The 126,505-nt window shown below is 40.7% G+C and overlaps 3 protein-coding genes across 5 annotated transcripts; 1 reads left to right on the forward strand and 2 right to left on the reverse strand.

Moving 5' to 3' along the window:
- Positions 1–29,777: 29,777 nt before the first annotated feature.
- ddah1 (dimethylarginine dimethylaminohydrolase 1) lies at positions 29,778–90,881 on the forward strand. 2 transcript variants are annotated; one of them, XM_044044594.1, is made up of 7 exons: positions 29,778–29,899; positions 30,030–30,356; positions 73,125–73,224; positions 75,056–75,129; positions 79,761–79,880; positions 85,265–85,408; positions 90,101–90,881. In XM_044044594.1, the coding sequence occupies exons 2-7, from the start codon at positions 30,063–30,065 to the stop codon at positions 90,215–90,217; spliced, it is 849 nt and encodes a 282-aa protein (XP_043900529.1). In that variant the 5' UTR covers positions 29,778–29,899; positions 30,030–30,062; the 3' UTR covers positions 90,218–90,881. The 2 variants fall into 2 exon arrangements, with proteins under 2 accessions (XP_043900529.1, XP_043900530.1); XM_044044595.1 differs by having other exon boundaries at positions 29,778–29,878.
- A 3,061-nt stretch (positions 90,882–93,942) lies between these two features.
- Positions 93,943–99,524, reverse strand: mpl (MPL proto-oncogene, thrombopoietin receptor). The gene is made up of 12 exons (XM_044043381.1): positions 99,259–99,524; positions 98,868–98,988; positions 98,099–98,280; positions 97,487–97,641; positions 97,218–97,374; positions 96,998–97,112; positions 96,110–96,264; positions 95,887–96,029; positions 95,374–95,533; positions 95,106–95,178; positions 94,883–94,970; positions 93,943–94,737 (listed from the first exon to the last, which is right to left on the reverse strand). The coding sequence occupies exons 1-12, from the start codon at positions 99,395–99,397 to the stop codon at positions 94,312–94,314; spliced, it is 1,914 nt and encodes a 637-aa protein (XP_043899316.1). The 5' UTR covers positions 99,398–99,524; the 3' UTR covers positions 93,943–94,311.
- Positions 99,525–100,612: 1,088 nt separating this feature from the next.
- tie1 (tyrosine kinase with immunoglobulin-like and EGF-like domains 1) lies at positions 100,613–117,851 on the reverse strand. 2 transcript variants are annotated; one of them, XM_044044526.1, is made up of 24 exons: positions 117,480–117,851; positions 116,237–116,533; positions 116,034–116,144; positions 115,735–115,890; positions 115,127–115,258; positions 113,898–114,038; positions 113,661–113,789; positions 112,964–113,109; positions 112,577–112,721; positions 112,303–112,461; positions 112,042–112,182; positions 110,918–111,220; positions 110,150–110,440; positions 109,310–109,503; positions 109,060–109,185; positions 108,910–108,973; positions 108,666–108,776; positions 106,053–106,243; positions 105,201–105,314; positions 104,739–104,809; positions 103,748–103,788; positions 103,453–103,549; positions 103,254–103,353; positions 100,613–102,469 (listed from the first exon to the last, which is right to left on the reverse strand). In XM_044044526.1, the coding sequence occupies exons 1-24, from the start codon at positions 117,541–117,543 to the stop codon at positions 102,398–102,400; spliced, it is 3,396 nt and encodes a 1,131-aa protein (XP_043900461.1). In that variant the 5' UTR covers positions 117,544–117,851; the 3' UTR covers positions 100,613–102,397. The 2 variants fall into 2 exon arrangements, with proteins under 2 accessions (XP_043900461.1, XP_043900460.1); XM_044044525.1 differs by having other exon boundaries at positions 109,060–109,206.
- Between the last annotated feature and the right edge of the window lie 8,654 nt (positions 117,852–126,505).

Here is a 126,505-nt window from a genome sequence, read left to right on the forward strand (position 1 = left end):
GTAATGTTTTTGAATTTCCCCCCACAAAGAGCATACATAGCTCATACAAAAGATGGCTTCAGACAGGCCCAGAACTCTCCATCTCTGTCCGTCTCCGTCCCTGTGTCTGTCTCAAACACTCTCACACTCTCTGACAGAGTCCCATTTCAGAAGCCAGATACACACTGACACATTGAGAGCCACGCGCAGACAGTCAAAGAGGAAAAACACACCAAGGCTCAAATACACACATTCGTACTCATCGTCACAGCTGGTCGTCCGTCTGAATAAGAGCAAGTGGATGTTATCACGGGCACTAACGTACACACACACACACACACACAGAAAGCTAAAGAGAGCGTGTAAGAGAGACGTACCTTCATGAATGACTGTCAATTGTTTTAGATTTGCAATGCACTCCAATGTTTACTATAAAATAATGCTTTTGATAATGTAGTTTTGCATTGTTGGCACTGTAGTGGTTCAAAGGCTCATATACTTAGAAAAAAACAGGTAAGCATGTCATTTAATACAGTGTATACTAGCAACTATAACACTGTAGACCAATACAATGGGGACCAGATAAATAATAGTTTGTAACTACCTTAGCCAACAAGGTTATGTTTCATCCACGTTTTTCTGTCTGAGCAGCTATATTCCAAAAATTTGAGACAGATTTTGATATACTTGTCTGGGGATTTAGGTTATTTTTCTCCCAGTTTTGGTGATGATGAGGATTCTGTCAGTAAATAGGTGCAAAAATATTTGTGCTTGTACTTGGAGCTTCATTCCAAAACACTTCAAAACTTAGCGACACTTACAAAGTGTGAACCCACATCCTCAGTTCTTGCGACAACAGTCCAACACACCAAATTTGGTCAGAGACATTTGTGTTTCATTTCTCAAACACCTTTATCTTGTTGGCCTTCAAAATTGAAACAAGGATCGGACCCATGACCTCAAAACCTTGGGGCATTTGGGTGATTTTTGTGTTATTCCAGTGTTTGAGTATAGGACTAAAAAGGTTCTGTGATCCTAAAAAGGACTTTTTGGGTCTTAAATATTTGTTGACGCCTTTCAGTGGACAGGTTGAGAATTGGACAGACAATATCAAAGTTTTTAAGTAGTCCCCTGAACCCTCTCACATATTTTGTTTTTGATCAACATTGAAAGTCCTATCATATCAAGTAAGGGGATTCTTGTGCATTACACTGAACTTTTAAGTCTAGTGTTTAAGAAAAATTAATCTTCTTTTTTGTTTTGTTTTCTTTTTTTCTTTTTTTTAAACTAACAGCAAATAAATACCTGTAAAAAGGAGTGAGAGGTGTTTAATCTTCACTGCATGACAGGCGAAGAGAAGAGGACTTAGTGTCATGGTGGTTCAGTTCACAACCATGGGACGACTGTGGTACAGTGTCTGGATTGCATTCTTTCTAACTCACTTCCAGCTGCAGGAGGGAGGTAGGAGTCTTTGACCCCGTTCCTGAAAGAAAGAAGCGTCGGGTTATGTCATGGAAAATGATGCAAAAGAGTTTTGAAGTAAGAGGAAAAGTGTGTGTTATGTATATTTCAGGCCTTCTCATTCTCTACTGGATTTCTTACTCTCCCCTTGTCTCTCAGCCAGCTGTCCTTGTTTGTTCCCCCAAAAGCATGTGCTGTGTTTTTTTGTTGTGTGGGAAAAAAGACACACAATAAAAAGAAAAAACTACTTTTTTATCCTGTCTCTGCCATTGCCTTTTTTCAACTTAAGTTTGACTACAAAAAAGAAAAAGACTCATTAAATGGATTTAGCCTTCCCTCTATACAGTCAATATATTAAAACATTATCTCTGCAATTAGCACGATGCACGGCTCACTTGTGAAGCACTCAACCAAGTAAGTGAGGTTTGGAAATTAGAGGGAAAGAGTGTGATCATGTACATTTTCTGTTCTGTGAGTGAAATAGTGGCATGTAAAAGTCTTTAATGGTGTTTAATGTGTTATATAACATACAGACAAAAATCTTCAAGTGATTGATATGGTTAAATAATGTAGATTAACAGCAATTTAAATGTTCCTCGTAGGGGAATGCAGCTACTCAATTCATGTAATGTATTTTAACATGGACATGTAGAATAAATCGTGTCATTTTTCATGATCCACATAATATCTGGTTGGGAAGGTAAAGGACAGTTGTCCTATGAGCTCACAGCTTTCTAACAGTTGACCTAGCTGTGGGCTATTATGTTTAATAACAGACACACAAACACAGACGCACGCATACATAAGCTGAATTCCCCTCCCACTTTGAATAAATCAACACACGAAGCATATAATTCTCCATGTAGGGCCATTTAATGGGGCATTATGGCCCATTTTAAAATCTCATTAGCAGGGCAGCTGCACTTTGTACCCCATGCTGATGACTGAGGCTCTCTTTTTGTTTTGTTTTGTTTTTTTTGTGGGGGTGCCCCAAGCAGAAATCTTCGCCATCTACCACCTTCCCCACTATGTATTCCCAGAAAGAAATGCTGGCACACTCAGCAACAAACTGCATATGGGACAACATGTATGTGCAAACACACATGGTCTGGTCACGCTGCATCGTCTGATTTGTTCCCAAATTCACACATGATGGTTCGTAATAAGTGTGAATAGCAAAACACACGTGAGCAATGCCTGTATTTATTATAAACAGAATGTACACAGAAAAAAAAACCCCTTTACTGATTTCAGTGTGACAATTGTCAGGATATCAGACTCAGCTGACTAACAAATCCGTGTAGCATAACTGCCATGGGTAAAAACTGTAAATCTGTTGTTGTTATTGTTGTTGTGCAGGACCTGTACCTTATGTCTATCAATTCCATTCACATTGTTCTAATTTAAGCCTCAGTTGTTCCATCTGTAAGAATTCCCTACGCGGCGCTTGCCAGCGTCTTACCAGCTGTTGACATTTTATTAAATAAGGTATATACATATTCAAATAAAGTTACACGCACATCATTTGCAAGACAACATACTTTGCTATTATGTTGATAAAAGTGTGCAGTTATTCTTTGCACAATATAATCCGGTATAAAGAAAATTGCAGGATACTAAATGTCCTTTCTTTTAAGATTTGTTATTATATTGCTTTGTTTAGAAATTTAGATTTCAAGATTCAAGGTTCAGGATTACTTTTTGTGTCCCAGATGAAATGTGTGTGGACATGTGGATCAAGAAATCATATGCATATAATGTATATAAATAAATATGTACTTTTATAAAAGCTGATAGATAAGCAGTAGCTTCTTCATAGTTTCTTTTAAACGCAGGTTTCTTCTGCTCTTTTAATTTTAATTTTAAATCTTTTTATTTATGCACATTTTTATTGTTTATTTTAGGGGAGAGTGAGATTGACAAAGTAAGAATATCATTGAATGGTCTGAAGTGTTTTTTTTTACTGTCCAAGTGACAACAAACTTCCCGTCCTGTATCTTATTAAACAATGATTTATGTTGTTTTTTTTCTGCAAAACACATTTGTCCACCAGAGACAGCTATACCCTTTAACCATGACTGCAACTACTGCCCTGTTGTTAAATGTCACCTTATCACCACTTTCAAGCTGGATACAATGACAATTTTCTTTTTATGCCAGAACTCGATAAGAAAAGAAGGTGTGTGAAAATAATAACAAAACACCTCGTCCAAGAGCATTCGGTCAATTCACTTCAGCTTGCATTTGCACGGTGGGAGCTTTGTATAGCCACAAACAAACTGTGGAATTGTGGTTAAACATGGTAGGTGGTTGCCACACACCTCTGGGCATATTTTTGGCACCCTGTCTGTACAATATGCAATGAAGGGTGAGGTGCCAGAGTTAGGAGGAAAGAAAACAAGGGGAAGAAAATCCTTCACTGCTGAAATAATTCACTGAAGAGCAGAATTTAGCAGGGACTATTTATAAACTGGGGAAACTTCATAGCCTGTACTTTAAGACAAGGTCATGCGAGGCAAGATGGAGAGGTGCCATGAATGAGGCTCTGGCAGATGTGCAGCTGTCGTTTTTGTCTTTTTCTCCTTTTGTTTCCTTTCCTCTATTCCTCCAGATTGTTTCTGCTGGTGTCTATCTAAACTTTTTTCCTTTCCACACTGAGCACGTGTCAATTTATTTTTTGAGTGACAAATCAATTTGTGTACTTTTTGGAAAAATGGATGTACAAATGGGAGGTGCGCTGTTTGCTCAGAGTCGGTGTTGCTTTAGTGGTTACTCCTGTGGCAAGAGCATAGGACTCAAAGCAAATAATGGTTAAAGCCATTACCAGAGATGAGACCTACAATATGTTTTTTGCACATGCAACAAGACAGCACATATTATACACAAGTTAAAAATAAACTAGTTTGTACCACTGAACAAGGAGGGGAAAAAAACATGTGGTGTGGGCTGTCAAAGTATAACATTAGCCTGTTCCTCATGTGCCACTAGAAAATTGAACTTGATTTTTAAATACTCAAAAGAAATCTATCTACTGCAGTGTTAAAGACAATTCACTTTCAAAGTGAAAACGGAAAAATGCAATATCAAGGTTTAAAAGAAAAAATACTTATATTTCTTTAACCTTGATGTTGCACTTTTCCCTTTTCACTGCCAAACACTCCCCACAAACCACTCGGAATGCATCTCCTTCCCATAGTAATTTGCTACATGTCCTTGCCATGTTGAAGGCAAAGAGAGAGCCAGGGGAACATCAGATATCCGTGTACATCCTCCCTACGCCAGATCCAGCCAGATCCACTGATAGACGTGAGGCTGACGGCGACAGTACGGTTCAGACAGGATATTAAAATGGACGTTTCTCTCTTCCACATGCCACAGTCAGGGCCCACTTGTCTTCTGTATAGAAAGACGCAGAAGAAAGATAAAGATGTGAGCAGAGCTGACAGGCTGCTGGTGCCACAGTCTATTTTTCTCTTTGCATTTCGAGCTGGTTTCAGATGTGATCCTGAGAGGATGATTGTGATCGGGGTTTTTTTGGTGTGAGGTGTAAGGTTTGATAAAGATCTCTATGTCTGAGGTAAGAGGAAACTATGCCAAGGAACAATATTTGTCTTGTTCTAATTTAACCTTTATTTGCTCACATTGCCCTACTGAGATAAAAATTCTTTTTATTCCAGGAGACAGGGTCAGGAGAGCCACAATATCATAAATGTATGCATGTAGGGAAACAAGACATTATTTTAATGTCTTATTTAAAGATGTGACTTTTCACACCTTTAAACCTTGCCCTTTAGAAAATCTTCCTTTTTTTTTTGAGATCCATATACTTAGGGCTGGAGTTACCAAGGCTTTTGTGCCAGTATTGTTGATAAAAAATGTGCTGTAAGTGTCAAAAAGGCACGTTATGAGCATTTTTGTGTTTCCACAACTCGTCACCAGAATCATACAGTATGTTGTCATTCAACCTTTTTTGCAAATTACATAGTATGTGTAAATTATGTCACATAAGAAATGTTGTTATGACATGTGTGTGAAATGTCAACCCTATGAGGACATTTCAAGAGGTTGTTGTGGAGAAGAGTTGACTGCATCACAAGAGTTGACTGATGAGAGCAGACTGGATGCTACAGTTACTCAGTATCATCTTCTGAAGTACAAAGTAGGATAAGGGCGCAGTGTTTGCATGCATGTGTGCGCATACTCGTGCATTCATGCGCTTAATACTTGTGTGTATGCATGCCTGTGGATGGGCATTCCATATGTGTGAGCATGTGTGCATGCATGCATGCGCATTACAACACACATGACCTACTCTACCTACATCCCATGCATGGCACTCTCGCTCTCTGCCAGGGTTACTTCCTGGGACACCATTAGCTTTGAAAGGACATCAGGTCACAGTGTGAAAAATTGTTTAACCAGAATCATTTGAACTTTTTGCAGCTGAGTGACTCTCACCTGCATCACCACCACACCTTCACCTATATACAAAATACAAAAACTGTCCCTATGAACGAGACTGTTAACATAAACGCCACTCATCACATTTAAACCACAGCTCTATTCAAACATGATCTCATTAGCATGTAAAAGTGGATCCATATGTTCTCGTCATGCCCGCACATGTGAACTGACACATAATTTACATAGTAAACAGCAGTCGAGCGTGAATAAAACATATGAACCGTAATGAGACGAGTAGCATCCAGCAACATATGTCCCAATCGGTTGGGGACACGTCCCTCTCCGTCTCTCCTCACTTTTTTGTCTTGAACAGACGACCTCATGCAATGCCTCCAGAGCAAGAGCTAATATACTGTATTTTGTTTTCTGTATGATAAAATATTCTTATTATACTATAAAAACTTATACTATTTAGCTGTCCTTCCTCAGTTCCTTAGCATTCTCTTTCTCTAAAATGTATTTCATGGCACTTTAAAGGTGGTGATACTGTTTATCAGGGATCGTTTTAGCTCACTGTCAACATATAATATATGGCATTACTATATTTTGGATATAACACTGACTACGAAATAGGGCCACGTTGTATTTGTATGAATAGCATGAGGTAATGGCAGAGCACAGTTGTACCCGACATCTTCCTCTCTTTTTACTTGCACTCAAATATTACAGACAGTAGGTGGATTAATGGCTCTCTGATACACTGTAACTTAAAAACGTCTTGGGTAAGACAACGTTTGCTGTAAGCCCTGATTATTCCAATGAGTGAGTGTAAAAAAATTGGATCATTATGGAGTAGTTTTTATAATGAGGCTGACAGAGAACATTAGACAAAAAAGTAGACGTGATGCTTTGTTAGGGTATTTAACTATTCCACTCATTTTAGAGTCATATATAAAAGGTCAGCAGAACATTTAAAGGGCAATTCAGAATAAGGCGATGAACAGAAAAAAGAGGAGAGAAAAGAGTGGTTCGTAAAAAAATGGGGAAGGGGGTAACGTGTATTTTTTGTCCACGTGAAAGGTTATGGCACAACTGACAGACAGCACACAGCATCTCAGGTAAAGTAATCGACACTCTCAAGGTGTTGTGTGAATAACAAGTGGAATGTGAAGCAAACAACAAGGGAAGAAAGAAGGGGGCGGTTTATGGATGGAGTGATTTGTTTTCAGCTGAAAATTATGACACCTTTGATGTATGCTAGCATTCTTTCAGTGGCCTGCTGCGGTTGCATTGTAGTCAGACATTGTACTCTGAGTTTGATAACTTTTAAAAACAGAAACACAATTTATTCATAGAGCATACGATGAATAAAGGGGGCGGGAACACTATTCCTCTATACTCTTAGGTAAGTGAACTGACATACTCCTTTATGCCTGATTCTACAACCTGGCACGTTGTTATTGTTGGAATATTATGGTCCTTATTTTCTATATTTGAATGTATAGGCAAGACTAGAGTACAAAGCGAGTCTATCCAGTTTTGGCAGGCCAGCGCATAAAATCCTGCCGATCTTTCCGTCCAGAGAAGAGCTGGACACGTTCCCACAGTTACGGTAGACTGAGGCTGTGATGACTTCACACTAAGGCAACCTAATTGGGGGAACTGTCATGACATTACAGCTAAACCTCCATTTTAATAAATCGTTGACTGTGTGAATTATGGTCTCCTGGAAAATGCATGTTAGGATGTTTTAAAAACTATATACACTTTGATTAATGGTGTCATTGGTGGTGGGTCTGTGGACAGGGTAGTAGTGGATCTATGAATGGATAATCACATCTGCATTCCTGGGCCCTGCCACCTAATACTCATGACAGGGTCCAAGGTAAATACAGCTGTAAAATGTCCTGAGTGACTGCACAAATAATAAATCTGTATGAGTGTAGTGGGCGGCTGCCGGGCTGCGTCTCCTTCAACCTCTCATTCTTCCCCACAGGGACAGCGGCAGCACTCACTATCAGCAGCAGAAAGCAGCAACTGTGTACGAATGAAAGCTGGCAGCAAATCAAGATGGATGACACAAAGAATGACAACAAGCATGCTTTGGAGGTATTGTAGATTTGGATTTGTCCATCCCTCCACATTTTCTTCTTAGTCTAGACATGCTGCTTTGTCTGCAGCACCATGCTGCTTTTAAGTTTGGGAAACATTATGACAGATAATGCATTCATGTGAGGAGAATTACTGCTGCAAACCTCCTGCCTCACGTGGTTGGATGGTGGATGTAAGAAATGCAGAGCCACATTGACATCAAATGTTACCTCCTCTCACGACAGATATGTTTCACACTTGATCTCTCAAACTAAATGTGAGCGCTTTCACAATGACTCAAATTAAACAACAACTGAAACACAGTTAAAAGTGCAACTAAGATTTAAGATATATTTGATGATGGGATATAAATGTCAGTTTTGACAATTTTGTCAAAATAATCTGTTTTCAGAACTCAAGCCAAAGAAGAAGAAAAAAATCCTCCTGTCATTCTCAATGTAACTCATTTTTACAGTTTACAGAATTAAAGATTAGAGTTAGGAGCTACTGTTTTGACAGCTTGACTCATCTGAAAAGGGGAAACTCAGAAAGTCTGCAGTTCTTTTTAAATGAATCTTTACATTAACCGCTTCATTCTGCGCTCCCAGGTCAACTCTTCAACTCTTTCTAGAATTGTCTCTTGTTGGTGGCAAATACACAAATGTATATATATACATATATAGCCCGCAGCCTGTTACTTGTACACTGGTGCTCTGCTCCTTTACCTGCAGGTCTCAGGCTGAGCTGATTGAGTAACCGGGAGCACCTGGCCAGGCCTCCCAGCCTATTTAACCCTGCCTCCCCCAAAGACCAGCGTGCAATCCAGGATGATTTTGTTTAGTTGTTCCTTTGTTACACATTGACAACATGCATCACACATGCTTCAACACATTCATACACCACTGATTCAAAAAAAGTGCAATGTCAAAAGTCACCAAAAGATGTCATAGTATAGTATGTTATCCAAAATGACACCAAAACGTGGAACTTTAGTGTGTCGTCCAAAATTTGACAAAAAAGTCATAGTATAGTATGTTGTCCAAAATGACACCAAAATGTGATACTTTGATATGGTGTCCAAAATCGGTCAAAAATGTCATAGTATAGCATGTCTTTTTTGACTGATTTTAGACGACCTACTATACTATGACTTTTTTTTTACCAATTTTGGACGACATACTATACTATGACTTTTTTGACTGATTTTGGACGACATACTATACTATGACTTTTTTGGGTGATTTTGGACGACATATGCTATACTATGACATTTTTGACTGATTTGGGACGACATACTATACTATGTAATTTTTTTAGTGATTTTGGACGACATGCTATATTATGACTTTTTTGGGTGATTTTGCACGATATCCGTAGTGTGACTTATTTGACTGATTTCACTCAAGAGAGTATACTTTGCCAAAGAGGTGAGATCTTAGTTGGCCGAGTGGTCTATGTTAACATTTTGGATACAAGCCTCACCAGGCCACACTGGTTCGAATCCCGCCAATCTCAGAAATTAAGACATTTTTAGGTGACATTGGACGACGTATCATACTATGACTTTTTTTGGTGATTTAGGACGATATGCTATACTGTTATATTTTTGACCGATTTTAGAAGATATACTATACTATGTAAATTTTAACCAATTTTGGACGACATGCTTTGCTATGACTTTTTTGACTGATTTTGAACTACATACTATACTATGATTTTTTGGTTGACTTTGATACTATGACATTTTTGGGTGATTTTGGACTGCTATACTATGACTTTTTGACTGACTTTGAACGACATACTATACTATGACTTTACTGATTTTGACGAAATGCTATACTGACTTTTGACTGACTTTTGACTATACTATACTATGACTTTTTGACTGATTTTGGGCTACATACTATACTATGACTTTTTTGATTTTGGGACACATACTATTTTGCTACTTACTTTTGTGATTTTACATACTATACTATGACTTTTTGGGTGATTTTGATTTTTTTGGACAACATACTATACTATGGAATTGTAGACTGTTTTGGACATACTATAATATGAATTTTTGATTTTGACATGCTATACTATGACTTTTTTGACTGATTGTGGAGGACATACTATACTATGACTTTTTGGTGATTTTGACCACATACTATACTATGACTTTTTGAGTGATTTTGGGACGACATACTATACTATGACTTTTTGACTGATTTTGGACGACGTGCTATACTATGACATTTCTGACTGATTTTATACTTTTTTGTCTGATTTTGACATGCTATACTATGACTTTTTACTGATTTTGGATACTTTTTGACTGATTTTGGACGACATTCTATACTATGACTTTTTGACTGATTTTTGGACGATGCTTTACTATGACTTTTACATGCTTTACTATGACATTTCTGACTGATTTTGGACGACATACTATACTATGACTGATTTTGACATGCTATTTTGACTGATTTTGACAACATGCTACTTTTGACTGATTTTGGACGACATGCTATACTATGACTTTTTTGACTGATTTTGGACGACATGCTTTACTATGACATTTCTGACTGATTTTGGACGACATACTATACTATGACTTTTTTGACTGATTTTGGACCACATACTGTACTATGACATTTTTGACTGATTTTGGACCACATACTGTTCTAAGACTTCTTTGACTTATTTTGGATGAAAGTATACTTTGTTCTTGTGGTAAGATCCTAGTTGGCTGAGTGGTCTATGTTAAGACATCGGATGCAAGACTACCAAGGCAGCACTGGTTCGAGTCCCGCCAGTCTCAGAAATCAACGTATTTCTAAGTGACATTAGACCTAGTACTATTGTATGACATACTATCGTATGACATTTTGGACGACAAACTATCGTGTGATTTTTTTGACTGATTTTCGACGACATGCTATACTATGACATTTTTGACCAATTTTGTACAACAAACTATACTATGACTTTTTTGACTGACTTTGAACGACATACTATACTATGACTTTTTTGACTGATTTTGGACGACATGCTATACTATGACTTTTTTGACTGATTTTGGACCACATACTGTTCTAAGACTTCTTTGACTTATTTTGGATGAAACTATACTTTGTTCTTCTGGTAAGATCCTAGTTGGCTGAGTGGTCTATGTTAGGACTTCGAATACAAGACTACCCAGGCCGCACTGGTTCGAGTCCCGCCAGTCTCAGAAATCAACGTATTTCTAAGTGACATTGGACCAAGTACTATTCTATGACATACTATCGTATGACATTTTGGACAACAAACTATCGTCTGATTTTCGACGACATGCTTTACTATGACATTTTGGACGACATACTATACTATGACTTTTTTGACTGATTTTGGACTACATGCTATACTATGACTTTTTCGACTGATTTTGGACAACATGCTATACAATGACTTTTTGACTGATTTTGGATGACATGCTATACTATGACTTTTTTGACTGATTTTGGACGACATGCTTTACTATGACATTTCTGACTGATTTTGGACGACATACTATACTATGACTTTTTTGACTGATTTTGGACCACATACTGTACTATGACATTTTTGACTGATTTTGGACCACATACTGTTCTAAGACTTCTTTGACTTATTTTGGATGAAAGTATACTTTGTTCTTGTGGTAAGATCCTAGTTGGCTGAGTGGTCTATGTTAAGACTTCGGATGCAAGACTACCAAGGCAGCACTGGTTCGAGTCCCGCCAGTCTCAGAAATCAACGTATTTCTAAGTGACATTGGACCTAGTACTATTGTATGACATACTATCGTATGACATTTTGGACGACAAACTATCGTGTGATTTTTTTTGACTGATTTTCGACGACATGCTATACTATGACATTTTTGACCAATTTTGTACAACAAACTATACTATGACTTTTTTGACTGACTTTGAACGACATACTATACTATGACTTTTTTGACTGATTTTGGACGACATGCTATACTATGACTTTTTTGACTGATTTTGGACCACATACTGTTCTAAGACTTCTTTGACTTATTTTGGATGAAACTATACTTTGTTCTTCTGGTAAGATCCTAGTTGGCTGAGTGGTCTATGTTAGGACTTCGAATACAAGACTACCCAGGCCGCACTGGTTCGAGTCCCGCCAGTCTCAGAAATCAACGTATTTCTAAGTGACATTGGACCAAGTACTATTCTATGACATACTATCGTATGACATTTTGGACAACAAACTATCGTCTGATTTTCGACGACATGCTTTACTATGACATTTTGGACGACATACTATACTATGACTTTTTTGACTGATTTTGGACTACATGCTATACTATGACTTTTTCGACTGATTTTGGACAACATGCTATACAATGACTTTTTTGACTGATTTTGGACGACATGCTATACTATGACTTTTTTGACTGATTTTCGACCTACATGCTTTTTACTATGACATTTCTGGACTGATTTTGACGTATATATCATACTATGACTTTTTTGACTGATTTTGGACCACATACTGTACTATGACATTTTTGACTGATTTTGGACGACATACTGTTCTAAGACTTCTTTGACTTATTTTGGATTAAAGTATACTTTGTTCTTCTGGTAAGATCCTAGTTGGCTGAGTGGTTTATGTTAAGACTTCGGATGCAAGACTACCAAGGCAGCACTGGTTCGAGTCCCGCCAGTCTCAGAAATCAACATATTTCTAAGTGACATTGGACCAAGTACTATTCTATGACATACTATCGTATGACATTTTGGACAACAAACTATCGTCTGATTTTCGACGACATGCTTTACTATGACATTTTGGACGACATACTATACTATGACATTATGTGTGTACATTAAAGCGGCAGAGATGGTGTGGAGACTGAGGGAGCCGTAAACTACGCTTCACTGCTTCACATTTAGCCATAGAGGGACATAAATCTCGAGATTTCTCTTGATTAAAAAAAAGAAACATGTTCCTTCTTACCTAGTTTTGTGTTTTCCTGTTAAATTTCTGCTGAATGTCGCTACTGTCTCAGTACACAGTCACCTCATGCACACATACGGATATTACTTTAATTATTGCACAGAAAAAAACACATGGCAGTACATGTGATTATTGTAGAAGGAGCTTGGTTAATGGCTTTCCTTAGTCATGGAGTGAACAGCTTTAATACATGGCTGCAAGCTCCACATCACACTCACCTGATTAAATATGTATTGTAAGTTGCACTGAATTTTTTCTGGAGACGGGGGCCTGTTTTTTTTCTTTTCTTCCAAGTGATGGAGTCTTTTTTTGTCTTACATCGTACTCGGTGAAACCGTGGTGATGATGATTGGTTGCGTTAGCTGTCGTCAGCTGTACAAAACCGCATTGAGGGCATTCGTCGTGTGACTCATGTCCCGCGGGACAGGTGCCAGTGTTGCTCAACATGCCTTCACCCAACATGCTATGAATCTCGGGCGGGCGGACGGGCGGATCAATGCCCTGTTCACTTTGAGCCAGTGAGTCACTCCTGCCTGGGTTTCAGGCCACTGGGCTGTAAGATTTTGCTTATTATGTGGAAAAGGCTGCACAAAGGAATACAGGGTTGAATAGCTCTCATGGATTCAGTTACGAGGCCTAAATATAACACGTCGATGTGGAGGGAGCAGATGGAGGTTGTGTTTTATTTATCTAGTCTGGATTGTGAGTGTTGCGCTGCCATTTTATTTTCATCCTACACAAAAGAAGCCACAGAGAGCAGTCGTCCTCCATGTTTGACATTCTAAAGGTGTATTTTTTTTTTTTTCCTTCTGTCAACAGAAGGAAATCAACAGTAACTTGATCCTACTAGCTGATATTGTCTTCAGAGCCAAAGCCTGGCTTAGTTCAATGCTGTAGTGTGCACTGTCCTGCTTCTGAAAAGTGTTTATCCATGTGTTAAATTATTCCCAAGCAAATTTGTAATCTACCGCTGTCTCATAAACATATTCAAATACCAGTCTGTCAAAGATAGTGTGGTGTCCTCACTTGGGACAATAACTCCTTTGAGGGAAGGATCCAAGCAGTTTCCCAAAGAGCCTCAGTGAATGAAATGTTCAAACATATCACAATCATCGAAAGCAACCCATGTAGCACAGTTTAAACGTGTAGGATTTGATTTGGTTTGATTATAAACTTGCAAACACCTTACGGTAGGCCTGTTTGAGTCCAAAGTTATTTCAAACTACATTATTAGGCTATTTTTTTTGCTAAATGTGGGGCCAAATAACATAATCACAATAGGCATCCTGAAATGTGTGCAAAAATAGACAAATAAACTAAGACGGCCCCAACCAAGCTTGAAACATTATGGACTATTCCATTAAAAAAAATGTATAAACCTAAGAATAAACCTAAACCTTTTAAACTGCCCTGGCAACAGTAAATGAAGATATAAGTGGTTTAACAAGATGTACGGTGTTGTGCTTGCGTCACTGAGATTACTCCAGCCTCGTCATAATCATTCCATCACATTTAATTCAAAAGCAGCATCCATACATGACTCTGTAGTGAGAAAATGTATCACCACAGACAGGGAACAAATTAAATTCCTTGCTTTTCAGATGTATCGAAATTACAAAAGGCTCTCTCTCTCTCTCTTTCTCCCTCCCTCCCTCACACTCCCTTCTTCTCTCACATTCCCTCTCACTCTCCATTTTTACTGATTGAGACTTTATTGATTTCTGGTTCGAGTGCTCATTGCTGGCCAATGAGAAGAGCAATTCACTTACGGGTGGATGATAATTCTTAGTGACACACACTAATACCCGAAGGGCTCCGAAATGTCTGGTTCAGCGTTGGCGTTAAACTGAAGAGTGGTGTGTCATGTCACCTAATGTCATTAAACAAGCAGATTTACACAATAACGTGTTTGTTTTTTAAAAAATCATTGTTAGTTAGGGGGGCCTTGGTAGGTATAGCACTTATGACTATTTGGAATTTTGAATATTTAACACAGGACACATGCACTGCACCCTGATTTTAGAGACACATTGTGCGAATACTAAAATATAGCCTGCGTCGTTTGTTTTCGTAGGATTGAAATCTTCCTTGATCTCAGTGGGAGTGGCGCAAGTCCAAAGACATAATTCAGATAAATGGATAGAGATGACAAGGGAGAGACAAGAGATGCAGCAGCAGCAGCAGCAGCAGCAGCAGCAGCAGGCTTCTGCTGCAGTAAGCACACAGCAGATGACATGCTTCTTGTATTCAAATGGTCTCAGCCATAGTATACTGTATATATTTTTATTTTATTTTATTTTTTATTACATTTGACTTATTTACATTCTGCCGCCTTGTAAGCTGAGAAATATATCAGAGCTAAGTATGGAGCAGCAGTGCTACGAGAACACGGTGGTGTGAGTGCTGATTGAACAGGAGAGCATATGGATTTTTTTGGGTTGCCCTTATGTGTTGGAGTGGGGGTACAGATTGCTGCATACATGAGCAAAAGAAAAAAAAAAAAATCAGCTGGCCAAGCAGTGAGTGCCGGAGTGTGGGGAGAGAAAGCAAGAGGAAGGGAGAGGGAAAGGGAGGGGAGGGGAGGGGAGGGGGATCCTTTCAGTGAAAGAGACAGAAATAGTGGAGACGAGAAGAGGAGGAGGGGATTGACAGAAAAAAAGAGGTGGGGGTTGTCACAGAGAGAATGAGTGAGCATGTGTGTATGTGTGTATGGCAGAGCATAATGCTGCAGTGGAAACAGTGTGAAGAGGACTGCAGGTTCCGGCACTGATGGGAGTGTGGTTGGTGTACGTTATTGAGGCATTGTAACTTTGACCTTAAGTGCCTCCTTGGTGAATGGATTGGCCTGTCGTGGACAACAGGACAACGAGATTACAGTAGTGCTGGTAAGGCTGTATTTCAGCTCTCTTCTCAGCATCACTTCAACACTTCCTTTGGAGGCTGTGCCTGACTTTCCTTTTGCTTTGGTTTTGCCTTTACTGTGCTGTAGTTGCTGTGGGATGTGTTACTTCTTGGTGCATGTGGTGCAAACTTTACTTGAAGCTAATTCATAAGTGTCACGTGAAGGAAATACTAAGCATCCCCTGGGTCCTGATCTGCCCCAGCATCTAGTTTTGGACCTTGTCTTCATGCAGTTTGTGTGCAATTTATTACAGCTCCCCACTGGGGACTGTATGGGTGGGTTGCAGCCTCTGTATCTAGATTATTCTCATTGATCATGCCTCATTTAGCCTGCCTGGTGGGTGTAGTACATCTTTCTTTCCTGAAGAGTGTCCAGAAGGCTGCCTCGCTGACAGATGCTCTGCTTTACCCCTGTAGCTCCACCAGCATCTCTCACAACCTCCCCGAAACAAGCAAGTGGAGCCAAGAAATGGCATGCTACACTAAAATACTTCAAACGCTACTGTAGTCACAAGGTAACAAAACAGTGAGCAGCGCTTTGAATGTGTAGAGATCAAGTAGACTGACATAAAAATAGGCAGGGAGGGTGGGGGTCTGTATTAAGTGCTGCATGTTGGTCTTTTTTACTGCTGCATCTCACGGGACATGTATCACAGGCAGCACCGAGTTACATAACTAAGAACAAAGCCTATACTGGGCTGTTTGTCCCTATTATTTCCTAATGCCGACTCGTGCAGGCCTGCGTCAGGCTTGTCACTTGTACATCAGTTTTCATGTAATAAAATTTAATTTAAATGAGAGTTGGCAGCATTAATGCGTGAATTGTGATGAATTAAGAGCCATGTGTAACGCGTTATTTAAATTTTAATCCCATTATTTGTGCGTATCCTCTGTTCACACACACAGTGTACCAGAGCTACTCGCTTAGAGAGTTGGGGGTCGGCTGTCACACTTAATGCTGATGACTTAGAGCTGATGATGTGGCGTCATCATTAAGTCAGGAAGTGAAATAAATAAGTAAATGAAGCTGCAGCTGTGTCTGTATAATTTTATCCTGTTTGCATATGTCAATTGTCCACATAAGACAACTTAACTTGAACTCCTTGAAATGCAAATGCTGTTGCATTAACATGTCTGAAGTAGACACCGTGTTACCTCAGGCTTATTGCACGTCTTAAGATTTTAAATAAATAAATCTAAAAATCAAGCTTGTAAAACTAAGAACCCTTCTTTGCTTCCCATTTCATTTGATTACTAATTAAGATTTTTATGATTAACACAGGTAAGAGTGGCTCACAATGTTGATATGGACTTGAAGAATAACTAATTAATACAACTAACTTCTGCAGTGAGTCTTGAGGTTTGACAGCCTTAATTCAAATTACCGTAATTAGAAAACAGGAGCTATTACTGTAGTAGCTGCGCTTTTCTTTAAGAAGTGATTTAGCAAATTTTAGCCTGGTTTCAAAAACACATCAGCTGTAACACAATTATTTGTTCTCCTATCTTCACTTGGATTCATGCCCTGAAGTCACATCTTGAAATATAAACCAGGTTCATTCTTTCCCCCCCGAGTCTTTGTGGTTGTAATTATCAGAGACAAGTCAATGGCCTGTATGTGGAGAGATAATGTGATCATTCCAGTTCCAGAAGTGTAGTAAACAACCGCAGAGTGGACAATGTGAGCGGTAATATGAGTCGTATGTACAACTGGGCATGTCGTGCACCTGTATGCATGTTTACTTCTCCCAGTACCCAGTAGAGTGCAGGGAGACTATTTGATACTGAACATCAGCTCTGCAGGTTCTTTATTGTGTCAGGCTCTGAAACATTCAGACAGGCTCATTAAGTCTGTACTGCAGGCTGCCACTCCCTGTGGCTCTCACACTGAGGAATGCTCTCTGAGGTCTTCATAGATAACCAGAAAAATGAGAGGATGCTTTAAAGTTCACCAATCGTATTTCTTTTTTCTTTTTTTTCTTACGACTCCCTCCAAGAGGGCAACTGGTGTCCTAATGCCGAAACGTCTCAGATAAGAAGATGAAGATAAAAGCTTTGTAGAGAGGGTTCGCCCCATATCGCACACGTATTAACCTTGTTTTTCCACTTGCTGTTGCTTCATTAGGCTGAGATAGTTGCACTCGCAGCCTATTTTAGAAAGTATAATACGGGCCAAAGTGTGCTCAAAAATGACAGAGCCATTCCGGATCCTCAGAATGAGTCAGTGATTTTTCCCTCTGACAGATTATAGCACAGCTATCATTGTGATTGCTCAGCTGCTGTCAGCTCCAGGTGAGAGCTGAGCCTTCCAAATTTTGGCCCAAGACCATGTGATGGTGTGTTTGCTGGCAGACGATGGCAAAGAGCCTTGGTGTTAAACGGTCAGACACTGTTACCCGCAGCACCCTGTTGTGGTGATGGGGCATTTTCTCATTTTTACATCTCTAGAGGGAGAAAAACATGCCAATCTTTGTTGGCAGATTTTTCCCCTTTCCCACCTTTTAACTTCATCTTGGTGGTGGATTTGTGCACGGCCCGGAGGCAACACAGCAAGGAGCAGCGTGACACTTTATTGTGTAGACTGAATACGTTGAGAATTATGTTTCTGGTGACGAGGAAAGTCCTGTACATGTGTGCTCTCTCCGAGGGCTGCGAGAAAAGAATGACGTCATTATTTGGGCGTGGTTAATGCAGAAATGTTGAGTTTCTTGTAGACCCTTTTGAGAGCTACATCACCGGAATGTGCGCGCACAGTTTGGGGTCAGAAAACACACTCTTACCATTAACTTGTATAACAGTCCAACACATAAGAGGCCTACTTGTAGCGTAGTTGGCTGTGAAAATAGAACCAGCAAGTTCTTCAGAATCCCTACAGGATCTGAAAAAAATAGAGATCGTCTGTAGCTAAGTTATCATTTACCAGCTCTTTCTGTTAGATTACGATGAAAGGCCTGGATTTCAAAGAAATATGTGTGTCAACGCACATATGTATATGAAACCTATGCTTCCCAAATGTACGTTGTGGTCTTGGATGTAGCTAGCTTGTAGCTAGCTGCCGGCCAGCACACTGACAAGTAAACATGGTGTGCTAAAAACGTTCCTTGTAAGACTTGTACGCACATAGACTTTCTCGGGCTAGGTTTATCTATAAGGTAAGAGTGAATAGCTGGCCACTGGATATCTGGCCACTTGCTAATATCACCTAGCTAATCTTTTATGGAAGCTAGGTCAGGCAGACTGTTGCCGTCAGCTTGTTTATTTAGGTATTGTTCACGGTCAGCAAGGAAAGATTCAGGAGGATATATGAGGACCGTGGACATACATGCTATTCGCTTACCTGACGTTTTCTGACCCCAAATTGCGCACTCATTCTCACTAGGCTTGGAATATTTGTATGCAATGAAAGGGTCTGTTCTTGCCATCTCAAGAGAAATAACACATTTCTCTGTTGTTGCGCATTATGTTCAGACCTTCAGAAACACTGTAAACATTCATTCATGCCCTATTTGTGTATTCAAACTGTAACCATCACTGTCTGCACACTTCAAAATGTCTTCTCTGCTCTGGCGTGGTCTTTGAGGTGATGCTTGAGAGTTGATGATAACAAACTTGGCAATAGTGGAGGAGAAGGCTGTGATAATGTACCTGTTAAGAAAGAGCCAAAAGCAACGATATTGTTGTTATTGTTCCCGACTTGCGAAGCCTCTCCTTGAAAGTTCCATCATTGTTGAAATTGTTTGATGTATAGATGTACAAAAATAGCACAGGGTTATGGACAGAAGGCTCTGTCAACTTCATAACAGAGAATAGTTAGCCAATAAAATGTAGTGCCAGTAAACTTGACCAAGTATCACAAAACCCAAAAAACAAGGGGTTTATGAAGGCCACAACCCTCAAAAATTAGCTTCAGATGTGCTATAAGGTCAAATTTGTTCTTGTCATTAGGTCCAAATGAAAGATTATCAGAAAAATCTGTGAAAAAACACCACTGGTACCTTAGCAGAGTTCCAAAGTGACAACCGTACAGTCTTTCCACCAAATGTCCAAAAGCAAAAACACTTCATTCATCTCATACGATGCTGGAACCAGAATATATTCTGACATATTCATTCTTGCATTAAAATAACAAATAAGAAGCAGATTACTTTTCTTCCTATTGACTGATCTATTAATTGCCGGGCTTTTAACGCTAAGCTATTCAGCTGCTGTCACTTAATATTCACTGGACAGCCTCGAGATTAGTATTGATTTTCACGTCTAACTCCAGAGTATTCCCCGAAAATTTCAAACTAATCCTTTAATGCCACAGTAATGAAAGATAAGAGGTGATTCTCTAATTTAAGAAGAGATTTTCGTTGTCTTATTCCGTACATATTTTTCTCTCTTTAAAACAAGAGGATGTCTGCCGTTGCCGCAGAAGCCCTCTCCTGTTTTTTTACTTTTTCTCCACACTGCCTTTACACGCACATTGGGTCACTGTCTCTGTGACAGAATGATCAATCCACCTATCAGGGGACAAGGAAAAGGGCTGAGCTGAGGGAGAGAGGGAGAATGTATGGTAACTGGCTATAAATGATCATGCAGCTCCTTGTTCAGCATTCAAAACCTCAGCGCCTCCTTCCTCCTTTCCAAGGATTCCTCCTGATAGTAGCTGACTCACATTCAGCTGTAGGTGAGAATAAGCGTTCTTTATCTGCACAAGCAGGTTTGTAAATGAGCCTCTCTGGCCCGCCCTTTGGGTCACTGCACAGGGAGATTTATGAGGAACGGTCTCTCTAATTGTCTTTGGTGAGATGATGAGCGAGGCACCCTTTTTGACATCCTTATCTCGGTAGCTGCCCTCAGATCTGCGGTGACATCAGCAGGATTTCCTGTTGCATTTTGCTGACATGAAGATGTAATTGCCATGGTGACACATCTGACTGATGATCAGTGTCTTTTTTTTTCATGCGGATGCTTGTGTTGTTTATTTTTTTGAGTATTTGAGCCGCCCTAATTCTAAGCACAAGAGTCTTCCCCTGACAGTCTGTCCCGGACAGTTTGGCACATCATTTGTTGAGCGAATAATTGATTCTGTTCATGCAGAGTGAAGTTTATAGCAGCATTGCTTTACCCTAGAAAAAAACCCAGTATTATTTCACCTTTGGTAGGAAAGTAGTATATTTACCACTTAGGTAAACATACTACAAGTGAACATAGAAATTGCTCTGTGAAGGTATCAAACGGATGAATTCATGGAGAAAATCACACAACCTTTGAACTAATTTCCCGTAAATTTTGGGGAGGGATAGCGGTTTTCAAAATGTTGCACGACCTAGTACTACCCGAGAACATATTGAGCTCTTAAAGTGCCACCATTATGACCGGCATTAATATAAAGTGGTGTAAAAAGATCTAACAAATTCAGCCATAAACATTTCACCGGAGGCAGATTTATGTGCACCTGCACGCCACCCATGTCTGTAACTGTAGAAAAACACACTAACATCAGAGCAAAATTATGTTCATAAGGAGTGCATTTGTGCCTCTGTGTGTGTGTGTGTGTGTGTCTGCCTGCCCGAGAGACAGAGAGAAAGAGAAGGAGAGCTAAGATTTAACATGACGATCAGTGTTAATACTGTGGCAGTAAAGAGCTCTGTAAAGTGTGAAAAAGCTGCAGCGCGTGAGAGAGAGAGAGAGAGAGAGAGAGAGAGTGCCGGTGTGGAGGCGTGGTCTGTATTGCGTCCTCATGTTGCTACTCAGCTGTAAGAGCTCCAAGTACCATTGGGAGGGGCTTGGGTACCACTGATGGTATGAGTATCATTACATTGATAACCGAGATCATAGAAAAAGTGCGACGTAAGGAAGCACCCAACCTATTGACGGGGGTTGATTTGCGATATTTTTTCGATTTTCCCTGTCTTTAAGGACTGCTACCATTTGTATTGACCTTTCAACTGATGAATGAACAGACTAATTTGCTGTCACATCGTGGTCGACCTTCTTTCTGTGAGATTACCCCAAACTGTAATTCTCCTGGATGCCCTTGTTTACAGTGTTTTATGACAAGAAGACAAGAAAAACAAGAAAACATTTTTGAAATCTTTCAAAAAGACCTGTGTTTTTTTTCAAACTAAAAATGGTATTATTATTTATTTGGCAAATAACAAACTCAATTCAACTTTTTTATTCCCAAATTTGAGCCGGCTTCTCTGAGAAGTAGGGCGGAACAATTAATCGAAATGTTATCGAAATCGCCATACAGCCTACTGCAATTTTCAATTAAAAGCCAAAATGTGTCCAAATATAATTTTAGATTTTAAATTTTAGATTTAGACTGAAGAGAACATCTTTGTCTCTCGCAGATCTGCACAAATGTCACACAGCTATCTTTTTAAATGTGTTTTTCGATTGAAAATGAGAATAATGATGTACAAATGACCACTTCCTCTGACACCGCGAATCACATTGCAATTGCAATTCAAAATCGTTCAGGCCCACTGAGAAGTCATGAATGAATCAAAGGAATGCAAGTAAATAACTATAATTTCACATTTTAATCAAGAAATAATAATGCGCTTTACCCTTTTTTTCTCCATTTTTTTTAATAAAACTGTACGTTTGAAAATTCATGGGGAACAATAATAATTAGGGTTCGAGCAACAAGGTTGCAAGAACCCTATTGAAACTGGAAGGATTATTATTATTATTATTAGGGTTCGAGCAACAAGGTTGCAAGAACCCTCTTGAAACTGGAAGGATTATTATTATTATTATTATTCTTATTATTCCCCCAAATGAATTGCCTTTTTGAGGCCTTTCCCATACCCCAAAACTCACAGATTTTTGTGACCGCATCAATCCTGGTGTAAATTTACGTCTGAAAAAGGTTCGGGGAATGTGCGTCGAAAATTGAATGTGGGAGGGGCCAATAAGTGCGGCGCCACCTGTCCAAATTCACCATGACCAACACAAATATCGCACATGCACGAAATTCGGTACACATGTGTAGTGGGTCAGGATGAAGAAAAAATTACATTATGACCATGATCCAAACCCAACAGGAAATCCGCCATCTTGGGTTGATTGGCGATTTTTTGGCGATTTTGGCGAATTCGCAGCAATGGTATTTGAACTAACTCCTCCTAGAGTTTTCGTGCGATCACCTTCAAACTTGGTGAGGTCCCTGTGGACCAGTTGAGGAGCTCACGGTATCAAAAGTTTTTTCAAATGTCGCATGGCGCGCGAGATAGGGGGCGGCAAAGTTCGTGATGATTCTGATGTTTCGCATCAGAAAAACAAAACTCTTATAACTTTGCGATGGAAGGTCCGATCCGAACCAAACTTGCTATGATTGATGATGGGCCATGGCTGAAGACGTCTATGAAAAAACGGTGAAGTTTGAAAACAGCGCCTCCTTGTGGTGAAAGAAAATACACAAAAAAAAAGTTTTTTTACGATTTCGGGTAAAACTTTTACACAGATAATCGTACCGCACTCAAAATTGGTGACAACAGTCAAAACACATGGTAGATGATGCGTGATCAATATGACGACAAATCGTTTAACGGTGTTGCCATGGCAACGACGCAAAGTCGGATTTTTGGGACAAAAAATCAAACTGCTACAACTTCGCAAATCCTGGTCCGATCTGAACCAAACTTGCTAGGATTGATGATAGTCCGGCCCTAAAGACGTCTATATGAAAATATTCAATTTCGAAAACAGCGCCCCCTGTTGACAGCAGACAGTATGACAGCTTGTATTTCAATTATCTCCTCCTAGAGCTTTTGTGCGATCACCTTCAAACTTGGTGAGATCAATGTGGACGAGTTGAGCATCAAAAGTTATCAAAAGCTTTTTAAAATATTGTATGGCGTAGGAGATAGGGGGCGCCAAAGTTGGAGATAATAATAATTTTTCACAACAGACAATGAAACTCTTATAACTTTGCGATGGAAGGTCTGATCCCAACCAAACTTGCTATAGTTGATGATGGTTAGTTCCTGAAGACGACTGTGTTGCTGAAACGGTACATTTTGAAAACAGCGCCTCCTGGTGGTGGTAGAAAATTCTAAAAAAACAAACTGTAACAACTTTGCCAATCCTGGTCCGATCTGAACCAAACTTGCTAGGATTGATGATAGTCCGGCCCTAAAGACGTCTATATGAAAATATTCAATTTCGAAAACAGCGCCCCCTGGTGACAGCAGACAGTATGACAGCTTGTATTTCAATTATCTCCTCCTAGAGCTTTTGTGCGATCACCTTCAAACTTGGTGAGATCAATGTGGACGAGTTGAGCATCAGAAGTTATCAAAAGCTTTTTAAAATATTGTATGGCGTACGAGATAGGGGGCGCCAAAGTTGGAGATAATAATAATTTTTCACAACAGACAATGAAACTCTTATAACTTTGCGACGGAAGGTCTGATCCCAACCAAACTTGCTATAGTTGATGATGGTTAGTTCCTGAAGACGACTGTGTTGCTGAAACGGTACATTTTGAAAACAGCGCCTCCTGGTGGTGGTAGAAAATTCTAAAAAAACAAACTGTTACAACTTTGCCAATCCTGGTCCGATCTGAACCAAACTTGCAAGGATTGATGACAGTCCGGCCCTGAACACGTCTATATGAAAATATTAATTTTCAAATACAGCGCCCCCTGGTGACAGCAGACAGAATTACATTTATAGTTTTTGATGCTGCTCCAACAGGGATTGTTGTATCCACTTGAAACTTAGTATGTGGGACCCCAGACCCTTCCTCAACATGTCCGTAAAAGGTCACCTCCCTACAGGAAGTGGAACGCCCGAAACAGGAAGTAAAGTCTTACATTGTCCGATTGACACGAAACTAGATATGTGAGTTACGGGACCTTCCCTGAACATGTTTACGGAGACGCCGTTGACCGAACAGGAAGTCGGCCATTTTAAACAGGAAGTGCCCTCTAACTTTGCAGTACATTGTCCGATCTGCACAAAACCTTATATGTGACACCAGCAACCTGTCCTGAGCATGTCTGTAAAAGGTCACCTCCCTACAGGAAGTGGAACGCCCGAAACAGGAAGTAAAGTCTTGCATTGTCCGATTGACACAAAACTAGATATGTGAGTTACGGGACCTTCCCTGAACATGTTTCCAGAGACGAACAGGAAGTTGGCCATTTTAAACAGGAAGTGCCCGCTAACTTTGCCGTACGTTGTCCAATTTGCATGAAACCTTATATGTCACACCAGGGACCTGTCCTGAGCATGTCTGCAAAAGATGACCTCCCAACAGGAAGTGGAATGCCCGAAACAGGAAGTCAACTCTAAGATTGTCCGATCTGCACAAAACTTGATATGTAAGACAAGGGAACTTCCCTGAACACGTTTACGGACGCGCATTTGACCGAACAGGAAGTCGGCCATTTTAAACAGGAAGTGCCCTATAACTTTGCCATACGTTGACGATCCCCCCCGAAATTTGGATCGACATGTGCGGGGACGCCGCTGAAAATAACTAGTACTGAAAATAACTAGTACCGCGCGCGGTGAATGAACGGGTGAGAGCGCGAGGCACGCGGGGAGCCGTGGCACACGGCGACCCGCGTGGGTCGGCTCGAACCCGTTCAGAACCGCGCGCGGTACTAGTTATTTTTATTATTATTATTCTTATTATTCCCCCAAATGAATCGCATTTTTGAGGCCTTTCCCATACCCCAAAACTCACAGATTTTTGTGACCGCATCAATCCTGGTGTAAATTTACGTCTGAAAAAGGTTCGGGGAATGTGCGTTGAAAATTGAATGTGGGAGGGGCCAATAAGTGCGGCGCCACCTGTCCAAATTCACCATGACCAATACAAATATCGCACATGCACGAAATTCGGTACACATGTGTAGTGGGTCAGGATGAAGAAAAAATTACATTATGACCATGATCCAAACCCAACAGGAAATCCGCCATCTTGGGTTGATTGGCGATTTTTTAGCGATTTTGGCGAATTCGCAGCAATGGTATTTGAACTAACTCCTCCTAGAGTTTTCGTGCGATCACCTTCAAACTTGGTGAGGTCCCTGTGGACCAGTTGAGGAGCTCACGGTATCAAAAGTTTTTTCAAATGTCGCATGGCGCGCAAGATAGGGGGCGGCAAAGTTCGTGATGATTCTGATGTTTCGCATCAGAAAAACAAAACTCTTATAACTTTGCGATGGAAGGTCCGATCCGAACCAAACTTGCTACCATTGATGATGGGCCATGGCTGAAGACGTCTATGAAAAAACGGTGAAGTTTGAAAACAGCGCCTCCTTGTGGTGAAAGAAAATACACAAAAAAAAAGTTTTTTTACGATTTCGGGAATAACTTTTACACAGATAATCGTACCGCACTCAAAATTAGTGACAACAGTCAAAACACATGGTAGATGATGCGTGATCAATATGACGACAAATCGTTTAACGGTGTTGCCATGGCAACGACGCAAAGTCGGATTTTTGGGACAAAAAATCAAACTGCTACAACTTCGCAAATCCTGGTCCGATCTGAACCAAACTTGCTAGGATTGATGATAGTCCGGCCCTTAAGACGTCTATATGAAAATATTCAATTTCGAAAACAGCGCCCCCTGTTGACAGCAGACAGTATGACAGCTTGTATTTCAATTATCTCCTCCTAGAGCTTTTGTGCGATCACCTTCAAACTTGGTGAGATCCATGTGGACGAATTGAGCATCAAAAGTTATCAAAAGCTTTTTAAAATATTGTATGGCGTACGAGATAGGGGGCGCCAAAGTTGGAGATAATAATAATTTTTCACAACAGACAGTGAAACTCTTATAACTTTGCGATGGAAGGTCTGATCCCAACCAAACTTGCTTTAGTTGATGATGGTTAGTTCCTGAAGACGACTGTGTTGCTGAAACGGTACATTTTGAAAACAGCGCCTCCTGGTGGTGGTAGAAAATTCTGAAAAAACAAACTGTTACAGCTTTGCCAATCCTGGTCCGATCTGAACCAAAGTTGCTGGGATTGATGACAGTCCGGCCCTGAACACGTCTATATGAAAATATTAATTTTCAAATACAGCGCCCCCTGGTGACAGCAGACAGAATTACATATATAGTTTTTGATGCTGCTCAACAGGGATCGTTGTATCCACTTGAAACTTAGTATGTGGGACCCCAGACCCTTCCTCAACATGTCCGTAAAAGGTCACCTCCCTACAGGAAGTGGAACGCCCGAAACAGGAAGTAAAGTCTTACATTGTCCGATTGACACGAAACTAGATATGTGAGTTACGGGACCTTCCCTGAACATGTTTCCGGAGACGAACAGGAAGTCGGCCATTTTAAACAGGAAGTGCCCTCTAACTTTGCCGTACATTGTCCGATTTGCACAAAACCTTATATGTGACAACAGGGACCTGTCCTGAGCATGTCCGTAAAAGGTCACCTCCCTACAGGACGTGGAACGCCCGTAACAGGAAGTAAAGTCTTACGTTGTCCGATTGACACGAAACTAGATATGTGAGTACGGGACCTTCCCTGAACATGTTTACGGAGACGAACAGGAAGTCGGCCATTTTAAACAGGAAGTGCCCTCTAACTTTGCAGTACATTGTCCGATCTGCACAAAACCTTATATGTGACACCAGGGACCTGTCCTGAGCATGTCTGTAAAAGGTCACCTCCCTACAGGAAGTGGAACGCCCGAAACAGGAAGTAAAGTCTTACATTGTCCGATTGACACAAAACTAGATATGTGAGTTACGGGACCTTCCCTGAACATGTTTCCAGAGACGAACAGGAAGTTGGCCATTTTAAACAGGAAGTGCCCGCTAACTTTGCAGTACGTTGTCCAATTTGCACAAAACCTTATATGTCACACCAGGGACCTGTCCTGAGCATGTCTGCAAAAGATGACCTCCCAACAGGAAGTGGAATGCCCGAAACAGGAAGTAAACTCTAAGATTGTCCGATCTGCACAAAACTTGATATGTAAGACAAGGGAACTTCCCTGAACACGTTTACGGACGCGCATTTGACCGAACAGGAAGTCGGCCATTTTAAACAGGAAGTGCCCTATAACTTTGCCATACGTTGCCGATCCCCCCCGAAATTTGGATCGACATGTGCGGGGACGCCGCTGAAAATAACTAGTACTGAAAATAACTAGTACTGAAAATAACTAGTACTGAAAATAACTAGCGCGCGCGGTGAATGAACGGGTGAGAGCGCGAGGCGCGCGGGGAGCCGTGGCACACGGCGACTCGCGCGGGTCGGCTCGAACCCGTTCAGAACCGCGCGCGGTACTAGTTATTTTCAGTACTAGTTATTTTCAGTACTAGTTTTCTTTTATAGCTGCACAGTGTACCAGCCAGGTGCGCCTAAAGTATGAGGGCTTTCCTTCTTCCAAAATAACCCAAATTCCTCAGCATGGAGAGAAAAGCGAAAATAGAGGGTCTTTTCTTGGGCCGTGTCCATCCGTGATGAGGAATGATGAGAGAGAAAAAAAAATAGAGAAGAGGTCTGGGTGGGGGCAGGTGTGAGCACTGGAAGGAGGGTGGTGATGGTGGTGGTGGTTGTTGATCCTGGCTGGAGTGGAAAAAGGAATGTGGGGCTCCTGGAATGTTTCGAACAGTCGGGGATAATTGAGTGAATCTGGAACAAGAAAAGACAAACCGAGGTCCCGCGGTGGAAGAATGTGCTTCTGGGATGTCCGAAGAAACATTCCATCCATTCAGACGTTTTCACTGGGCCCAGAACCTTCCTTAGATGGCACCACAGGGAATATAATCCCACTAGCCCCATATACACACACACGTTCACACGCCCATCTTCCTTTCACACTCTTCTTGCCGTACATTTTACACACTGCAGGACAAGGAGAGAATTATATATACATCGTGTGTCCTTGAGAGTTTTGTGGAAGTACTCATTTCATACTCGAATGTGGCTCCTCTGGCTGCTGATTGTCCAGGATGCTCAGCAACTTGTCAAGAGTTTTTCTCTCTGCCACTGTCACCAGAGGGTCCAGCCTCATTCCGACCACCGAGCCGGCCCGGCTGATGTGTTTTTCCAGTCTGTGGAAGTCTGCCTTTGTGACTCAGTGGTTAAGACCGGTACCCTGTGTGCGAAAGACATCATGGTCGCAAGTTCTGGCTGATTGTACTCAATTCCTTTGTAAGTCGCTTTGGATAAAAGCGTCTGCTAAATGACATGTAATGTAATGTAATGGGCGGATGTGGCTATTGCTCAGTGGGTTCGATTCCCGGCTCCACTATAGTCTACATGCCGATGTGTCCTTGGGCAAGACACTTAACCCCACGTTGCTCCTGACAGCTGTGTATGAAAGATGAGTGATAGAAAAATGCGCTGTGTGAATGGGTGTGAATGGGTGAATGGCAAGACTGTAGTGTAAAGCAGCTTTGAGTGGTCATCAAGACTAGAAAAGTGCTATATGAATTCAAACCAGTCTGAGATCCAGACACTTGCTCTCACTGGTAAAATGGATGTCAGCAGGGATAGAAGAGAGAACAGGGTTTAGCTATCCTACAAAATCTACACCCATGTGAATCTGTGATATCTTAAAAATTCGTTAATTGCTATTAGACAGAATATTATAATGGAATATTATAATGGAGAAAATTAGTGATTTTACATTGACGGTATTAGGGACGACAGTAACTTCTATTATCTCCTAAGTTTAATGTTGGATTGCTCAATGTGGTTTTGCTTCCTGTCCTTATTGACAGCCATGTAAGCAAAAGTGTCCAAGTGACTATTTCACAGAAACAGCTGGCTCAGTTAAGTCAATACCTGATAGTAACCACGCTTGAACACGTGGAACTATTCCTTTAAAAGCCTCTTTGTTCTGATGTTTTTTCATATTTCCACAGATGCTTGTTAAACCATGAAAGCGTTTGCCTGGCACACTCTTCTCTGCAGACGCACGTGTGTGTTTGGAGTGTCTTCTTGTCACTTGTTGGGCTGAACAACCGCGCACACACTCGCGAGCCACACGTGACGGGGCTCGTCATAGTTCACGCTGTCACTCGTGGAGACTGAGTCGAGGCTGACAGTGTATGTTGCGTGCTGTTGTTGGTAAAGAACGACATACGAACGCGCCAGGCAGCATCGGGTTAACTGATAGTAGTTGATTTCAATCATTCGCGGGGTTCGTGTGAGTGAAAAGTGTCCTTTTTTTTCCTCTCTTTCTTCTTTCCTCTCCCAGATTTGATTGTGCCAAGTAACCGGAGAGCTCAGCATGGCTGCTTTAATGGCAGGATTTGGTCTTTACACGCACGCCATTGTCCGGGGAATCCCAGCGTCCCTGGCCAAAGAAGCGCTCCGGACAAGCGAGGCGGAGGTGGACGTCGACAAGGCGCGCGGTGAGCACGACGCGTACGTGGAGGTCCTGAAGACGAGGCTCGGACTGGACGTGGTCGAACTCCCCGCGGATGAGTCGTTCCCAGACTGCGTGTTCGTGGAGGACGCGGCTGTGGTGTGCGGCGACACGGCGCTCATCACCAGACCCGGGGCAGAGAGCAGGAGGGGAGAGGTAAGGAAGAAGTGTCAGCATGCATGTGTGATTCCTTAGAAACTGAGCAGAAAAGAAAGTTTCAAGTGAAAGTGGAGAAGGGAGACAAAGTGGCTGATCCACACCAATCAGCCATAACATAATAACACCAATACATGCATCAGTTGTGATACATGTGCATAAAAGTACATGGACACGTGTCATGCGCAAAGCAAGAGAACTGTGAAATGACATGCGTCTGGTCATTTAGCACCAGATTCCACATAATATTAGTTTGCAGGGAACAATCCTACAAAGATGTCACTGAAGTAAACAAGTCATGAATGCAATTAAACCATAAATTCAGTATCTGTGTCATTACAATCCAAAAACACTAAATGTCACATTAATATTTCACCAAGAACTGACCGTAAACATATGCATAAAATTCAGCAAACAGCATTTTAACTGCATCATGTCATGTTAACCGTTCCAAAGACTGTGCCAGATGTACTGATATCAGTATCAGTAGACACTAAAGGTTGTGATATTGGTAATTAGACATTATTCAGGAAGATATAGTTTATTTGATTGTATTATGGAGCTTCCATTTCACTTCCTGGACACTTGTCCTGTGTCTTCAGTGATATAAACATTTTATTTATAATCCCACTACCATTTTTATTGTGCAAAACAAACCTCAAATAAAGGAGTTGAGATCTATTACTTGCAAATGTCACAGCATAATGATGATTCCATTCCTTTTTTTACTTTAATGATGATGATGAACTAACTCGGGCTAAAGTACTCAAAGTACAGCCTCCTGTCACGTTGCATTTCAAATATGTCGGGCCACCAGTTTATATGTAAATGCCTGTAGACATTGAACCACACCCCAAAGGTAACATTGGTTGTCTTTCACAGTCATAAATGTCTTATCTCATCTCACTTTATGGACACAGTAGTTTCTCAGCTTCCCAACAGCTCTTACTTCATTACCCAAACAGAAATAGTCAGTTTAGAATTAGGACAATGTGAATTGAGACATTCAAAAAACAAAACAAAACACACAGTGTGAGTGCACTCCGTTGCTTAGCGAGGGTGCCTGCAATGTAGGGGTGCTGTGCTTGTGTGTCCATGTGTGAATAACAATGAGGGGGGAAATGGTAGGATAGCATCTGTGAAAGCCTCTTGTCATTTCATATTAGAGTCACTCCACTCGGCTCGCTGGTGCTAATGGTCACCACGGCCTCACTTTAGTGACCGGGATATTGATAGAAAAGATTGGTGCCGCTACCTCCAGCCATTGTGTTTCATTGGCGCTGGATGTGTACACATTAGTACACTTGTCAGTGTCGGAACCCTTTCTCACACTCAGACTGTGACATGTTTCACGTTTGATTCCTGGGTAGCAGTGGTCGGGGTTGTTTTCTGTCGTCTGTCCCGTGGGAGAATGAGAAACTGGCACACACACCGAGGGGTGCATAAATAACAGGGTTGCACAGATTTGTACAGGCCTGCAGAAATCACATGGTGATGCCAATGGCTGCATATTGTCTCAGGCAGAATTAAAAGTGATTTAGCTGATTCATAGTTTAATTCAGTTATCTGTGAAAATTGCATATTTTTTTTATCGCTGTATGAGTCACAGCGTGGTGGCCTGCAGGATGCGCTGTAAAAAAAAAAGAAGAAGGATATTCAAGAGGATATTTCACACTGAAGTGAGAATGAATGCTCTGCAGTACCACGATCGATGTTTCTGGGCTGTTTGTTTTTTGCCCACAGAAAAAGGAGTGTTTTTCCAGGGTGTTTGTATTTCATCTCCAATCGCAGAAGCACCTGATCATGTAATGTAGTGTTTGGCTGCTTTCCAGAATGTTCTGTTTGATGTCTGTAGACAGCTTGCTGCTCAGGTGACTGAGTTACTATTGTGATTTGATTTCCTGTGCATGTATTTTGTGCATTTTTGATTTAAAAAAATAAAATAAAATAAATAAATCTTAATAATAACAGCTATTAATACATTAGCATACACAGTATAATAAATCCAGACATTCGGCTGTCAGGTGTGATATATCAGGGCCAAAGTGCTTTCTCCTTCTCTCAGTTATATCACTCTGCATGGAGCTGCGTCTGGCTTCATTTCGTATCTCGGCAACGCAGTAAGACATTGTACAGTTACGGGTTGTTACATGTAGCAATAGTGGCTGTTAATCGGCAATAAGAAAAATAAAATACAATGTCAACTTCGACCTTTTTCTTGGACGAATGATTAATGAGAATGTTCTCCTTGACTGTCACCCAGTTCACCACTGTACACAGGTTATAGTTGAATTACAGCTAAATTGCATTGCGATTCATGTTGGGCCAAAACATATGCCGTGATATTATCACTATATTATCACAGCCTGTGGTGATTTTTGTTGTTGTTGATCTGTTGGGGCTTCATGAACAGAAACAATGTAATATTATTATTTCTTTGCTGCATCCTCCATCTGGACTTAGACTCTCAGACTTTTCCAGGGAGCTCCTTTGTGTTTTCAGTCATACATTTAACCAGTTTGCAGCCGTCTTGCTTTACTAGCACAATGTTGCTGTTACCTCCATCTGTCGTGACCTTAAACAAATCACTTCCTGCGTGCAGGAACACAGAGAGAACATCTCTCATTTACCACTGATGAAAACATGAGCTTATTATCATTGGCACTGTTTCCTCCAGACATTTCAGAAGCTTTACACACCAACTAGGTATCAGCACAAGGTATGTATCTAATGCTGTGAGAGAATGATTATCAGGAGTAGTACTCACTTTCCCTGGAAACATTGAATCACCCCGTTTGACTTTTCTATCTCCTGCCTGGATTTGTCCACGTCTGTTCTTGACTTTGATACTCATATCTTTAGTCCTGGTTTTCTGCCAAGAATAATGAAGCAATCTTCAATCATTTTCTGTGTTAGACAGAGGAAAGAGCTTGTCACTGCTTGTCATCATCAGTGCTGCTTGTTTTTTTTAACTTATAGGTCAGTTTTGACATGTATAGATATTGATTTGGGTAATTTAAGTAAATTATCTCTTAATCTTTATTTGGAAAAGACAATCTCAGTATGTCGTTATATGTTACTAAAGCAGGAGAGATATTATAGATACAGTATGTTCTGACAGGACTTTGCTCAGGTCCGTTGGTTTATCAGAGCGGAAAAAAAACTGTTGTGAACCTTTGCCTAAAATCTCTCACTCATATACTGTAAACAGCAGTTGTGCAATACAGATATATGAATGCGATATGAGAGGTGTCTTTATTGTTTAAAGCACTCTTTTTTTATACAACACATAATTTTCTTCTTCTTTTTGTCTATTTCCTCCTCCCGCCGATCCCGCTTTCCGACTTCCGTTCCTTCCTTCCGTCCTGTCTTATAATTTCATTGCAGGGAAGATTGACTACTCAGTCCACACAATTCGATTTGTTCTCTCTGTGTGGCTAAAGGTTAATACGTCCATTGCTTTTTGCAACTGATTTAATGTCTCATAAAGGTTGGTTTTTCAACTCAAAGAGACACCGGGATATGGAATTTAACTGTTGCAGGAGTCCTGTCTATTAGGCTGCGGCTTAAAATCTTTATTATTAGAGGACATACTTGTCTAAATGCGATTTCTAAAATCACTCCAGTAATAATCCCGCCAAAGTCAAGAATTCCATAATACTGCCCACAGAGCTTGCTGCAGACCTACAGGTAGTGTGAGAACCTTCATTTCTTACCAGAATGTGAAATGGTTTCTTGATTGATTGAGCTGCTGATAATATTCTCAGAATATCCGGAGTAGGATCAGGGTTCAAGTTTACCTGAATGTTAAAAATGATGGAATACTGCATGAATGGAATACTGTGAACCCTGGCTGGTTTCACACTGGTGAAGAACATTTCCGGGGTCGTGATAGGGGTCATTTGTGTTTAGTCTGTCAAGTTCGGTGTTACATTACTCAATGTCTGTTGATTTAAAGCGTGCAGTGAACTCTGTGTTCATTTTTGCAGAAGCTTTTCCAGCCACCATGGTCACATGACATCCAGGGCTATATACTGTACTACTAGGTGGGGTGGGTCGAAATGGTGTCCTTTCACGTGCAATATGATAATCAATATGCCAGGACAAAATGTAATATTTGAATGAACAAATTAATTAAAGTAAACAGTTCCTGCCAGTTTCATTCTCCGGGCATCGCTGCTCAAATCAATGAGGGAAACCTGGGCTGAAGTTACCTGGGCAAAGAAGAGGGAGTTTACAGCAGGATAATGGCAGAGAAAGCTACGTTAAGAGATGCTCCATTCAGGTTCAATACATAGACTTCATGCACTTTGTTCTCTATGTGGTGAATAAATAGAGAAATCCTCCACATTCTCCTTTGCTCCCACTGTTTTACTGGAATCAAAAAAGACCCAGGATCAGAACAAATGAACTGAGCTGAACTTTGACATAATCAACTGTATGAATTCACACTGAAGTGATTACTGAACTTGTCACCTTTTGCTGGTCCTGCTCAGACATATGCTTGGTTCATTCAACACACCAGAGAGGAGTGAAGAGTGAAGGTGATTATCTCCTTAAGTAAATCATCTTTTGTAATAGCATAATTCTAACCTGGCTCGGCTTGTACGGACACAGGTTGAGACTGCTTGACTTAGTCCCAGTAAAGCAGATGCAGAGATTATTTTTCACACAGTATATGCGTCAGAAAATGGTGGCTGAGAACATGTGGGGAAAAGTACAACTGTGGGGGAATCGATTGTGGAGTAAAGAATGAAAAACACTTTTATGTTCTGAATATTTTTGGCATGTCTAAAATATGGCCCGATGACACACCTCCTATAAAAACCCTCAGCTTGCTTTGTCAGTGGTTTACTCATTCACATCACAGTCTTCCTCTTACTCTTAAGTAATACTCATCCATGACGCAAACACTGTCATGCACACCCTTTTGAATCTGTTTCAAATCTGACTCTGTGAAACAGAACAGTTTCAGTCGCCTGACTGTGACAATTGAAAGTGGCCTTTAAATGTCCAGTATGTAATATTTAGAGCAATTTAATGGCAGATTGTAAATATACTAATCATAAGTATGTTTGTATTATTTTATAATCGCTTTGAAATTAGAATTGTTCAGGTTTTATTGACCTAGTAATAAGCCTTTTATATGCACGACAGCAGCCCAAGCAGACAAACAAGACAGAACAAGCATTCTTCATTGTAAAGTGGATGCTCATTCAAACGTACAAAAACCACCTTTCTGATTTGTAAAATTCCCAGGACACAGGAAGAGACGTCCCACAAGAGTCAAGCCGAACAATGTTGAACTGTAAATCAGTTAAAAGGACTTAACAATCCTAAAAACGTGGGTTAATCTCCAACACTTACCAGGGAAATGTCTAAAATCTCAATATTTAACAGAGGAGTCTGGAGTATTTAGTGACAGCGAGCTGCATCACAAACCCTGCCGCTGTATTTCAGTCCAGTGACTGTGTCAGTCTGTGCTCCGGTCATGGTGGAAGTACTGAACAAATAGTTTTGATTAACTGATTCTAATGATTCAGTTACACTGAAAACACTAGTCACTACTCGTTTGTGTGTATCACGCGTAAAACGAAGTCACCGCAGTTTCATGCAGCTGTGCAGTGATGACTCCGCCCACATTGAATAGGTGGAAAAGGGCCATAATTCTTACATGCTGGACCTTTAAGCACTTGGAAAAGTTCTAAACAGCAGAAAATAGCCTGTTTCACCCCTGAGGAGTTTGATGACTCGACCTTTTTTCGTAAGTGCTAGTCACTGCTTACTGTACCTCTTATAATTCTATACTGCTGTGAGCTGTTACTGTAAGCAAAACGTCTAGGAAATAGTCGTCATTAAAGAGGTGCTAAAATAAGTCATAACAAGTGTGAAGGGCTTAGGTGTCAGTCTGGAGGCAGGATGGAAACTTCTGCTCCACAGACACAATATTTAGGTCATGTTTTTACAGACGTAATATTTAGGTTCAGTCCTTCCAGTTTATGTGTCCATGCTGGCCCCTTTCCGGTCGTGCCTCACAGAGCTGCTTCCAAACTAACACCAGACAGCACAGAAGCCTTGTTTTGACTAGACAAGCCACAGATGCAGATTCCTTGCCGTCATCTCCACTCTTATATGACTTCCCTAACGGAACCAACCTGGTTTCTCTCAGGGAGGCTTGACATCCGCGTGTGAACAGGGGAGGCGGATGAGACACCTGGAAACTGCTAGCAGTATGTGGACGAGGGTCAATGTGCCTTCCCCAACTGTCTGTCACATTCCTACCACATTCAACCTGCCCTTCCCTTCAATGTTTGTCTGTCTGACTCCTCGTCTCATAAGCCTCTCCGTCCCTCTGTCTCTTATTCACTCTCCCACAGACGATAGTGTCCAAGCGCAAGGTTTCCTAAGGTTTTCAGATTAACCTGCTTACAGTTTACAGCCTGAGGTTTGGCAACGACGTTACGACGATGGACTTAATATAGATGATCTGCCATCTGAGAAATATACTGTTGGTTAGCCTTTTTTTCAGTATGGGTAATAAAAATATTTACAGCAACAATAATATCAATAGTAAATTTCTTTGCTGCCAAGATGTTCTGGCTTGAAAATGTAAGTCACTCACATTGAAAACACATGGACAACCACCAGTGAAATAAAAATCCATTCCAATAATTACTTTTGCAGTAAAGTGGACATTCCAACCTAGTTTCTCATGCTCTCAGTATATGTTTGTTTGTGTTATTAAGTATTTTAAAGTATGCAACTCTGAAAGCTGTAAACAAATAGGCCAGGAGCTGGTAGCACTGGCTGATCTCAGGTTTGTGTACAATTGTTTAATTACTTTAAAGGAATACTTCACCGATTTGCATTTAGCTTTGTGTTACTAGAATAAGGGTAGTATTTTATTATTTTTTTAAAATTGTGCTTCCCAACCTCAGTTTCCCCTGAGTTGAGAAATATCTTCATTCTTTTCTTTGTCACGTGTCCACCTGTGACACTTGTCATGTTAGCGTAACTGTTAGCAAAGATGGCGGACACTGTTTACATTCTGGGAACGAGGTCCCGTCCCTCTACGAGTGGGTCTAAAAAGTGCGGAATTAGCGTCAGTAGTTAGTTAGTTAGCTAGTTAGTTAGTTAGTTGGTTGGTTAGTTAGTTGTTAGCAAATATTAAGGCTCAGTAACTGTTGTGTCGCTAGAGGAACTAAGTGACAAAGCCAAATTTAGCTTGTTTATAGCCTATAGTTTAAGGAGCAATTATACTTCTTTAGGAGATTCCATTTTACAAGAATAGGGCAACAGACCACAAATAAAAACGTACTAATGTCGGCTAAATGACAAAATAGTTTCAGTTATATAATCCCACATTTCTAACTCTTAGTTAAACTTTATGAGTGTACAAATCTGAAACTGATGGTGCCGTTTCCTGGTAACTGATTAACAAGTAACTCTCAGTGTTGTCTGTCTCTAGCGTGGTGAGGTTTATACAAACTAAGTTGTGGTAATATATGAAAATACACAATTTATTTTGCCTTATTGTCATCATCACAGTGTGGTATCTATGGGTTTGGCCAACACGTGCCAGGACCTTCTCCTTTGTGCATGAACAGAGCAGACAGCTCTCTCCACACCCTGCTGTCACCTTCAAAACCCTGCCCCCGTTTTGCTGGGCTCATCCACCTCAGCCCTCCCAAGCCAGCGCTGTGCAGCTGCCTGCAAGACTGCTGCGGGAGGACTTATGAACAGGAACTCCTCTCAGCTTCGCAGAATGACCGGGTCACGCTCAGCCGTCACCGTGGGTGTGTGAATGTCTGGTTTGGTATGTGAGACTGAGCAGTGGAAGACAGGAAGTGGGCCAGGCATTGGCGGAGTTGAGAAAAGTCGTGCTGAGGTCAGAGAGGACGCGGCAAAAGCCGAGACAAAACCCCATTTTTCCACTTGAATGTTTTGGGGTTAGACGTTCCCTTTCATTTCATAAAAATGTCATCTTTTATCCGTCAGCCCGAGTCACCTGAGAATAGATGCACACTAAAGTAAACTTGGAGGAAATGCGGGGGATTTTGTGGAGACTTTGCTCCCTGAGAAATTTTTACTTTGTATATACTTTGAATTAAAAGAAATATATTGAATATAATAATATAAATGCCAAGGATTTACACAGGCCTATGACATTTCTGAGGTGCCTGCTTGGTAATGTTTAACCAGTTATTGGGATTGAACCTTGTTTGGAGACCCTTTGCCCGCTTTGTTATTCCATCATGTATGAGGGACGGCCTCGTTGACCTTTGCCCCTACGAGCGTTGATGAAAGTAAAGGTGTAAACCGATGACTCCCTCAAGCACTTGAAGGCATACCGATTCTCAGCTTAAAAAAATAACACTGACATTTTTTTGGTTTGAACAAGCTCTTATCCAAACACGGAGAAGAACTCTGAAGGCTCTGTTAATTTGTATGGTTTTCTTTGAGGACGCCGGCCACATTTCAACAGATTTCAACAGAACTGACGGATCTTTAAAAGGCAGCTTATGCAACACATGTTGTAAATACCACAAATGTACAACTCATGTATGTAATGAAGTACTAGCAGACAAACGTGGTCATACCTTGATGGGGGTGGAGTGGCTCAGTGGTTAAGACCAGTGCCCTGTGTGCAAAAGACGTCAGGGACGCAATGGTCGCAAGGTCGACTCCACCCCTGGCTGATTGTACTCAATTCCATTGTAAGTCGCTTTGGATAAAAGCGTCTGCTAAATGACATGTTATGTCATCTGCCACATTTTTATTGTGAACAGCAAAAGTCAGCGACGACTAATCTTTGTGTTTTCTAATAGTCGCTCTCTCCTCTTCTTTTCCTCTGTCACTCATTGACTTCTCAGTCTCACCCTTACCTTTTGTTACCTCTCTTAAAAAAACAACAACTTCACCCAGACAGATACCAACTGTCAACAGCAGATTTGTCTGTTACAGGAGACGCAGAGTCTTTCATCTTGCAGCCTCTACACACGGTTTTCTTTGGAGCCCCTGAGCAACAAAAGTCTTAACATCCTTCATTTTATCTCAAAGCCTGTTGATGGGTTTTGGCCGCCACCACTGCTAGTAAAAGTGAGTTATACCTGCATCTGAGCAAACAGCTTTCAAAAGCACCGAGATGGCGGCAAATGCTGTGATTCAGTATTAATACATACTGTATATTAATATTACAGCACTTGATAATCAACTCATTTGATTCGTTGACTGATTTACGCTTACAACCGCAGTTTGTCCCTTTGTGGAGAGTCTTGAACAACAATTATATAACTTTCATTGTGAGTTAGAGGGAGGACCCATTTCACTGGAATCCACACACTTAACGCGCTGTGTTTTACCGACGACAGACAGAGAAAAGCTATGTTGACAGGTTGCTATGGGATGTGGAGTGTTTCCAGCTGATTTTTCTTCACCCCTCTTTCATGTGAAATGCAGCTGATGCTGAGGTTCAGATTTCTCATGCCGTATAAAAGCACAATTTATCTAAATTAACCCAATAAAGAGGCCCGAGAGCACAGTGGAAATGTTGAATATGAAGAAAAAACATGAAACACTACAGGTGTGAGCCTGTACTTTTAATTATCACCATTTGGCAGCGTAAATTGACAGGATATCAAAGAAACGCGCAATTACATTACTTTAATTTGCCTTTTTTTCCCAATGAGCTCATCTTAGCTGGAACTAAAATGTGATTGTGAACAATCATGTAGCGAGTATCATTGCTGGGTTTAAAGAGCATGGTTGAAGCTGGGTTTGGCACCGTGTGTCTTTGTGAAACAGAGCAGTGCTCCAGGTGATCTGGAGGTACATCAAGAGTGAAGTAAGTGAAGAAATATTGCACATGATCAATTATATCATTACGACGGGAAACAAAGAGCACAAGCAATGAGATGAAAACTATACCTTTAAAGGATTTCTAACTATTTGAAAGTGACTCTCAGGTCATCTCTGAGCAATCGGCCTCACAGAATATGAGGAAATCATAAACTTTACATTGCTGCAAAGTACTTAAAGGGGCCCTGTTTTGTATTTACATGTCAAGATTAAATCTGGTGTCCCACGACGACACACTGCAACGACGCAGACAGCATAATTTTCCAACACACATCTGAAACAGTCCATCCTTTCACACTCTTTTAATCATCCACAGCCTCTGCATAACAAACAAATACACGAAGCACCGACCTATAGTGAATTGCACATGGATGTTATAAATTCAATGCAGTAAAAACCTTCTCATGCATGTCCCCACCCTGTTCCTATCTTTCATTTTATTAATATGAGCAGCAGGCTGACACACAGTTACAGTTTCATGTCTGGTTGTTGGACGGCGTCCTAGGAGGACAAGCTAAAGCAAGGCTCAGTCATATTTCCTCCTCTGCCGTTGCAGTGTCTGTTGAAAATACGACGCCTCTCGAGCATTGCCCAGACAAAGGCCTAGTTTTCACATCTGCGCGACTCCCACAACACAAAGCCAATATTGTTTCAGAATTATCCCTGTGACTGAAACATGAAGTGATTTGTCTTTGCAGCACGCTTTACTTTATACGCCGCTCCCGCCAGTTGCCGTCTTGTTTTCCCGACTATTTCTTTTACTCTTTTTGTATTTATTGACATATTAACTCATCACATAACTCATTGGGGCCTTTGATGCACACTTCTCATGTCACAGCATGTGTGTGCATGAACTTCTGCTCTATAACTCATTGGGAAGGCCGACTTATCAGGCTTCGGTGATAAGTGATATGACTAAAATGCTGTTTATCGTACAGAACCGGCCTCTCTGAGAGTTTGTCTATGCTCTACCATCTAGTCTGACTAATACTATTCACAGAGAAGCTATTAGCCAAGCTCACATTCATCTACATCTCACTATCAGATAGAATCTAACAGTGATTAAATCTTGGCAAACGTACTTAATGACTCGTAGCTGCTTCATAATATTACATGTTGTCCCATTGTAGCTGTACTTTTTCAATGTCGAACATGGTTTTATTGCCTTAGGGGACAACACTATTGGACTCTTTGATCACTGAGCAATTTGAATGGATTAACTAAAGCCCAACTATCAACCCAGTGATTTAGATGATTTTGTAAGACACAGTAACATTTGTCATGGAATGAATTTCATTTGTACAGAGACTCACTTTCGAGGAGGAGTTGAGCTGTTGCTGGGGGGGTGGTTGGACTTTTTACGATCACATTGGCGGTTAAAGGTTCAGATTTCGCTCGAAAATGTTGTAAATTTGTTTTCGGTAGTTCACAGCCTCTGCTAAATTCCATAATTTGTCGCTTAACACTTGGTAACCTCTGCAGACACTGACGGATCTCATTGGCTTACAGCTTACCAGAAACAGTCGGGCTGATTCATTGAAAACCAGGAAGACACTGCATTCAGACACATCTGTAGTCAAACTGGTTAAAAACCCGATTTTGTTCTTGCAAACGTCAGTATTTGTTTGCATAAACGCTGTAGACACCTGATCCAATCATATGTAGTTACAGAAAAGCACACAGTGTGCCAACCGTGTGTGTGTGTGTGTGTGTGTGTGTGTGTGTGTGTGTGTGTGTGTATATCCATTCATTTGTAAATACGGAAGGTGAGCCTCCGGTGTCGAGTCTCCAGTGTGAGGATGACAATATTTGTCGACTGGGTGCCACAATGTTCTTCGAGCATCAGGAGGAGGCTGGACGCTGACGGGGAGGGTGCTCATCTGCTGCATCTTTAGCACCGATGTGTAATTTGTGCATGTGTGCACGCTACTGTAGTGTGTCCGTTACATATCGTATTTATGCTGCTGACATCAAGCGACCTTAAAATGTTGAGTGAGGAGCCTCAGACGTCAGTAATACCGGATCTGAATGGATTTTTATTCACAGTGCACATAGTCACATTTCGATAACTAGTCTTGTAGCGTTAATGTCTGTGTTACTAGCAAGAATCAAATGTAGCAAAAGCATACATTTGGTTCACTTTAACGTAGTCTTCTCTACTCATTCTGCTGCTCAAAGTTTCACACTTAAGGCTTTGTTTATTTGCGCTCTCACTTCACAACGGTCAACTTGCACCGTGTTGATATGTGTGGTAATTATGGTGATTCACTTGCACGTCTGCACGTTGGCGCGCATGATGAGTGGTTTACAGTACAGCCACTTAATGTGGGTCTGACAGTTCTGCCAACACCACTGATGTCATACTATATTTATCTCACTCTCGCTGATGCTCAGACCTGAAGGAGGCATCTTGGCCATTATAATAATCAGCTATTAACAACATTTAATATCCCTTGGCGAGAAATGAAGCACCATGTAAGTTTTCACACGTGTATAAGCGTCTGTGTCTGCCTGAGCATGAGAACGTGAGAGAGGTCGGGAGGGGCAGGGCAGGGCAGGTATCGGGGCTGGGCAGGGAAGGGAGGTGTATGTTCCCTTCCCTGTCTGCTCTCGGCCGTCACAGTGTGGTGTGATGTCCGCTCTTCGCCTGTTCTCACGCCAAGGATCATACTGAAAACACACACTTCTTCTCTGCTCAGTCACGCACAGCAGAGACGACACGACTTCAGTGATTGGGAAAAAACATATTTAATAAAATAAGTGATTTATTTACTAATTACAGCCTCTCAAATGTGCCAATTTGCCTTTTCCTTGATGTCATGCAGTGCATGTTTTTGAGGTTTGGACAGGGGATCATTTAATGAAATCTCTACTGTGAATTTACAGTGTAGACTAACAGTATAATAGAGGTAGTGTGCAACTTTGAAGTATCAGTATATGTCCATTATGGATTGTTCTGTTCTGAACAGTTCAGGACGTACAGGTGGAGCTAGACCCACGACAGTCAGCTGATTGGGTGACAGGAAAGCGTCACTCCCTTGTGACCAGTGTTTCTTCGTCTTCTTCGTCTACAGTCTGTTCTCATACAGAGCTTGACGTCAACAGCCACAAACCGAGCTGGAAAAAAAACGAGCTGCTCCATTATCTGTCGTGATGCGTTCGATGTCATTGTTTGTTCTCGCTGACACTAGCTTTACCGTTCCAAACCGTATCATACTATACCGAACTGAACTGCACCATGATGGAAACGGTGACATTTCCATGCTGCACACAGGAAAGGATTTGTTTAATATCAAGATAAATGGAGGCAACAGCAGCATTGCGCTAGTAAAGCAGGACTGGCTGGTATTCCAATGTTTTAAATGATACCCAATACATTTTGAATGAACATTTAAAGAAGCACAGAGCAACAGTTTCAGAAGTGAATTCTGCTGCTCAAAAAATAAAAAAAGCCGGTGTTTACAGACACTGAATACAAACAAAACTAAACAGCTCGTTCACTAGTCTTCTTTTCACACTCTCTCTCACACAGACATTCAATTATTTTCCACTGTCACTAGCCGTAGGACTCAGAATTTATTAATATCTCTACGTCTTCCATTATCTCAATTATTCACCGTTGACTTTTCCACCATTATTTTCCTGAAGAGATATTTCTCTAAGTAACAAAGCAGATGATAAATGAGGTCCAGACTTTGACGTGACATTTGAGCGAAGTCTGTCAAAGTCAAAGAGAGAATTTTTCTGCCAATTGCGTTTTTCATGTTGACGTCTTAGCGTACAGCAGTCAGGGTTGTTTACGAGATAATGATAAATGATGGGAACTGTGCTGCTCTGCTGCTCCTCAACAGTCATGTTTAATGTTTATTGAATTCTCTGAAGCAAATTGTATAATCTGTATCAATTTAGTCTCTGCTATTGATCCTTTTAGCTGCAGACCGTGACTCATGAATATGCCTGGCTGTGCATCACAGTGAAAACCCGGCAGCACTGGATAAGGGGACTTATAGTATCACGCTCCACAAATTGCCATATACATCAATACAGCGTGTATAAGTTATGTCAGTAAACAACTTTTTGAAAAAAAACAAAGATTGGTCTCGTGTTTATATGTTTCGTTTTATGAAAACAGACAATTGAGCTTCACTCCCATAGATGGATAAACATCACATGTTATACAGCAGGTGGATGTTGTATATACAGTGTGTGTGTGTGTGTGTGTGTGGTATTGAAGTTCAGAGGCGTGAAAATTGTTACTTTTAGGTAACAGCATGACTGGTGTTCGTTACATAAGACCCCCGCTTTCCATTGTGTGGCTGTGTTTATTTAGTTTTCCAGCCTGCGCTTCGGTAAAGAGGTGAATCTCGTTCACAGACTCGGGAGGATACACAGGCCTAAAAGGTGGAGCAGATGAAGTATTTTGTTGGCACTGCTGTTGGAAAAAAGACCTCAACAGTGTTGGGAAACACTCATGGGACTGCACGGGGAGGTGCAACATAGGTTTTTCTTTTTTTCATTCATGTAGGGAATGTTATGCTAGTGCTTTCACTCTTTATAATGTATCTTCACTGGCTTGCAATTCACATGCTGGTGTCGAATACCTGTCTGTCATGTTCAGTATTGTCTGTTTGAAGTCGTGTGTTTATGCAGACTCCCTGATAAAATCCCACACAGCACATGGATTTGATGATAACAAATGTTGCTCGAGGCTCGCGGTTGGAGGTTTTTCTTTGTAACAATTGGCTCACGTTCATTGAAAAGTGCGCGCCGCACCGTAAAATACAACTTTTTTTTTTATTTTAAGAATTGTTTGATTCGAGCAGAAGCCCTAAGGAAACCCAGGTGCTCCACTGAGCTTCTGTGAATACATATTTCTACATAAACGTAACACAGAATCTGCAAGTCCCCATCAGTTCCCCATTTACTGGATGAAGAATAACTTTTTACGTTGCCAGGCATCAAGTCCCAATCGTTGCCAGCGAGCATGTTTTGGTTGTAATCACCTAGCAACAAAATGCAGTTACAGGAAGTAAAAATTTAATGACGGCAGGGCTCAAAAGCGTTCCATTTCCCTCAGCTCTTTTTTTTTTTTAATGCATGTCTGTGGCCCTTGTCCACCCTTGGCAGCCCTGAGAGGTCAGCGTTTGGAGTGTTAGGGAAATCGGTTCTGACAGAATGACAAGCTTCTCCGCTTCTTAGCGCTCACCATAAACTCATCTAATTGCTGTGGGGCTGCAAACCCACAATAAGAGCTCATCCACTGAGGCTCCACAGCCGCAGGAGGCTCCGGCAGACTTCCGGAAAACTGGGAGGTGTAGAAAAGACTCACACGTGTGCGCACACACACACACACAGATGCCGAAGTTGTAAGTTTATCTCTTACAAATTAGGTTTTTCACCCCGCACTTGCTATTGGTTGACGCTGTGCTGGCCTTTCCCTTAGCAAATGTTCGATAGCAGAATGATAGCATGGGTCTCCCTCTCAGTTCATGTGTGTTTATGCATACCATTGTAGCTTTGTCATAAGATCACTATAGTAATAAAAAGCACTGGGTGGAAGCGTAATCACAGGTCAGGTCAGGAGGTAAAGTGATGAACTGGAATCCTGTTCAGCCACTAAATGTGCCACAGCTATAGCATTAATAAATAATAGTAATAAACCAATGAAAGAACCACCAATTTCCTGGAGCCTCGAGTGTAAAATAAAGAAAAACACAGGAGTCAAACATTCTGTAATAGTACCAGAAGTATTTGCAGAGACACGCTTAATCATTTTGTTGGTTACCAGGGCTGCAACCAACTAATGTGTCTGTTTTGTTTACACTTTTACTTGACTGTGATGTGAATAATCAATCACCAAAAGTCTTGTTAATTAACTCTGTCAGTCAACCACACAATAAATCAGACGTGTCAATTGCGTGATGCTTGGCCCAGTGACATGTTAGATGATTAGAAAAAGCAAAGCCTGACAAAATGTATGGTCGTAAAAGATATCGAGTCGTAGCACCCTCAGTCACAGTTAGAGGTTAAAACCCTCGCACGCCGCACGGAGATTTGTCAATGACTTAAAAGGTGGCGATGACGCAGGTTGCCGGAAGGCAAATAAGTTCTGGAAGGTTAAATTGGGCCTGTGATTGTTTGCCTTATCACAGGATGCACAATTCTCTACAGAGGTTGAATGATGGCCAAATAGCTGCAGTAATGTTTCGGAGATGGCACAATGTCTTGCAGATGCCAGGGTCATTAACGGCAGAGACATTAGGCAGAATCTACCATCGTTCCCTCAGCCGTAATGGGTCCTTTTCCCTTTCAGCGCGCTCGGCTGCAAATGTTAAAGGACATGGGAAACATTTGGTCAAATGCACACAAAAGTACATGTAGATGGAGAATAGGCTACGTCCTCACGCTGCTTGTTTTATAGCTCTAAGGTAATTATATTAAATTGGTGAGAGACTAAAATGTCAGACACTGTTAAAAAGGAGGGATTTTATTTAAACGGTGGCATCTGTTGCTTTCAAGTCTGCTACAAAATCAAATTGTTTAAGATGGAACAATTAGAAATAAATGCCTAGTCTACAGCTATTGAATCCCATTTGCGTGTGATCGAGAGGAGTGTGCAGGTTGTGTTTTGGGTCTTATATTATAAGATATTGTAGACAGACAGAAGGCAGAGGTTTACTCAGTGACAGCAGCTGCAAAAATACAACAATAACTCAATAATGTAGAGCTAAGTCTATTCCAAACCCTCCGTCTCTTGGCCTGTTTAGGAGACAGAGGGTTGGAAGACAGCGCCTTGCATTCAGAGCTCGGGTAGGAGACAGATTTTTAGACTTGAAGGGGGGGGCTGCAGAGGGAGAGACATGAGGTGAAAGTGATGGAGCACACAGGTTGTTCTACTAACAAAAAGATATTTGTTGTTTTTTTTTAAACAGAAGGTGTTCAGTATCATCAGTCATGACAGAAAAGACGAGAAAGAGGTGTCAGCTGTTACTTGAACTGAAATGACCTCATTGTAGATAAGGTTGCTGCTGCAGATCTGGAACGCTTCATAGTTACGTGTCATGGTTGTCAGTGTCCTCACTGAGACTGATGCATTTTAAAGCTCCAATTTTCTTATGGATGGTGTTATTATTCTGCCACTGTTTGGTGTTCGTGGACAGGAAAGGTGAAACATTACAGCTTTGTGTGCTGCTTCACGCCTGTCAAGCAATACTATCAGACCTGCCTGAGGGAGTGTTTGTGTGTATACACCGTATGTTTTTTCTGTCAGATAATAACTGGAGTTTTTTAGCTGTTTGTGGGAGCTTTTTCAGTCGTATTCCAGCCTGTTTGCGATCGTCTCTCTTTATTTGACAATGGTTTAAATGTGACAAACATTTAAAAGTTGCACAGGACACATTTAATAATGTTGATGGAGGTGGTACAACAATAATATTTGATTTGTGTTTTCATCAGTATTGATGTAACCTGCTGATAATCTGTACATTGATCAAGCTCAAGTTGTAGCCTGCAAATAATAAAATGACTCCATTTACATCCCACAACGTATCGATGCATGGATCTCCCATATTATAGAATAATCATGATAAATCAGTAAATCGTGGGGTGAGGCGGTCACCGTCAGTCTGACTTTGTACAAGCTTTGGGAAAGACTATATTTATATATTTATATATTCTGAGTACAGAAGTCTGGAAGGAAATGTTGAGAATGTGACACACTTGAGCCTTGGCTTCCTCTTCTTCACGTGGTTTAGACCACCCTCCTACAGACCCAAATGCACACACACACACACACACACACACGCACGCATTCACACAGAGAGGAGCTTACAGATAAATACACACGTGCATCCAGAGCCAGACAGACACATAAACACAACTGAGTAAGAAAACAGACTGAACAACAAGAATCCACGGACAGCGCACACACATCCTCAAAGTCTTATCTCATACACCTAAAATTCTAAGCGGTACACACAGACATCCTCTCCAGACACACACACACACACTCAGGTGGGTGTGACCCAGCATGCAACTGGGAACCAAACTCGTGATCTGTTTCCTGTTGGCTGAGGGCTGTTCTCACAGTCTAGTCATAACACAGAGCACATTCCCCACTCATCTCTGGTCTGTGATGCTCCGTGCTGTTATTGATTGACCTTTTGCAACCAGGCGTGTCAGGTCAGCTGTTGTTGGCGCTGCTTTTTGGGACAAGTACGCGTAACTACTCTGTAAACCCAATTAGTGGTTTATCTGATCGTTGACTTTCGGAGCTGGGGCTATCCAGGGACCTCAGTGATCCTCCTGCTGCTCATTTCAGCTGCCTCATTAGATCTGCCTGTGTCATATCAACAGTGGAGGTGGAGCGATCGTGGAACTACGTAACTAACTTGGAGATAAATATTGGAAAATTTGGATTTTAGTAAAGATATATAACCAAAACAATAGGTCACATCAGATATTAATATAGAATAGTGGTCTGAAAAGGTTTGTAAATCAGTATTACATCATAGTAGAGCTGCAACTAATGATTATTTTCATTTTCAATTAAATCTCCTCATTATTTTCTCGAATAATCGAGTGGTTGTTTGTTCCATATATGTCAGAAAATGTTGATCAGTGTTTACCGAACCTGGAAATGTTCTCAAATGTCCACAAACCAAGATTTCTCTATTATTTGGAGCATTGAAACCAGAAAATATTCTGGTTGTACTTATAAGATAAAATAAATGAAGGCGTTTTAACAATGAATTTGTTAAAATAAGGATTTTTCTGTAGCAGGGCTGATATCACACCGTGTTGTGAATATTCTTTTTTCAGCTATGAAACGTCAGAGTTGCAGCTCCATTCTTCCTGTTTCAAGCCTCTTCAGCATTTTTCGTGTGCCAGGTTTCTTTTCATCACAACATGATTTAAAACCCCAAATGTGACTCTGCCCCATCAGAGTACTCAATTTGCAAATCCATGCCGAATAGTTGGGAGAGTTAAAACGTGACGTGAATAGCTTTGGTGCCATGAAAAGCGTCACCGGTGCTGAATGAAAACCAGCTCAATCTGGCGATTTCTGTAATTGAGGTGTTTTCACTCGGGGATTGTAAATAATCCTCTTATTCACTCAAGTATTGATAAATTTGATCCTCTGACTGCCGAGAGATACTTTCATAGTGAGGATAATGTCCTGTTATTGCAGTTATGCTGCAGTGTTTAATTCTTAAGGTGAAACAACTTTACTTTGGTCTTGAATTTAAGGTTTTTAAAGTGTGGTTGTATGAGGTAGTGACACATTATCAACACTGACTTTTGCCAAGTGTGCCGCCAATTTGTTGAACTAGTCTGGGACCCAGACACTTACTGATAACATGGAGACCAGGAGGAACATTTAGCCTCTTATGAAAAGGCTCTACAATACCTTTAACTACATGTTCACAGATTTTTATTGCTTTCTAGCTTTCTAAATTCTCTACCCACAGGCTAAAATCTGTATTTCCATCTGTTGCCGATTGAACCCATGTTATCTATTAGTAATGTCAGTGTTGAGTAACAGACCTTACTCATAGCAGATATTTTTCGTCGTGTAATGGCACGACAAACACAGGTGTTTGGGTTCCACTCCAAGACTCATGCTATTGTTTAAGTGTGAAGGTCACGCTAAATACTTACACTTTAGGGGAATTATTACCAATCTAATGGTGGCTGAAGACATTGTCACGTGCTATATATAATTAAACATTAACATTGATGAACACGTAAGGTGCATTTCCGCAACGCTTTTCAGATTCAAGGTCCTGACATGTGGCCTGTCGCCTCTGATGTGTGTTGCATGCCGTCATCTTCTTTAAATAGCCTGGCCCCTGCCGTGCTCATGTATCAGTGTATCAGTCAATGCCCAAATCATCGTCACCCTCTCATTCCCAGTTTGCCTTCACTCTCTCACAGTGTTCCTTTGGACTTCCTCACACCCTCTGTCCTCACTTAGTCTCTTTGTGTGCTGCAGACACAAACAGTGAGCAGTAATAATAAACAGGAGCTCAGCTGATGAGCACTCACCTCACATGTTATGCTCACTATGTCTTTTTAATCATACTAACGTATCTGTGGAAAGCTGGAGACATTTTATATTATGTGTTAAATTATTAAAGTGTTTAATTACAACCTAAATACAGTATGCCACTTCACATTTACTTTTCAAAGTAGTAGGAGACTTTGAAGTGTTAAACTCTAAAGTGCTTTCAGATACTTTTTGGGTGTTCAAGTCAATTATATTTTTTTGGTTTGCTGTAATATTGTGCTACATTTTTGGCTCTTTATTTATTTCATCAAGTTGGACTTTTGCACTAGAGCAGTTAATCGAAACTAGTGTTTTAATTATGATTGCAAAATCCAAAAAATCTAAACCATACTATTATTACCTGGTGAGTTTTATTCTGAAAATAATGCTTTCATTGTTGTATTGGTGTATGACTTCCTGTCCTGCTCGTCATCCAGCAAAAATAGAACATAGTCACACACAGTGTGACTAAAAATAAATACATTATACAGTAATTATAGTTAGTTTGAGGTAAATTCAAAACTTAATTCAAAATTTCATGTTAAAAAACACTTTTTTTGTGACTTGCAATGAATTAGCCCTAATTTGCACCACCTCTTACTTTGTAGAGCCCGTTGTTTCAACCCCGGTTGTTTTTAAACATGCATTAGAAATAAAGTTGACTTGACCACCTGTCGCTGATCTTTTGGAATTCATACTACAGCGGTGGATGATACATATGACGTAAAATTCATATTCAATTCAATACATTTTTAATAGAAACTCTATATTAGACATAAACACAGCAGGTTTGGTCAAACGACAGCTCCAGTGGGGGTTGTGTTGGACAAAACTAACTCATCAGACAAAGTCTAATCAGAGGGATTTGGGGTCCAGTGAGGGAATTAAGGTCAGAAACTGTCTCACTGTCATTCGTCGTTGTCCTGCTCCCTCCTCTCTGTTTACTCTGTCTCTCTCTTACCTCCTTCTGTAGCATGAGCACAGGCCCCAATCACAGCACCTGCTTTCCCCATCATCTCCTCGTAGTGCTGTGCTGTTCTATGGCCCACTGACTTCAAACATGAGCTACTCCAGGAATGATAATGACAGAAACATGCCTGGAAAAATAGGATTTATCCTCCAAAAATACACACTGCTCTTTGTGTTGATTGTCCTTTTTTTTTTTTTTGTGCGCATGTGAAATTGCTATGACTCAGGTCTGAGTGCGCGGTGATTGATGGGTATTTTCCTCCTACCTGTTTACCTGTGACGGGACGGGTACGAGACGCTAATACAAGGCTGTCTGGGGCAATAACAGGAATTGTTCTATCTCATGAAGTACACCTGTCCAGTGCCAGACCTGAGAATCACACACACACACACACATACACATAGAGAGAGCCAGTGAGACATTCCCACTGTGCTCCATTTCACATTCCTATCCTCTGACAGCATGTCTGCTTTTATATGATCATATTCAAGGTTTACAAAAAAATAATGACACCTTCAGTTGAAAGACTTGTGTTTGGTTGACGCTGTCTGCTGTTTGGATAAAAAATTACTGTTTTACAGATGTCATCATAATTATTATTATTATTATTATTATCGTTGTTATTGTCGATCTGTACTCTTGACAAATCAGTCTGTGTCGTCTCTATTGATCCCCTCATTGTTGATTTTTTTCTTTAAAAAGAAATTAAAAATAAACGATATTTTGTTAGCTGTGACATTTTGTGTTATTGTAATAGCTCATACACGGGGAAATCACATGCAGACAGATGGGAAAGTTGGAGAAACTACAGAAATCCTAAACTACAATTAAATGCACAATTGCACATTATGGACTGAGACTTGATTGCTTTTGACTCCTCGGGTGCATATTGCATCAAGGCAGAGTCACATTACATAATGACAGCGGGCGAAGCTACACACTACGTCTCCGAGAACAAAGTGACCACGGTAAATCTGCACCGAGTTTTCATTAAATGGAAAGATTTAATGGATGGTTATTCCACCATATACTGAGATGTCTGTTATTCAAACATAAATTACTTAGGCCGTGCACTTCAGAACAAAACTTTCCACGCATTGTTTCATCTATGCAGTTGTCCAATGATGGATTTCTAAGAAATGGTTGACCTCATATTGGTTTCCTGAGTGTTTGGGTTTATGGATATAATTATTTGGTCAACTTATTTATTTTTCTTTGGCTTCTTCCTCTCTGGGGGTCGCCACTGTGTATTACCCAACGTTTTCAATGATCTGCATATTTGATTTGACAGTTCCTCATGCAACTCTCACATTTATCCAGGCCTTGGAGTTGCCTTCATATTATTGAATTTCATTGAGCAAAAAATAAGAATGAAGAGTGTGTTTCCTGCATTGTCAGTGACTTGCATATGGAAGCCTATTTCCGCCAGAAAAAAAAAGAAGTCATAATTATGTGATAAAAAGTTGAAATTATGAGCTAAAATGTCAATTATGAGATATAAAGTCGAAATTATGAGCTAAAAAGTCAAAATTGTGAGTTAAAAAGTCGACATTATGAGATAAAAAGTTATAATTATGAGATAAAAGTCGAAATTATGAGCTAAAAAGTCAATTATGAGATAGAAGGTCGAAAATATGAGATAAAAAGTCTTACTTGTGAGACTTGCATGCTTGCTACTGCGCTAAATATTAGTGAATTGGGAGAGTAAGCTGTGGTGCTTGGACAGACGGAGACAACTACTGCTCAAAAAAAAACCCTGGTTGTCCACCATTTTGACAGGATAAACAAACCTTTCATAATAGTAATTATAACATCAACAACACAAATCCCCAGCAGTTACGCACTGCAGCTTTAAGGCAGTTCATGAAAGTAGTTGAAAGTGAGTTTTTGGCTCCCAGTCATTACATTCAGATAAACAACCATTTTATTCAGAACATTGGCCACGTAACATATGACGCATAAAGCACAATACGCCCCCTTATATTAGAACGACTCTATTGACTTACTTATTGAATCCTTGTGTTTTGTGTTTTTGAACCACATGTCAGATCCGTATATATTACCACTCTTGTCATCGTGTTGGCTGCGTTACAGATTAACATGCAAACAGGTGTGAACGTAACACATCCGGCTCACAGGGATTCTCACGCCGCGGTTGCTACGGCATCGCAGTCTCCTCGGGAATGTTGTCACAGAGCTCTCGACCGTCACCTGCTTGGTACTAGTCATCGTGGCCGGTAGACGCATACATGGACAGGATGACCATGAAAGGCTCTGGTGCCAGTATGGATCATGACTCAGTGTCGCATCTGTGGCCTCATCATACAGAGTCATATGTTAGGAATGGATAGAAAGACACCTGTTGTTCCCGTGATCGTTAAGGTCGGTGACCCCTGACCTTTTTCGCTCTTTAACCCAGTAAAACAAACCCATGTCATACATAATTTATTGCCGTCTCTCACGTTCATATTTTGTAATTAACAAAGAAAATCATCAGTTTGTTTTGTTAATGTTTTTTCCCTTTTAACACAGAGTGTATCACAGACGTTGATGTATGTTCATGTAGCATTACCGTAATTACGCGATGGTTGTTGCTATCGGAAAAATTCCAGTGGTTTCTGAAAGCTGAGAAATTGCAAGTCAAAGCAAACGTGGTTATTGAGGTCATTTCACTCGCGCTGTTGCAGGAAGCCGGAGAATCAGCACCTTTGTCACCAGAAAGGAAAGAGTTGGAAAAATGCCTGTACATAGTTTCCATGTTTTTGGCCTGTTTTTGGTTTGGAGTGTTAAAAAACTGCAGTGTTTTTTAAAAAATAAATAAAAGTTTTAGTTTTTTCTTCATTATAAATTATTAATACACTACTTTAACATGCAGTACCTTGTAAATAACTGCCAGATATTGAAAGTTTTTCTGGAGAAATGGGCAAAAGCACAGTCACAGGATATTTTCTGGCCCTTTTATGGTTAAAATAAGCAAAAAAATGATGATCTCTGAGTACAGAATGGAGCTGGAACACTATTTAAATTGACCCTAAACAACTCTTCAGTAAGTCAGAAGTCAAACAGTCAGAGTTAACCCCCGACTTGAGGGAGAGAAGAAACCATATATGGAGCCCATCGCAGTGAATCAGCAGAGGAAGAGGATGAAGTGACTTATCTAACAGCTACTTTATGACGATGCAATGGGCCAAGATTAATCATCAGGAATGTGAAATATGTGTGCGTTCCATCGAAAAACAAAAGATGGCATTCTTTGTGTTGGTCAGACAATTCCATACTTGATAACTCACTCAGTCGTCTGCTGTTCTGTCCTGAGTTTATTTAAGTTGATACGTACTGGAAGTGGAATCACTTAATGAAACTGTCGCATTCTTCCACCTCAATTGCGATTTCTATCCGAGTACACAGTGACTAATGGAACATAAGACGCAGAGTGCCTCGAACTAATTGTTCTGACACACAGTGGCGTTCTGCATGCATACCCTTCCATTGTCCCAAACTCACTTATTTTGCTTATTTCCTGCCGCCTCAAGGAGGAATTTTCCTTGTGTTAGAGGAAATACAAGGACAAGGCTGAGCATTTACAGTGAAACAATTCGGCACCGGGGCCAAAACGTCCTCCAAAAGAAGGAAGAGATTATTGTGAAGCCAAATTCCTGGTCATTTTTCCCAAAGGTTGTCAGAGGAATCCACATTTTCCTTCGGCTAATACTCAGTTCAAATTGCCCACCATTTGCATAATCCTCACAGACTGGGTCCATGACATCATCTGGTGATAACAACATGAGAGCCATCAGCTTTTTTTTAGGGGACTTCTAAAACATTGAGTAGGAAATCATAACAAAGTTTAAGGGATTTGGAAAAGTCTTGCTATGATGTACAAATAGATTGGTTCTGTCAGATCTTTTCCCTTTTTGATCATGGAAACATTTGGTCTTCATTTCCAATGCTTATAGCGAAAGGGATAGAGCTGGTCATACGCAGGCCATTAACTCAGAACAGAAGTTCATCTACGGTCTCTTTTATGAATGGAGAACTCCCCGCCCCCAGTCCAAGTCATCCCATACTCTTTTTTCCACCAAATCTGTTCCTCCTTCACTTGAGGTCATCACTTTTTTTCTTTTTTTTTACTTTAATTTGTTTTAAATGTAAGGTTTTGCCTCAGATGTCAAATTGCCAGTCGTGTGATTTGTTTTCATGCTCTCGTCTGTAAAGCTGATTTATTGAGCCATCAAAGAGTGTGTGGGGGGGAGTAGTTGATGTCATAAACCACTGTCTGGAATTTTTCAAGGTGAACCTTGTTGGTAGTTAGTTTATTCATTCATTCATTCACTCACTCACTGTACACACACACAGTTATACAGAGCATTATACACCACTTTTACAGATTCGCTTCCAGAAGACTCTGTGATAAATTTGCCGGGAAATGCGCGCGTGTGTGTGTGTGTAGTTTTGCACATTGCGCCATTTTTGTGACCTATCACATCGCTCATGACTCATAATGTTTTTTTTTTTTGCTGTTGTTGTTGTTGTTGCTGCATGTCTCCATGTTTGCCTCACAGATGTCTCACTACACAATGGAGCTGCTTTTATTAGTTTCTTTATTTGGGAATATTTAGGATGACTTTATTTAGGATTATTGAGGATGACTTGATTAGTTTTCATGTATGAACGTAACATAATACAGTATAACAGCTAAGTAACTGTGTTACATGGGTACATGATGACAATATTGCGTGTCTCTCTTTGTAGCTTTTAGGGGATCATCAGGTTTGGAGATCATATTACATTACTTGTCATTTAGCAGACGCTTTTATCCAAAGCGACTCACAATAAGTGCATTAAATATTTGGGTACAAAAGATCATATCTGATTTTCCTTTTCTCCTTTTTACCAGACGGATACTGATGATTGGATCAGTGGCTGTGATTATTTTCAATATTCTCACTGTGTTAATGAAGTTGTTCACGTGTCTCTGTGACAGCCGTTGCTCTGCTCTCTGCATTCATCATTCTGAATGAATGACTGGGGTCCAGTCTGTCTGTTGATGTCATTGAGTGCTCACAGAAAGTGTGCCAAGTGTTTGACACCATATATGGAGATCCTGTTCCGTCCAATGACTACATGCCCTGCTTGCAGGAGGCCAAACATAGCCGTGGACCCGACATGCCCAGCGTTTGTTCGGCTCTCACAAAGATATTTGTCGTCGCGCGCACATCCCAAAGTGAGCGGTGACTCTTACTCTTGGCACGAGTGCAGCACTCCAGTGCCTCGGCAGCTGTTTATTAGACAGTTAAGGGCTGATTTAGCCTGCACATGCACGCATGCCTGATTATGTGCGCGCATGGCTGAGTGAGCGTGCGCTGTCTCTGTGAACTGCCGCATGTGTCCTCTTGACCTTGGGGGTTGAACTGTGCGGCCTTGTCCCTGTAAGGCAGAATGTCGGGCATGCTCTGCCAACGCATGCTTGACATAATGAGCACACTGTAGGTCGCTTGTTCATGTGTCATGTTTATTCAGAGGTCAACTTCATCGGTGCAGCTACTGCTACAATTATATATGACATGCTGTTGCTTCACTTGAGTCAACTTCCTTTCGCAGCCGTATAGATACGGGATCCGATTCATCTGACAGTGACGTAAGCAGTCAAGGAGAATATAGTGCCAGTACAGACGATGCAGCTGATGAACCATCAAAATAATCATGGAGACCTTATTTGAAGGGTGAAATCCTGCATTGTGTCACAGGGGTGTCAAACATATGGCCCGGGGGCCAGAACCGGCCCGCCGCAGGGTCAATCCGGCCCACAGGATGAATTTGTTAAAATTTCACACTAAGATTACAATCTAAACGTAATGTCAAATACAATATTTTTCTCATCCAGATCCCTGTGACTAAATGCTGTGCCTTTTTAGATCCTGTGTGCTGTGTAAATAGTACATTTGGGCACGATATTGTTGAAATTGCACTTATATTTCTCAAGAAATTAGATGTAAAACAAAGGAGAAAAAAAGCAAGGAGTTCTTGTTGTTCATAGGTTATTATGCTATTATTTTACTATTTTTACTAGTCCGGCCCTCTTGAGATCAAATTGTGCTGTATGTGGCCCCTGAACAAAAATGAGTTTGATACCCCTGCTTTAAAGGAAAGATCAAAACGATAACAATAACGAAGGCTGATAACGCTAAAGAAATGAAGTTGATATTGATAATTAACTTTCAGAGTGAAAGTTAAAGGAACCTGTTAATTATATATATAATATATTGATTTGACCATATATTATATAATGAACCTTTATTTATTTAAGTTTATATTGTGACTAATGCTGTCACACGTAGAATATTAACTTTGTTGCTGTCAAGTCATCACTTTAAAAGCTTATCAGGACTCTATATGACTCTATGATCTATATGGCAGAGGCATAGAGTATAGTATATTCTTCAACCACAGCATTTACATCTATGAATTATTGTTTTGCTTCTTTAATTGAAAACATATCACAGTTATGATGTGAGAAAATCCCAGTTACAGGTTCATAGTTGTAGTGTTTATTGTGATATTGTGGAGTAAAAATGTAGTTAAAGTTCATGTTTATAGCACTTTTTTTTTTTAAAGACCTCTCTTGTGCTGTACAAAAAAAGACAAATGTGCTCTAAGATAGACGTTGTGATAGTAATGTCTTGTATCTTGTGAAATCACCCACCATGGTCAGTGAGTTGCACTCTAATCGTTGTGTAACGTATCTTTTGTCTGATACTAGTGGTGCATTATTGCTCTTACACTCACCTCTACCGTAAGTTCACCAAACCACTAACCTGGACGTCTCCGGACTGTTGGAGAGAGCTCATGCACGCACAAGCAGAACACAGAAACTCACAGAGAAGACTCTGCTCGACGCAGGATTCAAACCGGATTAAACTAAACATCATGTCACCATGTGACATCTGTGGCAAGCATATGACAACAATGAGGGATTTTTTCTTTTATTTTGTAAAAAGAGAAATCTATACTGACTACAAATAGACAAAAAGAACAATGCTCAATATCGATCAGACAGTTAAACACGTTGTAATGTGTGGACTGCTCGACAGATTTCCTGCTGGTGAAGCAGACTGCGGTGCTGTATTAGCTTTAATTTTGCAGAATCTTCAAGAACTGGAGAGGAAGAGAGGCTTTGGATCGGAGGTTGCTAGAATTCCAACAATGTTCCAGTTCAGACATACCACCAGGAGGGTGTGAGTGTGTGTGTGTGTGTGTGTGTGTGTGTGTGTAAGTAAGAGAGACTGGCATGAACCGGAGGAATGAAACAATGTTAGATCAAGTGGTAACTGTGGAATTTTTCTCTCCATCTGCTTTAAGCTTTTCTAAACCACCGCTGATGGTGGGAGAGACAACAACTCGATGATAACAAAGTCTCTGCAGCTGTGCAAAATATTATCCCCAAAACCTTTACCTTGTTCTTCCACGACGCCTACGCACGTACACATGTATACACACAACTTAAGGCCCAGAGTATTTTAACCCATATAAGGTAAAATCTCAGGTCGGTTAAGAGTGAATCTGTTCTGCAGCGTCCTGGGCAAACTTTGGTATTTGCGGCTGGGAAAAACATCAAGTATGCAGAAAGGACATCTTTCAGTGTTTGTTTTTCTCTGCTCCCCTGTATGCATCCTGTGGTTCCGACTGACTGGCTGTTGGCATTACGTAAAAGCCAGACTCTGTGCTTATATATTTTTTTCCACCTCAGTTTTGGTAAATGATTCAGCAGAGCCTGAATAAATGAATGTTTTCAGAGCCTGGATGTGAGAATAAACAGCTTTCCCTTTTTTTTTCGTTTGACCTGATGTGCTGATTGTTCCAAATGTGTGGTTTCAGCTGAAGTCCTAAGGCAACGTGACGTTTTATGTGTTCATAAAATTCATAGATTATGGTATGAATTTGATCAAGTATTGATCTTTTTTTTTACTTTCACATGTGTTGCCAAAAAATGCAAGTGTGTGTGTGTGTGTCAGCTATGCAGTTAATCACGTCCACATACAGTCATTCAATAAACCCTACTAGAAATAGCAACTCACTCAGCTATTCCACAATGCCCCCTTCTCCTCTTTTTTATCACCAGTTCTTAATTATGTGCTCCAGTGAGAGGCCCAAAGAACTATGTACTCACTCACACATACATACATACAGGGACACACACTCAGCTTGATTAGCAATCCTACCTCACTTTGTATTCCAAGAACATTCCATGAGGCATAAAGCCATATAATTGCTTTCCACACAACTTCTTCTGCTACCTCCTCTTCATCCTCCTCCATCACCTTCTTCTCAGCACCCTGTTCCTCCCACTTCAATCTGCAGTTTCCAGTAAATAAGCACATCATAAATTGAAAAAGACAACTATAGTCACTGGTGCACAACTGCAGCAATGTGTACCAAATAGAAAAAAATAAAGTCTTAAAGGGGCAACATGATAGCAGATTGTTTCTATGTCACATGGGCTCAGTTGCCAAATTGGCGAGCGTTTCCTGTCTCTCTCCACTATGCACAGTGATGATAGTGACATTTTTAGATTCTGGGTGTGATGCGATCAAATGCGATCAAATGAAGCCATTGATAAAAGCAACTTGAACTTGCCTGAATGTAAAGTGTGTACCTTTTATTTATTTTTTCAGAATTTTAGGTTTTACCTGGTACATTTCCTATGTCAGTCTGATGCAATTGAAGGTACACATAGATGCAGTGTACTCATATAAGGTCAAACTATACAGTTGCAGATATACTCACATTTGACACCTTTAAAAAAACACCTAAATATGGTGTTTTCACTCATAAGTGCTGCCACAGTCAAGTTTGCACATAGTCATGCATTCTTTGTTAGCTTAAGTTTCCGTGTTGAAGCAAAGGCTCAGCCGGGGGCTATTTTCCTCCTGGCTTTGCTCATCCAATGAGGTCACACCATCCAGAATCTTGGGAATGTGAAGAATGGCAAGGTTGAAGAGCTTCTGAACAGTGCTATATGTTATCAGATGGACGGTGGCTGATGGAGAGGGGTGGGGTGAGGTTGAAATGTGACCCATTTCTATCAGGGTGAAATCAAACATGGAGGAGGTTAAGACAATTTTCACGCTTCTATCTGTGATCTACCTATAGCAGATGCAAGGACTTCAACATGTGAACACATTAAAAAATGTACTCCATTTACTCTACTGTATTAAATGCAGATTGTGTCCCAGTTTAACCCCAAAATCAGTTGTGGGTTAAAGTGGATTTCGTCTAAATCTGCTTCCCAGGAAAAAATAATAATTCGTACCATATCGGCATGTAATACACATATTATTAGTAAGTAAATTCTGTTATTTTGGGAAGCTAAAGCCAGATATCTTCAGGCCTTTTCAATCGAAACTTACCTCAGCAATACAATTTTACCAAAGAATGCGTAATTTTGCTCTTATTCATCTGAACATATTGTTCTTCCTTGCAGCTTACAGTTACAATGCAGTTACATTGATATCAGTTCCAGATACTGTGAGATCTAATGAATATCACACGATTTCCCTGAATCACTAAAGTAACACACAAACTGAAGGAAGTCCTGTATGAATTTGATGTTTCACAGTTTTGGTTATCTATTTGAAAAAGTCCTCTCAAATGTATGTTAATCATTATAAATGTGCCCACTTGTTTCCTGAAAGACAAGATGTCCGCTGTCCAGACAAACGGAAGTGGTGGTGGCGGGGGGTTGGGGGGGGTTTGGGGGACAGGTTTGGTAGCGTGTGTGGTTTTTTAGATGGGGTTCAGGCGAAGATGTTTGCTATTCCCTCAAGTGTCTGGAAAGTGTGTCGTTTCCATTACAGTCTGTCTCGTTTTTCCGCGGCACTGGTAATGTTTTTGCATGGAGGCCCAGGGGTAAGAGGCGAGCTCTGTGGCCTTGTGAGCACAGACCTCGGCAGTGCAAGGCAGAGGAGGGAGGCGTCTGTGGCCCTCACAGTTACACACACACACACACACACGGGTTACATGTGGAGCTTCAAAGCCATAGCTGGACAGACCTGTCTGCTGGACAGGAACACAGAAGCAGAGGGCCAGAGGCTTGGTTAGACTGGTTAGCTGTGGTGGCTAAGTAGAGGAATAACAGGATTAGTAGGATAGTAACAGGATAGAACTGGCACATTTGCTGGTGAATAGCTATAGGATATTAGTGTCTAAAAACAAGTGAAAAACATTCTGAGACGTCTTCAACCCAGCACTTATTGGGTTGTGCCTCTGTTGCCTCTGTTGTTACTAAGTAACTAAAACTTGGGAGGTGTGCTGCAGTCTCACTGAACTGATTAACATAATCAACTTAGAAAAAATCTATTTCTACAATCACCTTTCCCTCTTGTCTGGTCATTACCAGATCATTACTATTACCAGTCACTTGCTGCAGAATCTAAAATGAACATAGTTATTAAACACGGACACTTAGATGAAATTGTGTGCTACTTTATTGTACTTTATTGGTCCAATTTTCACACAGGTTTTACCATAATCCCACACCTTGAATACATATTTAATGGTTTTTGAGTTCAGTTGTATTTGCTGTTTCTTAATGTCAGGATGATAAGCTGGTAATTGCACCAGCTCATTTTAGCGATTAAGTCTCACTTTGAGACATTTTGCTTTTTATGTCTTTACCGACATCTCAAAGTCAAAATATTCTGGAATGACACTCTACCATCCTTCCTTTGTACTCCTGAGCAGGGAGCAACATGTGGTTTGTATATTTCTATCATTTATCACGGCTGAAGTCACTAGTATGCGGTGTCATAGGCGTGACACATTAGTTGCCCAATCATCTTTATACGATCTCAGCGCATCTTCCAATTTGGTTTTTACACAATCACAATTATGTGTGTCTCAGAGTAGAACAGTAAATTTCAGTTTGCACCATCATTCATTTAAAAGCCTCGTCAGACTCGTTCAATCCACAGGCGCCTGTGTGTGTGTGTGTGTGTGTGTGTGTGTGTGTGTGCCTGTCTGTGTCACTCAAGGTATTTAATAGGCTCCTCACCACATCAGTGATTTCCTTTATTTGGACTGCACGACCTTCAGAAGACATAACAATGATCTGTGGTGTGTTGGAACTAGTCAAAGCTGCTTCTGCACTTAGTAACGTGCTTAATTGCTCTTAAATTAACTTCACAAGGAGCTGTTGATTCTGGAAAAAACGAGTAATGAATGAATCAGATCTGCCATCACAGGCAACAAAGCTGTGTCACCACATTAAAAGAAGACCATGAACAATAAAGATACCAACAACACCATGATGACATGCGTCCATTGTGGAATAGTCATAGGGAAACATTTTAGCATATGTAAAACAATCATAGTGTTCAACAAACCTTCCCATTATCCACTGTAGCTTACCATAGTTCAACCATCGCAACAGTTGCCTGCAGATGTTACAGAAGTTTACCAATATACAACGATTGATATCCTATCTCAAGGTATAAGATGATGCAGCCATTGTATCTTGGCTTTTCTCAGATTTGTCTGCTTGCCTGTTCTAAGTTAGTTATGTCACTCTTAAATCCAAAGAGTATGGTAAGTTATTGATGGTCTTCTGCTATTATACTTCTGTAAAAACGGGTCTAAGGATATAGCCCTGCTGGTTAACATTAGCACCTGACCTCTTGTTTCAAGCTCAAAAAGAGGAAAAAAAAAAATTTTCTGGGAAAGCCCTTCATTAACATTTATGGGAAACCTTTTGGCCCGTCCTGCTTTTTTTTCCCTTACAAGATTAAAACACACTCCTTTTCCTCCTTTTTCCATACCAGCCCCTCCCATACGTCCAACTTCACATGGCTGTTTTGGGAAATCCCTCATAATGGGCAGTTCGTCTGTACTTTGCCTGGCAAATTCAACTTTTTCCCCCTTTGGGAACACATCCATTACATTCTTTGGAAAGCGTGGGTGTAACCGTGTGGTACGGTGGTGTTTTCTTTCTGCATAGCGATCTGTGTTTCCAGGTTCTTTTTAGTGTTCTGGATGGAGCAAAGACGAACAGCCACTGGAACACCTCATCAATGAGAGGAATGCAGATATGAAAAGACGAAACAGATTTTCTTCTTCTTTTTTTAAGGAATCCAAATAGTATCTATGGCTTCAACATGTGGTCAAATACTGCAGTTGTGTAACCTCATCAAATTGTGGTTTGCCTGAGTGCAATAGCTTGAGGAAAATCGAAGAGTGTTGGAGATCATGGTGTTTTCGTGGAGCCGTGCTTGTCACTCAAGTCAAAATTCCCTTCCTCTGACTACCCAGTCCTCCCTCCTAACTCGTGTGGCTTCCCTGACCTCTTAGCCGGGGGTTCCTCTTTCTTCCAGCAAGCAGGCATTCACTAAGAGGCCTCCCTGCTTGGGAGGGAAAACAGAAGAGGGGAAAGCCTTCAACAAAAAATTTATCTTAATGCGAGTCACTCAAACTCTCCGCCTATTTACTCAACGCCTCTTAAAGTTGTGTTCTCACTCCTCTGCGCCACACTCAACGCAACCAAACATATCTCTCTCCTCCCCTAGAGAAGGCAATGGTGGGTCAGGCTCCAGGCCACATAAATTCAGACAAACCTCCGCAGACTTGTGTTTGGTTGGACATTCCATTCTGTAGCATACCTTGGGCCTCACAAATGTTGAAATAACTTAAATATGTGGGAGCTCTTACACTGGCTTTCCAGGGGCCTCAGCCCATGGAACAAAAACAAACAAAATTGGGGAATCTCAAATCATCTCAATTGAATCATCTTTGGTACACACAAGGTGGGTGCCAAGTTTTAATTCTGTAAGGCTAATAAGCGGTTAACCATAGTGCTTGGAAACCTTGATACTTTATGGGAAATGACTTCTGGTGACAGTTGTGAAGCATTGCACTTTCCATCTGACCATATGTACTTCCACAAAACTCTCATGGGAGATGTCATCGCATATTACCCATGATACAATAGTTCATCCAATTTCCAAATGTCATTGTTTAGTTTTGTTGAATTTGCAGTTTTCCTCTAGTAGAAAGTAGTTCCACTTAACAGTGGGCATTTGATGTGGATTATCCAGAGTAACCGCTTTTTGAAAAATACCTGCTTTCATTTCTCACTTACTTTGTACTGATGTGGCTGCCACCAAGAATTTTTCAAATTTCCAGACATCCATAACTTTCAGTTTACTCATTCAAACATGAAATTCAACTAACACTGGTGATTGACAAATGCTGTTAAAATTATGCTGTTTATTTAAACAGAACAAAAGACAGACTTGATGATGAGAATGATGGATTACCCAACCAAAGTATGGCATGGAAAGTAGTTGATGCAGCGAATGGTAGAAATAAACACCTAAAGATCCTAAAGATACTAAGAGTTACATAGTTTAGTTAAGTAAAACATGCAAAAACACTACACTGTGGCCACAAAATATGACTCTGGAACTGATGGAGTGATTTACACACAAAATGTGGTCACCTTTAACGAAGATGTGGGTGGTCTTGTGTCTGTTAGCCCAGGTAGGCCAAAGGTGACAGTGAGTAGGGTTTCCCCACTCGGGTTTCTCTTCTGTTCTCTTGAAAAAGGGAGGAAGAGGAAAGGACATGTTGAATCTTTTCTCTGTACATTCTCAATGTGGACAACACTGAATGTTCTGTCCTTGCTGTAGTGTTGAAATAAGACGTTTCATTGATTTCCCTATTTGTGTTTTATAGCTTTGGATCGTAACATCAAGTAAATGCTAAATATAAATCTCAGTTTATCAGAGAAGGGCTGAGTCATTTTATAGCCCTGCTGAATATCAGTGGTATGACCTTTAACCAAGCTTCAGCAGTCCTAATGGTGGGCCTCTAATCTTTGGAATATTTAACTTTTTTCTAACAGCACAGAAAAATGTTTTCAAAAGGTCTCTTGTCAAAAGTATAGGGCAGACTGACCCGAGGGGCATGCAAGCTGTTTGCCTTGAACAAAAACAACAATTGCTGATGTCCAACCAGGCTGCTTTTAATCAGAGGTAGTCAGGTTATTTGTTCCAAACGGCATGGACCCTCGTTTGGGAATATGACTTGTAATAAATCTGTGATAACTACATTTTTAGATGGTGCAGTTGATGTTTGATGAGATTTTTTTAGTTAATCCAATCAGTGTAGTCAGGAAAGGGTGAACTGTCATTCTCCACAAGGTAGGCAAGTTTATTGGCTTTTCCCTCCTGTTTGGGTGTAGAAGTCCAGTCTGTAGGGGTCAATCCCAATAAACACGGAGGCGTCAGTGGAGATGTATTTACTGTAGCCCCCTCTGTTTTTCCCCATAGTGAAAGGCTCACCTCCGTTAGTAACCACTGGCCCCCATCCCTCTGCTTTCCAGCAGTTCCTAGCCTGCAGCTCTCCTGTATTTGTGGAGCCATCACAGTGAGAGGTAGGCAGCAGACACATTCTTTACAGCCCTGCTGATTGGAGTGAGCACTTTATTTGCTCTGGGACATACTCTGGACTTGTCAAACAGACTCATATTTCTGTTTATTTTTGCAGTTCTGAGCTCTGCTTGGGTGTCTTTCCATGTGAGTGTGCACTGTGACCAGCAAGGTGTTACGGCACAAGATTTTACTGACATGACCCCTTCTTTATTGAAGATGTCTCTAAATATTATTATTCAGAGACTTCTTATCATTTTTAAATGTTCTTTCTCTTATATGATGTATTACCTGCTTATATGGCACTATCATGTGTCATATGTGTTCACTCTCCACCTCAGAAATGTGCTCCTTTCCCAATTAAAAGATTGTTTAAGTACAGGAATGAAACCATATCATAATTGTCCAATCTGACTAACTAATGATGGTCCTTTTGTACCATCAGTTGACAACACAGATTGTTCTCATTAAAAGCTTCATGATGAGATGTAATTTGGGAGCTTTGTTTCAAATTAGGTTTTCTCAGTAAAATTGAACAAAAGGACTAGATAATGAAGAGCCACTGTGAGCCACACTGCTACAATATTAACAGAAAACTGATTCTTGAGAAATCTTTATTCCTGTAAGTAATTGCATGGACTGGCAAGCCAGGCTAATACAAGTACTGCATTTCAATCTCATTTGAGACTGTGTATGAGTCTGGAAAGGTTGCAGTCACCTCCCACTTTCAAGAGGTGTGGCAAATGGACATAGATCAAAATCCATCTACAACCAATCTATGACCTACGACCAATAGACCATTTATCTAGATGACATTTGCAGAGTGAAAATGAGGATGTCTAATAATGGCGTCTAGCGACTTTGACCTGGGGGAAGCTCCATGGAGCAAGTCACTTGAAATGGAAGCAACAGCCGAATCGAATGATAGCTGCTCTGACCACCATGTTGGATGTTATTGCGCTAAGCCTCTAGCGCATTGGGGGAAAACCCGTTTTTAGGAGATTCTTAGGTTCTTCAAAATGAAGTCCTTGCCAGATGTATCTGCAGAGCGAAATCAAATCGGCTGGGTTCACCCAGGCTAAGAACTGCCTGTCTCTCAGAGTCCAATCATCTCCTACCTACCAGTGCCATGACAATAATATAACGTTTTACATTTAGGGCTACAATAACCTGCACTATACTATAACTTTGTTACAACCTCTCATTTCAGGTGATTTGTTTCATGCTGGCAAGGGTTCAGCCTCCCACCTTTCAGATGGCTTTAACAACAGTGTCCATCAGCACTATAGCATGGCATTTTTCACCTTGGAGCCCTGATATCCTGGGAGCCCCAAATGAAAGCAGTCTGACAGGGCAGTTGGTTTGGCTGAAACAGCTTTTCTTTCTAGGACAAACTGCCAGATCCTTGTGGTTGATGTGGTGCGAGGGTATCCAGATCTGCTACTGTTAACTGTGCACGCCTTCACATTGACCTACTTCCCAATGATCATGTAATCCTAAATCTGATGGGGGGATTGCAAGGGAAAGTGGGGGATGTCATGGCTTGGTTAACCACAGGTATGTTCCAACATACACTGAGGGTTTGTTTAGATAATGCATGGACTGGCCATGGAGAGTTTGTTTTCTCTTGGCTGCTACTAAATGCGTTGTTATTATTTCATACTTTCGTCACAAGCTGTGTCAGTGCAAACCTTTACAGTTAGCTGCTTTCAGGAATGTGCTTTTTGACCACCATGACAGCATCGGATTCAGGCCTTTTTTCTGTGTATGATCCCACCTGCATGACTCATGTATGAGTGCTTTGTGTGGCCTTTGTGTGATAACTACTTGCTGTTTTTTTAGGTATCAGGCGTTCACACAAACATTTGACACTAATGTAGTCAATGTATTTTTTTTTTATTAGCGCTTCATTTTTCTAGGAAAGGCTATCTGAATTCTGGTTCAGATAGCCTTTTCCAGCTAGCGGTTACAAAGCTAATGAAGTTTTGGGTGATTGCCTTAAACTATAGTCATTGTAGATTTACTTCATTTACACCACCATGATGGCAGGCTTCTGCAAATAATGAACACTGCCAGTGCCAGTTTCAAGTCGTCAGTGGAGTGTAGACAGCTCACTCTCCCACACTAAACTCCACAGAGAAAATCTGTGTTATTACGCAGAATGTGCTGGTCTACTGCTGCCATGTTTGGTCAGGTTGTCTCACTTCGGTAAATCACCTAAGTCACCGAAACGATGAAGAGGTAACACATTAAAACTGTGTGCCATGATGTTAAATCACTGATTCTCTCTTTGGGCTTTGGTTCAGGCGTAGAAAAAATATTATATTAACTGTCTCTTAGCAGTGAATTTTTGTGTGACTCAACAGATTGTGCATGTCTACAAAGTAGGAATGACTTCTAGCTCAATATTGACCATTTATAACTTGAGAGTTTCATTTTCACTATTCTCCTCGACCCAGTTTCATGCAGCAGGGGGTGAAAAAGCTCTTACATACTTACTATGAATGACCTGCTCAGCACCAAGAGGCAGACAAATTTCACTATTATGGCCGTTAAACATTAAGTTGCTAGGAGCCAGATATTCCCCACAGAAGTAAGTGGAGACTAAAACATAGTTAAAAGTAGAGGAAACAACAATGACATCTGTTACGAGGCCAGAAATTTGAATCCAGACTAATGCTAATGTTGTCCCACATCTTTTGGATAAGTAAATAAGCAACTAGGGGTACAGCAACTGTATTAGGTAATGATTTATGAGTGTAGTGTTTCACAGCTTGTAACTGTCTGCCATTAGGTGCCATCTTTACAAAAACTGCAGCTGATAACACTCATTTAAATAGGTCAACCTCCTCCTGAAGCTCAGAAGAATGCTGTATCCCCATTATGTTGGAGCGTGGGACTCTGTTGCCTGGGGTATGGAGGCTAGGATGACCTGCTGGAATGCTATTGTTGTGCACTCTATTCCCTTTCCAAATGCACCGTGCCCTATCAGACTGATGGTCCTTTTTAGTAGAACGCGATATCCACGGGTACCAGTGGCAAGAGAAGAGAGAAGGGGTCCATAAAAAGCTTCAAATAAAAGGCTGTTCTCTCTGCTCTGTCTCCCCTGTCCTGTTCTGGAACGGCAGGAATGTGGCAGGCAGACCAACTGGCCCTCAGAGCCTTCTGCCCCTAATGAATTTTAAATGGCCTTTTTCATTCAAAGCAGGGTGCTGGCTAAGAGCATGTTGCCTGGCCAAGCACTCGGGTGACAAGTAGGAGAGAGGAGAGAAGAAGAGAAGAGCACAGGAGGGAGAAGAGGAGGTTTTGGCAAAGTGAGTTGGCATCTTGGCGGGATTGGGTATTGGATGTCCCTCGCAGTGAGAGATAATAGGGCAGTCTGCATGGGAAGCGACTGTAGGAGCATTCCATCCTGGCCCTGGCGTCTAAAGAAAAGAGAGGGAATGTATAAGAGGCAATGAAAGAAAGAGATGATAGGAGAACAAGGAGAGAAAAAGGTCCAGAGATATAAGGTAGTTCTACTGTCAGTGGTGATGGCCTTTAAATGTTGCTAAAGGTCGTCATGTTGTGCTTACTATTTGGGCACCTTCAAAGGAAACATTTGACAATCTGGAAAATACTGTATGTGCAATTTAGATGCCACTTCCATGAAGATGAATCTAAACCTCAAAATACAACTAGCAGCGCTTAGCTTATCTTAGCACCAGGAAAGGGAATTACTGTTGATGCTAATTTAATTTCTCTGCATAAAATTACTGTCTGATTTTCAGCATGAGCACTCATTACTTTCTACAAACCAGTAAGGTCGTGAAGTATTGCTAGAGATATAACTGACCAATGAATGAACCTGAAATGAATGACTGTACCTAAAGGATGGATTTAACTTTACTCAGAAAGTAATATGTAAGTAATAAGTATATTCAAAAGGAAGCTGCAGAACATCATCCTTTAAGCTTGTTGTCCATTAATTATTAGTGTATCTGTGGGGAGTTGTGTCAGACAACTGGAATGGTAATTTCTCCTCCTAGCATACAACAATACAGAAGAGATTTGTCAGCCATGATTACAATACTCAGCGCTCTGCTGCGCTTTATATATCAAAATACAAGGATTCATTTGATTATAATACAAGCGTAGATGGCGACTGCAGAGAAAACACACACCTGCTTAGTAAATTGAAGCTTTGATGTGCAAGATCATTGATGATCTAAGTCTGTCATGTTCACCGATGTAAGCTTTGACAGTTCAGATAGATTTTATCTGCTCGTGTCATGCTCACACCGCAGAGACTTCATTAAGAATCATGTGATCCATGCATCCAGCTGTAATCCTGATGCCGATGACAGGGGGAGTTTTGAAAATAACAGCTTGACGTATCAGTGATTGCAGGGAGGGTTGTCAGCTTACAGACCTCATTGGACCTTGAAGTGGATGTGTAACAGCAGGAAATGTGTCCACTCCTGCCAAATATGCACAAGCATATAGGTTATCTGCTTTAATAAATCACTGTTTCTGTTACGACCTGTTTTTGGCAGCGTCCAAACGTGCTGTAAACAATATAAAGAATGTAGACATGTAGAGATGTGATCATGTCAGGAAGGGCTTTTTTTTCTCACGTTAGGCCATTTGCTGTCAACTAAGAATTGTTCAAACACCCGAGCGCATGGAAACATTAGATATGAACAGGTGCTTCGTTTCATGGCCGTATCAGTCACTCGGCCCAAATGAACACTGAGAGCATGATCTTTTGCTCCAGTGACTCCTGCACAGCTGGAGAACCTCAGTCATTCGAAATAAGATGCAGCGAAATGTTTGAAGTGTTTGTTTTTGGACTGTGCAGGGCCTGAGTGATGGGACGCCATAAAGCCTTATTCAAAATGTTTTGAGGTTAAAATGGAAAAATAATTTGAGATTAAACGTTTTCTCTTTGTGTGCCACTAACTGTAAATCAAAAGTCCTGTTGCCCAAAGTGGATTAAATCCAGCAGAGCCCCTGCTTACCTGTCCTGTTCTGGATGATGGCGCAGGTCCAAAGTTGGCTGAAGAGAGATGATCCTAACCGACGGCTCCAGATTCTACTTCATCAAACCCACACTTTTAATCATACTGTATTTGGAGCAGAATTATCTCACACTTGTCCCTACTGGGTTTTCAACTTGATTAACAGCTTGGGAACACACGATCAATTTTATGTTAAAGACATTTCAAATTAATGGGGGATCAGCTTTGTTGATGTTATTTCTTAGCGCTCCTTACTTTATTTTACTGGTAATTCAATGCTATTTTTCTTATAAGATTTAACAGCTTTTGTTTAAGAGTTTAATGACCCTGTGTCTGCACTGTAACTTTGTTTACCCCAACTGTTCATAAATTGTATACACAAACCATTACATCACCACACTCAATCTTGTCCTTGGTGTACACTAAACGTCGTGGGTCACACATGAATTTATTATTCTTTTGCGCGTAATAAATTAATATGTTGCGTTTTTATTAGTTCTTTTTCACCTCATGTGTCTTTGTTATTGTCCACATCTTATTTTCATTTCCATGTAGTGAGTCTCCATGAGAAAGGACAGAATAACTGATGCTTTGTTCACACAATGTGAAGGCAGCAGACGGAGCAGACACCATACCACCATCTGTCTATAAGGGCCATTACGTTTCACATGTTGTAGAGAGACTAATCACCCTTTAGGTCACATCACCTCCAGTGATGTCAGAGGAAATGCCAGAGAGCTGAGGTAAAGGGCTGCCTCACACAGACCAGGAGATTCCTGGGCAAGCGATCGCTATGATACTGAGAGTGGAGAGATAGGGGTGACTTCCTTCAACTTGAAGGCTGTGGGTGCGATTAACCGAACATTGACACTTTTAACCCACCGTTGCTCCATTCGCACTGCACATAAACACACTGTATGAATGTGTGAAGCAGTTTTGAGTGGTCATCAAGACTAGAAAAGTGCGATCACAACATTTAGAACAACAGACCGAACCAGTTCTCAACCTTCTGGGCTAAAATGTGACACTGCTCTTCAGCTATGTTGTGCAGCACATGATTTCTGTTGAGGAGAGTTATATAATTTGATTGAAGTTTCCTTACAAACGTTGAATCAGTGATGATGCCGTAATAAGTTTATTGGTACCAGATAGAGCGCCGCAGAAATGTCATGCAAAGACAACACAACACATGACTTAAGGCAAACACTAAAAGCCGAACTCCGCATCAATCATCTGGATTGTTTACTTCCTCGGATCCCGACTCAAAACTTTTATTTGCCACACAACATATCTACAAACCGAGCGAAATGAAAAACAGAGTGCCTTTGCAATGCCTTGGCTTGCGTTTGCTTTGCTCAAACAAAAAAAAACACGAGAGGGATTAACTGTTACCTATACTTAATATGCTGCACGCTGCTGCTGCTGCTGCTGCTGTCAGAGCTTTTAAGAAAACCACTAATGAATTTGTGAACCCAGTTACTTGGAAGGACGTTGTGTTCCACGGGATTAAGTGAAGCAGAAAGATTTGCAAAATGCCTGCAGGGAAGATGAAACACGAAGGAGGAAAGTTTGATTATTTTGCGGGATTCCACTGTCTTACTTTTGGCATTGGAATAGACTGGAAAGATGCCATTGTGGTTGTGAGCCATTCAGTCACGGGGCACTTTAAAGCAACAGTCAGTCGAGCACGAACCTGCAGAGGCAAATAAATCGTGGTTTGCAATTATTGACTGTGCAACATGTTACAAGCGTGTGTAGGTGTAAGGAAAGGAGATTTTTGCAGTCATTTGTACACAGGCCTCATCTTTGTTATCTTGGGGGAACATGGCATCATGTGTTTGCCAAAAAGCACAGTGGTCAGGCTGAGGTCATACTTAGATAGGGCCTGTGGAAACACTGATGCTCTTGCTAACATGACTGGCCTTGGAAACTACTTTCCCAGGAACCCCCAAAACCAGGACACTAAGGTCTCACTGGGCGGCCAAAGTTTAGCTTAAAAAAAACCAGTCTCTCATCACATTTTGGGTTCAGCAAGAGAAAACATGCATGTGAAATTATCCATTCACCCTTCCAATAAATAAATACCCAGAACAGGGGAAGAAGAGGCATTTTACCTACAGTATATTTTCCACAGGCAGTGCTCTATACACATTTCTATTTCAGGGCTCATTGAAATGATGTCATCACAACCTGTTGCAATAGAACGCAGTCAGTCTGAAGAACCTGGATGTTGCTGAAAGTGCTACATTAGAAAAACACAGGGAAAATCCTCAAACTGATTTTTGTTCCCCCCCCTTTGTTTACAGATGTCTAGTTAGAACAGGACTACATCATAATATTCCTAAAGATAGGAAATGCTGATGGATCAGAGCAGGGGTTTAACTTTCAGTCAGTCATCAGGAATTAGACGTTTGTTTAATGTCAACAGATGTTTTGAGTGAATTTCTGTTTGTGTTTGCGTGTTTCTTCCAGACGGAGGCAATGAAAAGAGCTCTGAAGGCTCTGAACCTGAACGTTGTGGAAATGACTGATGAAAATGCCACATTGGATGGAGGCGATGTGCTTTTTACAGGTAGCTTACACTGTCTCCTCACTCGCTGACTTTGGTTGCCTGTTAACTTCTATATGATAATACCAAGCATTCATTCATGTATTCATATAGATGAGGCCATTGTCACATGTTTATTGTTGTCGCCATGGGGGCCATGTGGGAGCTGTAAATATGAACTCACACAGACTGTATCACAGACATCATCGCAGATCTAGTTAGAGAGCTGATCTCACATCAGTTGGCACTGGGTGGAAATGTGAAAACATGACAGCCTCAAGTTAGATATTATGGGGTTGTTATGACATTGTTATGAAAGTCATGCTCAGGTTTTATCTCCCATGCTGCAACAGTGACCTAACCCACAATTTAATATAATAACTGTAGGGGTTGTGGAGTAAGACAAGCCTCCTACTTTGTACTTAATCCTACAGCAAGATAGAAGGTGGTGGTGTCATTTGTGGGCTTTCCTCGTGTTTTCCTCATCACAATTCTTTTCTTTAACCTATACTGCAGAGCTGCAACTAACCTGTTATTTTCGGTCTTATTATAAATCTTATTACAGGAGGCTTTTGTTGTGGTGTTTGTCTTTGCTTCCGATCTCAACACATCATGTGTCATTTGTTCTAATACGTAATAATAAAAACAGGCTAGTGCTCAGGGCAGAGACGGGAGTAAGTACAAGTCTCAAAAAAGTCTCAAGTCATTCTTGCAAGAATCAAGCGAGTCAAGTCATATGAATATAGAGGATGAAGATGAATTCCCAGATATACCACATTTAAATATGCTAACAGAAACACAGTGTTACAGTGTATGGACTGTTTCATTGCCCCATACAGTTGAATTGTTTATAAAAATATATATAATTAACAATTCAATGAATTATCCCGTGTTGGTGTCGCTCAGTTGCCAGGTTTGTACGTAAGGCCACAAAAGCAGAAACCCAATGTTTTCCGTGTTTCAAAAACAGAATGGAACGTTAACCCCTCAATATTTGAGAAAATTTAAATATTCTGGTCCAGTCCTTTTACCAACATTAGTCAAGACTCGAGTAAAGTCACATGACTTCGAGTCCCCCACCTCTGGCTCAGGGTAAGTGACCAATCACATTTATTCTGTGCAGTCCATTGTGTATTTCTCTATTTTTCAAGATCTTCTCCACAACCGCGATGACCCTGTGCCTCCACACACAAAGCCGAAATTCTTCCAAAAATAATCCATAGCGAAAATGTTGTGTGCCATTCTGCACTATCACATCAGCGGGTCTCCAGGCTCTCATCATGGGTCTGTTATTAGTCTGGATTTGGGCAATAAAACTGATCAAGAACCAGGAGCACGGTGGTCTGTGTTCGCTTTTCTGTACATTCTCTTTTAGTCGTGTGGTGAGTTAAAATGTGGGTCACTGTCTACCACACTGCACAGGCCATGAGACCGAACAAAAAAAAAGCGTAGTACACTTAATTGGGTTTCTAGACTCCTGGCTGTGTGCTCTCGTTCCTTCCAGCTGAAATCGATTTCACATGGCAGGGCTAGAAACATTTCCTGTTGGCTGCGCTCAGGCTAACGGCTCATTTTGTAAAGGCTCAGCAGCTACATTAGGAGCCCATTCCTGAGCTCAGTGTGCTGCAGCCTCGCCAGGCATTCAGAACTAGAACTCTGTCTGTTTGTGCCCCACCAAGTGACCACAGTTGGCCTTTTTCCCCGGAATGCATAAAGCAATCACTGCCTTGGCTGTAGTGATACTGTTGCTCTACAGTTTGCTCTATTGCTTTTGTTTTTAGGATGTTTTAACGCAGATACTTCATTCTGTCTTTCGTATTTTACCCATTTCTCTGGCTTCCATTTCTGCCTGTAGGTCGGGAGTTCTTTGTGGGACTTTCCAGTCGGACCAATCAGAGAGGAGCCGAGATCTTAGCTGATGCCTTTAAGGTGAGTTGCAGTAATGTGAGAAAATGCTGCTGGAAAATGGCTCAAGAAATTGTCAGCGGCACGTTACACAACTTAAAAACTCATCAAAACAACATCTAAAGGTGAGAATGCAGACTGTAAAAAATTGAAGACTTCCTCGAGTGCATCGGGGAACCAAGGGTTGGCTTTGCAAATCAAAAAGGCTGGCTGTCACTTTTAACCGAAATTGATATATATCCATGTGAACCTGGGCGAGAAAGTTCAAACTCAAACATGAACCTTAAAAGCCTGTTTGAGTTTTAAATATACAGCCTAAAAGCCCTTTGCACTGTCTGATGTAATTACCATGTGGTTCAGCAGAGGGTGCAGTGAATCTGTAATTACATTTCTCTAACCCTCTAACCATCTCCGCCTCACGCCAACCCCTCTTTTTTGTACTTCCAGACCAAACATACCATAACTGTGTATATATTGCAGTGAAAAGAAAGAATAATGAGCAAAGTACAATGAAAAAAAGTATTTCTACTTGCAGGTGCAGCACACTGTGAATATTGATGGCTGTGACTATCAGGAGTCCCAGGGGCAATTAATCATTAGTGCTTGTTCCAGACCACAGCTGGTTTAGAGACATATTAAATCAGCTACTGATACAAGTCTTTACCACCTCCATTGACAGACATTAAACAAGGAGTTGAATTACTCTGATTATAAAGGGTTTATTAATTATTTGGACTATTTCTCCTGTGTCTGTTTATTCAGTCACTCCTGAATTGACTTAATTGTTCCCACAAGTGAGTGTTTAAATGTTTCTTTCATCCAATAATCCTTGTTTGAAGGACATAATTATAAATCGGAACAATCGACATTGCGTCCTGATGTGACTGTGGGTGATTTTGTTGCAGAAAGATTAGGTTTGTTTTTTTATCCCTTGAAAGTATGACTGTTACATTGTGCAATGTCAATTTTATTTTGATTTTAGTTTTGAGTGAGCAATATGGACTACAAGAGCCGCAGGTGCTGAAGGCATCAAAGGTCTACTAAGACTGTTTAAAATGAAGCAGGGTTTGAACAATTAGGTAAAGAAAGCATGTCGCGTCAAATCAATTTAAATTAAAAAATGGGCACTGTGTAGTGTAAAAATAACAGCGCCTGAGGCTCCACTTGGAGCAGAGAAGGTTCAGCTGCAACCCACAAGAGGAGATTCTCTCACTTCTCCTCTGAAGACACGTAAACATGTGCATGGCTTTACAGGACGATATATATATGGTATTGTATAATGTTGTCTATATTATTTTGCTTTTAAAAATTGTGACCTTTGTCAATGAACAAAGCTACTGTAGTTGAGTTTTTAACAGCATTTAAAAGTTGTTGTGTTTTTTTTTACCCTATACTGAATGTTTCAGTTGACTTGAGGCAGAAAATAATAAACTCAGAGGCACAATAATCCTTTGCTGGTTTTGTTAATAGTACAAAACAATATTGATCAGCCTTATCCTTCAAGTTCAGTCATCAGTAAGTGTTTAAGGCCGGTCTATGCTTCTCTTCTGCCTCTGTTAATGTCAAAGGATTTTGTATTGGAAATGGTTTCACCATATTTTCCTTTCTGACTAATATCCCTGCACTGTGGCCTGACCATGATAACCACAAGTGAGCTCAGTGATCTCCACCACCATATGACACAGAGGGAAGTGTTCAGAAGAACATTCCATGACAGTTTGTCCTCAGGGGGATTCAAGCATGAAGTCAACAATGCGGGTCACAGCGAGGGTCACAGCAACAGTCTGATCCCTGTTTACTCTTATTTATGTGCAGACCTGTATACTGCAAACTACTCTGTGCCACTTTTATATTTGCAGTCAGAGAGTTCAGAGGTGGGTCATGGCACCAAGAGTTCGGCACATGACTGCGACCTGAAAGGCTTTATTGTAGTGCTTCCATCTTCCATCCCATGTGTATCTGATTCAAATTCCTCATCATGGATTCCTCTGTGTTTTCTGTTATCTTTGATAAGACAGGACTTAATGATGCATTTCTGGCAAAAAGAAACAAGGGAAATTCACATGAGTGTCCATTATTGTTTTTTCCGTTCTCTTATCAGATCATTTCCCTCTTGTCACTGTTGTTTTTTCCTTTCATTATCAAATTAACGGTCATTTTGCTGCCAGGTTTGTTTAGCACTGTACAACTGCCTGCAGATGTTGCAGCTCGTTTCTTTACGGTCCGTGCACAGGTCAGAGTCATTTCTGCTGTTGATAGAATCAGTTTATTCAGGAAGTGACTTCGAGGTTGTCCCACTTCTTCTCTGTTAGAGCTCAAAGTTGCTGACTCCTAATTTACACCAATAAGACTCTAAAGGTTTTTTTTTAGGGCTTTTTAAGTGCACAGTGTGGCTGCCTGTCAGTCTGCTAAGAGAAAAATGCAACTTGAATATCGGATGTTACACAGAATTAATGTCCTGTAAATGTGAAAGAAATGAAGAAAGCTTACTTTAAATAATCCCCAGGTGTCCTTCTGTTTCAAGACAAGGATTTTAGTTATTTGCATGATGACATTAAAAGGGCTATTTTGTTTTCCATGCACAATAATCAATCACATTGCTAATGATGCCATGCAAATTTTGACTTGAAATGTACCGTCAACACGAACGCTATTTGTCACGAGAGGATGTTGTGATGGAAAATCACACCGTAGAGTTTAATGAACCATAGAAACGCAACTTAGTGATAAACAGAACCGACAGATATCAAGTTCAAAAAGCCATAATAAATGAATTCAGAATGGTCTTAAAATAATAAGATTAAAGGCTACGGTGTCACTGTAAGGTTTATAAGCATTATGAGACAGATTGTGGCTTATTTAATCCCTAAAAGGCTTATATCGTGTCCCCAACGGAGTCACATAATTAAAACCTTAATCAATTAGCTTTAAGGTGGCAAATTCCCTCAGTGAAATGAATACTAAAGGAACCTTGGGTTTGTTTTTATTAGTTCAAAATCAGCTTTATAATCATTATGATTATATCTTGCACTAAAGTGGATACTGCATACAGTCTCAATTACCATGAATGTAGAGACTTAAAAGCCCTGAACAGATCGTAGAAATAGTTTGTCATCATCAATCATCCTCTGATTATGAGAAACGACAGAGACAACATCAGAGCTCTGAAGCTTTGGTCTTTTTGGTCTTCTCTCTGTTGTTTTTTTGGAAACACTAATCACAGTTTTATGTGGTAGTAGTTGTGTTGTTTGCTTATAAGCCTGAAGCAGCAGAAGCAGGTCTGCACCTTTTTCTTTTTACATTAGGGATTGTTTTGTAGCCTAAATATTAGTGTGCAATCTCATCATCCTCCACTCTGCCCCTGAACTGCCCACGACACTTGAGACACCATCCAATAGTACAGCACAAACCACTGCAGTGCTCTTTATTTATTTATTCTTTTCATTAAAATACAACAAATCCTGGGGTTCGAGCCCCGGTTGGAACAAGGGCCTTTCTGCATGGAGTTTGCATGTTCTCCCCGTGTGTGTGTGTGGGTTCTCTCCGGGTTCTCCGGCTTCCTCCCACAGTCCAAAAACATGCAGTGTGGGGATTAGGTAAATTGGACACTCTAATTGACCACAGGAGTGAGTGTGAGAGTGAATGGTTGTTTGTCTCTAGCTGTGTGTGGCCCTGCGATGGACTGGCAAACTGTCCAGGGTGTACCCCGCCTATCGCCCGATGTAGCTGAGATTGGCACAGCACCCCCCGCGACCCTCTGGTGGAGGATAAAGTGGTAGATAATGACTGACTGACAACAAATCCCAGCATTTATGAAGAGTGTCACAGGTGACAAAGAATGTCCGAGGTGAATTGAATTACTTGGAAATGTGTATTTAATGGTAATTGTGTAGAATATGCACCACTACAGTGACCTAGAGTGCTTCAAATGGTTACTGCATTATCAACTCAAAACACCCTTTGTCCAAGAATTCATACACTAATTATCAACATTTCGTACAAACGTCTTTGTATCCACAAGGTCACTGAGACTCATTTCTCTACACATACAGTTACCACTGACGTACAACATTAATAGGTACTTACTGCAGATAATATATGAATCTTGATTGATATAGACTGTAACCTGTGAGAGTCATACAACCACAAATCTTTCTTCCTTTTTTAATTGAGCCTATTTGGTTAATTTGGTGTGTCAGAATCTCAGGCAGAGATTGAAAGTGAAAGTGTGTCCGCATAAGAGGAGCAGCGGAGACTTATCACATGTCGGTTATATCAGTATCACGTTGTCTTCTCCCCTCTGGAGGAGATATTTTTGAGAGGAGTGGTGAGGCTTTTTAGATTAGATAACACTGTGATGCTTAGCAGCTCGCTTTTTTTTGGGGTGGGTGGCGCAACAGTTTGCAGCTCACAAATGAAAATTCGTTTTGTGAATACACTGGCTGCACAATCATGTTTCTTTAATCTCTGATGACACGCGGTGCTCAATTTAATACTCATGTTCACCCACATATGGATCAACGTGAAAGCTTGATAGCTCACAGTTTCGTGCCGTGCCCTTAATTGAAACCATTTTAATTACTTGTACTTACATGTAAGTGAATGAATCTAATGATACTCACTCTTCCATCACCTCTCTGTATCATGTTTTGCAGGACTACGCTGTGTCCACCGTGCCTGTGCTGGCTTCGCTGCACCTGAAAAGCTTCTGCAGTATGGGGGGACCCGGCCTTATTGTCATCGGCTCCAGTGAACCAGCACAAAAAGCTCTCAAAGTATGTTGTTTGTCTATGTGTGCGTTGTGCGTTCAGTAGACGCGTCATCCGCCTGCATTGCTTTCCTAAGCCGTAGCCATGGAAACCCAGTGAATCAATGTCGTGGCGTTGTTTTCATTACTATGACGCACGTTGAAGCAGTGGATTCCTACTTCTGCCTGCGTGCTGGTGACAGCTGTGGCTGGAGGCATCGAGATGATTCCTTCAAAATGTTCACTTAGATTCTGTGATGAATTAATCTGATCTTGGTGGTCGAGGGTCAAGATCAACGCGAGCTAAAAAAACAACAACAAAAAACGCATTTTGGCCAAGAATTCATACATTAATTACCAACATTTCATACAAATGTCTTTGTATCTACAAGGTAACTAAGACTTGTCGCTCGACAAATACAATTAGCGCTAAAATGAATAGGTATTTACTGCAGATAATATATGAATCTTCATTGATATAGACTGCAACTTGGCAGAGTCATACAACCACAAATCTTTTTTTTTTCTTTTTCATTTTTTGATTGATACTTGGCACAATCCAGCCAGCTTGGGTAGAAACCTCTCATTCTTTAAAGTATTCCGCAAGAATAATACCACAAGACAAGACGTTACACATGCTGATTTAGAACAGACTCCTTTTACTTACAGCTCGACGGCTGTAAGCACAGTGAAACCACCTTTCGCCTTAATCCTGCCTCAATCGTTCATATTCCCAGCTAATCTGCGGGGGGATTGTTCTCTGGCACTCTCCCTCCATCCTCAATTACAAACGCAGCGTTCTGCCATTAAACAGCTCAAGCTCGTTAGTGGAGGAAAGCTCCCGAATCGATCAGGCTTCACTGCAACAGTGGAAACCCCCAAAGGATGATTAAGGACAGCAGGAAGATCAGACATCTAACAGAGACGAATGATCCCATCCTTCTGATCGCATCATTCTTATGATTCCCAAATTCTTACTGACAAAGATGCGGAGATTCTAATTATATATGAATGATGTCACAAACACACACATAGACTTGCCTGCCAGTGTATTATCTCCCCCTACTGGTCCACTGTTACTTTGAGTAAAGTGAAAACCATCAGCGCAGGACAGCACGTCCTCATGAGGTAAAAAAAATACTTAAGAAATGCACCAGGTCAGATTTTATGACTGTTTGCATTACTGACTTGCACATACAGCAACTCTATAGTCTATAAATAAACAACCGCTAATTAATTTTATATCCCCGGCAACAACTCATTAAGATTCATGCTTCTTCGATCCTTCCAATAATTAGCTGCAAGAGCTCGGAGTGGCTGTTGGTGCGACTTAATGACAGCGTTCATAATTATGGTTCACTTCACCCATTCTTGCTGCAATTAGCCGTTGTTGTAAAGTGCTTTTTACGACCTTAGATTTGTTATTAGGTAATGTTCTTTTTGTGGTGGGAGGGGAGAACATACGAACACTGCGTTAATGCATTCAAAGTGCGAAGTGCTTGTTTTTGGATGTGGGATGGAGGTCTCGTTGCAGTGTACCCGTGGACAAAGACGCTTAGTTCCAATTAAAGTTTGGAGCCTGACTAATTGAGTTTATCTTCGGGCAAAATGTTGCGGCTGTGAGAAAATTCACTTCGATGAGAAGAGGAGCTGACGAAACTCTATGAGAAAACGTGATTTTATTCGAGTTTGTGAAAACACTAGAAGGTCTATGGAAGTAGATTTGTGTCAATATTTGCGAACATTTTTCAAGAAGCAAACAGTTGAAACATTGATTTAATCATTCAAAAACTTTTATTTTTTTGTTTGAAAATACACTTGTTCTTTGCGCTCCCTGATTTGGTTTTTTGTTCGCGATTCTGACCGTGGGCGGCCCTTAGGAAGCTGCTTGCTGATTGGCTACTGGGTTTTGGCACGACAGCTCAATGGACCGGAAGTAGTCACAGGCATGGAGTCGCTGTCCGTCTGGAACTCTGTCCCCAAGTTTCCCCCATCGACATCCGACAAAATAATTGGAAGCATCAACGAACAACTTCTATAATCTAACAAACATTAGATACTTACAATTAGAGCTCGGTTTGAAGCTTTTTTCATGATTAAAACAAGATTTCTGATTGTTTTCATTTATTTGCTCCATATTACAAAGAAATCATTAAAAGTGAATCATTTTGGTTTGTGGACGAAAACAAGACATCATTTCCAGGTTAGACACAAAGCACAAAGAACAAGTGTTGTTAATGATACAAATCTAATTCCATAAAGGTCTACTATGTCTTAGTGGATTCCTATAACCTCACACATATTCTCACTTGTGGATTAGGTGTCGTCTCTTCGTCTGCGTTTAGCTCTCTCTCTCGAGGACAAAAATACACGCTGACCTCATGGACTTGGTCATCCATCTGCCACTGCCACTGCCAAGCATCTCATAATTTCATCATCCCTGAAATATCACCTCCCATGTCAGCGGATGCATCACCCACTCCCTGTTCCGTCACACACCGCTCCCCGTGGACACATGATGACGTAGCACTGACTCTGCTCGTTGCCTCTTTTTAACTCAGCCCTGTTTGATTCATGAGGTCATAACTCTCTTCTGGTCAGAATTCCATCTTCACCTCAAAGATGTTTACACGCCGCGTGAGCTATTTTTGAGATAATGAGGTGACAGCAGGAGGAAGTTCACATAATTATTTAATGACCAACTACCAAGATGTGATGTTTTAATATCAGTAAAAGGCCATGTGTGGCTTTTGAGCAGTGATACGACATCTTTGGTTACAGATTATGGGTCTCTGTTGTTTGCTTCTTCCTAACTTTCCCAACTCCTAATTTCAATACAAATTACAGTTTACTGTTGTGTAATTATATCCCAGACTTTCCAGCGTACGTGACCACTTTGCAGGAAACAATAAAATATGTGTGATGTCAGTTTTCAACAAAGGTGCATGACTCCAAGTTCCATGATCACGTGGAGAAACAAGAAATAATCCTAACATAGGCAAGCATTTTACTAATGTTTAACTGGGTCATCACGTCTGCCACATGTGCTAATTTACAATAAGGTTGTTCATCGGAAAGCAGCTGTCAGGAAAAGATCAATATGGCCTTTGAGCACTTGTTTTTCTTACCGGTTATTTTTTATCAGTTCCTGATTCAGCAGCTGATAACATTTATTTATCAGATGTTTTAGCATCTGGTCTCTTATTGTAGACTTATTTAGCCCTAAATTAATAAGGAAGAACGTGAGAAATATGTTCCCTTATTTTTAGAATCATGAGACATGTTCTGTGTCCTCTCCTCCCCTTTCCCTTTTCCTTCCGTCCAAGTCAGTTTTCGGATATTTTTAGATATCTCAGGGTGCAATATTCAACAGTCTGTATAGACTGAATTCCAGAGTAAATATGTATCTGGAAACCATAACAAACAACAGGAAGCAGTGTCCGTCTCTTTTCCCCCTCCAGATATGGAATCAGCCAGAAGACGGGTATGTCTTGTACACGCTGCTGTGGTTCATCACTGGAAAGAAGTATTGTAAAATGTTTATAGCCCTCCCGGGAAATATTACCCTAAAATGAGGATTATGGATATTCTTAGCAAGAGCCAAAAACCCAGGTTATGTTGATGCGTGTCCAGGAAATTGCCTGTGTTTTTGTTAAATGGTTGAGATTGTCATTTCCCACCGGGGATGTTATTAGTTCCAGTTAATATTTTGTTTAAAAAACTCTGGCCAAGGACAAGCAGCTGCCTACTTACCACTCTGTGTATTAACTGGACTCGCGCCACTGTCCGGAGGCAGGTTTTTGCTTGGCCAAGGGCCAGGATGACTGTGTAGAGAATTGGACTTCTGTTGCTCATGAGAAATATGATAAAGATTCACACATTTTATCTGTTTAACCCTAACCTGATCAGAACTGCTTAAAACTTGACATTTTTGAAATGATGACCTGCAGTCATTTTACCTTTTATTGAACTGTTGTACTCATTGACGGTGAACAAAAAAAACATCTGTTCCGTGCATTTATGGCATTAAATGATGGGAATGTTGCTTTATTTACCTTCTACATTTTCCTCTCTGTTTTACTAAGAGAGATGTTTTATATAATGAGAAAAGTATGTGATTTTTGAAGTTTTTAACTCCCCTGTACCGCTCTTAATCCCCCCTGTGTCAAACAAACAGACAGTGTTTGCCTTCTGCGATCATGTCAGCCACCCATAAGTGACCTGGGAATGTGTCTGTTACACACACGTGGCATGTACACATAATATTCACACACAGTGTGTGCAACCAGCAACTCGGCTGCTCTCTGAGTCATTTTCAGGGCCTGGTGATTTGAATGTCCACCCTAAAACCGATTTGATTTCCTTTTCCAGTCTTTGTTTTGAACTTTTTTAGCTGTATTGCTGTGATGCCGGTGCTCTTCACTAACCCTAGCCCAGCCTGTTCAGCTTTTTTCCTTCATTCAATGATGGGATTTACTGCCTTTACTAACCACCACAATTGTTCCTGAATATTCATTCCAACTAAGCGCAGCTGGAGCTGCCAGCAACATGAAACGTGTCGCTTCCTTTGTGTCGAATAGATTCTCCCATGGAAGCCACAAACAAAGAATTTAGAGGGGCACATTTGCTGTTGAGCTGAATCAATTGGTATAAAGCTGCTATTTATGAGACAATAACACATTTACAGTACTAATTCATATTTGTATATAACTTAAAGTTGACAATGAAAAGCCTCCATCTCACACGTTTCAGTTTTGGACTTTGCTGAATTCTGTGAGCAGAACCTCGAATTCTCTGTATTTTTTGTCATGATGTTGACTTTTCGAACGACCTGCTCGACTGCTAATCATTAGCAAAAACCGCTCTGATGACAGAAACAGGAGCAGCATGGCCGAACTGTTGATGCTGCATTCTTTTTTATTTTTTGCTCCTGTCCTCCCCTCTCCTCTCCTTATCAGTTCTGAGGTATCCGTCCACAGATGTTCAGCTCATAAACATTAAGAGGCACCTGCCTCCTCTCTGGTCATAACATCCTGACCCCCCAACACCAACTTCTACTTGGCAACACGAGCGTCTTCTTGGCCTCTCTCCCCCCCACCTCTCATCCCACCTTCAACTCTTTCAGATTACATAAATATCATGACATCTGCAGAGAAAGAATGTCTGTCTGCTCCTGTGTTCTCCATTAAGGCCCCCCAGGCCCCGAGTGTGGTTTGGCCGTCAGAACGATGTCGTGCTGCCTTCGGTATTGTGGCTTTGCTTCTGACTCAAAGTGTCTGATAGTCTGAATAAATGCTTTTTTTGTCTGTCTCTCCAAAAAAAATCCCTGTGGAGTCTCTCTCTCTGTCTCTCTCGCTGCATTTCTTTACCTTGTTGTCTGTGTTTTTGTCTGCCTCGTGTCTCTGTGTGTAGATCATGCAGCAAATGAGTGACCATTGCTACGACAAACTGACGGTGCCCGATGACATCGCGGCCAACTGCATCTACATGAACCTGCCCAATAAGGGACACGTGCTACTACACTGCACAGCAGAGGAGTTTCCAGAGAGTTTCAAGGTAACGTCCCGCTCATTTTCACGTCCACAGACACAGTAATTCATCTCCCACACTCACAGCCACACGTCCATTTACAATCCTGGGGTTACACCTTTGGCAGGAAGAAACACAGTCAGGTCAGCAGCACTGGTTTTAGTGGCTTGGATTTAAAGAGCACTGACTTTTGTTGCTTTTCATCCTCTCCAGACCTCAGAGAAAAACAACTGGCAGCAGAGGGCAACATTAAGCTACGTGGTTGTTTTACACAGACCACTGCAGGTTAACCACAGCGCAGGCTGTGTTTTTGACAAAGGGACTTGCAGTTGATGTGAACTGACCTTTTCTGAACATGGCTCCGACTGCACAGTAGGTAGTTATAAGAAACAACTAAAAACATTGTACCTGTACATGAACAGAGCCACATATTTCCCCATGGAGAAAGAGCAGACCCAAACTTATACTTACACACATCAGGTGAAGGTAATCATGGTATTCCAAATGAGAGGTAATGTGCCGTCTCTGCAAGACGTGTAAATGTACCACAGTTTCCCATAAAAAGAAAATGGTACGCATCCTAACCAAATCCATTATTGCAGGTTTAAAGCTGCTGTGTGGAACTTGTGGTGATGTTTTTCTTTGGTCGCCATGAACAGAAATGATGGAACATCAGTTGTATGCTGTGTCCAAACAAGCAGTACTATCAAACCTGACTGAGGGAGCTTTTGTGTACATACAGCGGCAGAGCATGAGCGACTGGTGTTTATTAAGTGTTTATCCGGTTAAACTGTTGTATGAGCGTTTATTTGAGCACTAGAAACGATTTAGTTTGCTGTTGCTTCCATCTGACTTGACACAAAACGAACCACTTCCTGTGTGCAGCACAGGGATGTCGCCGCAGCACGTGAGATCTAAACATGGCGGGATACTGAGAAACACAGAGAGGGATGTGTGGATCTGATAGGCTTAATTGACATTGTGTGAACACATTTGAAAATTGGTTGAATCTAATGGGCCTTATATTTAAAATACTGTATATATGCACTACAGTCTTAGAATAGAATAGACTTTATTGTCATTGCAAAGCACACACTACATTGCAACAGAGTTTCGGCTCTCCTTTAGATGCTCAACAATAGTAAAATATAATAGTATAATAATAGTAAGCATAATAGTATCAACAATAGTAAAATATACATAAATAGAAATATAACAATGTAAAATATATAGTATAAATAAGACTACGTCACTGAAAGCTGTGCAATGTCAGTGGAAATGGTGCAAAGGTAAATATAAATAAATGCGCAGTGCACTGTTGTGCAAATTGGTAAAAATAAAACCCAGTATAAATAGGTTATGCAACAGTTCTAAAATGGTTCACAAAAATATACAAAGTAGACTTTTTAACGTATCTCGCTCAGCTTTATATTTTTTTACTTTTTTGTAAATGTCCTTTTGGCCTGGTGGTTTTGGTCTTTACTGTTTTCTGCCCAATAAAAGCAAAGTGCCAAATGTTTTTATTTTTTTCTTCCCTGACAAACAATCCAGAGGAAGTTAAAATAGCTCGTTGCAGGACATAAAATGTCTTTCTGCAGTGATTGCTGCCATGTTGGCACGATCTCAGAAGCTCCTGAAGGAAAAGCTTTAAAATAAAAGTGTAGTTTAGGAGAAAGGCTGCAGTGTTTGTTGCCCTGGTTGTGTACCAGTTCAGTGCATGGGGCTGATCTCACCTCCATCAGTGTCTCACAGCATTCACTGCCACTGCACGAACACAAACAGTGCAACCATTACTTTCTTATGTATTCAGATATTCGGGGAAAAACTGTGCTGTACATGAAAACACCTACATGATCTATATTTCACTGCAGCTTGACGTGAATGACATGTTATTGTCTCATTTGGGTTTTGGAAAAGCTGAGCAGTCGCCTTATTATTTAGATGCCTTGGGGTTACCTCACATCACAACAAGTCACAAGGATTCTCACAGGATCAAACCCAGCACTCTGCAGAGACAGTTCCCAGACCTCAAAATGTACTCTGTGGTTAAAACCCCAACCTCCGCCAGCTATTTTTAGAAGGAAGAATTCACAAAATTATGCGTCTTTGGACTTACATCCTTGGAGGAGGCTCTTTTTTTCCAGGGAGATTAACTGGAGGAATATAAGTTTCACCATAATAAATGTATTTGTGTATCTCGTGCTTCCTGCCTTGATAGCGCCGTCTAATGGCCCGTGTGGTGCAATATTTGAGAAATCTATTTTTTTCTCTATGATCTAGTTTCCTTCCATAATATTCAAACCCACCAGAAATTGGCCTTGAACCCAGGTCTGGTCTCAAACCTGTGTTTAAGAAATTGTAGCTTCAAGAAAGTGGAAAAAAAATTAATAACTCAAGACATAACATAAGTACTAAAATAGCAAGACCAGGCCGTCTTGTACGGTACGTCCTGGTTGGTGCATGTTTCCTAAGGGAACCCATTGCTTTTTCCTTTCAGTGATATGTAGATATTTACCACAGAGACGATCTGCGAGACCTTCCGACTCTAAACATAGTTTGCCTCATCTCTTTACATTATGTAACTCTTTATTTACATAAGGGGTACACATTAACAAGGGCAGGGGGTCACGAGAGAGGATTGGTGTTGCTCTGGCAGGAGATGGGGGCAAATATGGAAATGTGAACCACAGTTATAAGAAATGATCACATAAAGAGACACCTTGGAGTTGAGGCTGCTATATACAGCTGAGGATTTAATGAAGTTGTTTTGATGTAGTCAAACAAAACACCAACCTCTCTTACTGAACATGCGATAAATAGAACTTTTCTATGTTCCTCAGTTTGTCTATTGGTCCATTAGAAGTTCAAACTCTTAGAAATTCCTGATGTGCGGTTGCCAAACGTTCCGTAAAAATAACGATATGTTCCGTAATGTAAGATAAAACACGCGTTGCGTACTCAACAGATAAGGCACACAATTTGACTTTTTCAAGTCAGTGCAAAACCATGACAGAAAAATGACTTTCTTATCAAGAAGTTGGCAACCCTATTCCCATGGCAATACATCACTGCTTCGCTCTACAGGGAACATTTTCATTGGTTGCTCTTTGTTTTCAAATGCTCACTTTCCTTTTAAAGTTCAAACAGTTTTCAGTTTATTTTCCAGCATCAGACAGGCACACTCACTCACTTTATCTGATCTTATCCATATAAATAAAGTTGCCATGGGGAGGAAAAGAAAGAAAATCTGTGAAAAAACAAACCGTCTTTTTCATTCCGAATTATTCACCGGCGTAGCTGTTACTCAGCGAAGTGTGATTCAGTTGTTATGTAGTCAGTGTCAACAAGACTCCACTTGGCAGTTACCAGGTATTTGATCCATCCATACATCTTCTACCTCCCTCCACATGAGGGTCGCGGGTCATCTGACATAGGGCGATAGGCGGGGTCGCACCCTGGACACACCGCCAGTCGATCACAGGGACACATGGAGACAAACAACCACACAATGACAGTGGTCAATTAAGAGTGTCCATGGTGCACCTCAAAAAAAGTTGCCCTCAGATTAGAGCAATAAAGCCACAGTGACCGTCCCATCAGCTTTAGCAGTCCTTTGTTATAAATTGTTGGCATCCAAACAAGTTGGACCACACATGACCTGCTAAACATCGCTATGGTAATATGTGGACTTTGCACACAGCACTCTCAGCTTTCCCTAAAATTAGTCTCTTAGTCACTGCGGTCGTTGCTTTCAACAGCTACAGTAGATAAGGAAAATATTATGACAAGGGCACAAACACTTACAGTTGATGATGTCACCAATTTCAAAGCAATTATGCAACACATTTGGGGGGGAAAAAAGAAACAGTAACACCACATTTTCGGTGATGTAATGGTGTTGAGTAAGAGGATGATGATGATGGTGCTGTGGTACTTCTTTTTTTTGAATAATCAAGCACAGCCCTGATTTTTGATTTGTGCTCCTGCCCACGTTACACATAATGTCTTGGTTAAAAAAGAATCAGGAGTTTTTTTAAAGCACGTGTTTACGGCGGCTTTTAATATGCAATCTCGATCACCAGAGAGGCTTCATCGGCCATATTGCATCATGAGACAAGAACTTGTTTAGTCGATCCCTCTGGCTGAGCCGCAAGGCCGCGCTCAGGATCACAGCGGGGTTGAAATGAGAGTTTAAAGAGAAAAATATCCTGGTTTGGACGTCTGGTAGGAAAACACTGGTTTCCTTCTGGAAACTCTCCACAGGGTGACACACTGCTTTACAAGGGTCTTTTTGGAGAATGTCGTAATAGTTCTCACTCCCATCTTTTAAAAATATATTTTTGCTGCAAAACCAGGAAACCGTGCCGAAGGCTCTGCAGGGCTTTTTTATCACAGAACATTACAATTTCACACAGGAATAAGCAGGATTGCAAAAGTTCTGTTTTTCAGCCTTTTCTAAAGACCTCAGTGTTGGCTGGTCAACAGATATTATCGCCGCTTTGGTCTGGTAGCCAATAAAAAATGGGGAAACAGCTGTTGAATATGCTCATTTTGTACTTAAATATCCTCTAAAGGGAAACAGACACTGTTGAATTAATTAGGGAACGAAAAATATAATAGCTGGTCTTGCCTGAGGCCTTTGGAGAACTTTCACCGCTCATCCAAAAAGGACCTCCAGTCTGACAACGTTTATTTTTCTTCTGTGTTTGTGTCCGCCAGGTGTTTGAGAAGTTGAAGGACTACACACTGATCCCCGTGTCCAACATGGAGAAGGTGAAAGTGGACGGAGCCCTCACGTGCTGCTCCATACTCATCAACAAGAAAGGCAGCATCTGAGGCCGCTCTCGCCGGTCGGTCTTTGAGTGTGGATGGTGACCAAGCGGAGGCTGAATCCCATTCACAGGGGGTTTAATGGAATTATCTTGGTACTTAAAAGTAAGAAATCAAGTGTTTCCATTCCCCCCTGAACTTACATTGAAATGTCTTACAAAAAAAGAAAAAAAAAAAAGAGTGATTATTATGAAGCAGTTCATTTAAAAATAATATATTTCTCTCGACAGGACAGAGGACGTTGTACTAAACTAGTCTTATCTTACTCTTGATGAGAATATATTGTCCACAAATTAGACGATAACATAATTGAGTCATTTTGAGAGTACAGTCTTTACAACTGAACCTCAACACTGTTAAAATGTGATGTTAGTGGAGTAGGAGCAAACATCCCGTGTGGACAAAATAGCATTTTTGAAAGCTCAGTGTAGTTAAAAAAAACGTGGCCTCTGTTTCCGTTTTTCCAGTCTGTGACCACTGCAGGTCGCCATTCAACTGTACACACACAGGTTGTTGATAATGTGTACATGCATCATTTTAACAGTGATTGGATTCTCATGTGTATTTGGTTGTGTAATGCGAATGGAACTTTGTTTTTTTTCTCCAAGTACTGTTTTCCTGAGTGGGAGAAGGGTGGAAATAAATCCTTGCTAATGCTGTGAAATGAAAACTTTAATGTCACGGTTGATATTTTGCTTCTTTGATTCTTGGTTCTTTGATTTTTGTTAGCTTGATCCTACATCTGTGCTTAATTCAAAGGCACCTACAAACAAAAACGCAATGAAAGTGCTGTCGCTTCCGTGACTCTCGCTCACTTGTCCTCGTAGATGACTGACCAATAACAACTGCTCCCATCTTGAGAAACTACCAACAGTGGCCTGTTAATTTATTCCACAACAGCCATCTGGGGCCATTTTTCAGCGAGTCTGCATCCCTCCTGGTAAACATTTCTTATCTGTGGAGATGCAAACTCATTTATCTGTGTCAGACCTGCACATTGGAGACTTTAGCTGCTTTCCCCCATTTATTCCGGGCTAACACTTTCAATGTCTGTATGGAACACAAGGAATACTTCACTGATTAGCATTTAGCTTTGTATTACTAGAATAGGGCTAGTATTTTTGAAAAAGTGTGCTTCCCAACCTCAGTTTCCCCTGAGTGAAGAAATATCTTCATTCTTTTTTTTGTTATGTAGCCACCAGTGACACTTGGAGGCTTGAAACTACAATTCGCAATACGCTAATTCCGCACTTTTTAGACCCACTCCGGGACGGGACCTCGTTCCCAGAATCTAAACAGTGTCCGCCATCTTTGCTAACAGTTACGCTAACAGGACCATGTGTCACTAGTGGGCACGTAACAAAGAAAAGATTGAAGATATTTCTCAACTCAGGGGAAACTGAGATTGGGAAGCACACATTTTCAAAAATACTAGCCCTATTCTAGTAATACAAAGCTAAATGCCAATTGGTGAAGTATTCCTTTAACTCCTGCTGAATGATCCTGAAGGTATTGTAGTAATCTCCCATCGTTGTTGATTGTCACTCCTACTGACAAACAACCTGGGGAATGGCAACCCCAAAGGATGCCATTCTTCTTTGTTTGTGTCATAAGCTTCCCTTCTTCCGCACACTCTGGCCAGTTTGCTTTAGAAAACATGATTGCGCCAAATGGCAGCCTCTGTCAAGTACCCTTGTCTTAATGACTTATATCTAATATCAGCAGAGCAGTGCACGTAACTCCTCCACATGCACATACAACTGCCCGCCTGGTGCGTTACCATGTATGTACGCAGTGACGTCTGCCAGCAGGAGCTTTAAGGATGTTTGGTGAGCTCTGCCTTTAGTGGCTTTACCGCTCGTGTGGTTAAAGTTCATGTTTGAGGCCCCGCTTGCATGGCAACTTAATGCATGCATACTGTAAATACGCGATATACTATAGGTTAAGGCCTATCATAGTGAAACTGTGCTGTTTCTCAGTGTGATTGCAAGTGAAGGTTAAGGAAATGACATCAGGAGGTGATTCAACCTCCCTCTGTAGACATTTGCGAACGGGCAAGTGGGCAGTGATTAAACATGGAAAGAATTCCTGTTGGGAGGAGAGGCTCATACGCCAGTAAACACTGACTCCCTTCAACCTCCTCTGTGTTTCTCTTGATTGTCTCACTCGCAGCTTTTGCTCTCTACCGTGCTTTTGCCTCATATTATGTAATTCTAAGATAATCTGGAGAGATGTACTGTATAGTCTGGAGAACACTGTAGCTGTGATGGCCCTGTTTGTGATAATGTGACACTGTAGTTGTGTATTTTAGAGAATGACTGGATGCAGGGTCATAACGTAGTAGCGGAGGATCCAGTTGTGATTCTCGTGCAGTTTTTCCAGAAGGCAATCAGAAGTAGTCACTCGTCAAAAATAATATCGTAACACTGTCCTTTTCCTTCCACTGATACAAAATAAATAAAAAATACAAGTAACACTTAATATTTCTGTCCCTGATTTACTCCTGTTCTCACTCATTCCAGTTATAATGATGTTGTCTCAGGTATTAGTTTTCATACAACTGTTTTAGTAATCATACAGTACAGTATAATATGTGTCATGTCCATAAATTGAGCCTTTCTTTGTCATCGTGTAATAAACATCTAGTATTAAGCTGTGTGGGGGTTTTTTGTGTCTTAAATGAAATTGAAAAAACACTTCATTTAATGCCAGTTTATGGTTCAATTACAATCTTTCTTACTTTTGTTATGTCAAAACCTGGGCTAAGATCTATTCTCTGATTATCTCTTGACACGCTATCTTGATATTTGCTGCCACCTAGTGACACAAGAATATAGAAGACAACAATGGTTTTATTTGCTGTTCCTTTTGGGACAAAAGAAAAGCTGCTGGCCAGCAAAGCTGTTTATTGTGGAACTACTTAAGCGTCACTGTTGTGGACAGAGACCCAGAGTGGAAGTGTCAGGTTTGTGTTGTTAATCAGGAGTTATTAGCTGCACCTGTGTTCTCCCACAGCTGAGGACAATCAGCCAGGATGGGAGGTTATAAAAGCAGGTGGGAGTTTCCCCTGTTTGTCTGCTTGTTGTATTGTCCAGTTGACTTTGTCTGTGTTCTGTTTTGAATAATACTGATTGTGTTGTGGGGGAAAAATGTGTTTTCTGCTTTGTTATTTATTTTGTAATTCCCTTGTCCAGTGGCTCCTACCACAGTTGTAGTTATGGGCTCAGTTTTTTTCAGCCATTTGGATGGAATTAGTGTTGGCATTCCATTTGTGCACTGTGGTTTTGTTGTTTTCTTTCCCAAATGCAACCCTCTGACCTTCAGGTTTTCTGGGGAAACGTAACAGTCAGGGTTTGACATGTACTCAAATGTTCAGCAGTTTGGTTTTTTATTGCCAGCATTTTGATCCCAAAAATTAAAATGTTACAAATAACCAAAATAGAAAACACTTAAAAACTCCACTAAAGAAACTGTGCTTAATAAACCACCTGTTGATTTATTTGGCAAATAACAAACTGAATTTGCATTTTTATACCCAAATGTGGACATTACATTCAGCACAACATTCTGTTTTCTGTAGTAACTATTTTTTTCAGTATGTTAAAGAGTACATTTGAAAAATGATATTTTAGCATTAAAAATATCACTTCTACATAATGGTGTACTAACCATTACAGAAACATAAAATAATGATTTTTATAATTACCAATGCTGTTCAGCTGTGGCATAAACCTTACACTGGCTGTTGGTCTAATAAATGTGTTAAGCACTGTATATATTTTACAGAGGTTAAGACTTATAAAATCTTCTCATGTAGATAAATTAATATGAAAATTTGAAAAGAAGCTACAGTTCTGATGGTCTGGTCATAACACACATTACAGTCACCTCGTTAATCAAAGCCATGGAGAATTTTATATATATTATTAGCACGTTTACCCTCAAACAATTGTTTCCTGTAGTGCCTTTATAGACAAAGCAGTGCAGATAAATACATTTACAAACATATATCATATTATTTATCTCAAAAAGCTTGAACTGTAATGAAAAAAATAGGCTATACAGTTAAATCTGCAGAAACACTTGTGTAACAGTTCCATTTAGCTGCAGGGTAAATTAGTATAAATGTTCCCTGGTTGGTTTGCAGGAGTGACCCTGCACTGACAGTCTGATGTGTCTGCAGCCTCAGTCAGAGGCACGTAGGAGTAGTTCAGAAGGTCGGTGACTGAGCGAGGTGGAGGTGAGACACTGACTGAGACGCCCCCCGTCTCTCCGACCTTCTCGTGCATGTACTTGTTTCCTTTGGGGCAAAGAACGAGACTGTCTTTGTTCAGAGTCACGTAGTCTGGAGACACTTCACTCCTCAGGTGTCCATCTGTGTGTTTTCCACACGAGACAGTGACCTCTGGTGGCAGGAGCTGGTGGCTCTCTCCTGAGCGTCTCCTCACTTCTGAATCTTCAGATATGATCTCCAACACAGATGAGGTGGTTTCCTCAGGCCATTGCTTCACTGTGGGTGGAGGATCCTGTACATTTGCCACAGAGCAGATCATTTTTAATATGTTTTAATAAAATAACTCTGAAGTAGTTGTGGCGAGGGTGTAAGAAATGTTGTACCATTGTTCAAGTTTTATAAAGTTAGAATCAGTTCACTTGTGATGTCATACATACCCATCTTTCCCTGTCAATCTCTGTCAGGAATTCTTGCAGGACTTTGTCCAGATTGGGCATTGGGGGCCAAAAATACTGCTTGAGTTTACTGAAAAATAAAAACAGACAGAATTCAAACGGAAACTTGGTGAAATAAATGTCATTTGACTTCACTTTTGGGAACAAAATGTCTCTTATTAAGAACAAAGAAGAATAAATGGTTGTAATAAGAGCAGAATCCTACCTGAAATATGTGGAAATAAGTAAGACGGCAATTATCATCATGGAGATGGGGATGCACAGCATGAGCAACATTCCTGAAAAGTTATTTAAAGGATTAAAATTTAGTTGTTTTCAATGTTTATGCAGTTCAAGTAACACATGCCGTGTATGTTCATCTTCAACTGTTGTACAAATCTACTAGCACCCCTCATTAAGTTTGATGTAGTTTGACACAAACCATGCAGACTGTTAAATATGCTGTGCACAGATTATGGTCACACTCAGTTTACCTGTGTCAATGGAGCTGTGATGAGTGAGCACGTCTGACCAGTCACTCCAGTGGCCGGAGTAAATGAACCCATTGGGTTTAGCTCGGACTCTTACATGGTACTGGCTGCCTAATGGAACCTGAAGACACGTGCCAGCACCTGGTCCTTTTAATGAAACCATCTGTGGACAAAATGTCATTAAATATTCCTAATATTTAATAGCAGCCTTAATGAGGTTGTACTTTTACAGTTGAACACATGTTCTTAATAGTGTTCCACTTGCACAAAATATTTTGTGCTTGTGCACAATTCAGTTCTCAGATACAAACATTTATTTTCTATTCCAAACTGTACGGAGAGTTCCTCCAAAAAAAGATGCTGTAACCCCAAGAAATACTGATGGTAGTGATACAGGAGGGGAATCTGAAAACTATAAAGAAAATTGACGGGGAGCACAACTTCAGGAACAAACATCCCACTGTTGCCTGAGGATTTCTTATAAATTCAATTGAAAAAAACAAAACACCATCTTACCAGCCACGCTTCACTTCCTCTGGTCTGATAGCCAACTTCATACTGCAGGTGAGCTGACAGAGAGAGAAGAGGAGCTTCCCATTTCAAACACATCATGTCTTTTAGCACTGTTTCTCTCAGCTGAGCCGGTGCGGATGTTTTGACTAAAGACAGACACACGATTTGTCAGAGTCATGACAAAAAAACAATTGACAATATGGAAAAGAAATATGAAATCGCTCACTGGTCGTGTTAAGAGTGAACTCTTCGTTGTAGAACGTTCTGCTCAGGGGAGTCCGAGTGCTGCTGAGTTTGACCTGGACTTTTTTGGAGTAATCTCCACGGAAACGGCACACATGACAGAACGTGCTCTGGCCCAGGCATTCAGTCCATTCTTTACTGCAAGGGTCACATGACACGTTTATGTCATGTTCCTTGATTAAAAAAACGCCAGTAGCTTTTACCATTGCGTTCTTAAAATGTATTCACTGAACTGGAATTTCTTTATTTATATAGCACATTTAAAAACAGAGATGCACCAAAGTGCTGTACAGTCTAAAATCAGTGAATATATAATACGCGCATAAAATAGACAATAAAACAACACAAGCATGACAAACACCCACACAATTAGTAAAACAACCCAATAAAAGTGCGAAAACAAAAAAGAGATTTTAAAAACAGGAAAAGGAGAAGACATCCCAGAGCTTTGGGAGCTGTCACTGCCAAGGTTAACTAGCTGACCTTAAGGCCTGAGAGGGTGGAGCCTGACCATTCAGACATTTATATACAATTCAAAAACACACAGTGAGCTAATGAAGAGTGGAAAACACTGGTGAAATGTGCTCACGTATGTGGGTTCCGGTTAGAAGCCGCGCAGTAGCGTTTTGGACATGCTGAAGGCGTGAAAGGTTAGAGAGGCTGTTACAGTAATCCAGCCGAGTTGTGATAAAAGCATTATTTACTTTTTCAAGATCCTGCCGTGTCATTATGAAAGGAATAATGAGCGCAAAACAGAGAAAGAAACGGCTAAATGAACTGTTTGCAAATTTGTGCCTTTGTTGTGTGTCTCAAAATCAGCCCTGTCATTAAATAGGAATCTAGATGAAAGCTGAAAGAAATTGTGTGTTACCCGAGCCCCATCTTGAATAAGAGTTTGTACTCTTCTTCCACCCCATATCTGCTCCCATTCCACTGACAGGTGATGTTTTCTAAGTCCGACGTGTAGCACATGAGTGAAATGTCATCTGAAAGGAAAACACATTTACCACTGAGATACTACATCTATGGAACAAGAGCACAGACAGGATGTACTTTTCATGCTAATGATCCAGTCAAACATCTGTACACACCTGCCCTCTGGGGAACCATGGCTCTCACTGGGTGAGACCAGCGGCTCCAGTGTCCTGCACTGGGACTAAAGGCACATTTGATGGTGACCTTGATGTCGGTCTCCTCCCCCGGTACCAGAGAGTTCAGTGTGGCTTTGGTGAATGTGTACTTATTCACCTGTTGAAATCACAGCCATGAAAATATCAATCACCGTAAGCTAACAGTCAAATAAGCTTATATTTAGTCACATGTTTACATTCTAAGAGATGATTTGAAAAGATGTGTGTACCTCTTCAGTCCTCTGGCCGAGACCCTCGGAGGAATATTGAATCCTGTACATTGCATCTCCACAGTACGTGGGGACATTTATGTGCCATGAGACCAGCAGCTGTCCCACTCGTCCATTTTGGTGTAAAGCCACATTGAAGGGAGGATCAAGAAGGACTACAAGCATAAAGGTGGATTTAGGGGGAATGAGGAAAATACAATTTCAGATTAGAAATGAAGGGAATACTTCACATACTTAACTTTCTAAACAGGAAACAGTGTCTTACGGTTTACAAAAACAGTTGCCACAGGCAGACAAACAATATCTTATTCTTAAAATTGTCATTTTATCAGAAACATTCCTTTTCAAGAAGGATGTAACTGGGAAAAATAAAGATTTGAAATAGTGAAGTGTGCAAATAGTCAATTCAACAATCATGCAAGGACAGGAAGGTAAAGCACCCTCTGTCACAGACATTGTGGGGGATTGAAAGTAGAAAACAAATAAATAGTCCATCCATGTGGCCATAATACTGCTTATGCACTTAAAAGTTAATGCACAAAGCTCATTACATGATTTCTGTTTCTCGTTCTTTATTCGAAAAAGTCAGTGTGGTAAAGAATAAAGTCTTACAGTGGTCTTCCACAGAGACGGTGCGACTGCAGAGGCTGACGTTGGTGCTGTGCAGCACGACGTCGAGCTGAGTCTCCAAAAAAAGCAAAACGTCCACAGCAGGAAACGAGTAGATGTGAAGGAAAGTTCCCTCCTCTGATCTCTGGACAGTCATGTCACCTCTCCTCCTCTCTCTCTGCATGCTGGAGTCATAGAAGTGACAAACACAACAGACGACAGTGTTGCATTAAATAACCAAACAATGAGTCTTTCTTTCTTTCTTTTCATACCGTCTCACACATGACAGTGTCTTACAGGTAAATACTAACTCTACTCAAAATAATTTCAGGTGTGAGACGGTGTCTGCTGAGCCCTCAGCTCATTTTACAGCATGACAATGACCCCCAAAATACACAAACACTAGAAAGAAAGAAAGAAAGAAAGAAAAGGACTCCTGATGTTTTGAAAACATCAAACATCTGCCAAACTAATTTAACTTTCAGTTTTACAACAAGCCCAGTTGCCTCAAAAGCTAAACTCCTGAAGAGTAGTTTAACATATTAAAACCTGAGCAGAGCACAGTATAAAATCAATGTGCAGACAAATGATAAAAACTTACATTTTACTGCACCAAAACAAAAAGATACTGATAATAATGAGATTTTATTTTATTTTCCCAAGCAGGCTACCTGTAAAATCCCCATGGTATGGAATATTCTTAAATAATATTGATACTATAATGATAATAATGATACCAAAAACACATTTGAAGTGACTGTTAATGTCATACCTGTTAAATTTGTAGAGTAAGTCATATGTTCTGTTGTCTTCACTTTCAAAAAAGCAGGTGAAATCCACTCCTGTGCGGGTGAAACATTTAGGATCCTGCTCTTCCTTTAAGAGCAAAACATCTATGACGAAAGAGACACTTTTTTTTAATGTGGGTTCAAAAACCAAAAATGTATGATGAATTTTAGACTAGGAATATTACTTTTGTTCCTACAACGTGGGCGCAAAACTGACTATTTTATTTCAATTTCAATTTTATGTATCACATAGGAAACACCCGTCATATCCAGCATGATAAAAAATAAACGGGAAATAGGCATTTGTTCATTTGGACTGAATTGAACTCAGATTGTATTTTATCTGTATAGAAATAAACCATCCTCCAGCCCTACCTTGCTTTGACAAGTAACGGACAGTTCCATTCTTGCTTTGTGCAACAACAACAAAAACAAACCCTATTTGAATCCAAAGGCTGATGAGGAGCATCTTCCACCTGCACGACAAACTCACGGTAGACGGAGGAGACATCATCGTGAGCTATTAAGTATTCCAAAACCTCCATTGAATTAAAAAATAACAAGACATCATGATGTCAAGTGTGTGGGGACATTGTGTGTTTTCTGTTAACGCATGGGCTTAAGTTGGCAGGGTTCAGCAGTGCTGAGGGGCTGGTCCAGTGTCAGGAGCTGTGTTTGAGCAGGAAGTGTGTTTTGTGCACAGTGGTAGAGTCAGTGAGCACCAAACAAGGGCAGTTTGGGAGGAGATAAACTTACACATTTTTTCAGTTGACTTCTGAACACAATAACAAAGCTACTGCTGAAGAAAAGTACACGATGTTCAGTCAATATCACTCATTTCCTACTTTAATCGTGCTGATAGACATAAAAAACGTGTTCATTGTGTAATTCAGAAAATATCACAATTTGGAACTTCTGCCATATGAGGACAGCTATCCAACAATTATCTATATATTAAATATGTTTTAATTTATTTAAATGTGTCATTCATATCCAAAAATTGTGTGTATATATATATATATAATATAATATAATTACAATGACTGCCTTATGGTTGTATGTCCCTGTAAAAAAACAATTAACAGAGTCTGTTAACAGAACAACTCTGATATCGCTATTGCCACAGACTTTAGTTTTAAGACCAAAACAGGATGAAAGACACGCAAAAATTGTCTATTAATAGAATAAAATAGGCAAATATAGACTAGTTTGCTTATATGAAGTACATTGGTCATAACCTGCATCCTGTATCCTGCACCCAGGTAAAATCATACCTTCACTGTAGGTACTGTGATACGCTGCCCTTGGACAGCTGGACAAACATGGCCATAAACCTATAACCTTCTTGGCAGGAGAAAGCACTGAGAGAGCACAAACCTCAGCCAAGGCCACCCAGTTTCCCGATGTGTAGTTTTTTCTCAAGGACATTTTTAAATCTGGGTCGAATCACAAGTTTCAGTTTGAGTTTTTGTGTTATACTATGCTATACTTACAGACAGTCAGCCAGTCAGGCCAACGACGGCAAACAATAGAAATGAAGGAAAGGAGGCCACAAAGTTGTCCATTAACCTTTTGGATATAAAATAGCTAGCTACTTCACATCATATAATATATAATATATAATCAGTGTATGGATTATTAACCCATTAGCACACACTCAAACTGAACATTGTGTGACTGAGAACTTAAAAAACTGACCACATCCTCTATACATGACAAACAAGAAAACTTTGTTTTTACATTGGTGTTTATTTTCTGCCAACTGAGTGTTGGTGTTTAGATGTAAAGGGAGGAAAATACATTTGTATTGTTGTCGTCTTTGCACTGAAGTCACCAGGAAACGCGTCCACTTCCACTCCATGTTTGACAGACAGCTCTGAGCCTGTGGTGGCTTTGTGGGGGGGAAACTCAGTGACAGATCAGCTCGCTGCAGCAGGGGAGCTCCTGACCTCTCCCCCCCCCCCGACGCTTACCGCCGTCGAACAACAAACTGTCACAGAATCCGCAGAGCTTATGACTGCAAATGACACCAAAATGCTTGTGTTGGTGAGTCCAGTCACCACACATGTACCAGGTCATGAAAACACGCTGTACGTTCTTGTGTGGTGGATACATACCATACATAACTTTTGCACTGTATAAAAAGTAAACTATATAGTGGTACGTAGCCCGTCAGCCCGGCTATATTAGTAGTTTTCGTCCCAAATAAGTATTTTGTACTATAGACGTTGACATGCAACACAACGGGCATTTACATGGTTGCATCTATGTCGGCTGTAACTAGACTTGAATAAGAGACGTTGATACTATTTTAATAAACAAACAAATAACACACAGTAGTAGTTACATTCACTTGGCAGTGGTAGGCAAATATAAAAAGAGTTTTAAGTGCTACATTAGATGTCTTTTCTCCTTTTTCTAGAGAACTTGTACGTTTATCTGTTCAGTGGTTTTTCATTTTATCTTCATGAATATTTTTCACTCTCTATAGAAAGCAGAGCAGGGGGGTGTTAAAAATATCCAACACAAAATATAAAAAAAACCTGAACTCTTATAACAGCAATTGATTCTTTTTTGCAATAAACTTTGCATTCTTTCAGGCTGGTTCCTTCCAGCTGTCTGTCTGGCTGTCTGTCTGTCTGTCAGGTTCCAGCCAGGACGAAACCAAGACAAGCTCATAAAAGACAAATTATAAAAGTGTTGTTGAAGTAGAGGACAAGACATGTAGAGGACAAAATGTAAGAACAAACATGTTAATGGGGATCCAGCAGCTTTTCAGCGTTTTTCAGGTTATCTTTGGTGGAATCTCATCCAACTTTGCTGCTGCTTAACTTGAAAAACATCAGTCCGTCCTTAAAGAGAATGATAAATTGATAATATCGGTAAAGTAAAACTCTGATAAGGACACAGCAAGAAAGGTTGAGTTTAGGAGTTGTGAGTAGCATCATCATCGTTACCATCTGACATCAGATGCTTTGACAAAGAGAAGCAGTTCCAGCCACTGCATCGCAGAGATTACTGTCACATACTGTAAGTTTGATTTCTTCAGTTTACAGTCCTAATGGTCCTTTTGGTAGAAAAAAATTGTCCCCACCCCCGTTTTATAACAAATGGCTGACAATTAAGCCCAGCATCTTCACCCCACAGACCCTGTGGTGTTACAGCAAGTCATATAGCTCCTTATTTGCCACGTCCCCTCAACACTAGCATCAAGGTCAAGAGGTAATATTGTGTCCTTCTTTTCTGTGAATGGCTTCCAGTCGCGAGGGAATCAGCGTTTCCCAAAAAGATTTTTTATCTCTCCATCCGAGGCCCAGCGATACTTCACATTCCCTATTATCTCCACACACAGTGTCCTTTCACAGTCCTCCGTCTATAGTTGGGTGGTTCTGGTGGAGCGCCGGCTCCTCCTGTCTCGGCGCGGAGCACCAGGGACGTGGCAGTATCGTGGCGACCATCCTCGGGACTTCCTCTTGGAGCTACGTGACATGCTCGGGCCTGGGGGGGCTGGTAGTCAGGCCTCCTCAGCTGTGGCATCTATCCCGGCATAGGTGAAGTTCTCAAAGAGGGCCATGTTCACATAAGCCTGGAAGACGGAGGGGGGAAGCATAGCAATGTCGTCAATCCACCCATCAATCAGTTAGGGACGGGACAACATACGATATTATCGGTTATCTGGATTAAAAGCATTTACAATAAGTTAATCGTGGTGATTTTTTATCATCGTGTTAATCATGAATGAAGAAAAACATCCTTTTAATATGTTTGATATGTGCTTTTAAACTGCCTCTGTAGCACTTAGATTAAAAAAAATATTTCATGTGAGTGACTGAAAAATCCTGTCTCACTGTTTTCTAATGTGTTCATCTTTCCTCATGACTTATTATTCATTCATTCATCATCTATGATCTTATTAAGTTGTTTTTCACTAAAAGAAAATGTGTCTACGACGTCCCTGACCACTGTAAGTGCAGACAGAAGGCCCTGTCTGTTTAAGAAGCTAAAATAAATTGTATTAAGTCACTGCAATAATATCATTAATCGCAATTAAATAGGTATGTCATAAGCCTCTCTCAAAGTATGATGAGGACCACCGTTTATATACCAGACTTTAAGGCTGAAACCTTTTTGCACTATTTCACGTTTTAGCATTTTACCAGCCAAAAATGCTCCAAAAAACAAAAATGTACAGCCCAAATACAATAGAAATGGTAGAAGAAAATGTCTGATCAATACAGGATCATATACTTTGAGACAACTGCTACAGAAATATAATAATGCCGGATGTGAAGGAGTGACCGTCTTACCCCATTCTTCCATGTTGGCAGACATGAAGGAAGAGGAAAAATGTACCATGACGGTGGCATTACCTTCCTGGCCTCCTGCATCCTGTTGAGCTGGACAGAGATCTGGGAGAAGGGGGGTCTCTCATACGGCCGATCCCTCCAGCACTGCTTCATTAGCTCGTAGCTGGAAGCAGAGAGGAAACATGGGTGAATGTGGTAACACAGAAAGAAATGGAGTGAGGAAAATGCATAGGAAGCTAATATTCAAATTCTGAACACTTACACTTCATCATCACAGTTTTTGGGTTTCTCCATCCTGTATCCCTGTGGTAGTTTTTCATAAAGCTCAGCACATGTCATTCCACAGTAAGGTGTGCCACCTGACACAAACGATAAAACAAGAGGTTATGATCGCGCAGGTATTGTGTTTTTGAATAATGCAAATTAAGTCTGGTTTGACGGTGTGATAGGAAACTGTGTGTATCGACTTTCCACCCACAGTTATTGTGATGTGACAGTGTGTAATGTAAGCGAATTGTAGTGAGCTATAAACAAATAGGTTTTGCCTTCACACTTACCTAAGCTTACAATTTCCCAGAGGAGAACACCAAAAGACCACCTGCAAGAGAAAATAAAAATATAATGTATAATGCACTTTAATTTTATTCCAATGCATGAACAATCTCCTGATGTTCACACTTTCATAACAATAATTGCATTGGAAGCATGATTGAGACAATTTTATTGAATTTAAATGTAAATAACCAATCAAACATTACGCCAAAATGAGGTCTGACGAGAAACCATGTAAAGTCGCTTGCAAATATTGGTAGTCGCAGGTTTTCACATATAAAGCAATAATACATTTGTGGATTCAGGATGATATTTATGTGTGTGCGTGGAAAGTTTAATTATCAGAGGTTTACTGTGTATCTAATGTACAACAGTCTAAAATGCATTTGCAGATGTTCGTATCCCACGTGTTTTATAATGTTAAATAAATGTTAAACGCTAGTTTAAGTCCTTCATGTGGTTGCTTTGGGTTTTTTTGGGTTTGTTTTCATAGGCCTGGTTGCTTGTTTCTCTTGCAAGATCTGGCAACACTGCTCTCAACACCATAAAACTGCCATTAAAAATACATGTGTGACAGATCATATGTGCAAGAGTGCTGTCTCTTACTGTCCTTTTGTCTTCATTCATCTCATGGCGTCTGTCTCACATCATGCTCTCTCTCTGTCCCAGTTTACAATATCGATACATCATCTTTAAATGAGCAAAACCTCCGTCTCTGAACACAGCTCTTCCTCCAGCTTGTTCTCTGCTGTGTATAAATAGGCTCAAAGTTGACAAGACCAACGTCTCAGTGTGTCCTGCTAAGTTGTACCCGAGGCTTCCTGGTTATGCTTATCAGTTCCACAGCACACTGTTATCACTCTGCCGGGGACAGAGGGATGATTTGTTGTTTTCTGTGGTGAGGCGCTTTGTTGTGAACACAATCAGAACCTCACCAGTGCGTCATTTCACGCAAAAATACATTCGATAACAAACGGTCTTGATAATGCAACTCACACGTCACTCTTTGTCGTGTACACGCTGTAGTTTAGGGATTCGATGGCCATCCAACGCACGGGCAGTCTCCCCTGAAAGCCAACACAACGTTTAGATGGTGACATAATTGCATAAAAAAATGAATCAATAAAAAAAACCCACACTTTTTAAATACACCGTTTTTAAATGCGGTGTTGTTTCTGTGGTACAACAAGCTGATGTTGCCATTAGAAGTTAGAAAAGCAGACCTTTTCAAATGTCAACGAAGGAAAAATGTGAATAATAAATCAGTAACGGCTGACTTTTCCACACTTCCAGGGAAACAATATCAGAAACACATTTGTTTTTTCATGCTAAAATGACCGCTGTAAATACCCGACTCATCAACGGCTCATTGACTTTGGTATGTGTCCTTTGCAAGAACCTTTTTTTGTGGAAAATTCAACGAATAACCTACGACAATGCACTCACTCACTCACTCACCATTGTCTTCTTCACGTAAACTTCCTCACCACGGGACAGGCCAAAGTCTGCTATCTTTGCCACAAGGTTGTCCCCAACAAGGACATTCCTGGCTGCCAAATCTCTGTGAATAAACTAATGCAGAGGGAGCAGAGGGGAGACATTATATAACGATATGTTTGGTTCATATAACACAATCAAAAAGTAAGAATTTTGAGGAGGAAAAAAAAGCCAAATTTTGAGGAACAACCTAAAGGTAATGTGATGAAATTATAAATGTGTTTCATTTTCACCAACTATATAAACATACCTGAGCAAAAAGTACTCACATTAAAAAAAAATAATCACTTATCACTACTTATTAAAGAAAAGGTATGCGACATAGAATAAAACATATGTTTGATTCAACAACACACACAAAGGCAACAAAGATGGATCTGTGCCATGTGAGGGTTAAAATAGGCAACAAGTATAAATGCTATTGCTTTGTCTTATGTGTATCACTTAAGTAAGTGGTTGCATTTCCTGTAGATTTAAGAACTTAAAGGTCCATGTAGGTGAAATTATTTTTATATGGCATCACATGATAGTATAAATTGTTGTTTTTCATTACCGCAGAAAGCCGCCATTTTGGACCACCATGGTTTCCACAGTGGACAACCTCAACATGCCTATATTAATAAATGTTGCTTAATTTTACAAAGTGTACCTTTTAACAGTTTTTGACTTTTGGCAAAGGTAACATCAACCAATAATACGTTACGTAATGACAATGCTACATCAATAATAGCTCAATTATTACATCTTTGTTATGCATTGTTGCATTACTACACATTTAACATCTATGTAACATGCACAAGATACTCCTCGTACCTGTTTGTCACTTAAGTAGTGCATCCCCGTGGCCACGTCTACGGCGAACTGCAGCAGTTGCTGCGAGGTGAGCGTGGAGGCCGTGCCGTGCTCTTTTGCAAAGGCAGGGTCGGTTTCTAACACTCGACTCTTCCGCAGAAAGTCGAGGAGGTTTCCGTAGGGAGCGTATTCAATGGCTATGTACAGGTAACCTGCAGGGGGACAGAGGCGGCAGTTTAACACGTGCTGCTCATCAAAGTTCTATCATCGATCTATAAAAGCTTTCAGCAGCCAGAGTGAGGTCTCCTTCCTCCATGCTTTGCTGTATCTGCCTGCATTAGTCCATGAAGACACACAGCTACACCTGGGACCTAAGAAACCCGGTCTCCAGCAGTTTTCAGAACATTCATGGATTTCCACACAGAACTCGACCAGATGGCCGAGGCTTTATTGAGCTGCAGTTTCTCCGGGTCACGAGGGAGTTAGACATTTTTAAGTGTTGATTTCACTAGACGTAGAGAGAGAGCGCCAACCCAATTAGTCAGTGCCGTATGTGGAAGGAAAGAATAGTGGGGGAATGAACTCACTGGTCAAAGTGCTTGAGCCTGATACAATTATGTTCTTTGAGCAACAAGAAGTTATATTAATTAGTACATGCTGTGTTTCCTGCAGTAACATTTCCAAAACATCTTCTTTGCCCAAAAATTGAAAGAATTACAGAACGTTCCAGTCGGGTTTTTTTTTTAGCAAAAAGTTGGTTCATTACTTTATAAAGACCGCTGTGTTCTCAATATAAAATAACGTTGACTATTCAGATCTTTAAACTTAATCAATGTCGTTTGAGAATCTGCAGTATCAAGTATCTTTTACGTTCCCTCTCCTGCCCTTATGTTACCCCAGATGCACCTAATTATTTTACAGTGCCAGGATCTGGACAATCAATATGTTATGTACACAAACAACAACACATATCTTCCTGATGAGAGGCAAAAAATAAATGGCCAAAGCGACTGGTAATGTTGGAACAATGCAAGTCTCTGACGCAAAAGCCTCTTCCATTGAAATTACTCAAAGCAAAACGCATTTTTGTGAGCTTACTTTCCTTCTCAAGCGCAAAAGAGGATAGAAAAATGTCAAGGAAATTAGGAAACGGAACATTTCCGCAACAGATGGGTGAATTATTTCATGTGAACAGTGTAAAATAGTGTTATTTATCAATGAATGTACAGTATACTAGTTTCTGCAGCTGAGGTTGATACTGATTCAGAGTTTAACTGGAGTTCAGCAACAGATGTAAACACGACAAGAGTCAAGTGTTACCTGAGAGTGGAGAGACACAGTGAATTAGAGAGATGTTTGTTTTTCAAGGCTAATTTGCTTTTGTAATGTCCGCACTGATGTGCTTTCCAAATAGTGGATTTCCTCTCTCATATGGAATCAATCTCTGATCAAACACGAGCAATTCAATTATTCATCGCAGACGCATTTGTATGTAGTCGGGAGAGGAAACGGATACTTCACCGTAAGAACCGGAGCCAAAGAAACCTTATACAAACACATAAATACATGCCATGAAGCATATGGACAAATCAAACAAATGTGATCGTATGAAAGAGCTTCTTGCCGCCGACACGGATTATTTAGTTTGGACTCTATCAGACCCTTTCCAGGTGCGGATGAATGACAGGATCAGATGGGATGAGAGTATCTGTTTAGATTTCACGTCGGGTGAATTTCACCTCTTCACGTACAGTGCAGCGCACTGAAGAGTAATTAGGTGAAAGAGAATAAATAAAAGCAGGTTCTGCTCAGGACACTGTGTGCAGGACACAGACGAGTAAATAAGCATATAGTAAAATGAGAATAACATAATGTATTTATAATAGGTATATAACATGTTTATGTCATATAAGTGATTTTTAAGACATCAGAGTCTGTGTTTCCTGTGAACCAGCGAGTTCAGTGCTACATACTGTATTTATAATAGGTATATAACATGTTTATGTCATATAAGTGATTTTTAAGACATCAGAGTCTATGTTTCCTGTGAACCAGCGAGTTCAGTGCTACATACTATATTTATAATAGGTATATAACATGTTTATGTCATATAAGTGATTTTTAAGACATCAGAGTCTGTGTTTCCTGTGAACCAGCGAGTTCAGTGCTACATACTGTATTTATAATAGGTATATAACATGTTTATGTCATATAAGTGATTTTTAAGACATCAGAGTCTGTGTTTCCTGTGAACCAGCGAGTTCAGTGCTACATACTGTATTTATAATAGGTATATAACATGTTTATGTCATATAAGTGATTTTTAAGACATCAGAGTCTATGTTTCCTGTGAACCAGCGAGTTCAGTGCTACATACTATATTTATAATAGGTATATAACATGTTTATGTCATATAAGTGATTTTTAAGACATCAGAGTCTGTGTTTCCTGTGAACCAGCGAGTTCAGTGCTACATACTGTATTTATAATAGGTATATAACATGTTTATGTCATATAAGTGATTTTTAAGACATCAGAGTCTGTGTTTCCTGTGAACCAGCGAGTTCAGTGCTACATCACCGGGAAAAAAACCACTGAAAGCCTGTCAACACCCACTAGGTGTCGCCCACTCACCTCTGTTCTCACAGGCTCCGATGAGGTTGATGATGTTGGGATGCTGGCCTAGTTTACACAGAACCTCCAGCTCCCCTGCAAAGTCTCTGTGGTCGTTCTCCGAGGCAAACTCTGCACAAAGATCAGCACAAAACGGCATCGTTAAAAAATGGCTTGTTAAACTTGGCTTCTCTGAAATGAACGTTGGGAGAAGACGCTGCACTGGGATGATATCTGTTTTCTGTTTGTGTCTCAGGGCACTGACCTTTCAGCATCTTGATGGCTGCACTCATCTTGCTGCCGTCCTTCTTGATCATGGCTTTGATCACCTATTTAAAAAAGAAAATGCTTTAATGGTTTACCTCACGCCTTAAAAAACAAAACAGTTACCAAAGTGCATTAAAAGTCTAAAGACCTGGCCGAAGTTGCCCTCTCCGATGACGTCTTCAAACTTAATGTCCTCCCACTCGAGGATCGGGTAGGTGAGAGGCTCCGGCGTGGGCTTGGGTCTCCTCGTCAGCGTCAGAGTTCCTGAATTAAACTGCAAAATAGTTTCTTCACCCTGAGGATGTACAGATTTTTAAGCACTGCAATAAATGCAAATATATCAAAGAAGAGGTGGCTAAAAAAACAAACAAAATAAAAATAAACCGGCGTATTCTTACTGATCCAGACTGGTAGGTGAACGTGCGCCGGCGGTTGAGCAGCGTCTTGCGGATGAAGAAGAGAGCCAGCAGTGCCAACAGGATCGTCACACAGGTGACGGTCACTGAGCCCACCACCGCCACCAGCAGCTGGTAATTGTCTGCAACGGGTCTTCCTGCTACGCCCTGGGTGGTCGGGATTAAACTCTGAGACCCTATGGAGAGAAAAACCAAGAAGGGACACAGAGATGATTCTCTGCAGTAAAGATAAATAGGCTGCTCAGTGGGATGTATTACTATAATCATTATTATCATTATTATTATTATTGTTTTATCATGTGCAAATGTCTGTCCCTGTGTGGGTGGTCCTGTTCAGAATCTATGCTGTCTGCAGATATGAAAGGAAAATTGATTTTCCACGAAGCACTATTCAAGCCAAATTAAGTATTCAAAGACATAACATAACAACGCATGAATTCCTCTAAGTGTGTCAGCCCATTTAATCATTGTCATTTCAAGTATTTTTATATTTTACTGCTTAGATAATCACATTTTAAGTCTGATATCCCGTTTTGTATTCAAGTTTTTCCTCACGTGTGCTTTTAAAGTTTCTTTTCAAAAGCATTTACAAAGCTGTAAATGGCAAATTGGACACTTTAAAACGACCTTATTGGTGAATGTAAGAGCAGATGGTTGTCTGTCTCTATGTGTCCCTGTGGGGGACTGCTGACCTGTCCAGGGTTTGACCCTGCCTTTTGCCCTATGTCTGCTGGGATTGGCACCAGCGACCCCCGTGACCCTCATGTGGAGGACAGAGCGAGAGTAATATGCATTATATACGATGCTGAGCAGCGTACGCACCGTCCCCTTGCGTCATCGCCTGGACAAACTTGCTCCACTCTCCCGGCACTTTGGAGACGGCTCTCACTCTGAACTGGTAGACCGTGCTGCCGTTCAGCGCTGTCACGTCTTTGGTGGTCTTGTTCCCGTCGTCGGTGTCCACCCGTGGGTGAGGGCTCCCCTGGCCGACAGTCTGGTACTCTATGTTGTATTTGATGATGCCTCCGTTTGGATCCTCCGGGGGCTGCCACCTCACCTGAACGGCTGACACGGACAGAGGCAGGGCCTGGACATTGCGTGGCGACGACGGCCCTGAGACGCAGAGAAGGATGATCCACGTTAGGCTCATCAGCAGTGATTCTATGAACCTGTATCCTACAATAAATTAAGTGCTTTGATTAAAGGCTTTTTAGGCTCAATTGCTCTGGGAAAGCTTTAGTTTCAAAGACTGGGCTTTAAAAGTATTACTCACCATTCCGTGGGGTGGATCTGTGTCTATCGCTGACTACAAACTACAATTGATTATTCATTGACACCTGACCTTTACTATACAGCAGCATAGTCATTAAACGTAAAGTTTGTGTACAGAGAGAGAGTCACAAATCAGAACTAATCATATTCTCTTCTAAGTGGATCTAGGGTGATCTTATGAAATCATTTTTTTTTTAACATTATATTAATCACCACAATCTAACACATCATACAATCGACTGCACTAACTAAGACCACTGCCTTGAAAATCCTGCAACATTGCAGCTTGTTTGTAACCAACAGCAGAGTTTGAATTACCCTGGCTGCTGATGCGGAAGCGGGACGGTACGGATGGCGGCCCCTGGCTGCCACAGTTGATGAGGCGCACCACCACGTTGTAGTCCTGCTGGGTCTCCAGTTTGTAGAACTTGGTGGAAAGCACATTGAGCAGCGTGGTCTCCTCCTGGACTTTCTCGCTGTAAGACGGCGCCCCGAAGAGCTGAACTAAAAAGCCAGTGGCCGTGCCGGCGTAAGTGCCACCGCTGGCCGGTATATGCCAGTGTACGGTGACATTGCGGCCTTCCACTGAAATGACGTCAATCTCGGGCAGAACTGTGGGCTCTGCAGTGACAGAGAACACACAATGAGCTGAGTGGACGAGCAGCTCCTTGTTTATTTCTCCCACGACTGGTTGTTTGGGTTCACTTTAAATTTGATTTGGTTTGTAAGTGGCACTAAAAAGCAATGTTCGTTTACAATGAGGATTGATGGGTTTACTCCATGTGTACCAATACTAGCAAAACTGAGTGTTTTCTTGTGCAAAAGTACAGGTTTTAGTAACTCATATGTTATTAAATGACAAGATCTTTGGATCCTAATCTTTTTGTTAATCTCAAACAGCTTGTAGTTTCCTTTCAAGGTGTGTAACATAGGACCACAACATCCTCACTTAAATTCCGACCTTTCAGCTTTTTCTGAATACACCCCTCCCACATCTTACCCCACACTGACATAACTACAATTGCTCTGTGCAACAGAACAATGGTCCCCTAAAACGAATATAATTTCTTCCATTTTACACTGGGAACAAAGCCACATATTGTCAAAGAGTCAAAATGGAACTCCTCACGACTACATTCCAAGATGATAGATTCTCCCTCTGCACCACAAACATTGAACATTGAGCAATAAAGTACCTGGCCGTTGTTTTATGATTTCTATTTCCATTTAAATGTTTGATGAGACCATTTACTCAGGAAACCTTGTGACTTGAGTCATGGCACAGATATCTTAGCTGGACAAATGACATCTGACTCGTTTACATGTGGTAAAAGCTCTGCTCAGCTGAAATAAGCTAAACGATATTCAACACAGATACAAGATCCTCGTATTTGCATGCAGTGCACTGTTAAAGAATATAGATACTATAATATGGATCTTACCAGGACAGTCAGTCTCCATGACGGCCTCTGGCCCTGGTTCCCCCTCCCCTCCCTCTCCAGGGCGACTCAGCTGAACACGCACACGGTAGCGCGTTGAAGGCTCCAGGTTCATCAGTGTGATCGGCTCTTTCTCACTGTAGACTGAGTGAAAGGGGACGTTGACTTAAATGATTGCCTCAGTAAGAGCATTTACCGATCATTGTGTGTTGAATTTTTGAAGAAGACTTCTCAAAACTATCTAACTAAATGTCTTTGCCTTACCTATGATGGAGGACCAAGACTCTCCATTCTTTTCCGGTTTGTACAGGAGCCTGGTGGAGATAATTGGACCGTCTCCTCTGTAGGACTCCACTGGCGTCACAAGCAGCTGCTTACTCTTCTTTTCCAGCAGTTTGGGCCCAGACGTGGGCACAGGGGGCTCTGATTGGACACAAGAAAGGATTTCACGCACACATTTAGCATCTTCTTAGCTGTAGTGTAGCAGAGACATCACAATAACAGCCTATTTTTTCCTTCTCAGTCTTCTCAGACATGCCTTTAATGGTGACGCTGAACTTATGGGAATCCTGGCCTCCGTTGGTGGACACCCTGCACTCCCACATCCCTCCCTGTTCAGCGCTTAGAGGAGGGATCTCAAACAGGGCTGTGCTTTTATTGGAGTCCATGATGGTGCGAGAAGCCTGAGAGAAACACACCATTTCAAAGAATGAGGACAATTACATTTTCTAAAAAACATAGATTTGAGGCAGGGTCAGGCGCGCTGCACCTTCCTGCTTCCAGGTCTGATGCCAAGCTGTCGTCTAATTCCCGGAAAATTAATTCTGCCTCTAGTGGTCTCTGAACATTGCCTAGTGTTTTGTTTATTTTTATATCCAGGTTTATTCTAAGATACATGGACTGTAGCTTGGCAGCAGCGTTGTACCTTGAGCACAGAACTGTCCAGCTTTCTCAGCTCGATGCCATTGTGGCTGGGCAGGGGGTTTCCAGTGGCCGAGCAAAGGATCTTAGGGCTGGAGTTGAGATTCCACTCCAGGTTAGTGTCCAGGCCCACGATCTGTGGAGCCCGCTCTGAACGAGGAGAAGAGTATGCAACAAACAGTGAAACAGTGAGAGAAGATAAGGTGCACAGTGGTTAAGGAAAAAACAGCAGCTTGACAGCAGAGAGAATCATGATGAAGGAGTGAGATCACCAGGCAGAAAGAAGTTGATTCACCCTTTTGTAGCAATGTGTGTTTTGGGTTACAGAAAAACCAATAGCGATACTGCAACTCCAAGCCATAATTAGTTCGATTTTGAAACTAGATATATCCAAAATATTGTTTTTATTTTTATTTACTTACGTCACGAAGAAACAAGATATGCAACTCACCATCGTGTTTGGAATTGGGGTTTTTAATACATTTTTGAAACGGCGGATTAATTACAATGCATGAAATCTGTGCATGTGTACAGTTGTGTGTTTTTGTGATGAGGAAGAAGTCGGCGTTGAATTGAAATTGGCTGTGTCGTGACAAAGAGAAGGTTTATACTGTACGTATACAGTACATCACTGGCTCTGCTCCCTCAGTGGAATGATATGTATAACAAAGATGGTTTAATAAAATGGTAACAATACACACCAGACTTCTCACAGTTCAGTCCTCTCCACAGTATGGGACACAGGCACCCAGTGAAGCGGTTGCAAGTTCCTCCATTCTGGCAATTACAGCTCAGTCTGCAGTCCGGTCCATACTTGTCATTAGGACAGGCTGACAACAGAAAACAGAAATACTCTACTATAATATAATATATAATAGTACTATAATATACTGTGTGAAGAAACTGCAGGTAGAAATTGAGCTGATAAAAGTGCTTACGCTTCTCACAGCGGCTGCCAAACCAGCCGCTGGCACAAGAACAGCCGTAAGGGTCTGGTAGGCAGAAACGAAGCCCCTTGCAGTTCGACCATGAGTTACATGACTCCTGGCAGTTTCGGCCAAACATTCCCTCTCTGCAGGCTGCAAACCATCAGAGAAAGATAAATTCACAAATGTGTTTGTGTTAATTCCTCGTCTTTTTGCCGTACGGTGCCTTGACCGGACTTGCAAAAACACCACAGAGAACACTGGTCTATTCTGGATCTGCACATATTTGGATTTCATTTGTACTAATCTGATTGCCCTATTTGGTTTCTCATATAAATGCTGCCAAAACAATTACGGGAGTAAGGGAACACCTCCTGTAATGGAACATCCACCCACCAAACCAAAATCCCCAAGTCCACTGAGGGCTGGATTCAAAATAACACATAGGATCAAAGTGTTCAATGACAATATACTTCTTAAAGTCTTAAAGTCTACAAATCAAGATTTCTAGAATATAAAGAAACTGATATTTTCGGTACAGTTTTTACCCTAAGACTGTGTTAGACTGATTTAATGTCTAATATTAATGAGTACTAACAGATGACCACACCTATAAATCCCTTCATTATGCTGACCTGATAGTTTTCTACCTGAAAGTAAAGTTGGACCCAGTTTAGAGCTAAAACACTATTTTGATGATCGATTAATCTGTTCAAAGCTTTTTTCAGGATTGAAACAAGATTTCCGTTTATTTAAGTTTCTTAAATGTGAGTACTTTCTTAATTGCTTTGCTCTGGATAACAAAGAAATCCTTAAAAGAGAACATCATCATTTCATCATTTAATGATCGTTAGTTGCAGCTCTAGATATCACCTGTTTTGGTGCAGACACTTTAATTAAAAATGTCATGTATTTAAACTTGACATTTTTAAAACCCACGGCAGCCCCATGCTCCGTGGTTGAATTAGAGTAATGCTGAATGAATATGAATGAGGATCACTCGGCTCAACAACCCAAATGTGTCTGAAATGCGGTTCATGGATATTTGCTCACTGCGAGTGGATGTGTCACAAAGAATCGTCCGTGGCGCTGAAACTAATTTGCACCTGTGAGCTCCATAATTGAAGCAGTGAAACTAAAGCTTGTACTGTAGCTGAAGAAGATTCTTGCTGGTACAATGATTTATGAGCGGTGATGTACTTACACTATACGGAGGATAACTGTTGGTATTATGTACAAACCTGTCTCACAACGTGTTCCCATGAATCCCGGAGGACAGACACAGTCTCCATCCACATCGTGACAGACTCCACCATTGAGACATTCTGGACAGGCCTTATCACAGTTTGGACCCCATTTCTTACTGGGACAGTCTGCAGAAAGCAAAACAAACATAAAATAAGGTACAGCCTGAACAAACAGGGGTGTAGCAACAGGTAGGCAAAGCAGGCAACTGCCTGGGGGCCCCAGGCTGAGTTTTATGATTAATATGATTGGCTTTTTACAGGACACCGCAATAACATTATTGTGAAAAAGCTGCAACTAGTCCTAGTGTCACTTGCTTGTTGGTTGTACAGTTGTACATTGATTAGTATTATTGTTCTTGCCATAAATACTGGCCTTGTCAAGACCATTAGTCCTCAAAAAGGACCAAAACCTGGCCCTAATGAGGCAGAACCTCAAGTAACTGGATAAGATAGGGCCTAATATTTGAATAGTAATTAGGTTAAAGTGAGGGTTAGGCATTAAGTGATTATGGTTAAGGTTAAGGGGGACACTTTTTAAAATGTCCTGAGAAGAATAGCTGCACCAACCTCAGTAAGTGTGTGAATGTCAAGATTCAACAAACCTCTGACAATGAGCCTCATCCACGCTCCCTGAAGCGGGCTGTCCCCCACGTAGCTGGCACTGTAGATGCCCTGATTGGCAAAAGCTGCATTCTCCACTGTCAGCACAGCAGTGCGATTAATCACATCATTCCAGTGAGTCATGTAATAGTAATTTCCTGCACAGAAAACACATATAAAAGACATAAAAACACAGTTTCCAGTGTGTCAAACAGTAGCCCTGTATACGTATATGCTAAAGAACCTTCATAAAGATACCAATTATGGGTGAATGATTCATCTAATCTGAGTCGTAGCCTACCATTGTACTTCCAGGTCACATCTCTCTTCTGGGAGCTGAGCAGCTCCATGCTGAGGTGAACAGTTTCTTCTTTGTTAACTGTCAGAGTGAGATGACTTGGAATAAAATTAGCTGCAAGGCCCAAAGAAACACACAGTTATTTTCCACGCGTAATCAAAACAGTAATGTGTTAAATAATCAGGATATGATGGCTGCACACACACCTCTGCCAAAGTTGTTGATCATTGTGACAGTTTCAAGCGGAGGAACCTCCTGAGAGGATTCACAGTAGAAGATACCGATATGCTCCAGCTCACGGAACTCTTTGGCCGCCACCTCCTTGGTCCTGACCTTGTGCACTTTAAACGTTGGCTTCTTGGGCGTTAAGAGAATTTTGTTGTCCTTCTTGATGTCCAGCTCCACCTGGGCAGGACTGTGCTCTCCATTGATACAAGAGATACTGAAGTGATTGACGCTGGTGACCTCCGCGGTGGATATCATGGCCAAGTCGATCACAGCATCTGTAAGACGACTTATTAGTCTCTTCTTCTTCAATAACCTGAGTTTGATCTATTTATTACACCAAGCTGTAGCTCTTTTGACTTTTGATTTAAGTGCATTCTGCTCTGCCCTAACTGATAGGAATGGGTTGGTCTTACTGCACTTTTCAGTGTGTCTAGTGGATTTATTCCCTCAGTTCAGACAAGGAACAACAGAGCAGCAACAGAGTTCATACAGTGAAGCCCTACTCCAATTGTAAAATATTCAATGTAGACTTCAATAGAAATTGTCATATTCTAGTATAGTAATCCCACTTACACACAGCTCCACAACAGCAGTTTAGCTCACATCTAATCTGGTGCAAGTGTGTTTTACCTCTGGATTAAATCATGACTCATTTCAGGCATGTTGAGACTGTTACCACACAACCGCGCTGTGTTCTATTTTAAAACATAAAGTACAGAATCAAACAATTATTTTTAACCCACAAATATCTGTTCCTGCAGCAGGGTGACAATCCCATAGACCACATCAACAAATCCAACAAAACCTTACACTCTTCCCGAAACGCCCCACACAAGGTTGACATAATCGCCCCATATTTAGTGATATTGGTTCAAAAACCAAAGTAGCCTCAAGTAATGTAGCTATTTTGGAAAAAGTGCCAAGCACAACACATTTCAGTTTGCCCAGCATTCCCTCTCCCTGGTATTTGAGCCCCCAGATCCAAAGAACAATGGCAGGAAACATGGATGCTCCTTTTTCCCTGAGGGTTCACAGATTTTTGAGGGTTCTAACATTTATGAAACGCCACAACAGATAAAGTAATAAAGTTATCACTCTCATTATAACAATGTGACAAACTCTCCTTACTTAAAAAATATTTATATTCATCAAACTCCTTGAAAAATGACACGTGGATCACAAATGTAACAGCCATTAAAATGTAACGTTCCTGCTGCTTACCTGACAAATCAATGAAGCACAACACAAACACACACAAAATCCTCATGATAGACACACTCCGCATCAAGTGTGTGTGTGTGTGTGTGGTGGGGGGAGAAGTTCTGCACTGAAACAGCCAACTGCCAGTTTGGATTTACAGGCACAGCTTTACATCCAGGACGGTGACGCAGCGTCACGACGAGCGGTGCGCTTTTTTACGCATAACTTCATCCAAGGCTCCAGTTTTCAGGTGTGGAAAAAAAAATCTTATTTTTAGTTAAAAAAACGACTTCTTCGCTCCGGGAGATGAGATTACTGTCCTTCAAATTATGGAACAGAGTCTGACTTTCGGTAAAACTCCTCTCTCCCTCTCCCTCTCTATGTGTGAGTGTGTGTGTGTGTGTGTGTGTGTGGGAAAGGAAGGAAGAGCGTCACCAGACAGTGGAGGATTACTGGCGCTCCAAGCCTCCCCGATAGGATTAATGTATTTATGAGTTTCAACTTTTCGTCACTTTTCGTCTCCAAAGAATGAAACTCACCATGATTGTGTCTACAAAATAATAAAGTACTGTATTATAATAATAACAATAATTAAACTAATACTACTAATACTAATAATGATAAAAAACATACAGTAAAAGAAAGAGCATAATATACCTGAATAACACCAGGATTTACAGAAACATTAATAGTATATACACACAGTGTGTAACATTATACAAGTGTACAATTGTTTTAAAATAAAAGACATTTTGTTTTGGAAGCCTTAGAATAAGCTTTTGTTCTATTAGACCTTTACATTGGCCTCCATCTTGTACCACTCTGTGTGTCCTTCATCTGTCAAGCAATACTATCAGCCCTGACTGGGCATTGGTATGTATACAGTGGCAGGGCAGCTGTTTCGTGGTGTTTTCAGTCATACTCACCTGCTTGTAGTCGTATCACTGGGGCAACACAAGATCCAAGTACCACAATACATGTGGAGCTGATATAGTTAACCAACAATGGTTTCCACAGTTCTTTTTACACTTTTCGCACTTTTAGGTCTCTATTTTAAGAGAATGCCTCTTTTTAATCAGCCTTATGCCCCCCTGCGTTGTTAATGGTGTCCCTTGTGTTGTTAATCATTGTTTGTCTTTTTGTGGTGCATGGTGGCTCTGTGGGAGCACTCCTTACGTTCCGTTGTACCAGTACAATGACAATAAAGACTATTCTATTCTATAGTGCACATATGCATATATGGACATTTGTTTATGTTAAAAATAAATAAATAAATATGCAATGCAGTTTTCAAGGTCCTGTGTGTAAAATGTCAGTACAATAATTTGCATATATTAGAGATAAAATAATTCAGCTTTATACACTATATTTGTAAAATTGTAAAATGTTTATGAATTGTTTTTTCATTACCTCAGACCGAGCCTTTTATATTTATACCAAGAGCTGGTTCAGCTGCATTTTTGGACCACCTTGGAAAAACTAAACATGTTTTGAGTTGTGATGCTAAATGAAGGCTACATAGACTCTCCGACATGTTTGGAAGGGAGAGGTGAGGTGAGGGAAAATCAGCTGCCAGATGCAACTTCACCAAGAAATGTTGCAAAAAATAAATACTTTCCATCGAAGCACTACTTCATGTGTACCTCACCCTAAAAGTGGCAGGATAAACATGATGTGCACGCTGCACACATCCTTACATTGTATTTGACCTCTCATTTTGACCCTGTATATGTAGAGACATGTAGAAAAACCAAATGCAACAGCAGCTGGTGTCATGTTTTGCCAAATACAACAGCTTTGTTCTCTCACTTCAGTGAGTTGCACACAATCCATGCAGCTTTTATGCTCAGCCTCCCCCCCTTTTCCCTCAATGTTACAATCAGTCAGCCTCGGGAAATGATGAACAATATGCTTGTTGTGTCTATTCTGTCATTTCATTTCTGCACCAGCATTTAAAAAGTGCTCACTTTGAAACGTCCATTTGAAAAAATACCCCCACACACCACGCCTTTTCTCAGTTTCTTCACAAAAGCTCTCAGACTGATCCGATGTTTTCTTTACATTTCCTTGTGGCTCCAGACAATCAACTTGAAGTTGACTCAACGTCTTATTGTTTGAAATTTCCTGTTTTTGCTCGGCTGTTCTTTAGTGTGAGAGGTAATATTCACTCTGCTGGATTCTCAAAATAAATACATAAAAATAAAATAAAGGATATTGATTGTCAAATGCTTTTTATTTTTAACTCCAGTGCATGAGAGGTAGTAAAAGTAAGTGTTCACCATGTGTTGAGCTAATGGGAACAGTTATTGAGGTGCATTCAATGACCCTGGTAAATTTATTTAATCTAATGGAGCTACAGCGTGTTAAAATTAGAGGAGCAGCTTCAAGATGCATTCAATAAATCTCCTAAATTTTCAAACACACATGAAGTCCACTAACTGAATACTTGCTGCTGCTGCTGCTACCACCATGTGATATAGATGCACCACAGATTAGGTAGTCTATGTTTTCATGAATGCAGTAATTGATAAAACATTAGTTTTGTATGTTTGTAATATATTAGTCACAATAACTGAATTCCCGTCATATCCACTACGGCAAAATAACAATAAGTAAAATCCATAAGTACAGGTTCATACCATTGTTCAATTAGCTGAGGCAAAAATAAATAATTAAATACACCCAGGCTGCGTAATGTTTGGTCTACAAATCAAAGTGTTTCCATTTCTGCTCTTGGCATACAAAGGGGTCCTGGCGCCTACAGTTGGCTCGCGTCTGTAGGTTCTTTTGACCTGTTAGTGTGACCTGTGTAGCCCAGAAGCCAGAGCTGCATCTTTTAAAAGATCCTTTTATTTCCTCGGCAAACACTTCAAAAGCGAGGGCACTGAACTGTCTCTTGAAAACAGACTGTGGCACAGTTAAAGCTGCAGCGCTCCCTGTGTTTACATCGCAACCCCATTTTCTACAGTATAACATTATACATTATACAAGTAACAGTGATGGACAAGCTGCTTTTAAATGGCTCTACACGCTGACACGGTTTTCTGATGATTATTGCAGGTTTTTGCACTTCTGGGGAAGATACATGTACAGAGGAGCAGAGCGAAGGCAGATGAGCAAAAATAGTGTTGCACTGTTGTGTGTTGCAGGCAGCTTGGTGGAGCCTAGAGGAAGTCAAAGGGGAAAAGCACAAAGGCTGGATCAACAAAGTTTCTTCAGCCTCTGGCTCCGGTAAAGCTGTTAGCAGCCAAACACCAGGAATGAGAGCATGTCAGTGTAAGTGCAGGGAGATGTGTAAACAACATATCTACAGTGCTTCACATACTTATTAGACCACCTGTCATAAACATAGATAGCTATTTCAAAAACAATTTATTTATTTGGCTAATAATAAACTGAATTCACCGATTTATAGCCACATGTGAGCCGGCTCACTGGGCTTCTTCTCTGAGAAGTCAGAAATGAATGAAGCATAATATTCAAAAACACTTCTTTGTTCAGGGATGCAAGTAAAGAACTATAATTTGGCATCTTAATCATGAAATAATTATGTACTTTACTATTTTTTTCTGTGTTTTTATGTAAAACAGTACATTTGAAAAGTCATGGACGCCAATAATAATGATATTTTAGGATTAAAAATATAATTTTTATTAAATAACTTACATACCAGTGTGTTAACCATTTTTGATGTTTTTTTTTTTTTTGATAATTACCAATGCTGTTAATGTAAGGCAGCTGTGGCATAAACCAATTGGGTGGTGTGCATGAACGCATGTTAGCTGTTTTCACAAATTTAGTGTGGACCTAGACAGGTTATGTGACAGCATGGCAAGAAGAAATAAATAAAACAGAAACAAAGACAGGCAGAATGAGCAGAAAAATGAAAAGAAACAATAAGCAAAAAGACAAACGGACAGAACGATGATGACTCCAAGAGGGATTCTGGACAGTTTGGCTGCATTTCAGTTGTGTTAGGTTTTAAGTCACATATGTAAGACATTAAACATATTGAGTGACTGTAATATTTATTTTCTGCTTTTGAGGATGACTCTATAACGTCTGTCCGAGGACTACAGATGAGAAAAGAGCCAATTGGCTAATTCTCGTGCATCTACGAGAATCTTCGGTAATGTGCACTGTCTTGAATTGACATCTATCGACATTTACTGTGTGTGTTTATTGAAACTGTGTACTATGCATGTAGAATGCAGAGTCCGTTTATGTGTGTGTGAGTGTGTGTATATGTCTTAAGGGCGGAGGACACACTGCGCTCCTAGGAGTGTTGTATGCACAAGTGTTTGTTGTAAGAGTGATGACCACTCGCTTTATGACACCATCCGTCAAAAAGGAACATTGCTCAGTGTAGTGTATCCACAGGCCAAGTTTGCAATGAAAGAAAGGAAAAATCTTTTATGTATCTCCTGCTACAGTTTACAACGGCAGTCATAGTCATTTTTTTCCTCACAGTCTCCTCCTTGTAGAGAAGTCATTCCAGTGCCGCCTTAACTAAGCGATAAATTGATAGCAGCACGCTCCTGAACATGGTTTAGTGGTTTCTGACATGTTGTTGTGGTTGTAGTGAAGGAGGCAGCAATGGTGCCGTGGGGTGGGGGGGGAGGTTGTGTGTGTCTGGAAGTGAGAACGGCAGCAGAGGCGGGAGGTCTCTGAGACTTTGTGAGAAAGTTTGTATTAAATTCCCATTTCCCCTCATTGTGTGGCGAGCTGGCCTGGCTCCACACGCACTGATCCTGCCGGGCCCTGGGAGTCTAAGCAAGATTGTCACTCACACCTCGCACAACCTCAACATAACAACCTCTGCACCCCCCGCCCAGATCCTTTCCCCCAACTGCAGTTACAAACCCCTAACCTCCACCTCCTGCGTCATGCAGATCCCCAGAAACTCCAATGGAGTGACGCTTTTTGCTTCAAGGCGTGATTGCATGAGTGAGTGAGATGAAGGTGCCTTAAGTGAGCGAACGAGATGGCGAAAGACACCGAGACAGATGTTGAGATAGGGCATGTGTGCAAGCGTTACAAGTCAAATTTAAAGACCCCATCTTACAAAGTCGGATTTCCCTTCAGATAAACAGCTATAAAAAAACACCCTCATTCGCCAGCACTGTGTCTGAATGTGTTTACTCACTGATACTGTCAGCTGTTTTTGTAAAAGCAAAGAGACTTTCAACACTACACAATGACCGTGACAGGTCTACTAACTATTATCTGAGGTAATTTTCCTGCTTCACTCAGTTAAATAAACTGCTGAATATCGTCTGGCCTTTAATTTTTATAATAATAAACCGAAGAGCCACTAATTCCACAAAATATCCAATATTCCCCTTGACAAATCATTCAAAGATCAGTGCAGACACTTTGTATTGTTCTGTTGCTCTGTTGAGACCACGGATTAATTATAATTGGATACTATGTTCTAAAACAACATCTCATTTATTCCTGCTGACACCATACATCCACAGCTAGCCTATAATAATTTGCTGATGCACTGTGATGTAAGAGGACCTCTTCACAGAAATGTGCAAATCTTTATGGGTCAGCTGGCGTCACATGACTTGAATATCTGTGCATTGTTACACAATCCAGTGTTGGTCCTATAGGGACATGACTAAGATTTAGTGACCAATAAATGCAACAACATCACAACAAGTTAAGTGAAAATAGAAAAATGACATGCTCTTCCACTAACAAACATCTAGAGTAGGGATCAGCTAGTAAATGTGGTTGAGCACCAATCTTTTCAAGCAATTGAATATTGGGGCCAAAACATCGTCTTCAGCCAGAAACAAAAACCCACGTTTGGTGCCTGAAGCTAACAATAATGTGGATGTTGTCTTTAATCAGCAGCTTGTTACTTGTGTAAGCATTGTACTGTTGATATTTATTGTGCATCGTTTCAATTTTAAGAATTACTGCTTCTTCTTTGAGCCTGAGCACATGCAAGTAGTCATTTTATGGACATTTACTCCCCAAACCTGGCTGTTAACAGTGTCATTATTTTTATTTTTCAAACCAAACATTTAATTTGAGTTAAATGTCAATTCTCACAAAATAGAATCTTTATGAATAAGTTCATATTTTTTCCAGAATAAAAGCTCTGAGCTCACTGGGCCAGATGCTGATGCAATTGGTGACCACAGATCGTGGGTTTGTGGAATCAATTAAAAATCCTTATAAGAGTGAAAATGAATAGCAACTATTGTTTTGTTTGTTTGCCCGAAAATGACTCTAGTGACTCTGATCTTTCTTCTCAAACATGTCTTTTATATTTTCCCATTAAAATACATGCAAATTATTTCTTGATGACCAAGAATATGAAGACATGAGCCTTCGTCTCCCACATTTCCTGTCACTTTCCACTGTGCCCTTTCTCACAAGAAGAGCCGCCATTTAAGTAACCCTTAAGGGCAAACATTCCTCTATACCAGCTGGACTGACACATGAAGTGATGGGAAGGGATTTGACAAGGTAGAGAACTCACAGTGACAGCGGTGGCCACAGGGTGAGCAGGATGTGCATGGCAGATAAGACACACAAGTTGTGGAGCTGTCATGTCATCTTTCTTTTTTTCTCTATAAGATGATATTAGTAATATTGCGTCCTACAGATATGTACAACGCCCTAAGCTCTTTTCCATAGACATAAGAAACTGAATTATGGGACAGTGATACTGACAGGTTTTATGTCGTCATGAATCGGGTTGTAATATCCAAGAATTCCCTTCCCTTCCATCCCTCCCTCCCATTTCCTCTGGCTCCACCAGCAATCTCACATCCCCATGACAACATGGGCCAAGTCAAAAAAAAAAGAAGACAGAATTACACCATGAAGACACTCACTTGCCAAATAGTTTTGGCGCCGTCAGACAATCAGTAGGTGAGGACTGTATTACTATCCAACCATTGTGGATTTGGTGTTGACAGCATAACAATAGAACCAAATTATTTTGACAGCAGGAATCCTCAGAAATAACTGCAGCTCTTTCAAACATGACCATGTATGCCGATGCTCGTGTCGCTCACAGAACCAGCTCACATTTAACTGCTCATTTGCAATATGCTGTATGCACACTGGAAAGTCATATCCACACATTGTAATCACTTAAATATGTGATTTACATCAGTAACATGCAGGTAATTCATCTCAAAATGTGAAAATTAAAATTTGATTATGAGACCCAGAGCTGGCTCAAAGTATATGCAAATTAAGCAGCTGCTTGATGCCCCGGTGATGCCCCCCCCCAGTAGTGTGGGGAAAAAAACAAACATTTTAACTTTCTTAGATATATTCAGACATCTAAATAATGTCGTGCTTAAGTTATTTGGTCTTATATTGGAGTTGACAATTTAATTCACATTTGCTCATCTTTCCTAAATTTAAAAAAAGAGTAAACTGCTTTAGTTGTTTAATTCACGTTCAGTATCGACGCACTTAGTTCTTCACTCTGAATACAAAAGTGCAAATAGAGCAACTATAATGTATGCAATTTAAAGTTGATGCAGTTGGTATCAAGAATAGTCAAACACTGGCTACTCTGAGGTGGTTGGAGGGGGGTCCCCCCAAATCAAATTCAGCTTTGGGCCCCATAAAGGCTTGGCTTGGCCCTGATGAGACCACTTCACATATAGTCATAAAAGGTTTCTGGAGCAAGACTCATGAAAAATTGAAAAGAGAGGGTCTGGGATCAATTTAAATACTTATCTAACCAAATGATTAAGAGTCAACACGTTAATGACATTAAATAATAAGTAACTGTGACGCCAAAAACAATCCAATTGAATGTGAAGTTGGCCTTTAGATCCACAGAACTGTCAGTAGCTAGCAGCACTTGTGATGGCTCAACACTGCTGGCAGCAGCGCTTCCCCACTGCACAGCTGTTTACTAAATTCATGTGTCTGATTCAAAACGATTTCTCACACCAATCTGTGCAGTGGGAGTAAATATTCAGCTGCGTTCATAAGCAAATGCGTAAAATATTCCGCTCCCATGACAATCCATCATGTAACTCTGAGGTGCATCAAGTCCTACAGCATTCATGCTTTGAGAGCTGAGGAAAAAAAAAGTGTAATTTTCACAGAGCTTTCTCTCTGATAGACAAAAGAGTCAGGATTGAGATATGAAGCGAGGATAAATGATAGAAGTTTACCTTCCCATCTTCATAAAACTGTGCCTGTGCTCAAAGGACCACTTGATCATTTTGAGACATTTATGTGTTCACTTCACATCACGTCACCTGCCAAATTTATACTGTAAATGTTGGAACTCTGGCTTTGAGAACATGCACAAATACTTTGTGCTGTTGGAGGCTAATGTTCACTTCTAAACAACTACTTACAGTATGCAGTATATTATCTTCAGCTTAAATCATGACCCTGTGTCCTAATTAAATTGTGTTTATATTTCCTTTATAAAATGAGGATAAAAACAGACTGATATCTATAAGAGATAAGAGGGCAATGACCACACAAATGTAACATATAAACAACAGATAAGATTATGTTTTAGTAACATTGAAACCGCTTGTACGATGAAACTGATTTGATTTCTTGCATAATTCTCCGTCTGTTTCCTGCCTCGGTGCGTCTTTGCACTGGCTCTGTGACATGGACATGAGTTTGAGGCCATTTGATCAAAAAATATATAAATCAGTTTAATCGGAAGAGAGGTCTTAGAAGACGAGACACAGGAACCCTAATTTCATTCCACAAAGCAGTGACGGAAATGTCACCAATACGACTACATTTAAAGGATGTTTTATTTACTTCTTTTATTTAGGGATAAAATGGTGTAAATACCATGAGCTTTGGGCAGATTGGCAGCTTAGCTGTTATATTTCAGATAATACAAGGGCTGCAACGTCCATGATGGCTATTTTTTAAATGATTGCAATTTGACAATTATTCTTGGCTTTTGTTGCATGCTGCTGTTAGCTGTGGTGACACAGAGTGATCATGACTGATGGACTGGGAAGGCAGAAGCATAATAGATGTGCTAGTAAAGCAACACAGCAGCAAACCTTAGGTTAAGG

The sequence above is a fragment of the Solea senegalensis genome, linkage group LG14, assembly GCF_019176455.1.
Source record: "Solea senegalensis isolate Sse05_10M linkage group LG14, IFAPA_SoseM_1, whole genome shotgun sequence".
Lineage (NCBI taxonomy): Eukaryota > Metazoa > Chordata > Actinopteri > Pleuronectiformes > Soleidae > Solea > Solea senegalensis.

Excerpts from the sequence above, each read along its gene's own strand:
- ddah1 (XM_044044594.1), top strand. The coding sequence starts at position 30,063 with ATGGCTGCTTTAATGGCAGGATTTGGTCTTTACACGCACGCCATTGTC. Across the intron at positions 30,357-73,124 it reads CAGAGAGCAGGAGGGGAGAG|ACGGAGGCAATGAAAAGAGC; the intron begins GTAAGGAAGAAG and ends TGTTTCTTCCAG. Across the intron at positions 75,130-79,760 it reads TCTTAGCTGATGCCTTTAAG|GACTACGCTGTGTCCACCGT; the intron begins GTGAGTTGCAGT and ends CATGTTTTGCAG.
- mpl (XM_044043381.1), bottom strand. The coding sequence starts at position 99,397 with ATGATGTCTCCTCCGTCTACCGTGAGTTTGTCGTGCAGGTGGAAGATG. Across the intron at positions 95,179-95,373 it reads TCACAGCTCCATTGACACAG|GAATGTTGCTCATGCTGTGC; the intron begins GTAAACTGAGTG and ends ATAACTTTTCAG. Across the intron at positions 94,971-95,105 it reads CTTATTTCCACATATTTCAG|TAAACTCAAGCAGTATTTTT; the intron begins GTAGGATTCTGC and ends TTTATTTTTCAG.
- tie1 (XM_044044525.1), bottom strand. The coding sequence starts at position 117,543 with ATGCGGAGTGTGTCTATCATGAGGATTTTGTGTGTGTTTGTGTTGTGC. Across the intron at positions 116,534-117,479 it reads GTGCTTCATTGATTTGTCAG|ATGCTGTGATCGACTTGGCC; the intron begins GTAAGCAGCAGG and ends GTCGTCTTACAG. Across the intron at positions 102,470-103,253 it reads GGATGCAGGAGGCCAGGAAG|GCTTATGTGAACATGGCCCT; the intron begins GTAATGCCACCG and ends TCCGTCTTCCAG.